General features: G+C 38.2%; 4 protein-coding genes across 6 annotated transcripts; 2 read left to right on the top strand and 2 right to left on the bottom strand.

Annotated features, from left to right (window-relative positions):
- Window positions 1–4,243: 4,243 nt before the first annotated feature.
- LOC110170517 (receptor-interacting serine/threonine-protein kinase 1-like) lies at window positions 4,244–6,757 on the bottom strand. Its single transcript, XM_020936175.2, has 5 exons — window positions 6,695–6,757; window positions 5,867–6,009; window positions 5,664–5,790; window positions 5,468–5,575; window positions 4,244–4,918 (listed from the first exon to the last, which is right to left on the bottom strand). The coding sequence occupies exons 1-5, from the start codon at window positions 6,695–6,697 to the stop codon at window positions 4,244–4,246; spliced, it is 1,056 nt and encodes a 351-aa protein (XP_020791834.2). The 5' UTR covers window positions 6,698–6,757.
- A 16,340-nt stretch (window positions 6,758–23,097) lies between these two features.
- On the bottom strand, window positions 23,098–32,304 carry zmp:0000000881 (glycogen synthase kinase-3). 2 transcript variants are annotated; one of them, XM_055164159.1, is made up of 7 exons: window positions 32,196–32,274; window positions 30,312–30,385; window positions 27,351–27,504; window positions 26,618–26,756; window positions 26,419–26,526; window positions 24,739–25,105; window positions 23,098–24,407 (listed from the first exon to the last, which is right to left on the bottom strand). In XM_055164159.1, the coding sequence occupies exons 3-7, from the start codon at window positions 27,494–27,496 to the stop codon at window positions 23,944–23,946; spliced, it is 1,224 nt and encodes a 407-aa protein (XP_055020134.1). In that variant the 5' UTR covers window positions 27,497–27,504; window positions 30,312–30,385; window positions 32,196–32,274; the 3' UTR covers window positions 23,098–23,943. The 2 variants fall into 2 exon arrangements, with proteins under 2 accessions (XP_055020134.1, XP_020791856.2); XM_020936197.2 differs by lacking the exon at window positions 30,312–30,385 and having other exon boundaries at window positions 32,196–32,304.
- A 16,891-nt stretch (window positions 32,305–49,195) lies between these two features.
- Window positions 49,196–75,106, top strand: lsr (lipolysis stimulated lipoprotein receptor). Of its 2 annotated transcripts, XM_020936127.2 has the most exons (11): window positions 49,196–49,397; window positions 51,955–52,284; window positions 55,147–55,266; window positions 56,266–56,322; window positions 62,881–63,027; window positions 67,317–67,511; window positions 70,395–70,451; window positions 71,979–72,095; window positions 73,048–73,324; window positions 73,853–74,324; window positions 74,435–75,106. In XM_020936127.2, exons 1-11 carry the CDS (start codon window positions 49,346–49,348, stop codon window positions 74,468–74,470), a joined length of 1,860 nt encoding a protein of 619 aa, XP_020791786.1. In that variant the 5' UTR covers window positions 49,196–49,345; the 3' UTR covers window positions 74,471–75,106. The 2 variants fall into 2 exon arrangements, with proteins under 2 accessions (XP_020791786.1, XP_020791791.1); XM_020936132.2 differs by lacking the exon at window positions 56,266–56,322.
- Window positions 75,107–110,575: 35,469 nt separating this feature from the next.
- On the top strand, window positions 110,576–125,087 carry mag (myelin associated glycoprotein). Its single transcript, XM_055164102.1, is given in 8 exon segments — window positions 110,576–110,646; window positions 113,085–113,453; window positions 114,846–115,142; window positions 116,614–116,871; window positions 120,928–121,188; window positions 122,747–122,909; window positions 122,911–123,053; window positions 124,984–125,087. Coding segments are annotated over 8 exon segments (1,641 nt in total). The 5' UTR covers window positions 110,576–110,600.
- Window positions 125,088–127,286: the final 2,199 nt, after the last annotated feature.

Here is a 127,286-nt window from a genome sequence, read left to right on the forward strand (position 1 = left end):
AACTCCATACGCCTTCACTAGAATCATTTTGGATGATTTCAGCTCTGGAATTGCGAGTCTCTACTGAACAAAACGTAGCTGTTAACTTGTAAACTACCACTACATGAGGTTTACAAGTTTACTTAAACATGTGTGAATGAAACCAAACACAACTTCAGGTATGTTTTTGATGAGGTAACAGCATTCTAACATGGTGTAAAGGGACAGTTCAGAATTTTGGACATAGGTCCTCATTTCCTAGTGAGCCAGAGTGTTGGAGACGTGTGGAGACACTTTTTAAAAATATTCCATCCAGTCCTTGTATTTGCAGAGGTCACTGGTGCTAGGATAGTGCATGTCAATGGCCATAGTTAGCCTGCCACTAAAAACAGTCTTACCCACTTCACAAAGCAGCCAAAGCAAATCTGTTATTATGCCAGACTGTCGATATGAATGTCTGTGTTGGTAGAATAATTGAAATAATACCAACGTTGTATTTGAAGGATTTATGTCTGAGCAGCAGCAGCGAGTTGTACTTCCTGATTGAAAGCTTGACAGCGGCAGACTGATATGAGAAAATAGTCCCTCAACATGTGACGATTCATGCGATGCAATGTTAGTTTTATTTCAAACATTATTCTATCAACACAGACATTTACATTGGCAGTCTGGCGTAATAATAAAATTGCTTCGGGTGTTTTATGGAGTGGGTAAGACTGTTTTTAGTGGCAGGCTAACTATGGCCATTGACATGCACTAGCCTAGCACTAGTGACCTCTGCAAATACAAGGACTGGATGGAATATTTAAAAAAGTGTCTACACATGTCTCCAACACTCAGGACCTCATTTCCTAGTGAGCCAATGTCCAAAATTCTGAACTGTCCCTTTAAAACTCCCAAGAATCTATTTTGTGTAATATAGAACCTTTAACTATATTGTACATTTATCATAGTAATATCGTGACAGGCCTAGTTCTAGTTTTCTATTATAATTCTGACATATCTTCATACACTTTTTCTGCTATAGTTTTGTATCTAGTAGCAGGGAATAGAGGGTAAACCAAAGAAGCTCTGATGTCAATGGCTGTGTCAAATGGTATATTATTTAGACTGTAACTGTCTGTCCTGTTTTGATTGGCTGTTGTTTTTTTTTTTTGTTTAGTTCATATTTAAATCAAGTTTTCAACGTCATATCTTTAGCCCTGTTTCCTCCAGCCCTACATGGCCCAGCTCTGATTTCAGTTATGTTTTGGTTACTTTTCTGGTACTGTAACCTTGGAATCTGCTCACAATAAATCAGTATCCAGCAGTGTCCATACTAAGAAATATATATACGGTCAGTACCGATTCTGATATGGCAATAATACTTAAAAACACTTTCTTTAGACAATAGAAGGTGATTTTCAATATTAAATCATAATACTTTCTTTTATATTACCATGTATCAATACCTGTTCAAATGAGTAGTTTCGATACTAGTTTTAGTATCATTTGGGGTCAAATTTTAGATTCTTTTGACAATCATCTCATTGTAACTACGGATTCAGCCAGTTACCGAACAGTTTAGTATGTTGTTGACCTTTTAGAACCCAGGTCGGTACTGATTAAAGGTGCACTGTGCTACTTTTCGGTTGGGGGTCCCGTCACATGCTTTTTTCTATAGATATGTCATTGCTCTGCCTGGAATGTTCCACAGTGACATTAAACAGCTCTACCTTGCATTGAAATCCATGCATCATTCGTTCATTAATTTTTCAATATAAAACCAAAATAACTGTTTTCTTCATTATTTGTCTCCAAAACCAACATGAAAAAAGGATAACTATTCGCTTTTTCAGTTTTTGATTTTGTTTTTAAATTAATAATGGAAAAAACGGATAATGTCGTTTCCCGTTTCCGTGACTTAAACTGCGATGTCAGACTTTTGTGCCACATACAGACTGAACCAAGACTAAAACAGGACTAAACTAGGACTAAACCATTTTCAATCCTGATCTGGTGCTGGTCTCAATGCTGCTCTCAGTGCTGGTCTAGTTCTGGTCTTAGTTCTGGTCCTGGTCTTGGGCTCAGTCTTGGTCTGGTCCCAGTCTAAGGCCTGGTCTCAGTCCCGGTCTGGTTTCCAGTCTGGTCGGACCTGGTTTAGTCCTGGTTCAGTCCGTATGCGGCGCAAAAGTCTGGCATTGCAGTTTAAATCACGGAAACGAGAAATGGCCTTTATCTGTTTTTTTTCCATTATTCATTTAAAAACAAATCGATATCCGTTTTCTCATTTTGGTTTAGGGGACATAATGAAGAAAATAGTTGTTTTTCGTTTTCTTATTTTTGGTTTTATATTGAAAAAAGAATGAACGAACGATACACAGATTCATCTACCATGCTGTAACTTGGTCTGGTTTGGTTTCCATGAAGATAGAAAGATTTAAGAACACCATACTTTGAAACATTCCAGACAAAGCAACAACATCTCCATGGAGAAAAGCATTTAACGGACCCTCCACCGGAAAAGTCACACAATGCACCTTTAAGAATCGTTAGAGTAGAGCAGGGCCATGTAGTGCTGGTGGAAACTGCATTTAAAACCTAGACTGCATTTCAACATTCGTCTGGTTGGGTATGGAATGTATAATACAATAGACACAAGATTAGATAAACATTAAGAAAATTCAAAGCATGCCTACGTGACATTATTTCAGTGTAGTCTGTCATGGATAAGTTGTTTTTCTGTTCAAACCACGCCAAAAGATGATCAAATTTAGATACCAGATGTTCAATCGGGCAGTACATCTTTATTAGTTGGTGTTGCCTACTAAAACTTATATTAAAGAGGGGGTATTATGCAATTTCTTTTAAAGCTTTTTTACAATATTAGAAGTTGTTCCCTTCAAAAACATGCCCGAAGAGGTTTTAAATGTCATCTATGCATGTTTGAGTAATTTAGCGATGTTTCTCTTGTGCCCTATTCAAACTCTTTTTAGCTATAAGATTCTGCCTACTTCACCCATGCTCCAACGTGGCATTGCTCCATAAATGTATGAAAACATGATACAAAACTACACAACAACTTGACAAACCTGATGCGACGTGCAGAAGTTTCATTAGCGAGATGTACGCTGATAGTGTAGCATTGTGAAGGGGGAGTGACTCAGCGCGGGGAGTAAAAGGAGGGGAGACTCAGAGCATTAAAAACGAAAGCAAAACTGATAAAACATGCCTTTTGTTTGAAATGCCCCCTCTTTAAAAAGCTATTGGTCAAGTCTCGCAAGACTATAAATGTCTTCCTATACATCGGAATAATCTTTGCCAAATGTTTTTGTTCAGTAAATTGATTATGAAGTTTTATTTTACAGCAATATTTTCACATGTAATTTGACATTTCATTATGTTTTTTTTTTTTTTTTTTTTTAAAGAACCATTATCTTATCGGCTCTTGAATCATGTTAATCTTTAATTGCCAGTTCTTCTGCTCTCCTTATGTAAATCGCACAGTCCAGAGTGGCCTTAAGTTCATTAATAAACCAATCAATGTAAATGCAAACTTTGATTTCATCTTTATTGTAGAAGAAGTTATACAAGAAATATTTGGTACAGCGCAATTTAAGTACATTACGTTATGTTGTGTCATAATCGTATATGAGATTACGCAGACAATTGTAAAGAAATAATTACAAATTGCAAATTACAAACTTTGCAGCTGATTAATTAATATTCCCTGTGGGTGTGATGCTACCTGGAGGCTCTGCTCTGTCTGCATCTCTGCTAGACTTTAATCTGATCTTATTTTAACACACTCAGACCTTAAAGAACAGACTTTTTTGTTGTTGTTTATTTCAGGAGCATTCAAACCAGCAACCTTTGGATCAGAGGATGAGCACTACTAACTTGCAAAAACTACAAATGAACATCCCGTTGATCTTTATGCTGGAATGTTTCTAATGTCACCATGGAAACACAATGCACATATTAGCAAATACAGAAAATATAGAAAAAATACAAAATGGGCACTTTTTTTTGGAGCCTGTGATTAATACAAGCTTTCATGGTGTTTGATTTTCAACAGAAAGTCAAGGGTAAATAACAGAAAAGCTGACTAATTTGATGTGTAAGAGACTTGTTTGAGCACACAAATCAGCTCACATGATGCAATTCCAACTAAACCATATTTTTCATCAGATTGTGTTAAAATAAAGCTCAGATTAAAGCCAAACAAAGTCTCCGACAGAGCAGAATGTTGGCAATGAATCGCACAGTAGCTCCTGAAAAGGATTCATTTCAAAAACCGGGGTGAGCTGTTCATTTCTAAGGCGTTTGGGACACTTTTCATCCACCAAACATGATGTATCCTTCCATGTTTGGTCTGAACTTCCCCTTTTATCTGTATTAACCCTCCTCCAGTGCTTGTAATATAGTTGAGTGTGATGGTGTGGTTAGGGGGAAGTGGGTTTGGTAAAGTGAAATTTGGAGGTAGTTCCAAATGTAGCTCCCTAAAAGGCTCCATAGTTTGAACACCAGCAGGTCCAGGCTGATGGTGAGGCTGGAGAGGGGACTGTAGTGGCCTAAGAACCCGAACTAATGGCTCAGAACCTCCTATCTGTCCCTCTGCTCTTCTTATCCGATCAATGACTTGGTCCATTGTTGCTCGTGGTGTTGGACTGCCATCTATCATCTCACTGACCACTTCACAGTACCCAGGGTATTCTTGTAGAAGGACCTGGTAGTGAGCAGGGTTATTATGAACGATCTGATATCCAACCAGAAGTTCGCCGATAATTTTCCCCATGGCCCACACATCTGATTTCCGGTTACGCTTGGTATATGGTTGGTGGATGATCTCAGGAGCAGCATAAGCAAGATTCCCCATATTATTTCCGGAATAGAAGTCATTCTGAAATTTTGCTAATCCCAAATCAATGATAACAGTACGAAAAGTATAATTTTCAACCTGAAAGGGAGAGAAAAAAGGAAAATGTCAAATCCTAAACTACACCAGACAATTTTATTTTGGTCAACTTGTCAACACATTAACAGAACTATATGTAACCTTCACTCTTACAGTTCAGTTTTTCTGATTCTATGTAAATTAACATGTCACGTGCATCATGTGAAAGCTCAGAACCTCCAGAATTCCCTCACTGAGCTGCAGAGGCTACACTAGCACAGATTCATAACTGCAGGGGGGTTTAGGGGTTTAGGTAGTGACCATTCAGATCAGGTTTAGGTTTAAACTTTTTGGTTTAAACCAACTAGATTTCAGCATTGAAAGTGGCAACCCAAATGAAAGACTCGTGAGGCTCATTCTGCTTTCTGGTTGGATAGTCATCTTATAGGAACGAAAACACAATTATAACTAAACAATATGGACATCATGTCCAACATTTCTGTAAGAATATGTCAGCATTTGAACGTGTCTAACTTATATCTGAGGACACTTTCAGTAAAATCTTACTTATAGTTCCTTTTAAATATTGGCAGTGTGTAGTGACATACTTACTTTGATGTTATCTGGCTTCAAATCTCGGTGTGCAATACCTTTGTTATGTAGGTACAGCAGGCCTTCACACATTCCTGTAATGATCTTGCTTTTGATAGGCAGAGTGATCTGAGAGGACAAACAACTATGTTAGTACATACTCACAAATCCTGGTCTATACTATACTCTACCCTGGTGTGTGGGTCACATGACATACCTGAATGGGATGGAACATGACATCCTTCAGATCTGGTCCATCGATCAGCTCCATTGGGAAACACCACCGTCCTGCTTCCTTATATATCCTGCCCACGAGCTTCACTACATTTGGGTGATTGACTGTGCTGTTTTGAATGAGACAAAAAGTCAGATACGTTATGCCATCTCTGTGGTGATGTGTCATTAGCCAGCATTTCCCACCAGTAGATATTCTCTTCCCTGCGAAGGAGGTCTTCTGTAATGTTACGGGGATCATCTGGAACTTTCTTCACTGCACACCACTGTCCATTGAACCACTCTTTGTAGACCTTTCCAAATGCTCCACCACCAATGAGTATGGAAGTCTGTAACATCATTACAATGCTATTTTAGTAATGACACATGTCATATTATGGCCATAGTCTAGTCATGGACTTTGCTTTTGCTGTTGATTTTGGTAATGACTTCATACTTTATGATACAGTTATATTTTTAAAGGTAAAAAAGACATTTTGTGGGGGACAACATAAGTGCTAGATTAAAAAAAAACACAAATCGATTCCGATTGCACACTGCCCAGACATTATTGGAATTTTATAGTAAACTTTTACATGTCTTTTCTTTAAATAGTATAAAAGTAATATACACCTTAATCAGTTCTACTTGCCTATAATCTTTGCCTGTAACAATTTTTGTATTAAGGGTGCAGTATGTAAAAAAAAGTCTTTAGTGGGGATTTAACCACCTGCTTGTCTCAATTAACTTTCATTAACTTAATTAAATCTTAATTAAATTGTATTAACTTTCACAGTTTCGCATTTGTCACCTGCTTGTTTCCATGGAGATATGTAAGATAAGCTGAAGATTTAATCGTTTTAGTGCCAGAAAATTCTATACAAAGCAATAATATCTGTAAGTTAACAAGCAATTTGAGCACTCACCACTTGGTGAGTTACATAGAATAGTGCACCTTTAAACATAACTTGTTTTTTTACATCCAACAAATAAGACACAAGATGAAATAAAAATATGTGTGCTGTTCTCACTCACCATGTTCTGTCTTCTTTTAGCAGGTAGTGAAAGAAGGATCCTCTCAGGTTTTGCTTTCTGATGTTTTAGACCACACCTTAAAGACAGAGTGAGTCTGGACTTTTTCACAAATGTTCTGAGATGCAAAATTCTTACTGTAATATACATAGATGTTGATGAACCAGTTTAAATCACACCTGGGTTCACTCACATTTAAGGTATTTGAACTTTTCTTCATGTGGCATTGTCACTTTGTCAGTTATCTGAGCAATGTTAGTTAAAGTTGACCAGTGGCTCACAGACAAGGAGTCATGACTCGTTTCAAATAAATACTTAAATGAACATTATTTATTTAAAGTCCCTATTACACAATATCATTTTTGTAAGCTTGAAGGCTCATTATAATGTTGTTTCCTCATCAAAAATCTGTCCCATTGGCCCCTTTGTCATGTGGGTGAAGTGCCTTACCTAAAAAGACAACAACACCACTGTCGCCCCACTGTGGCACCTGGTATTTCCAGTAGTCTCCCATCCAAGGACTAACCAGGCCCTGCCCTGCTTAGCCTCTGATGAGATCAGGCTTTGAGAACAAGGTTTGGCCCTAAGTTAAGAGCTATCTTTTACCTTTAGTTCAATTGGCAATTATCCAAATGATAATAGTGAAGGTGTATGGAATTTAAAAACACAGTAGAGCACTTCCTGTATTACCACATGACACCACAAGGTGGAAGAGAGTGTTTTCTGGGAAGCCTAAATATTCAGGATTATTGTTTGCCCATCAGAAACATCAATCAATCAATCAATCAAACTTTATTTGTATAGCACTTTTCATACATTTAAAATGTAGCACAAAGTGCTTCACATGCAACAGAAAAATTACAATACAATAATTAAAATCAAGAGCAACCCCCCACCCCATCCCGTTTCATCCATATATACAACCATTTAAACATAAACATAAAAACAAAAACATAAAACTCCTAAAGGTTATTATAAAAATCAAAATGGAGAGCTAAAATCAAATGGAGACAAAGTAAAACAGTAATGATAATTTAATTTAGAATAAATAAATTATAATAATAATAATAATAATAATAATAATAATAATAATAATAATAATAATAATAATAATAATAATAATAATTTAAGTTAAGACAGATAAAAGTTTCAATTAAAAGCTAAATTAAAAAGATAGGTTTTGAGCTTACTTTTAAAAATATGAACACTCGCAGCGGACCTCAGGTCCTCAGGCAGACTGTTCCACAAACGGGGGCCATAAAAGCTGAATGACGCCTCACCGTGAGTTTTAGTTTGGACTCTTGGGACAGTTAAAAGAAGACTACCTGAGGACCTGAGAGTCCGAGAGGACTCATATGATAAAAGCAGATCAGATAAATAAATAGGACTAAGACCATTAAGAGCTTTATAAACTAATAAAAGAACTTTAAAATCTATCCTGAAGCTCACAGGAAGCCAGTGCAGAGACTTCAGTACTGGGGTGATGTGCTCTCGCTTCCTGGTCCTTGTCAGCAGTCGTGCTGCAGAGTTTTGGAGGAGCTGCAATGGAGCTGTAGATTTCTTTGGAAGACCAGAAAGGAGAGCATTGCAGTAATCAACACGATTTGTAATAAAAGCATGTATTAAAATCTCTGCACTGGCTTGAGAGAAAATGGTCTGACTCTGGCAATATTTTTTAGATGATAAAAAACCGGATTTAGTGATGGACCTGATGTGTGGCTCAAAGCTAAGCTCACTATCAAGAGTAACTCCTAAACTCTTGACCCTCTCACAGGGGTTCAGTGAGTAGGTTTGGAGCTTAGCTTTGAGCCTCTCTCTCTGAGCTTCAGGACCAATAATTAAAACCTCGGTTTTGCCCTGGTTGAGCTGGAGGAAGTTTGCTGCCATCCAGGACTTAATATCTAAAATGCAGTTAAAAAGGGTGTCAATCGGGCTCAGGTCACCAGGAGACACGGCTATATAGAGCTGGGTATCATCAGCGTAGCTATGAAAGTTAACACCGTGTCTCCTGATGACCTGTCCTAGTGGCAGCATGTAAAGATTAAAAAGGGTTGGACCTAAAATTGAGCCCTGGGGAACACCGCACTCCATTTTACATTTTGCGGAGGAGTGTTCCCCAAGACTAACATAAAAATCCCTGTTTGTTAAAAAAGATTTGAACCAGTTAAAAACAGATCCAGAGAGGCCGAGTGTATAGTGTAATCTATCTAATAAAATACAGTGGTCTACAGTGTCAAATGCTGCCGTGAGATCCAGCAGCACCAGGACTGACAAATTCTTCTTGTCCATATTGGATCTTATATCATCTAGGATTTTTACTAGTGCAGTCTCTGTGCTGTGGTGAACTCTAAAACCAGATTGATGAATTTCAAAGATATTGTTGGCAATCATAAAATCATTAATTTGGTTAAAAACTATTTTCTCTAAAATTTTACTTAAAAACGGCAGATTGGACACAGGTCTGTAGTTACTGAGCAGGGAGGGGTCCAAGTTGTCCTTTTTAAGCAGAGGTTTGACCATAGCAGTTTTGACTGGTGTTGGAAAAACCCCTGTCTGCAGCGACAAATTTACAATGTTAAGGACTTCTTGGGCTAAAAAATTAAAAACTGATTTAAAAAGTGATGTAGGGATAGGATCTAAAAAACAAGTGGCTGGTTTCAATTGTAAAATTATTTTGTTAAGAGTCGTAGCATCAACCAGGGCAAAACTATCAAGTGTGTTTGATAATACAGATGTTACTTGGTTGTATCTGTTGCAGGTCAGCTCTAATGGATTGTATTTTATTGCTGAAGTAAGTCACAAAATCCTCACAGTTTGGCATGTTTGATGGCTCCTTCCAATTACGAACAGGGTCGATAACAGAACTAATCGTGGAGAATAGAATCCTGGGATTTTTTATGTTATTATTTATAAGTTGGGAGAGGTATGCTTGTCTTTCGCATTTCATACCATTATTGTATTTTCTCACTTGTTCACGGTAAATTTCATAGTTTATTGTAATTTTATTCTTGCGCCATTTTCTTTCTGCTTTTCTACAATTTTGCTTCAGTTGTCTTGTTTTTTCATTTTTCCAAGGAGACTTTTTTGTCTTCACAGTTTTGAGTTTTAGAGGTGCCACAGCATCAAGGGCAGATTTTAATTTATTATTAAAATATTCTACAGTAAAATCACATGAGGATGATAAAAAAGGAGTTGGAGTGTTGTCTAATATTTCTGTAAAGTTTGTTGTGACTTCAGCAGTAATACAGCGCTTTCTGACAATGCATTCTGATATGGGGGGTTGCTCAAAAGTTATATTAAAAAATATACAGGCATGATCTGAAAAGCCCACGTCCACAACAGAGGCAATGTCTACTGATATTCCATATGAAATTACTAAATCTAATATATGGCCTCTGTTGTGGGTGGGCTGTAAAACATTTTGTTTAAAATTCATACAGTTTAAAAGGTTTAAAAAATCTGTCGCTAGTGAGTCTGATTTAACATCAATGTGTAAATTAAAATCCCCTACAATTATAATTCTATTGTAATTTGAGTGAGCAATGGACAGGAGGTCTGAGAAATCTGCCGTAAAAGAAGAGGAGTGTTTAGGTGGGCGATAAATACAAATAAGGAGGATGGAAGGATTTGTTAAGGCCAGGGAGTGATGCTCAAATGAAGGGTACTGATTGAAATGAATATTTTTGAAATTATGTTTAGCAGAGAGGATTATGGCTGTGCCACCTCCTTTTTTATTGAGGCGAGATGAATACGAATAACTATAGTTAGGAGGTGTGGTTTCGTTTAGGGTTACGGCTCCATCTGTGCCTGTCCATGTCTCTGTTAAAAACATACAGTCTAGAGCCTCATCTACAATCATATCATTAATTATAAAAGATTTATTGGCCAGAGATCTAACATTTAAAAGTCCCATTTTACATGTCAGTGGTATTTTGTTCATTGTGTTAGCATGAGTAATTAAAATATTATTCCGACTAATAGATCTAGCTTTCGTATGTCTTTTAGTTTGAATAGGTCGAGTTATACGAACTGGGATATCATGTACAAGTGGACCTGATCCTGGTGACCCAGCTGGCACTGGTGGTGACAGGGTTGGAGGTGGTGGTGACCCAGTATGTTCAATATGGTGCTGTTCTCGTGGAGACAGGGAGGGGGTGCTAGTCTGAGACCAGCAGCGCGTTGAACGGTCTGAGGAAGAGGCAGCTGGGCGGTGTGTGGGGGAAGTAAACAGTCATTCACGTGCAGGTACCGTAGGCGGTACGCTTACCAGGTTGTGGACAGCGTAGACTATATAGTTTTTAAGCAGACGGTTTCCAGGTCTATTTAGGTGTAAGCCGTCTGCCCGGTAGTGTGAGGGGCGGTCCCAGAACAGATTAAAGTTGTCAATGAAGTTTATGAGGTGGGACCTGCAGACAGAGCTGAGCCAGCTGTTTAACTGAAGGGTCCTATCCAGTCGCTCAGCACCGCGATTCAAGGTGGGAATGGGACCAGAGACAAACACAGACATGCCTTGACTAGTCCATGGCTTTAAAACATTGAAAAGATCCTCGAAATCCCTTTTTGTGCTGTCTAATTTCCCTCGTGACATGTCATTTGTCCCTACATGAACTATAATTCTATAAATTGTAGAGGGCATGGACTGGAGCAGGTTAGGAAGTCTGCTCACAATCTGGGACACCGTGGCTCCCGGGAAACAGTGCGTAATGGCATTAAAATAACGAACGTGCCTGATTATTGAGTCACCGATAATCACTGTTGGGCAAGTTACTTTGAAACTGTAATGCGTTATTTATTACTTATTACTGTCATTTCAAAGTAATTCGTTACATTACAATATTACTGCATTTAAAATGTAAGGCATTACATTACTATTGCATTACTTTAAGTTACTCTCACCAAAATAACTTTTGCGCTGTATATGGACTGAACCAGGACTAAACCAGGACTAAACCAGAGCTGAACCAGGACTAAACCAGAACTGAACTAGGACTAAAACAGGACTCACTGTAGGGACGGGCTCGAAGGTGACCGCAGGAGAAAGGAGCGGCTCTGCTCCGCACCTCACGGAGGTAAGAGCGGCTGTCACCTGATCGCTCTTTATGGACCCTGCTGCTCGGGCTCGCGGCCCTGATTTCAGCAACTATTTGCAGGTACCCGAGCCGGTGCAAGAGTCTGTTACAGCGCGTAACTTCTACCTTCCTTCATCGTGTCCAGAAGTCCAACTTTTTGTGTGATGGTTTGCATCGTCCTCTGCCTTTTGGGTGTGAGCGCAGGAGCCTTTGTCGGTGCAGAACGTTTTGTCGACGTTGTGGGTTTCGTCGGGGAGAAAACTTGCAACCGTACAGCACTTCAGAATCACACTGCTACAGACTGAACATGTATTTAAATTTGGCAGCTGAACACATTCTGTACTGTACAGGAGACAGGAGTCCCTTGGCCAGTCAGGACGCAGCGGGAGGAACGCAATACGCATTCATACAATGTGTGAAAAAAGGGCATGCAAAATTGCACAAAACCCCCCCCCCCAAAAAAACTGCGAAACAGCGAGACCGCGAAAAGTGAACTGCGATAGAGGGCGGGACGAGTGTAAACCAGGTCTAAACCAGAACTGACCCAGGTCTAAACCAGGTCTAAACCAGGTCTAAACAGCGTGGAGTTCTTTGTCAGTCCTTTCGCCCGCGGTTACCTGAAGGTCTATGAGGGCGCATCTCCGGCGTTTCACCGCTGCTGATGTCGAGGTGATTTTAGCGAATTTGTATGAAGAAAAACCCACCACTTCAATCCAGGTTAAACAAAACATTGTAACGCGCGTTACTCACATTTGTACCGAATAAAATATTACTATTTTTCCCCCTGTAATGCCTTACATTACTGCGTTACAGCAAAAAGTAATGCATTACTGTAATTTGTTACTTTTATAACGCGTTACTCCCAACACTGCCGATAATAACTGTTTTGGGGGGAAACAGTGGCTGTGGTTGGAGATCAGTTTGTGGGTTTGTGAGCTGTGGATCATCGCCGTGTGAAGAGGACAGACAGGAGACGGGGGCCTCGGACTGAGAAGCCGGGCCAGGTGCTGACCCCTCGGCAGTGCACTCCTGCTCCAGAGGCGCATTCTCAGACAAGAGCACCGGTCGCGCCGCAGCTTGTTGTAGCCGTGGCTCCACCGGTGATTTCGACGCCATCGGCTGTGCCGCGGTTTGGGACCGTGATACCACCGAGGGCGGAGAGTGTGCGCGCAGCGAGGAGTGGAGCGGCAAAGCCGGGGCAGCAGCTTGACAACCACTGGATCGTCTCAACACAGCCTCTTTTAGGAATTTTCGTCTGCCCGATGATTTAGCACGCTGTACAGGTGATTTGTGGGAGTTTATGGACTGAGAGGACAGGGGAACAGCGGCCACGGGACATACCGGAACATCGCTTGCAGTAGCCTGAGGGGGGCTTGCGTCCCTTGAGACTGGGACCTTACCTTGGAGAGCCGGGAAATCGATTAAAGAGTCCAGATTGGGGAGTGTCTGTACCGGAGCGGGAGGAGCAGGTGAGTCCGATGCCAGTAAAGAGAAACGATTTGTAAGGTTCAGTTGGAGGGTCATGTCAGATGTACGTTTTCTGTGGTTATTACATACAGCGGAGTCATCGCGGGGCAACGGGGAATGCGGGGTTGAGCAGGAGGGATGGGTAGTTGCCTGTGGGTCCCATTAAACTGTATCCATGAGGGCGCTGTTGAGAAACGCTATGCGTTTGTGTTGCTCTGTAGCAACATCCATTAGTTTAGTAATTATTTCATCCTTTTCCTTCAGTTCAGTGGATAGTCGCTGGATCTGCGCTTCTAGATGAGTGATTGCTATGCCATCTTTATCCGTATTTGAGGGGGATTGTCTTTCTCCTGGTGCCATAACTGGCAGTGGTAGGCCCCTCGGCCTTAGTGTTTCCAGAGCGAGCAAGTAGAGAGTCCCGGGAGTGATAAAATATCTTGGTGTGCTGTAAAAACTGATTAGTAATTGTAATAATCCAGTATATGCAAAAACTCCAGGTGGATTAGTCCAAATGATTGTTTGTGACAGACAGATATCAGGCCTGCTCAGACAGTTGCAGCCATCACATGAGTGTATGTTTCTCATGGAGAAACATTACAACATAGATCTGAAAATAGCACAAGATAGGCTCATTAAACACAAAGAACAATAGCGTGAAAAAAACAGACAATGACATTTAAATTACAACCTTTGACATTACATCTGTCATTATTTTGAAAATTCTTTTATTAAAAAAAAGATTTGACTACATCCATGAGTGATGTATGATTATAATTAACAAAATTACAGTCTATATTTTATTTGAATTAATACAAGTTTGTCATTTCATTATACATTTTCATGCACAAACACATATCTTGACTTGCTTACACTGACATTGACATAAACTTAATTCCTGGAGACTTCATGCCTAAACTTAACCTATTTTAACCTATACTTTAACTTCAAAACCTTTTGTTGATCTAATAATAAAGGATTTTCTCACAAGGACCTGATTTTTGTCCCTCAAAAGGAGACAGGTCCAGGTTTGAGGGGGCTTTAGCCAATGCAACCCCATAGATGGCAACCACAGAGAGTTCAAAATAAGACAACAATAAAAAATAATTCCACATTGGGGTTTTTAAACACTACAGGGGCTAACTGTATTTAAACTTCAAAACTGCAAAGCAAATATGGTAGGGGTGGAGGTGCGCTCACATCCATAATAAGCTCTAAGCTCTTAACATGTTAAGTGTGCACCACCATTGAAGAATAGAGGACCCCCAAAGCTCCTTCAGCCAAAATCTCTAGTGTAAAGATAATAGTAAAGATAAAAATATTACACCACTCACATGGCAATTATATATTGAACTTCCAGACTATGTACAGTTTGTAGTGTAACTTGTCAACCCCTGATATCACTCATCAGAGAGTCACATGGCACTAACTATCAGATATACAGTAGTGGTACGACTGCAAGTGGATAACAATTCATTCTTGAAGTAAAAACAAGCAGCAAACAAATACTGTATGTGTTGTATCAATTCACTTGGGTCACATTCATAGAAAGGTGGGTATGTCTGGTCAGTCCATTGAGTTGGTGGAGAAGCGTTCTAGCCACTGAGCTATTACTGCTCAGGCTACAGCTCAGTGGCTATTGCCTCAGTGGCTAAATCAAGCTTAAAGGGGAGGAACTGTATCTATTTTTTTTTATTTTAAAGGGACAGTTTGGAATTTTTGACATAGGGCCTCATTTCCTAGTGAGCGAGAGGGTTTTAGACGTGTGGAGACATTTAAATACTACACTTAAATATTTCATCCAGTCCTTGTATTTTCAGAGGTCGCTGGTGCTAGGCTAGTGCATGTCAATGGCCATAGTTATCCTGCCACTAAAAACAGTCTTACCCACTCCACAAAACACCCAACGCAAATCTATCATTACATCAGACTGTCGATGTAAATGTCTGTATCGATAGAATAATTTTAGAAATAAAACCAACCTTGCATTTGAAGGATTTATGTCTGAGCAGCGGCAGCAAGTTGTACTTCCTGATAGAAAGCCTGGCAGTGGTGGACTGATATATGAGAAAACAATTCATGCAATGTTAGTTTTATTTCAAACATTATTCTGTCAACGCAGGCATTTACTTTTACAATCTGGAGTAATAATAGATTTGGTTTGGGTGTTTTGTGGAGTGGGTAAGGCTGTTTTTAGTGGTAGGCTAACTATGGCCATTGACATGCACTAGGCTAGGACCAGCACCAATACAAGGACTGGATGGAATATTTTTAAAAGTGTCTCCACACGTCTCCAACATTCTGGCTCACTAGGAAATGATGTCCTGTGTTCAAAATTCCGAACTGTCCCTTTAAATAACATAAACTGGACCTATCAGTGTCCCCAGATACAAGGCACACATTTTAGTTTCTTTGCCTCTCAATTGCAAGATCATTATCCAATCAGAAAGCAGAATTTGGGTTACAGTTGGGTTAAACCTTAAAAGGCTCTGATCTAAATTGTCACTCGCTAAACCCCAGTACTTGCAGCCAATTATTAATCAATGCTAGTGCAGCCTCTGAAGCTCAGTGAGTCAATTCTGGAGGTTCTGAGCTTTCACATGAGGCATGGCCTGAAACTCGTATGTGACTTCTGTCTGCAGGTTTACCTTGGTTCAGTTATGATTCTAATACCTTTTTTTAACTACTAGTATAGCAGCCCAGGCTACATACAGTTCCTGACATCAATAAAAAATGTTCATGAATGCAATCAATTCCGAACTCACTCCAAATACCTTCTCTCATTTTCCTCTTCATCATTGGGCTTGCACACCATCCACCACACATCCCGGACCCTCCCATCCGCAGTGGTCCTTAGTTCTACTTTATATTCTATTCTCCTTCCTATTCTGTCATATCTGTGATAATTCACTGTCAGGGTGTGGTTCGGACGCAGTGTGTCTGGTAATCTGAACCCTGGAGGAAGATCGTGACTGACAGTTTCATTTATTTGCATTTGTAAGCGACAAAATGGCTGTAGAGCATTGAGAGAACTGCTAGGGCCCGATAGAGAGTGGGTAGACTGAACCTTATACTCTGCGCCTCTTATGTCATCAATGATATTCTCCATTGTGGGTCTGTGCAGTGCATTTTTTTTCACCATTGCAGCTACAACATCTCTATATACATACCCCTTCAGGCCAATTAGTATGGTTTCACTACATGTTTCATTCAGAGGTAGTTCGTAGCCAACCAGTAGCTCAAAAATGACCTTCCCCAGCGCCCACACATCAGAATATTTCTCTCCTCTCTTACAAGGATGATTCTGTATCTCAGGAGCTTCGTATTCCTTGTTTCGTTGCTTTTTGATAGTTGTAAGTCCTTCGTGATTGAACACACCGATGATCACTGCACGGACATTGTCATCTAACTTTTCAACCTGCACAAAAACAGCAATAAAACTTGTGTCAAATGGCTGGTTTCATGATTTTCTCATTTTGACTTGATCTGGTGGGATAGTACCTGAATATTTATCATTTACATAAGTTGAGTGTCAGTTGTGGAAAACAAAAAGTTCAGAGGAAAAGTAAAAAAAATACAGGAAGTAGCAGTGATTTCTAAAACAGAATACCTCCCTACACGTTAGCAACACTGATTTATTTATTTTTTTTTCCTGACAGATTAATCATTAATTTAAGAAACAACAGTGCTGTAATCTATTTTTATTAGTCTAATCATAACTACTGTGTCATCTTGTTTACATTATGGTTGCAAGGTAAAAAAACAAAACAAAAGTAGAATTACCTTTATGTCTGTCATATCTGATGTCCATGTCAAAGTGAAATTATAAACCTCAACAAGATTATGAAGTTAGATAGAACTAGGCAGGATTTTTAATAAAGTAATAAATATAATCATGTTAAGGTAATCTTTATTGTCCCCATAGGGAAATTTGTCCTCTGCATTTGACCCATCCTTCAGTGTAGCTGAGACTTCTCCTCAGAAGCAGTGAGCACAGCACAGTGTTCAGGGATCCATCTCTTTAATCTTGATTCCAGGCTTGGTCAGGGCTGGATTAGCTGGATTTGACCTATGGTGCATGTTTTGGTTTGATGGGGGAAACCAGAGTGCCCAGACAGAAAGGCCCAGGCAACCTGGGAATCGAACCTGAAACCTTCTGTGCTGTGAAGTGTAAGTGCTACTCACTCAGTCACTGTGCCACAGTTAACCATGTTTTAGTGATGAGTAGTCTAACCTGTTAAGTGCACTGCAATACTGGCTACGTCAAAATGAGGATGCATATAAAACACGAAATGCCATGTTCTTACCATAATATTTTTGGGGTTAATGTTTTGGTGCACGATGCCGTAGTTGTGGAGAAACAAAAGGCCCTCACACTTGCCTGTTATTATCCTGCTGGTGATGAGTGGAGTCAGCTGTCAGAGAAAATCACAACATGATTACTGTAAATCTATAGTTGAATTTTCTGTTTAACTGATTTCAGATTGCTGACTTGTTGACCAGGTTTATGGTAAAAAAAAATATTTGTAGAGGTATGGGAACAGTTCTATTTTTGACGTACATGAATGGTTCTTGGGTGAAACATGGCCGTGTGTAACTTCTCTCCAGATATCCACTTCATTGGGATGTGCCACCACTGATCGTGCTGCCTCAGAGGTCTGGCCACTATCTTCTCCACATTTGGATGGTCCACTACATCTCTGTGAATGGGAGAGTTTTTTTCCCATTATTTTTAAATTTATTTTTTTTAAGTTTTAAGACACCACATAGTGACAAAAACAAAACAAAAACTGGGAAAGAATGGGTTGATTTTTGTGTAATTTACAGTTTCCATTTGGATACCTGAAAAGCATAAAACATTCAGTGCTAATAAATTCTGAGTTCTTCCTTTGTGTTATTAGGCATAAACTGTATATAACTGACATAGCATATTGTTACATATTAGAATGTAAAGATTTAAGATTGAGGATCAAATGTACACAGCCTATTAGCTGATTTTTATTACTATAATCCATCTTTTTCAGTCTCTCTTTGCCAACATTTGGACTCCATTGAGCTTTGAAGGGTCCATATTATGCTAATTTCTGATCTATGTTATAATATTATTTCCTCATCATAAACATCCCCAGAGTTGTATTTTCGTATTGTTAGTCATAATCTAACTGGACATTTGTTATATGTTGGTTCTGTACTGGCGCCACAGTTACCTATAGATTTCATAATGGATGTTCATGTCATCACGGTGCACTTCATCTCCGGGGATCTTCTTCACCGCAGCCCAATGTCCATCCCGCAAGTCTTTGTACACCTCTGGAGTCTTTACACTGGCATAACAGGCATCTCTCTACAAGAGCCAACAACAGTGTTAAGATCTCATGCATGAAGTGGGTTGTATTTACAGTAAGAATGCTGCTTAACAAGTTTCCAGTCTAGACATAATGTTCACTTCTTGATATATGGTACTTTTGAAGGTCCTACAGTACACATATTGACACGTGTGATCTTTATAATGTTATAACCTCATCAAAAACGGAGTTGTGTTTTGGTTATTTGTTTATTTATTTTATTTATTTATTTAAAATAGGGAGAAAACACATTAATGAACATATACATGATATGTAAATATATTATCAGATTGTAGCCCAAGGCTCATTTCCATCTGCTGTCCCTAGACTGGTTGATGTTATCATAAAACAAATACACACAGTAAAAACAATACACCCAGAAAGACAATACAATAATATAAATAGACAAACATAAAGAGCTGGTCAGTCACAAAATCACAGACACAGGTCAACTAAAGGATGTTGGATTATTTGATCAAAATTGCACGCTGCCCTGTTCAGTTAAGGTGCCAGTGTGTGTTTCATTCACACACGTGTAATCCTCTATTGTTAGTCTGTCTACATGTCCAAAGCTTAAAATACTCTGTTCCACCTTGTGATGTCATGAATCAGTATTTTTCAAGTTAACAACTACCTTTTACCTTTTGTTCAGTCGAGATTGGCAATTCCAGGGATGAAATTATCCAAATGATTCTTGTGAAGATGTATGGAGATTAAAAACACAGTTGAGCACTTCCTGTATTTCCATGACATCGCAAGGTGGAACATTGTTTTCAGTTTGAGAGAAAAACCTGTGTGAATGAAACATAAAATACTGTAATATAGGTCCTTTAATGCTGTTTCCACATTATCCAGTAGCAGGTTTATGTAGCACATTTAATTGAACCATTGGGCAGTCAAATTACTCAAATTTTAAAGGAGCAACTTTCCAGGTGAGGGCTCTGCCACTATTAAGCAGCGTCACCTCTCCACAGATTTAACCTGTAATTTTACCTGGTGAGGTCTCCTGCTTATTTCTATGGAGAAAAGATATACTGGAGGAAGGCCCTCTACCAGAAATGTTACAGAGTGCACCGTAAATTGTGATTAGGATTCTAAAGCTCTGAAACAATGGTTATTGGAGGGTCAAATATGTTACCATGTAAATTTCATTTTTATATTGAGGGATTGTTGGTTTAACATCTAATTTCAAATCCTCTCATTTACCTTGTAATTAAAATGATTCAAAAATGAATCATTTTTTATGATTGGCTGTATAGCCATGTATATTGACATTAACCTGCCGAAGGACTAAAGATGGAAATGAGCCAAAAATTATTATTTTGTAATTAAAACTTTTTTTTTTTTTTTTTTTTTTTTTTTTACTGAATGATGTAGGAAGCTAGGTCGTGCCCTCTGATCGATAGTGGCTTTTAAACTAAAACAGCATTAACTAAAGTCTATGTTTCCTCTACAATTTCAAATACATTAATTGTGATTTCAGTTATTTTATTAGTAGCTTAAGCTACAGTTTTATCTTTATTCAAACACACATTTAAGTTTGTCCAGCCTTATGACAAGACATAAGCCTTACCCCACTCCAGATAACACCCAATGACATATAGCCCACTGTCAGCTTCAAAATAGTATAGCAAGTAGTTAAATAAAACTTACCGAAACTCTCATGATTCTTGTTTATTTTGATCAATTAAAGAGAAAAACTCAGCTTTTCTGCAAAAAACAACTAAAGCCTCCTGTGCTTAAAACCCACGTCTGATCAAATGAAAGTAGGCTGATCCTGCAGACATCTCCCTTTCTCATCAGTTTCCTGTGTTGAGCATCAAAAGGTGTCCTATGACATATTTTTAGGAGCTAGGAAGAAACTACAAAATATATTCTATGGCTTATTAATTGTAAGAGATTTGATTGATGTTGCGCACGTTTTGGAGAGCAACAAAATAGCTGTAGCTGTAAAATTGTATTTAGTGAAACTAGTGCCACATCTGCAACGTAGAGCAGTTTAAAACATTTTCAGATTATTTTTTTTATTACTTATTATGATGATGACGACAACGATAATGATAATTATTCATTATTTATTTTATTAATGTACTATTATTATTAATTTTATTTTAATTTTTTAAGACAAAAGCTCGAACGGAAGCTAGCGGATTGTAAAGAAACACTGCCATCTGCTAGTGGTTCCTCATGTCCAAACTATGGCCCGGGGGCCAAATGCGGCCCTGAGACAAATTTTTCTTGGCCCTCAGACGTCCAGGTGAATTGGCCCAAATTACCTTGCATTAATTAAAAAAAAAATTTTTACTGCAAGTTTTTTGAAAATCTACCTTGATAAAGCCAATATTGAATATTTAGTGTGTGGTTTTAAGGATCTTAGCATGAATAAAGACTGATGGCTCATTCTAATGTGTTAAACATGCACACATTTCAATCAATCAATCAATCAACAACTCTATTAATCCCAAAGGGCAATTCAGTTTGCACATCTCTGGTCACGCACAATATATAAATATAAATAATAATTTAAAAAAAGAAAGACAGACACCAGACGTTCAAACCTCAGTGCATCAGGGACACAGTAACAAATTCACTTTCCATTTAAAATCTTTATGGCAGAAGGAATAAAAGATTTGGCGTAACGGTTAGTCTTTTGTTGTGGGGTGACATAGCGCCTCCCAGAGGGCATTTTCATGAACTGTGAGTGCAGAACATGGTTAGGCTGGCTCAGTATGGCCTTAGTCTTTTGTAACACCCGATGTCTCCACACAGAGGCCAAATCCTCCATCTGAACACCACTGATTTTGCTGCAAACTTTTACAATCTGGTTCAGACTGTTCTTGTCTTTCACAGATAATCCATAAAACCAACAGATAAAAGAAAAGGTCATCAAACTTTCAATATAAGAATGATAAAAATTATTTAAAATGTTAGACGACACATTAAAAGAGCTGAGCTTCCGCATCAAGTGAACCCGCTGCTGTCCTCGTTTGACGATGTGCTCAGTGTTCTTATCAAACCTTAAAGAGGAATCAAACACAGTTCCCAAGTACTTATAAGAGTCGACCATTTCTACAGCTTCTCCATGGATGGAACTGGCTATCGGGTTGTGGACTTTTTTCCGGAAGTCCACAACCATTTCTTTGGTTTTGGCTACATTTAGGTCCAGGTGGTTATTATCACACCATTCAATGAAAGCAGGTAGAGCTCGGCCGTGGTCTGTTTGCTCCCTGCAGGAGAGAGAGGAGGGCAGTATCATCTGAGAACTTGATAATGTAGCATAATGCAACATTTCAATCATTCACTGTACTGAGCATCAGTCTACGGCTCTCAGTGTTGGTCAGATTGTCCCTGTCCTGGTTCCAGACGGGAACGTATTTATACGGTTGATGTAAACGAAAACTTTTTTGAAAACAATGCTGTGTGCACGATGTTATTCTGGAAAACAGAGGGAGGGAAATATTTGTTTCTCAAAATACCCGGCTATGTGTAAACGTAGCCTAAAAATAATTAAACAGTAGCTGTTAAAAACTAAACAAGATAAGATGTTAATTTCATGTGTTGCTATTGCTGACATGCTAGTAGCTCAAAAACAGGTACAAATGTTTGTATTGTGTTTTTCTCTCAGAATTTAACTATCCAGACGCCATTTAAAGGTTCTATATTATGCAAAAGTTGACTCTTGTGAGGCATGTTAGAATGTTGTTATAAACATATATTCACTCATTTGACTTATCCTTACATCTCCAAAGCTCAAAATGCTCTGTTCCACCATGTGATGTCATAAAGTGGTAGTTTTGAAGTTAACAGCTAACTTTTACATTTGGTTTACTAGAGACAGAAAATTCCAGGGCTGAAATTATCCAAATGATTCTAGCGAAGGTATGGAGTTGAAAAACACATGGAACACTTCCTGTACATGACATCACAAGGTGGAACAGACTGTTTTTTGCTAGAGAGAAGAACACATGGATCGCATGGATTTACATTTGTCACAATGAGGGACACGAGGGCAATGGACAAACTGCTCTCCATCATGGACACTCCTGATCACCCACTGCACCAGACTATAGACAGCGTCAGTAGAATAACAGCACTATTATACACATGTGGAGATGTGTGTGTTCTGGACCTGCTCCGCTTCAGGAAAATACAGGACACTTCTTCAGACATGGTTTTGATTTATCCTTGATGTTCATTTGATCTTCTGATAATTTTGCTCATGATCCCCAAAAAATTCCATACCCTACCTCTGTTCTCAAGTCGGACCAGTTGGACGTGGTGACCTACCAGAGATGAAACCCAAGCTGTCTTTGAGCCTATACTCCTCATCCAGCTGTTGTGACTGAAAATGTGCTAGTTTCACACTTGCGAAAAGCAACTAATGCAGGTCTAAAGGTATGCAGGTGTGCTTTTTCATATAGAAGAAGAAAGTGGTTCCCAGTGAGAAGCATTAATCAAATATTAAAGCCCTATTTTTCCAAATTAAATAGTAGAAATCTCACAGAAAATATACAGTGACAAATAACTACAAACTGCTGTTTATTTGTTTTAAATAAATGTTTGTTAGGAATAATTTGTATCAGTTCATTTGGGTTTTGACACAACCAACACACATGGAAACACCTTATGTTTCCATTTTATCATCTTATTGCCATTTAATAAAGTTTACACATTTGTACAATTGATTAGCAATAATTAATTTATATTTTGATTTACCTTTTAGAACAATTAGATGCCTATAAAACATAAATCAATATCCATTTATAAATGCACAAAGTTAATCATCAAAATTATACCTTTACAAAGGTAATAGACATTTAATTCATCAGATTTGAGCTATTCAGCACAGTATGTATAATTCAGAAATCCCTTGGCGAGCTACTTGGAAAGCACTGGATAAGTTATGGGTAGCTCCCGAGCTACAGATTGGACACCCCTGGCCCACCTGTTGTATTTTCACGTGATAACATGAAAATACAACATATGAAGAAATGTTCTTGATTTTGATGAACAAAGATGGCTGGAGTAACACTGTCGTTTTACAGTGCTGCAACCACATCAAGTCCTAAATGCTTAAAAGAGGCTCATCTTTCCTTTGAAGAGGTTAAGTTATTACAAGGAGCAAACAAGCTTTAGCCCCTACAGTAGTATCACACAAACTGAACATGTCAAATTAGCCTGTAGCAATAAAATATATCATAGTAGTTGATCATATCTAAGAGTCTGTTTTTTCATATGCTGTGGATCTTCAATAACATCCCATATAATCTGTCTTTGGTTGAACGAGACAGTGATTGTTCATCACAGTAAGGGCTTGCCAACCTATATAAAGAAGAATCTGTTTTCATGCATATGCAGCCGCTCTGTAGACTTACTAAGTATTCATCCTCACATTGTTATATTTGACAACCCGCCCCTCGCGTAACACCACCTCCTTCTGCTCCCATGTCTCCATCTGTCCATCTTTCTCCTCATACTTCTGCACTAGAATATGACCAGATTGAGGTATGAAACCATGGAGATCCTTCGTTGCCTCTTCGTGTAGCTTCATCTTCATCATGTCACGTGTGAGGTTAGTGCCACCTTTGGGCACCAGTTGCAAATTTTTCTCCTGAGCCTTTGGAGGAGAAGGGGTGACGTGTGCTTGTTGTTGCGCCTTCACTTCAACCCAGGGGGTGTGTGTGGGGTGAGATGAAGCTTTTTTTGGATCTTTGGGCAGCGCTAGAGATTGTGAGGGGAGAGACTTGTTGGCAGCCTCGAATCTGTTCATGGGCGATGGGGAGCGATTTCGGCCAGTGTGGGGGTTAGACTGTACTTTTAGATGGTTCGCTGTCCCACCTGTAAGCATGTCAAGATGACTAGGTTAATCAAAAATTGTGATTATTCAGGCCATAAATACAGATGGAAAAAAAAAAAAACATAATCGTGACTATTTTAGAAGCAATATTAAAGCCAAATGTAACTGCAAATGTTGTTCCTTTGGCTATAATATGACACAATACGGCATAAAACTTTGTCAGCTTTTATAAGTCGATATAGTAATTATCATAAAGGGCCTATTCCGTTTAGTCACAGTGTCAATAATCATCAATAATCCTTAAATTGTGCTGTTTTTCCTACAATATTCTCTCAAAGTACTCAAATCTGATATTGTGACATCCCTACGCACCTGCTTTGGGTTTTTCAGCTGCCGCTACCCGGATGGCACCGATGACACCGGGCATGGAAGCCCTCAGAGATGGGTCAGGTTGCACCATGCGACATACAGCATTCGTGTATGGACTGTCCTTCAGATACTCCTTAATCTTGTCCGGGTTAACGCTGGTGGTGACCAGGCGGAGGCGGGCGCACAGTTCGGCGATGATTTTGCCCATGGCCCAGACGTCAGAACGCTGGCTTCTTTGGCTGGCCCTCTGTAGGACCTCGGGAGCAGAGTACGCCTCGTTGCCCATGTCCATAGCCGAATTGAGGCCGTTTTTGTAGAACTTGGCCAGTCCCAGGTCGATGATGACAGCTCTGTTTGTGCTGTGCTCCACCTACAGGAAATACAGTATATGTAATTTTCTGTTTGTGTAAGGAGATGTGAAAGTAAATAATGAAACAGCAAATGAAAAAAAATACAGAGAGAGAGAGAGACAGACAGACAGACAGAGAGAGAGAGATGGAGAGAGAGAGACAGAGAGAGACAAAGAGAGAGAGAGAGGGAGAGAGAGACATACAGAGACATATAGAGACAGACAGAGACAGAGAAATATAGAGAGAGATAGAGAGAGATAGAGAGACATACACACACACACACACACACAGACATATATAGAGATACAGTATATAGTGACAGACAGACAGAGAGAGAGAGAGACACACACAGAGAGAGAGAGAGAGAGAGAGAGACATATAGAGACATATACACAGAGAGAGAGATATAGAGATATATATAGACATATAGAGGCAGACAGAGAGAGATAGAGAGAGTTATAGAGACATGTACACACAGAGCGAGAGATAGAGACATATATAGATATATATAGAGAGAGAGACAGAGAGAGGGAGAGAGAGAGCGAGAGAGAGACACACACACACACACACACACAACAGAAAGAGAGAGAGAGAGAGAGAGACACACACACACACACAGAGAGAGACAGAGAGAGAGAGAGAGATAGAGACAGAGAAAGAGAGAGAGAGATACACATATATAGAGAGAGAGAGACAGAGAGAGAGAGAGAGATAGAGAAATAGAGAGATAGAGATATATAGCGAGACAGAGAGAGAGATATAGAGAAATATAGAGAGAGAGACACACAGAGAGAGAGAGATATAGAGAGAATATTTGAGTATAAATATTTGAGTTTAAAAGTAATATATAAAGTAATATTCAAAAAATTTAAAAAAAAAAATCCTAAAATAAAACATATTCAGATTTGATGAGAACAAGAAGAACAGAACAAGTCTTGAAATGCTGCAAACAGGTTGTGTGGTAACTCCAAAACAGCAGAATAAACTTGACTGATAAACTTGATAACTCTATAGCCTTAAGGCTTAAGGCAATAAGACATGTTGAAGACAAGCCTGCTGAGGTTTGAACTCATCAACAGAACGACAAAAATGTTTTGAGTCAATATGAATGTGGCAGTGTCTTATCCAAGTGCCTCCAAAGCTGCTTTGTACAAGTAGAGACTAAGAAAAATCATTCAGGTCACAGGAATACACATCTGGGAACAATAAAGTCTGCACTGGACTGACCTGGTCTGTAAGCAGGGAAATGTGGGCTTTTTTTTTATGTGTTAAAAGGTTTTTGTGTAATACTTTACCACCCATTTTGAAAAAGATTACAAATGCAATAACTTACCATGATGTTGTCAGGCTTCAGGTCTTGGTGGACAATGTCTAAGAGGTGCAGATGGAGCAGACCCTCGCACATGCCCACGATGATGGTGTTTTTTGTATCTTGAGTTAACTGTTGAAACATAAGATTAAGATCATTAACTAAAACCAGATTAAGACCAGTAACCTATTTATTTGGTATAAAATGGATCAACATATCTTACCTTTAGTTTGGACTTTGCTGATTGAAAAATTGTAGTCTCCAAGTCTTCTCCCTCGATGAACTCCATTGGGATGACATATTTACTACCTTCGAGTTTCACAGGTCCCAAGAGTTTAACTATGTTGGGGTGCTCGCTTTTTCTGTGGAAGCAACAAAGCTGATCACTAACTAATATATTGTTTTGTGCCCAAGTAAATGGCCACATTTTTATACAGCGCTTTTCCACTTTCAAAGCACTCAAATCGCTTTACAACAAGGAACCACTCACCCGTTCACACACACACTCATACACCAGTGTATGCAGACACTAGGGGCAAGGTGGGTTAAGTGTCTTGCCCAAGGACACAACAGCATTTATCATTCATCTGTGGGATCATTCGCACCGCCAACCGTATTTTTTTATGTCGAGAGCGATTCGAACCACCAACCTTCTGATCAGCGGACAAACGCTCGACCAAATGAGCTGCTGCCGCCCCCAAATAAACCTTTTACGTTCTTTTACAATGGAACTACAGTATCATCCTTACTGACATCAGTGGAATCGTAACAACAGAAACAAGAACAGCAAAATTGCCCAAAAAAGAGTGGGAAGAAAAACCTCTTCGGATTCCCTGTTGGTCCTTGTTCTGGAATTTTAATTCTTAATAGTGGTATCGGCCGCAGCAGCATGTTCAATATCAGATAATGGTATAAAAAAATCCATATTGGTCCCAATAGCAAAGGACTTGACTTACTTGTACACTTGACACTCTCGGTCCAGGTCCTTCCTGCTGATGAGACCAATGGGCACCCTCTTAATGGCAGCCCACTTATCGCCGTACTTCTCCTTGTAGATTTTGCCAAAGCAGCCCTTGGCCAGAGTGTTAGTAGAGTGCGCCATGAGCAGGGCTGGACACAAGCAGAGAGGCATGTTAGTCGTCATAAATCTCAGAAAGTATTCGAACAGGAAAAACAGATGTAGACAAATCATTAAAAACTCAGTTGTCCTGATACTGGTGAAGAAGAGGAGACGGGGGTCTGAGATGGCACACAAAACTGCTGCTGTAATGGACTTGAATGTTGGAGGTCACAGATCGCAAAGGGGAGAACATAAAAAAGTGCTCAACAATTTGAAAAAAAACAAACAATATTTTTCTGACAAGCATGGCTTCATGATAAGATTTTCAATTTATGTTTAGTTTTGAAATGTGTCTATGAAAAAGTATTGAAATATAATACATCATAATCACAATTCAGTGCATATTTGTGCAGATTTGTATGCAAAATAAAACTCACAGAAAATCATAACTATTATTAAACTCTGTTATAATTATGTCCTTTAAAACTCATAATTATAGCATTGCAAAATCATAATTATAACTCTGTCAGGCTTTTATTTTTAATTTACTGGCAGAAATGAGCTTCCATAGTATTTTGTTGTTTGTAGAGGAAAATATTTTACTTTGAAAATATTAATCTTCATGATTCACCCAATGAGACTCATATGGAGACTGAGTATAAGGAAAAGTAATGTACCCTTAATGGACAGTTTTGCAATCAACCACAAGATGCATGCTATTTTTGTATTTTAGGTCAGTGTATGCCTTCAGTTTCAAAGTTTGAACAGTTGTTAGATGCTGTCAGATGGTGGAATCCAGTCTTACCAGTTGTAACCAAAGATAGAAGTGAACAGACATGAGGGTGTCTTTACTGAACACTTCTTTTTTTATAATGGGGCCTCTTCTCTAATGAGTAAATAGACATAACACTCACCAAGATAAAGCGTTTGAGCAATATTTGAACTGAAAAACTTGCACGCAGGACATCTTTATAGCTGGGTGTGCACTTATTTGAACTCTATCTATCTATACTCTTATCTCTTGAACATAGGGGTCAGATGAAAAGCCCCTTGTCTACCCCATAGTATAATGTAGTTTATAATGTATGTTTTTTAAACCTAGGAAGAGCAAAGCAAATGGTAAATAGTAATAGCATATTCAGTATATCAAACAGAAACTAAAAACTATGCTGCAACTATCAAAACTTGAAAGCCAGTGTCATTATAAAGAAGTGTACATTGCAACTTTGATCACACCACTTTAGTGCCAATTCAAAAGCTCCTTCAAGTTGTCATACTCTCAGGCTGACTCAGTGCCTCTTTGGAAACAATTAATTATAATTATATCAAATAATGAAGCCCAGTCAGCTCAGATTCCAGTTTCTTCCATGGAATATTGGTTCTCGAAACAACATTCAGTTTTCCAAGGTTATATTTACTTGTGTATCTTATTAAAGACATTGTAGTTTTCTGAGTTTTTGGACTACAAAAAATTGTTTGAAATAATAATACTCTGGAGTAAAAGAATGTTTTTGAGTTACAAAAGCTGTATGTTGTCAACTATAAATGATTTGAACATTTGTGTTTCTTTCAAAGCTACTATAGTATGATTGTTTTTCTCTTTTTTGCATTGTTTATCCTTTGAAAATGCCAGTTTGTCCTTCAATGTCAAGTTGTAAATCAGATACTACCAAAAGTCTTTTTTTTACTTTAAAATGAGTATTTCTTGGACCATTACTTTGTACTTCTGCTTGAGTAATACTACTTTGAATTAATGTTTCTCTTACCTCCGTACAATTTTTAACTGCTCTACCCACTTCTGTTGGCTTTGCTGCCCATAAAAAATGTATCTGTATTTTTTATCTTTATTTTTATTTAATTATTGGTTAATTAATACTTCTTAATATTATCATTATCATTACTAAAAACAAAAACCAAAAACTATGCATATTCGTATACTGTGACTTATATGGGGAAAAAAAAGCACAGAATAAATTAATAATTAATAAAAAAAGAAAGAAATGTATCTGAAATCACCTTATGTTTAGTAGCTTAATGCATTTGAAACTTGATTTGAGATGACTAAACATAGCTACATACCTGTTCCGTAATTAAGTATAGTTGTAGCAGCCAAGAAAGAGGTGACCCGGAGTTGAACATAATAACATAAAATATTACATAAACTACTCTTTAACTCAAGAACATGCCATACTCAAGCCAGGTTCCAAAATATAATAATAAGAACATAACCAGGAACTAGCCTAAAATATAAAAATATAATTCTCAGGAAGGGAGTGTCTCTTATTAAGTGGAATTCTTATTAAGAAAAATACCTAAACTATCCAGTGTAACCTGAATTTCTCAAGTTTCAGTTTAAAGTAAAATCTAGATCCAACATTGCACTGCTCACTTAATCATAAAACATTTGTTGTGTAAATATCATCTCGGGTAGCTGGATTTTAGCAGTTTTTATAGATTGGAATAAAAACAAGGTTTAATGAATATAGGTCACTGAGACCATAGTGACGTCCAGTGCATTTGCTAATAGTTAGAACAGATTAGTCACCAAAGGAGTGGAGTTAAAATAAAGAAAATACAGTTGGCTTGCTTATAGACAGGCTTCGAAGTAGGCAAACTGGTATATTAACAATTCTTCGTAGTTAAACAAAGATAGGTGCTGTGAAAGACAAGCAGCTATATAGAAACACAGAAACAATGGAATAAATCTTACAATTCAAAAGATAAATCATAAATTCAACTTTTTAATTATACTATTTAATAATCAACTTGAAGATCTAAAGATAATAGCGATGGGAAAAAAAGAAAGACTACAATCAGCCAATATTGTAGATAGTAAGATGGTGTTTATAAGACCTACCTTAAGTTGCAGCTGTGATGTCGTGTACAGGTCTGAACATGGATATAAATACCTGCTGACTTTATGATCCACGCCTTGAGTATTGTGACGTAGTGGAAGAAGGACGGAAAAAAACAAAACCAAAAAAAACAGTACATAAGACTAGTGATGCTCAGGCATTTGCCTTGTCATGTACTTGAGGAAATATTTGACTTCATATGTGTATTCAGTACAGTTGTAGGGAGTATTATCTGTTCCATAAGAATGAGTTATTGGTACAGTTGTAGGGAGTATTATCTGTTACATAAGGATAAGTTGTTGTACAGTTGTAGGGAGTATTATCTGTTCCATAAGGGTGAGTTGTTGTACAGTTGTAGGGAGTATTATCTGTTCCTTAAGAGTGAGTTGTTGTACAGTTGTAGGGAGTATTATCTGTTCCATAAGAGTGAGTTGTTGTAGTTGTAGGGAGTATTATCTGTTACATAAAATTAGTTGTTGTACAGTTGTAAGGAGCATTATCTTTTCCATAAGGGTGAGTTGTTGTACAGTTGTAGGGAGTATTATCTGTTACCTAAGGGTGAGTTGTTGTATAGTTGTAGGGAGCATTATCTGTTCCATAAGAATGAGTTGTTGTAGTTGTAGGGAGTATTATCTGTTCCATGAGGGTGAGTTGTTGTACAGTTGTAGGGAGTATTATCTGTTACCTAAGGGTGAGTTGTTGTACAGTTGTAGGGAGTATTATCTGTTCCATAAGAATGAGTTGTTGTAGTTGTAGGGAGTATTATCTGTTCCATGAGGGTGAGTTGTTGTACAGTTGTAGGGAGTATTATCTGTTACATAAGGGTGAGTTGTAGGGAGTATTATCTGTTACATAAAAGGTATGTCATCCTGTATTTCTCACTGTTTGAGTCTGGTGACGTGGGTGAACAGGAGATGATGAAATGATTAATTATTCCATAGAATTTTTCCATAGAACTACTTCCTAAAAATTCAAATGAGTTCTTTCTTCTCTTAGGCAGTTAAGACATGTTGAAGACAAGCCTGCTGAGGTTTCATCACCACAATGAGGAAAGGTCTTTTGAGTCAGTGAATGTGTACATGTGAACTTGAGTATTCTGGTTATAATCTTTTTTTTTTTTTTTTTTTTTGAGTATTCTGGTTTTGTAAGTGCCCATTTATACACACTACACAGTATACCAGGATACTGTCACAGGGGTTTTTCTGATTGTTTCCAGAATAGTGTGGCATGTAGTCACATATCCTGATTTCTCAACACTGGTGCTGTACTGGGCCTGTGCGAACTGAAGTGGCAAATACTGTATGGTAGGAGGAGTTACTTCCCCCAAATGACTCAAACTTCTAACACTGTAAATATCCAGGATACTCTGATGGTGCATGTATACAGGGGTATCCTGGTTTCTGTGAGTGCCTGTAAACGGCATTTCATGAATACTGTCATAAGTGGGATACTCGTGCGCATGTAAGCACACTCAATCTGAATGTGGTGCCTCCAAACCTGCTTTGTACAGGTATGGACTAAGAAATATAATTGACTTTATAGAAATATTTAGAGAAAATGTCAAGGGTGTTGTGTTCTGTTTAATAGATTATGAGAAGGAAAATGACCAGATATGTCTGAGATGATAGAAACAGTCATTGCAATTAGCAAATCCCTGCAAATCAAAGTATCATTGTTCATGAAGAGAAATCTTCTCTTTGTATTTGACCCACTGTACTCCCCCTTCTGGGCCAAGACATAAAACTTGCCAAGATAAGACATTTGAGCAATATTTGAACTGAAAAACTTAACTTGATATTTTGCAGTGATCTCATGCTGGGCTTTGGACATCTTCACACAAACAAAAAATAGTAATAATTTCCTCTCTTTACAGTCATTGTCCTTACCTGTTTTGAAGCAGAGTAGATTACCTTCCAAACGTTCCAGCCCAACCAGAAAGCAGACCCTTCACACCTCAAAGACTCGTCGAAGTTTGCGTACCCTCTTACTGCCAACTTGAGATGCTTGATTAATTTTCCCTTTGTATGTTATTAGGTCTTTAATCCATAGAATGCCAACACTAGATGAGTCGAGTGGTACGCTGCCAAAATACACAACAATGGGTGACTCATTGGTAAAGGTTCATAGTTGGTGTTTCCCAATTGTGAAGATCCCCGGCTTCTGACCCACTTTGGAGAGATCTGCATCATCAGAACTCCGCCAAGTGGTGTTCTAATTCCCCTGAAGCTCTCACGTCCTCCACGCTCGACTCTTCCGTTTGGCACATTTACCCAGCATGCGTGACTGTAGATGCTTGGCCACCTCGGAGCACTGTAAATTGCCCACAATGTATGGCAACTTATGTATTTATTTTTACTAACTTTATTTAAGCAGTAAAATTTTAATAAAATAAAAGTCATTACACATTAAAAAAGAAGTAAATATTTGACCACATTGCAGCAGATAACACTATTATCAGATTGATAATTCAAATCAGGACAGCTGCAGCAAACCGAGCAATTTTTTTTAAGGAAGGGGATTCATTATTCACATGTTTTAATGCATGTTGTCTAGGGCTGTGTATCATTAAGAATTTACCGATACAATACATACCTCGATACATAGGCCACGATACGATGCATATCTTGATACAGTGAGCTTTCGATTTGATACGATTTGAGCTTTCGATTTGATACGATATATATATATATATATATATATATATATATCAAGGACAAGGCCCCGGCAGATGAGGTGCTCAGAGAATGTCTCAGACAGTGGGGTCCAGAGGAAGAGGTGCTGGAGGGACCATCATGGCAGGACAAACCCCTACATGGGGCGTACCACCGGAACATAACTGAAGTGGCTGATATCAAGAAATCCTACCAATGGCTTGAGAGGGCTGGTCTGAAGGACAGCACAGAGGCACTGATCCTGGCTGCTCAGGAGCAGGCCCTGGGCACTCGAGCAATAGAGGCCCAGATCTACCACACCAGACAAGACCCACGGTGTAGACTGTGCAAAGAGGCTCCTGAGACAGTCCAGCACATAACTGCAGGGTGTAAGATGCTGGCAGGGAAAGCATACATGGAGCGACATAACCAAGTGGCGGGCATAGTGTACAGAAACATCTGTGCAGAGTACGGGCTGGAAACCCCAGGATCAAGGTGGGAAACACCTCCAAAGGTTGTGGAGAATGACCGAGCCAAGATCCTGTGGGACTTCCAGATACAGACTGACAGAATGGTGATGGCGAACCAACCAGACATAGTGGTGGTGGATAAGAAACAGAGCAGAGCCGTGGTGGTTGACATCGCAATACCAAGCGATGGTAATATCAGGAAAAAGGAACACGAGAAGCTAGAGAAATACCAGGGGCTCAAGGAAGAGCTGGAGAGAGCCTGGAAAGTAAAGGCATCAGTGGTGCCTGTGGTGATCGGACACTCGGGGCTGTAACCCCAAACTGGAAGAGTGGCTACAACAGATACCGGGAAAAACAATGGACATCTCAGTCCAGAAAAGTGCAGTACTGGGAACAGCAAAGATACTGCACAGAACTCTCAAGCTCCCAGGCCTCTGGTAGAGGACCCGAGCTCAATGAGGGTGAGAGAGACCTACCACCGTGGAAGGTGAGAAACACATTTTTTATTTATATATTTATATATATATATATATATATATATATATATATATATATATATATATATATATATATATATATATATAATATATATATATATATATATATATATATATATATATATATATTTTAAATCGATTCAATACAGTTCAATAAAAATAATTTCAAAATCATGGATGTGATACAAAAAGTCTTTGTTAAATCACTTCTTGTGCAAAGTTCATATGAAATATTAATATATATGAATAACTTAGTAAAATATACCAAAAAATCCTGGCTATATATCGAAACAGCAACCCACCATATTGATCATCACCATATTGTATCATTACATTAAATTATACGATATATCGATATTTGAATATTTTTGCACACCCCTAATGTGGACACATAAAAACACTTCTGACCACTTTTCATTGGTTGAAGTTTTGATGTTTATTAAAACTCTGGGTTTGATCTGGTCAGGTGACATGGCCCAGTCGCTCCCTCCAGAGCCTGTTCCATATGAGCAGGACACTTGACTCTGTTTTGGAGGAGACAAATCTGGAGGAGTGTTACAAAGTGGTCTTTGGAGGAAGGATCGTGGGAATTGAGAAGCAACCTCTGTCTTCAGTTATAAACTTAGAACTAGCAATTTTTTTAGTTAGACAGGAGAGTTTGTTTACGTGTTTACATGTTTGGACACTTCCTGTAGCTTTCCTGAGAAGTGCCATGTGATGGTGTACTGATGTGTCTTGTAGGCTGCTTTACTTGGCTTTCCCAGACAGTAGGGGAAACGTACTCCCACTACTGCCTGACGCCTTCTCCAGGACTGCATCCCATATGTGTGATAGGGTATATGCTCCCTCCTCATGATTCATGCTCTTTGGACCTGGTTTGCGGCTGTCCATGGTCTCTTTGATCCAGCGGAGGTATTTGTTTCTTTCAGCTCTCATGACGTTGGCATTGTTCTAGCCCATAATGTGATTTTGTCTCTTACACTGACCAGATATGGCTGATTTCAAATTTTCCTGTTTGGCTTGTTCTTCTGTTGCTTTTGTTTGTTTGTATGTCATTTCCTATTCACATTCTTTTTAATGTTACCAAACAAAACAAATACCTCCGCTGGGTCAAAGAGGCGATCAAGATCCATGAACGAGCTCCAAGGTAACAGTTCACTTGAGTAAAGATTACATTTTTTTTTCTAATTTTTGTGGTTTATCCTTTTAAAATACCAGACTTTTTTTTTAATTCATATTCTTACAATTATTCTTAAGTAATAGTTCCTCAAACACATTTTTTTCTTGGACCATTAGTTTCTACTTCAAGTAATATTCATATTTTGAAGTAATGTTCCTCTTACTGGTGTACAAGGTTTGATTACTCATTCCCAGTCAACTTTGCTCCACTTAAGAAATTCACCTGAAATCCACTTATGTTTAGTTGCATTTTAAACTTGCCCTGACATGACTTGACACGGCTACATACCTGTTCTATAATTAAATAGAGATGACTTGGAGTTACGACATAATATATTAACCTCAGTGTTGCACAAAAACATGTCATACACTGCCTTCCACACTTGTTTACCAAGCAGATAGTGGCATTTTATGCAGCCTACCTGGAACGTCCACGGATACGGGGTGGGCGCAGTGCTCCAGACTCTGTGAGGACAGTGTGCTGACACATAAATAATTCTGGATCAGGGCCTCTAACCAGTTTGAGCTCTGTGTTTTGGTCTAAAGTGAACACATTTGGACACAGAAATAGGACACCGTGGCAAGAGAGATTAAGATACTGTACATTATCATTGGTGTTTAAAACGGGAGCTGCCCAGTACACATGGCTCCACAATGTTTTTTCATTTGTACTAAACTGACTACGTGATGATGCTGAGTCCTGTGTGTGTCAGCTATTAAGAAAGTAAAACTGGATAAAGAAGTAAGTTTGAGAGGAGTGGGTGTACTCTGGTGGCAGTGAAACTAGGAGTTGACAATATGGCTTCTTGAAAATAAGAGATTAAAGATTTGTATTCTCTCCAAATACAACTTCAAGAGGATAAATGAGAAGGGGAAACAATTATATCATGGTTAAAAGCTCTGAAAAGTTGATTTTGCACATTTGTTTGGCAACTTACGACTCAATCTCAAATCTCAAAATATTACAACTTTAATGTCATAAAGTTAAGATTTTTCTGGTTGAGACTATACTCATTAAATATCAGCTTTAATGTCAAAATGTTACAATTTTATTCTTGTAGCACCCACATAATTTATAATTTCCTTGTGACTCTTGTATCTTTGATCTCTTCTTAAGAAAAATACCTTAACTATCCAGTAATCACAATATCTACAGTTTTAGTTTCAGTTTTGAGTCAAGATAGCATTACACTTTTAAAATAACTGCAAAAAGTTAGTTGTATGAATAACAAAAGTGAATATAGATCACTAAGACCAACGATGTTCAGATCAGTTGCTTAGATAAAGTTTACTCATCAGCTTGAGTTAATTTCCATGAAAAGTTGATCCTTGAATCCAATAGCCAATTTTCTAAGGTTATATGTTCTCAGTTACATTTACTTGGGGAACTTTTTAAAGAAACTGTACTTCTCTGGAGTATTTTTCCGACTACATATTTTTTCTCCTTGAATAAAAATTTGTTTGAAGTAACAGTTTAAATCAAATCAAATCAAGTTTATTTACTAAGCACTTTTAAAACAGTCAAAGCTTACCAATGTGCTGAGCAAAAACGATAATACACCAATAGTATATGTATTAAAAAATAACCAGCAGTGAAAATAGCTCTACAGAAATGTCATACGCTGCCATAAATAAAAACCAGAGTAATTAAATAGAAACTTAGTATTCTCAAGAAGGGAGTGTCCTTCGCACCTCTTCTTGAGAAAACTGCCTTAACTATCCAGTGTAACCAGAACATCGATACACAAATGTAGATAGCTATTATTATTTTGGTAAACAGTCATTCACACACAACACTATATAAACATGAAGGACACAACGTTTTTACATTTTGATTTTGATTATAACAGTATTTTATTGATTTATGTGTCATTTCATCTAACCACAGCCTGGACTTTAAAAGGTTTTTGTAGAAATGAGTTTAAAAGAGCAACAACAGGAAGCTGGTATGATGCAAACGAAATGAGATGAGTAAAGTTCTTTTTTTATCTTACATTAACTTGCAGTGATAACTCACAGTTGGTTACACTAGTTAGACAAACATTTTCAGATGTTTATTATAGATACTTGGCTCATTGTTATTGCACTGAACTGAAAAAAACAACAACAAAACAAACAAACTAAAATTTGTCAAGACCACACTAATCATGACCAAGATCAGTCTGAGAACACAGGGTCCAGAGACCAGGACAAGGCCAAGACTTTTAAAGGTCAAGACCGAGACAAGCCTGAGACTTTCAAAGGCTAAGACTGAGACCACAGCTCATTGAGACCAAATCAAGACCATCTTTATAATTTTTGATGTAATTTATTTGTATTTTACAGTTATTTTGGCACATATATATCAATGTTTTTTATAACTCTGTCTTCATTTTATCACGCGTCAAGTGTCAGACCTTGAGTCCAAGACAGGACCGAGTCATAGCACCTTCAGTACAAACATTTTCAGATGTTAATTAAAGATGCTTGACTCATCGTTATTGCACTGAACTAAAAAAACAAACAAAACGATAATCTAGTCAAGTTAAGATTACCGTAGAGTTGTAGTCAAGATCGCACTAATCGAGACCAAGATCTGTCCCGAAACCAGGACAAGACCAAGACCTATGAGGGTCGAGACCAAGACAAGACCGAGACAAGACTGAGACCACAGCCCATCAAGACCAAACTGAGACCATCTTTGTAATTTTCGATGTAATGTATTTGTAGTTTTACAGTTATTTTGGCACATATATATCAATGTTTTTATAAATCTATCTCCATTTTATCACACATCCAGTGTTATACCTTGAGTCCAAGACAAGACCGAGTCCTAGCGCCTTCAAGACAAACATTTTCAAATGTTAATTATAGATACTTGACTCATCGTTATTGCACTGAACTAAAAACAACAACAAACAAAACTAAAATCTAGTCAATTTAAGAACACTGTAGAGTTGTAATCAAGACCGTACTAATCGAGACCAAGATCAGTCCCGAAACCAGGACAAAACCAAGACCTATGAGGGTCGAGACCAAGACAAAACCGAGACCACTGCCCATCGAGACCAAATCAAGACTTTGTAATTTTTGACATTTATTTGCATTTTACAGTTATTTTGGCACATATATACCAATGTTTTTATAAATCTACCTCCATTTTATCACTCGCTGAGTCCAAACGCGGTCGAGTCCGAGATGAGACCAAGACTAGACAGCGAAAAACATGGTCTTGAGGCCGATCTCTAGAACAAGACCGGTCTCAAGTACTATGATATTAGATTACTGTACTTGGACTGAAAAAGTGTTATCATGATTTGAATAAATTTCACTTAACAAGAAAAATTATCTACCAGTTTAAGACTTTTTGTACTAAAAATATGACAATTCATCCTCCTCCTGCTACTCCTAAGATAAAAAAAACCCCAACAACTCCTTGTACTTAAAATTAGAAACAAAATCTAATGTTACTTGAATTAAGAAAAAAACACTTACTCCATTGGTAGATAATTTTACTTATCAAGTTGAATCTACTCAAGTAAAGTAAAATGTTCTCAATTTAAGTCATTTTAACTTAGCTAGATATTGTTTTTTTGCGGTGTCAAGTATTCACGTGATATATAATGAAACCATGTCATTACGGAAAACCCCGTGAGCCTGTTTTGGTGCTGGCTGGTGGAGATGACAGCTGCTGACAGAGTGAAACAGAAAACCCTTGTGTGAGTCATGCTGTCACTGATCCACCAGGAAGTATAAGAAGTGAGAGGTGTGTGAGAAATTTCTAGTTTCTCAGATACCAGGATCTTCCTTCTGAACCACTTGGGACCATTCCACGTCATTAAAGCTCTGCCAAGTCAAATAAAGCCCTCGCCTCCTCTGTATCTTTTCAGTTGGGGGTCCATCATCTGCTTGTTTCCATTGCTCTGCCTGGAATGTTCCACAATATGACATTAAACAGCTCTATCTTGCATTTATTCAATTACAGGTGGTTTAATAGCTCAGAAATACCTAAAGAAACAGGCATTTGGACTGTGAGCAGAGTTGCCTCTCCATAGATCTGTCCTGTAACTTGGTCTGGTTTTGTCTCCATGAAAATAGTAAAGCTTAATGCCATGCGGTGAAACATTTCAGACAAAGCAATAATGTCTCCATAGAGAAAATAATTTGACTGGCCCTCCACAAGAAAAGTTACACAATGCACCTTTAACATGAACAGTTGGAAATGGATCAAATTTTTTAAAAGAACGAATGAGCACATAAGCAAAGCAGGCAACATGAGTGACAGCTTTGTGCACAAAAAAACATATTTGGTTCAGTTATAGTTTTAATTATTAAGACTGTAGCGCTGCATTTTCTTTAGATTTTCATAATTTCTCTCCATCCCTTTTCTATCTCCTAGTCGCGGGGGCAGCAGTCTAAGAAGGGACTCCCAGATTTCCTTCACCCCAGACACGTCCTCCAGCTCCTCCTTTTCATAATTTGAAAGGGTAAACACTCTCCTCCCACTCTGTTTGAACCATTTTAAACAAATCTGAGCCTTGGTCTAACTGTGATTAGTTTGTAGATAAAATTAGTTCTGACATTGGCTTCTGTCATTAAAATAAACTGAAAAAGAGTCTTGAATAGCTCTTTACATGAACAGATCCAGAACATTCAGATCCTGCATTGTTCATCTGCCAGTGCTGCCCATGATAAAAGTGAGGGCTGGATCACAGTGAACAGCTCACCTCGCTCATTTGCAAATACCCGATTTTCTTTTATTATTTATTTAATATTGTTACAGTTACTTGTTGTTACTCTTGAGTAGTAGTTCCCCAAGTAGGCCTCAGAGGCGCTACCATTAGGCAAAAGTAGGTGGCTGGGACCCTCAAACCTGGAGGGGCCTCCAACCAATTGCCCTCAGTGCCACTAATGGTCTGGGCCTCAGAGCAATTAAATTTTCTCTCAGTATGACATTAAATGAGAGTAGTTGACTTTTAAACAATAATCATAAGAAAAAAAAATCATTGTAATGGATGTAAACAAAAATGTAATTGTTCTAGCAAAAAATAAAACTACTTTCAGTTCTGGTTATCCAGTAGCTACTGAACGAATAAGACAAATTTTCAATCCCCATAATTCAACTAAATAGAGATGTGCATATCTCAAGAACAATGGGGAAAAACAGACAATATATATATTAAAAACAAAACAAAACAAAACAACAAAACAGTGCATTATAGTGAGGGCCGCAAACTCAAGTTCTCCTGGGGCCCCCAAATCGCTAACTCCACCACTGGTAGGCCTATATTTATTTTTAAGCAATGCTATTGTTTTGAAGTACTGTTTCTCTTACTTGAGTACAAGTCAACATTTCATGGTAGAATTTAACTCAAGCTGGTGACTAAACTTTATATAATTCTTACTATTATCATCTGCTCTGAACATCGCTGACCCGACATTTTCACTCTTGTTTTTATTAAAGTGTTACTCATTAAAGTTCAGTTACTCATACTCAGAAACTTGATGACACATGACTAAACATAGTTACTACACCAGTTGTATATTAAGTATAGTTTCTTTCTTTAAACTTGTGTGTGTAGTTTATAACTGAGACACTAGAGAGCGCTCTCAGCCTACCCTTTTGTGACTGCCTAATTGGCTTGGTGTTTTGTAACTTATTTAGATTTTGCTTTGTACTCATTGAGACTTCTTTTGTTGTCCTTTAGTTTTATTGTATACTTCTCCATTTCTTATCAACTGTAACACCCATCTGAGTTTGTTATTCCTTTACATTGGCTTTGTAGTGAAAAAAGCCATTTATTATTTACCCGCTGACCATCTGATAGTTAGAGTTACTTCCTTTCATCACAGTAATCTAAAATTGTGAGATAATCGTTTCCCTGACAGAAAAGCTAATACAGCTGGACTGATACACTGGACTGATAAAGTTATTTTAAGCGGTATGAAATTTTGTTTGTAATTGTTTGCATATGGGTGCTGAATGAGATTTACACTTACGGTCAAAAGTTTTAGAACAGCACACATTTTCCAGTTGTTTCCTGTTTGCTGTTTACTGTTGACCAAAACGTATTCTAAATTTTTGATTCATGAAAGTGTCCAATTTGGGAGATATAACAGCTGAACACACTCGTGGCTCGTTCTTAGAAATCAAATATTCTTTCGATGGGGTTTAAGTCTGGAGACTGTGCTGGACACTCCATGTTTCCAAGTTCACCATCTTGTTCTTTTTTCCTGAGGTAGTTTTGGCAGAGCTTGGACTTGTGTTTTGTATCTTTTGTCCTTTTTTTTTTAACCTCTGGATGTTCAGTACTTACCTTGTACCATTTCAAGCTCTTCATTGGACTTGCGCGACTTGAATTGCAATAAACAATCTGAAAAATTAGGGTGTTCTAAAACTTTTGACCTGTAGTGTATGTCTATGACTGAATGTTCATCAATTACTTAGAATTTTTGCCGAATGGCTTGTGACTTAATATTATTTGAGAGGACAAAGCCAGATTTCAGTGGAGATATTAGCTGGCGAACCCTTCACTAATGTTATGCAGAGCTTGGTGCTAGTTCTTTGTTCACCTTTTCTGCTTTTAAAATGAGGTCAAGTGTGCAAACAACTTCACAGCTGAATGTACTTCTATAGAAACACACAGTCACCAAGGCTTGGATGGATTTCATAAAAAAATCTGAACCCACATGTGCAGGAAATGGACTTGATGGCAACACCTAAACCTCTCTTTGCAGGACTTCCTCATTTGTTCTTCTGTCTGTGAAGGAAACAAAAGCAGTTATGGTAATTGTGCTTTTATGTTCTCTGTGTTTAAATCATTGTATTTTAGGTTTTATGCTTTGTAGATTTGACTGTAGGATGTATTTAAATATGTTTATATCTGTATATTAGTTGCTTGTTAGCAGGAAGTTCGTAGTTGTAACTATATTAGTTAGAGATTCATTATTACTGTGTAGCTGTAAGCAGTATACCTTTGTTTATACCGACACTTCTGATGTTTGCATAGCTTTTAGTGTTCCACGCCCTCTGCCCACTCAGTCAGTGGTTCTTAAATTACCTTACATACACTAGGGCTGAATGATTTGTGAAAAATATCTACTGGTAATTCAGGTTTTTCTGCAGGCAAATGCAAGGATTCTGTTCAGACTCAACTAATACAAGAATTTTGTTTCATGTTTGTACAGATCTAAATTACAGGGGTAGCAGTTTTTATGCACAATAAAACAGTATTCGTGGTCTGTGTGGAGTTTGCATGTTCTTCCTGTGCCTGTGTAGGTTTCCTCTGGGTGCTCCTCTACTAGAAACATGTACAATAGAGTTCCTTAATTCTTAATCTCAGCAGGACTATTGTTAGGCGTGTTCTATCAAAAATGACTAGACTCAATCAATTTAAATTACAAAAATGTATTCCCCTGATAATACAATTCTAATACAGAGCTCTGGGTCAGATCGTTGTCCCACATCAGGCATCTGACCCCGTGCCTGTTCCTCAACCCAGTTTATAAAACACAACAGTATGAATCACACCAAGTCTGTTTAGATAAACCAGCTGGTTATCTCTACAGTCCCAGTTCTGCAAAGAAATTTGTTTAGAAGCACATAGGCTACCCATATGTAGAAATCACAATAGTACTTTTCAACTGATAAGATCTCAGTGTTTAAGCTTCAACTCAATGTGTAACTTCATTAAACAATATTCAAACCACCACTTGATACAGCCTTCACTATCTATAAAAATAAGTAAAGGTCAATAAAATTAAATAAAAATAAAGTTGTGTAGTTTAAAAGTTGCAGCCTTTCCGATTTGCTAATTCTAGTTTTGATTAAAAAATAGATGAAGTGTGCAACCCTGATGGTATGTGGACTTCTCTTCAGTTCGAGTGTTCACTTATCTTTGCACATCTCTTTTGGGTTAGTCCTTGTTAAGAAATTCTGTAGCAATTGTATGATCCTATTTTAGTGTATTCCACTTCTCACTCAAAATAGTAGATGACTAAAAGTTTTAAATGTTTGTTAATTTGATGCATTTATTCCATGAGTGATAGAAAATACCTGCCTTATTATTCAGTTTCATCTATCAGACCAGTTGGTTTGTTTGACGTCATCATGTCTGGATTACTTGACCTTGAACTACTTCTGAAAATCAGCCAGCAAGACACAGAAAGACGTGTTTCAACTACAGTCAAGTAGTGGAAAAACAAACTGGTCTGTTAGCATTTTTAAACAATTTGGCCTCCTTTCATTTTCACAGTATAACCTTTAAATTGTATTAATGTCTATTTTTAGTCTCCAGAGTCAGAAACGTGTGTGAGAACATGAGAAATATGTCCCCTCCTCTTGTCTTCTCTGCGTCTGTGTACAGCAGTCACTCTCAGTGTGTGGTTTGGGCATGCTGCTCTTCGACCTATGGGACTAAAACAATTATAACAGGACCGTGGATACAAAGGCGAGTTTAAGCTGACAAAGCCCAGCAGATAAAGACAGCTCAGAAGGATTCAGAAACACTGCCTGTAGTTAAAAAGATGTGTAAGTCTTTTTCAATTATCTTATCATACTATTAATGTTTATTAAACTTTCCTGTTCTTACAAATGCTTTACCCTTTGCATGGTAGAAGTTACCGAAGTTAATTTTTGTGTATGTGCCATGTCTTATGCACTGTGAAGCTAATACACAGCCAGTGTGATGAGTCATGTGTTTCCTGTTGTATGGCCTAAAGCTTGTGGCACTTTTTACTGTCAATTTCCTGAGCTATTGGCTTTAGTTTTGAGAAATATTTTCTTTACATAATGAAGCAAACACAATGCTGAGTGCACATGCTTTGATTTTCTGATATCTACAGTACTCTGTAGATCAGACCTCAGCTCCGGGGCTGCATAAGGACCTTTGGTTGACTCTGACTGGCCCGTTTAAGCTCATTTGGAATTACAAAATAAAGATATTTTATAATTTTAGCTCAAGCATAGACTAAAGCTACCTTGATTGTTTTTTTAAATGACATTTATTGTAAGGCAGCCTCACTTTTTCATTGCTTAGTCGTAACATTCCAGTCTTACCAGCTTGTCAAAAGAATGCTATTTACTACTTTTTTTTATAAAGAAATACCATTAATATTATGGAGAATTGAGTTAAGCATTTTGGCCTGGCCCTCCACAATATTTTCTGTTTGTCATGTCGCCCCATAGAAAAAAATCATTCCCCTCCCCTGCTATAGAGTCATATTTCACTGGAATCAGCTCCCCCTGCTCTGCATGCACAAATTAAGTTAAATGTAAACTAAAGAAGACAATAACAATGCCATTACACTGTAAAGAAAAAACTTTTTCCTTAACTAGACACAACAAGTTACACGTACTTTAGTTTCCATTCACAGAACAGTCAGTTCCTCAAATCTGAAATATGTAGTTAGTGACCTTTACTTTAGGAGTCATCTTATTTGGTAAAACTATGGAAACTGAATGTTTTGAATTGAGCAAGTAAATGTTACTTATATACACAAGTTAGAATAAAACCAAGTTCTATTCTACAATAATATAATTTAGATCTGCATCAGGGACACAAGGATTGGAATATTTAGTCTTTGAAAAAAACGTAGCAGTTTATTCATGTTAAGTCCAAAACACATCGTAACATGTGTAACAATAAAATAATATAGCTTGGTCATTCCAAGTCATCTCAACCAAGGCCCTCACATTTAGAGCTAAAAAAAAATACCAACACGTGTCAGATGTGGTTGCCCTGACATTAGAACAAATCCGGGCAAGTGCTAACATGTCTGCAGAGTCTTTTGGGTATTTTGCTGTCTGCATCCTGTATGCAGCTGATGACGCAGCCTCTTTGCAATAAATATGCCACTGTTGAGGTTACTTGTCTCATTCAGGTTGATCTTAGTCTAACTGACAAGTTATGTGTTTTATTTTTGCCCTGAAAGTGACTGTTACTTTATCACAATCACTAAGATCCACAAATTCGTAGCTGTGAGTAAAGTAAACTAACCAAATACAATTTTACAGTGTACTGCAGATGATACAAAATGTTTTAAAGCTAGACTCACTCTCATTTTCATTTTCTTTGACAATAAAAGCAGCCATTGCCCCTGTTACTGCAAAATGTTATTCTAAATGTAAATAATTTTAGTGTGTAATGATTATTTTTGAGAGGACCCCAGGAAGACTAGCAGCTGGATCTTAATAAAACAACAGAAACCCAATGCATAGGCCTAACATGCTTAACATTATACCACCCAAAACAACTGCAGTCTGTGATACAAGTTGAAATTAAGACTAGTCATTCATTTTGCCTTATTTATAATGTGTGTGTGTGTGTATTTAGGTCATTATAGCCTCCTTGCTGTGGTGGTCACATTTGTGCTTGTGGCTGGCTCAAAGGCTTCAGAAAATGGAGGTAAGTTTGACTGCAGGATGTAAATGCAATATTTGTTCTATTTTTATATTAGTTGCCTGTATGTTAGCAAGAAGTTGGTAGCTGTAACTATCTCTTCAGTGACAGACTTGCTTTGTGTTACACCAGTTAAATGCTTCAAGTGCACAAATGAAACGAGATGCCCACATGTGAAAACAATCTTTGACCATTTCCAAGACGACATTGTGTTCAGTCGAGATACAAATCAGCCACTCCCATCCTGCTCTGAGGACCTCCTGACTCATACTAAAAGAGCCTGTGTGATGTGCCATAATGGATCTGAACACTTCATCAGCTGCTTCAGTGTTACAAAAATTGATGTGGAGGACCAACAACATTTGCCAGATGTGTCTGAAATCTGTAAGTATCATTGTAGATGAATTATGTCCTATCAGTTATATGTCATAGTTATAAAGACAATATCTGTTTTGACAGCTTGTGACCTGCTGGAAACAATGATAAAAGGTCCATGTAAGTATCTACTGTGTTTAGGAATGCTCTTGAGAAAAACAAACAAAAAACATGCAGAAGAATCCGTAGCCTAACCGCTGTTTCTTTCTGTGTTCCTCCTCTCTTCTCAACTCCTGGTGCAGACGGCTCCTCGGATCGAGCTTCACCAACTGCTTCGTCTGCTCAGTCATCTGCTCATCTGCTCGTTGTAATGTGTGTGTATGTGACACTCTGGGTTACATGTTAAATATGACAATGGCTCTATACATTTTTTTCTCTTTTATATTGTGATGTGCTAGCTACTTTGCCCTTGTAATTTCTCAAGTGGATTAGTAGTTTGTCAGTGTGACCAGTGGACGTCTGTGTTAAGGTGCCATGGGAAACAGCGAAAACTTTTGGAGGCACCCTCCCTTTAATCTGGTCCACAACAGAAAAACACAGCTAGCACTATAACTACTATTACTCTATGAAGATAAGTTTATTCAGATGTTTCCATAAATGATAAATGATTAATAAATAAAAATCAATCATTCCGAATAGAAGTGGGGAGAAGCAATGCTTATAATGATTAAAGCTTAGTATTACTAAGCTTATCAGATTCTCAATTTTTTATTTTTATTTTTTAAGTGATAAATAGCTGGTTGGTGTGGTCATAAATCCCAACGTTATGAATTATTCATAGTGCTCTTTTCTGTAATATCAATAGTGGTTCCAATATTGTTTTATAATTATTACCCCAGATCTCAGCACAGTAAGTCAAATATGGTGCAACCAAAGAACAATAAAGTGTATGTAGACCTAATGTTGCTGTGTTTTTTTATTTTTTATTTTAGTATTAATATATTGTATGTGTTCTTCCCAATTAAGTTTTTCATCAATAATAACACCTAGACTCATTCCAGTCTATGGTTCAGCCCAAACTACAGAGGTAAGACAACGGATAGTTAGCTTCTCCCTGCAGATCTTCATAATAATCATCTTAAATACAAGCAAAATATAATTACAAATGTAAATAAAGGCAAAAAAATGACAAAAGGACACTTAAATATCAGGATTACTAAAGATGATTTACCTCTTCACAGTAATACATTTGCAAAAGGAAGCCTGAATTTATACATGAGCAACTCAAAGGTGCTGGAGGACCAAGGCTGCACAGTAAAACAAACTAGTTTTGGAACAAAACATGAATGTAAACACACTAGATTATAGCTAATTTCCATCCGTGCACTGTGTAACATTTTGCCACCTGCTTGGTTCTATGAATATGTCAGTGCTCTGCCTGGAATGTTCCATAGTATGACATTAAACAGCTGTGCCCTACAAAAGGCAAAAGGCCTTAACTCACCAGTGTAAAACTGATAAAAAATTACTTCAAAGTTTCTGTTTGGTCCAGACAAAAATATAATAGGGAGGGCTCCCAAAATTTGACAACTAGTCTCTATAATGAAGAACTAATCGTATGTGAAAAATATTGCACTCAAAATTGACCTTTGACCCTTATTTGGCAGTTCCTGTACTCTGCCTTTGTATCATGCCAAAAACAAGGGGTTATACAAAGGCAAAAGGCAGAAACTGACATGATCATTATTTTCTTGATTTTCACTTTGACTGCCATCCATAAGAACAAGTCACCAAGGTCGAGTCATCATGGAGTTTGTCTGAAATGATACAGAAGAGCTTTGAATTTCCTATTTAGTGCTGATCAGGATCGTGTGGTGACACTTACATAGTTAAACAGTTTGACACACAAGTGACTTTGCAGTATAGTATGTACAGTATGAATAAATACACAAAATACTTTTACATTAAAGATAATTCAAGTACAAAGGTATATTTATTTGATATGTTAAGACCCTGTGCTCAGGCCGCAACAAAATAAAGGGGGCGAGAGGATGGATTTTAAAATAATATATATTAAATCACAAACAAAACATACACTGTTACTGCCTTTCGCCTTTGTACGACTCCTTATTTTTGGCACATGATACAAAGGCAGAATACAGTAACTTCCAAATAAGGGTCAAAGGTCAATTTTGAGCACAATATTTCTCACGGTATTCATTCACATGATAAAGGAGGTCTCAAATACCCCCCAAATGACATTAACATTTTTGACATTTGTGATGAACATGATGTTACGGCGTTCTGTCTTTGAAGGGCAGAGCTCTTTACATTTATTCAATTACTGGTGGTTTTATAGCTCAAAAATACCTAGAAAAACATGATATTTTGCTAATTATTATTATAATTTATTACGGAGTGTCTATTTGCACCCTGGGTGTTAATAGTTCAATGGACACGATTCTCCTATTTACACCCATCTCAAGAAAAAAGGGAATGGTGATGTCTATTTATTATTAACAGAGTTGGGACCAAGGCTTTGTTTTGCATGTCTGAAGTAAGTCTCAAGTCTCTGGCCTCAAGTCCGAGTCAAGTCCCAAGTCAAATACAGCCCAAGTCGAGTCTTGAGTCACTGGTGCATGAGTCCAAGTCGAGTCCAAGCCGTCTGCTTTGAGCTTCAAGTCATTTCAAGTCCTTAAACCAAAGTACCAAGTATAATTTAAATTTTTGCAATTCATATGACTTTTAAGATAAATTGTACTTAAATAAAATCATAGTATATTTATATGTGAATATTTATAGAGTATATAAGAATTGTAGAAATTAATTTTGTTATTTTTTCCTTTTTAAACGTCTTGACAAGACCTTAGTGTGAATCATCATGGTCAGAATAGAAATAATTCATATTTAAAAGTGCTTCTCAAGTCTTCTCAAGTCACAGGCCTCAAGTCCGAGTCAAGTCCCAAGTCACTGACCTTCAAGTCCAAGGCGAGTCCCAAGTCTTAGTCCATTTTATCAAGTCAAGTCTCAGTGAACATTTCTATCGCTCTCAGTTGACCTACATATAAAAGCGCTAAACCACTGCTCAAACTGTTGAATATTAACTAGAAAAAAATGAACATGGAGAGATAAGGGACTGGTCCGTACCAATAGCAGGGGCGCATGGCTATGAACCTAACATGACCACGTATTGTACCTGTAAAGAAATGGTCCAAAATAACAAAGTAGCTTTATAATCCTGTTTTCCGGCGCTTATATGTTTATATTGCGTGAAGAATCCACCTTTATCTCTAAATAACATCTTAAAACGAAGTGCCCCACCCCCGGTTCTCAATGGGTTTCTGTCGTCTCACCTGTCTGCTGCGTGTGTGACGTACGCTGCGCAGGTACTCCCCCGTGCCCAAGCTAGTATCGTGTGTCGCGAACAAAATGGAGCGTTCTCTACCCGGCTGAGAGCTAAAGTTGTTTATTTTTATCATGTGTTTTGCTCTGTTGCGTTGAGTATTTAGTGTATTTTAGTTCATTGTAAGTTTTTACTCGCACAAATGGGATTCAAAATGTGGTGGACGATACTTCTGGGCGCGTTAATGGCGTCAGGTAAGTTGTTTTCACTAAACTGGGTGGGTCCTCTGCTTCCGCTGCACAGTGTTGAGAATTACGCGCGCGTTTATAGTCGACTTTGTATAGAAATCTAAAAAAATATAAGTCATAACCTTGAAATTACTTACTGATCTGCATCTAAATTTGCATTCGACCTTTAGTATCGTCTTTCGTATCTATTATCATGGGCCCGTTCACTCGTCAGATTTGGTTTGGTTAGTTTATGGCCAACAGTACCTAGAAAATCGAAGCCATATGGATCACTTAATAATATCTGTTGGTGCTACAAAGAGCACTCTGTTACTACCCTGGCATTAGCTGCTGATAGGCTGAGGGTCAGATAACAGGCCTACATGTAACAACGGGCCTTTCACCAGGTCAACACCTGCACCAGAAAATATTTAAAATTCTGATCTACGTTATAATGTTGTTTCCTCATCACAAACATACCTGGAGTTGTGGTTTGTTTCATTCACACATGTATTACACTAAAATCTCTTACACAGAAAACACTCCGTTCCTCCTTATGATGTCTTTAGGTAATACAGAAAGTGCTCCACTTTATTTTTAAACTCCATGGACCTTTACTAAAGTCATTTGGATAATTTCAGACCTCGAATCACCAATTTCTACTGATCTAAAGGTAAAAGATAGCTGTTAACTTGAAAACTACAACTTCATGACATCACAAGGACATCAAAATTCTTTATCAATTTCAGTGTATGTGCTTGAGGAGGTAAAAATATTCTAACATGGCTTAAAGCTCACAAGAGTCAATTTTGCATACTCTATAACTAAAATTACATTTACTTGGTTTCATGTTAAGAATTAGAATAGTCGGAATATTGAGCACATTTTCATAGTAGCCTATTTTGCGTTCGAGATGTTGTGGAATCATGTCACAAAGTAATAATAACAATGTACAAAATAAATATATGATAGCAGGCTTCCATAGAAAATAAGTAAAGGCTAAAATAGTTAATATAATACAAATATGGACAGAACATTGCAGAAGTAGCAGTGAAAAGTTAATAGTTTAACTTAGTATACGTCTACTAAGAGGTAGGATTAAGGAGAGTTGTTTAAGAGTTAATTTTCTTAAACAAGCCTCCTTTATCTCACCTCTTGAATGTACAAAACGTACAGAAGAGATGGAATAAAGGAGTCTTGTTTGAGAAAAACAAATTGTAGTTTCATTAGTTTAAAGTGTTTACTTTTGTTCTGACAAGAAAAGTAAATGCTGCTATAAGTTCTGAGCATATCACTTCCACTTTAGCTAAGGTGTTTTCTGAGGTGACTCATAGCCACTCACTGATACTAGCTGTAGTGACATCCGCCCACTCCTTACAATAAAATTATTGATGATTAAAGGTACTGTATTGGGAAAAATCTAATCTTATGAGCATTTAGCCATGTTATAATGCTGTTCCCCAGTGGTGGCTGGTGGTGTAATTTTTTTGGGGGGGGGCACCTAGGCCAAAATTATAAATATATATTATAAATATATGTATTATATATAGGTTATATAGTATTATAACGGACGCCAGAAACAGACAGTCATTTTGGCCACTATTGGCTGAATTATATCTATTAACTATTAATTATATCTATTATATTAATTATATGAGAGCACAACACACAACCAATCGCAAATCTTAAGCAGCAGCACAACCTGATCCACCTCTCACACCCAGGTGTGTGATCATGTTAATGAAGACCAATCACTTGATTTCAGGTCGCCCTCACCCCAGACTTATTTCAGGGCTGCAATGTGAAGTAATGACCAGAAGCAACGTAATGATGTCAAATTTTCTCGAAACTTCAGGCTCTCCCATAGACCTCCATTAAGTTGCTCTGACTTTGCAAACACATGAATCAAATAAAGTGATATGAGCACGTTTAACATGATAAAAATATGTCTATGCAGATACACGTTGAATCTTAAACAAAATATTAAACATATAGCCTAATACAAAATAACAACTTCATATTTTTTTTAATCTAAGCCAAGTTAGGCATGGCGGTGCACTTGTGCCCTCTAATGACCAGCCGCCACTGCTATTACATCTCCAAAAACAGACTTGGAGTTGTGTTTTGTTTCATTCACACGTTTGATTAACCCCGCATTATTCTGTATACATCTCCAAAGCTCAAAATGCTCTGTTCAATCTTGTGATGTCATGAAGCGGTAGTTTTCAAGTTAAGGGTGACCTTTTACCTTACGTAAAGAATGGCAATTCCAAGGCTGAAATTACCCAAATGATTCTTGTGAAGGAGTATGGATTTTAAAAACACAGTGCAGCACTTCGTGTATTACCACATGACATCACAAGGTGGAACAGAACATTTCTGTTTGTGCGAATAGCTCCTAAATATACAGGGTTTGTGTGTTTAAACATGTGTGAATGAAACAAAACACAACTCCAAGTATGTTTTTGATGAGGAAACAACATTATAACATAGATCAGAAAATGGTGTAGTACAGGCACTTTTAAATGTTACTAAATTTTGCCTATTGTCTAATGTCTAAATCCCATTGTCTCTTATGATTTAGACTACAGCACTGCGATAACTGTCCAGTGCCCCACCAAAAGGTATGTGGTGATCCTGTTTCAACCCGTGACCCTGATTTGCAACTACCAGACCTCGTCCACCCAGCCCCCTGTGGTGTTGTGGAAGTACAAGTCCTATTGTAGGGATCCAGTGCAGGCTGCTCTGAACCCGAGCAGTGCGGACAACATCCTGGCTCAGAACAACCCCAACTATGACCCCAACATCGAGTGTGCAGATTCCCAGCGGACTGTGCGAATCGTGGCTTCTAAAGACAACACTGCAGTCACTCTGGGCCCAGAATACCAAGGACGCAAGATCAGCATCGTAAACCGTGAGTGACTCTCTCCAACATGCTTTGTGTAACAGGTCAGATCAATGACCCCACGCACAGTCAAAATGCCTGTTTTTCTAGGTATTTTTGAGCTATAAAACCACATAGGTGAGTAAATACATGTAAGGTAGAGCTGTTTAATGCCATACTATGGAACATTTGAAGCAGAGCAGTGACATTTTTGTCCATTGAAACAAGGAGATGACGGACCCCCAGCCAGAAAGTTACATAGATACATAAGATACTATGTTCCATTGTAAAAGAATGTAAAGAGTTTATTGCCAAAAATAAATACTTAAAAAGAATAATAAGAGTAATTTTGAGTAACTGTATTCCTGTACAGCTACTTTTTTATTTGATAGTATTCAAAAATATAGTTACTTTTCTAAAATCAAAGGAATACATGGTGGTACTTGATCACTCAATTAAGGCTTCAAATTTGTGAGAAAAATATAAAAAACTGCTCTTGCAGTGAGACGTGTGATTTTTCCTTCTCTGATAAATAAATGCCTAACAAAAGATGAAACAAATCTGTTTTTAATCTTATGTTGGGTTTTTACACTATAATTTAACTTGGCGTGAAAGTATTCAAAGTATTCAGAATACAGTACTCTGACTGGCCCATGTATCAGAATACTTAACAAAATACATTTTAATGCAGGTATTAAGTATTTTGTAACTAAATACATTTTCCTATCACTGCTTAAAGTAGTTGTCTTATGAGTAATTACTGGTAACATTTAACAGTTATAGTTTATTGAAACCACCAACAAAAGAAAGAAGCAAAGAAACAAATATGTAATTCAGTTTTGAGAAATGAACTCGATACCGATTCTGATTCACCATAATGCAATTTAGACAACAGAGTGTAATTTTCAACATTCAGTCGACCAGTTATAGTAAGTACCATAGTAGATCATCGTCTATGTAATCTGACACTTGTTCTGATCTTTCAAAAGCTATTTATTTCTGTCCTGTGAATGTGATTTTATTCTTAGTATTGATACGTGCTCAAATGAGTGTCTAGTTTCAAAATCTATTTTAATATTGGTTAGAATCCTGTTTTACTACTTTTGACAACCCTAATGTAATATAGAGTGTTGCAAGGTAATGAAGTACAAAAGTAAAACTACAGTACTTAAGTAACATTTTTAGGCATGTGTACGTTACTTTAGTACATTTTCCAGTGGATACTTTTTACTGTTACTTCACTACATTTGAGAGCATGTATCTGTACTTTCTCCACTACATTGTAGATCTTGACTGAAAAGTAAAAAAGTACTTTTCTTTATGGCTTGAGACCTGCTGAAAAAGCTGAGACTTATTTTTAGCACATTTAAAGGTTGTATGGAGGATTTTTTTTGTTTCAAATTGTCAATGATAGCATTATAGAGGTGCAGTAGCCTTGTAATTATGAAAAAAAGAGAATAAAAATTAATCAACTCTGGACGTGGTGGGGCCAGCTAAACATTTGCCAATAGATAACGACACTGCCTCGTTATCTGTTAGTTGATAGGCTGTCAATCAAACTCCCTACATTTCTAGCGTAACTGACTTGCCTGCGCGCTGCCGGTACGTGGTTTACGTACGCCTGTCACGCAGTCCACAGACGCAAGACGCACAGACGCTGTTTACTCCACCAACCCAATGATTCTTAGCGGCTTTTTTGACCTATATCTTCCTCGCAGTTCGCACAAAGTTTGTTGCAATGGCAGCAGTTAGCCGCAAAAGAAAGTCCGTTTTTGAGGTCGCTGAAAGAAGAAGACAAGGGGAAAAGCAGCGAAGCCAAACTAAGGTGATTCTTGTAGATTCATTCCAGCGATGGCGCAACTGAAGCAGACGAAGGGTCTAAAGACTGACGCACTGGTCGCCAAATTACTCCTGGACAGGTCACTTCTGCTTATTATGAAAATGTACTTTATTTCCAAGAGCTAGACAAACGTTTTTCAGGACACGAATGCGATATCCTATGTCTGAAAACGTAATTTTCAAGGCAAAGAAAGAGTCCGCTTGCTGCTGCGTGTTGTAGCTAGTTCATTCGCACGGAATCTCCGCGCACCCTTCTCTGCACCCCTTCCTGCTCCTGTCCCCGCTGCCCGTTCCGCTCTTCCCCCTGCTCCTCACTTCTCCGCGCACGGAATCTCCGCACACCGCTCCCCTCTCCTCTCCTCGCTCCCCGCTCTCCTCTCCTCTCTCCCTGCTCCTCACTTCTTGTCCACGCACGAAATGTCCGCACAGCCCGTCCCCACGCTCCTCACTTCTCCGTCTTGCCTAACCAACACTGTATTTAGCTGTTTACAAGTCATGTGCAGTGCACCGGCTGTGAACAAACCTATTTCTGGCGTAAGGAGGAGGCGGGAAGAGGTGTTTCTACGTAGGGAGCTGTAGGGGAGGGGGGGTGGTTTCACGCATGCGCAACATTTGAAAAAGGACAAACAGTTGCTGGATTTCTCGTTCCTTGGAAAATCCTCTATACAACCTTTAATTAAGAGTTGACGTCCAACCTTTGAGCAAAGCGAATACATAAAAACTGTTAGATCACTACAGTTGATCTTTTAATTGTTAAAAATATCTCTGCAAACTACTTTTACTTATTACTCTTAAAGTACATTTTTAAACAGGTACTTCAGTAGTTTTACTTAAGTAGACTTTTTCATGTTTTACTTGAGTAATCTTTTCTCCTTGTATCTGTACTTTTACTTAAGTAACAACATTGAATACTACATCCACCACTGGTAATATGGGACCTTTCAATTGATCAGTTCAAATAAATGCATTAATAATTACAATACTAGACCTGAAAATAAAGGTAAAAAAAATTCAAAATGACTGTCATAATATCTTTATCTTCTCTTGCTGCAGAGGCTGATCTGAACATAGCACAGACTGCATGGGGAGACAGTGGGGTTTACATCTGCACCGTCACTTCTTCCTCAGACCTCACAGGAAACCCAGAAGACTACACTGAACTCATTGTACTCGGTAAGTACACAAACACACTACCAGGACCACTCCAAGTCTCTCCCCCTTCCCCCTTCTCAAGTGTGAGTCAGCAGGCTTGTATGGGCCCCGTCAATGGGTTGGTTCTTGATTTGGATAGCAGTCTACCAGCAGGGGGGGGCTAGAGTATTGTACCATATTTTTCAGACTATAAGGGGCACTTAAAATCCTTTTAATTTTCTCAAAAAATCTACAGCATGCCTTATAATCCGGTGCGCCTTTTGTATTAATTCTGGCTGTGCTTACCGACCAGACATGTGGCGCTCAAAAATCTGAACAGGACAGAATTTTCAGTCTTGCTCCCACCTGCGCCTCTGAATAATTGTAATTTTCATTTCCGCTCCCGCCCGCAAATCCCTCAAAATGTTTGCTCGGATGTTCGCTTTCTTAAGATCGATCAAACATGTGAAAGCAGAAAGGAATTGTCTGAAGTGTGCGCAAGATTAGACCACATCCGCGAGTTTAGGCTGCTTAAAATATTTTTATTAATGCCAAATAAAATATCCAGCACAAATGATGTATGATAGGCAAACATTATTCATTTCTATATTTTACTTTACACTCATATTTAGTTTGCGGGATGGCAGATTATCATCCCACCTGGCTGCTCTCACATTGTGCAGTCCTGCGCCCACAATGAGCTTTCAAAATGTATCCCTCACTGCCCTGTTTTGCGTAGCCTCCTGGGGGGGTGCAGGGCTCTCGGAGCCGCACCTCTTGATGGATTGTCAGAACATTACGGCTACCGTAGTAACTCTGGGTGAGTGACGCCATAATCTGCCAGTGGATCGTGGATGCCTGAGCTAAGGGATCAGTCTCAACTGCTGTTTGTTTCGCTTAATTCTCCTTATACTCTGGTGTGCCTTATGTATGAAAATAGATGAAATAATTCAACATTATTGATATTGCACCTTATAATCTGATGCGTCTTATAGTCTGAAAAATAAGGTAAGTAACTGGAACTTTATCTTTCTTTCGCAGAGAGAAAGTCAAATACCACTGATCTTCTGCCTGAGGTTGACTTACTGGTTATGGAAGGTACAAGCCCCTTAAAATTGTAGAAGTAGTGGAGATATGGGCAGGGGGAGGACATTCGTGTGGCTTTGGTTAACATTACGAAGAGATTCAGAATTGTGTTATGCAAATACGTAATTGAATTTGTTCCATAAACTTCTATGCCAGTCAGTTTAATCACTTTTAACTGTAAAATACAATTCTGAATGTGTCTTTTGGCTGTGGCTTTCTGTGGTAGAAGTGGGTCAGGTTTCATTTCTTACCTCAAAATTCAACAATTTCACAATAACAACATTGTTAGGTTGCTGCACATTTTACTAAAGCACAGTTAAGATCATTATCATTTTAAGGTTTTACAAAACATTTTACTCTTTCTTTCCCAGTCTGGCTATTTTTGAGGTTTCAAATTTTACTTCCATAGCTGTTACCTAGCAACTATGACGTAAAACAAAACCCAAAACCCCCTAATGTACACAGAGATTATTATTTCACAAATAAAATCATAAGAAAACACCTTTATTTTGTTTAAGTAGTGTTTAAAGTATCAGAAAAATGTGTTTTGCAAGTATAAATTGTCCCTTGCATGATGTCAATGTGGCATTCTCTGAAATAGAACCTGTCATTTTCAACTTTTCTTCACAAAGTGCTTTTCGTTTTGTGTAAATTAAACAGAATTTTGTCCTGCGCATTTCATTATTACCAGAAGTAGTATCAAAACTAGAAAACTAGAGCTGGAGATTTAAAAAACGTCTCCTTGATTCCTTGATGGCAATTATTGATTTAGATTTTTAGTTTTATTAAAAATGAATAAAAATGGCTTTCAATTTTTTATTTTTAAGTCTCATTTTGAGTGGGGAAAGGAAAGAAGTACAAAAATAAAAGTGCATCATGCTTAAGTGCATAATGCATAAGTACAAATTTTCGGTATCTTGTCTATCTACACTGTGCATTTTACAGTGGATACTTTTTACTTTTACTTGTATTCTTGACTCCACTACATTTTAGATCTGGACTAACAAGTACAAAGTACTTTTTCTTTATGAAGAGAAGAGGTAGAGCGCTTCCCTGGGTTATAAAAAAAGTTACAAAAAAATAGCAGCACAGGCAATCTACGAGGGTTAAATGTGATAGCTCAACAGAATGTAGCCCTCACTGGAAAATGTAAAAATCCCTTATTACGTGGAGTGACGCCAACGCATTTCGACCAGCAAGATGGTCTTTCTCTGGGCAGGTACTTTTCTTTACAGTTTGAGACCTGCTGAAATGGCAGAAACTAGCACTTTTAATCTGAGTTAACTTTCCAACTTTGAGCAAACCAAATGGACAAATACACAAATGCAGCTAGGAAAATTAAGACTTAAAATCTGCAAAATTCTTTTTCAAAAACACAACATTTCATCCTTTAATTTTTCTAAAAATCTCTGCAAAATACTTTTTAAAAAAAAACTGGTACTTTAATTCTTTTCGTTAACTGGATTTTTAAAAATGTGATATTTACTTTTCACGTGTTTGCATCTGTACTTTTACTTGAGTACTTCATTCACCACTGCTCATTAAAAAAAAATACTAAAGAAAGCGCTATGCATTTTCACAATCACAAATCTCAATTACAATTTGATTATTTGCACAGTGCTTCATGTAAAACCTTCTCTGTTACTCATTTGGTTTTCCTAGTATCTTATTAAAAACTGTTATACTGGTTCCTGGTTTTGTAATCTAAGGTATAAAATCATATAGAAAGCTGAACCTGGCCCATGCCTCAGCCCACACTCTTTCTGTAAATCTGACTCATCACCCCTGCTTTAGCCCCATTTCCTTCGTTGCTAAATGCTCTTTTCCGTGTCTGTGATTATTCTTGTGAGTGTTCCAGTGGCTTGATGTGACTTGCAGCGTGAAATCATGGTTTGGATACTCAAATAAACTGGTCTGGCTGGTTAAACATAGCCCTGAAAAGTACACAAACAACTGCTTTATCTCTTAGTAATGTAGATATTATTGACATATCAAATAATATGTTATGTTGCAGTAAAAAATGTAGGGTAAATGAATTATTTACAGGTCCTATATTATGCAAAATTGACTCTTGTGATCTTTTTAAAGGTGCATTGTGTAACCTCTGGTGGTCGGCCTGTCATCAGATTCTTTTTTTTCATGGAGATTTGATTACATTGCCTGAAATGTTCTACAGTATAGCATTAAACTTATCTTTTAAACTTAAGTTTAATTTCTATAAAATGTGAACAAATGTGTGCCTGAAGCCAGAATGCTGCCAAATTGCAGAAGCACTAGTCATTTTTTGGGGGGACCAACTCGTTTGTGCCCTGACTTGCCATCTTGTCTTGGTCTCCCTTATGAGCATCACGTGACAACGGAACGAAACTAATCGAATGTCATCTCCCTGCACAGTTAAAAGAAACATTATAGACACTATCAGTTTTAAATCATGATAGTATTAAATTGAAAATATAACCACACATTCATTTGTGCTGAGCAAACTAATTTAGGTATCAATAAATTATATTATTATATTAGGTCCTTATGAGCTGCAGGTTTTTTTAATGATGGTAATGAAACTGATACCATTGCTACTTTTTGATACCGTGGGATACCATAATACTGTAATACTGTCCAACCCTACTGTAGATGCAAGCAGCCGCTGTTGACTTTTGGGGCCAAGGCCAAGTATCAGTATTGGATCGGATCCCAAAAAAATGGTATCGAAACAACACTAGATATAGAACCCTCTACAGGCCTGTCATGATGTCAAATTTTGACATAACTGAGATTATGACTCATTACCCAAACTGACTTAATATAACCTCATCATTTGCATATTCCCTTTTTACACCAACATTTCTGCTTTCCACCAGTGTATCTTGGTCTTAAATCTTGCAGTAGATTTTAAAAGGCCATGGCATACATTTCATTTGAATACATTATAGCCACATCACACCGATCAGTAAATACTGTATAATTCAATTTCTAAGATGTAGGTGTAACTTACACCTAAACAGCTGTCACGCCAAGTCATTTGTTTCTTACACGGTGTAAGAAACAAATGACTTGGCGTGACAGCTGTTTTACTCAGGTTGCTGTATTCATCTTATCTGTCGCCAACACCAGATGGTTCACTTAAAGGTGCATTGTTTAGCTTTTCTGGTGGAGGACCTCAAATGCTTTTCTCCATGGAGATGTTATTGCTTTGTCTGAAATGTTTCACAGTATGTTTCACCATACTGTGAAACACTCCATTAAAACCTTCTATCTTCATGGAGACCAAACCAGACCAAGTTACAGGTCAAATCTGCTCACAGTCAGAATACCTGTTTTTCTAGGTATTTTTGAGCTATAAAACCTCCTGTAATATAATAAATGTAAGGTAGAGTTGTTTACTGTGGAACATTAAAGCTGTGACATATCCATGGAAACATGCAGGTGACGGATCCCCAACCAAAAAGTTACACAAGTTACACAGTGCACCTTTTAAAATACTTTGTGTAATTTTGTAATTGTAAAAACAAAAGTTAAACTAAAGCCATTTTGTTTAAATGTTTAAATGCAAAGTGTAATACTCTCTCATTATACAAACATACAGTCCCTGACAAAAGTCTTGTCGCTTATCCATTTTGTAGAAACAAAAGCTTATAACCTGACTTTAAATTAATCGATTGGTTTTAGAAATGTCTCATATGAAAGCTGAAACCCTCCCAAATTATGCTCAATATACTAAAATAAATTTGCTTCACTGAAGAAAGATTGATCATTTAATGAACACAGAAAGGTCAGATTTTGGCAAGACAAAAGTCTTGTCGCCTTGTCATATGATGCACCCGATCCTAGATTACAGCCTCACCTGTGATCAGTTACTGATCAATCAATTAGTGGGTGTGTATAAAAAGAAGCCCAGCACACCAGACCTTCACATCAACTGCAACTTGACCTCTGACAACATGCCTAAGATCCACCCTGAGACCAAAGCATTAATTATCAAGAGGATGAAGACCAGATCCACTGCTGAGGTGGTGACACCTTCAATGTGTCTCAGCGTCAAGTACAAAGAATAAGAAAAAGATCTGAAATGACTGGAGATGTTTTTGACAAGCCCAGGTCCGGCAGACCCCGCAAGACAACTGCTCGGGAGGACCGTTTGTTGATTTGAAAATCCAAGGCCAGCCCCTTTTCCACTGCAGCAGACTCCACCAGGCCTGGTCACCTCAAGTCCCTGTGTCAACCACAACAGTTTGCAGAATTCTGTCTCGAAATGGCCTCCATGGTCGAATCAGTGCACAGAAACCAGCACTAAACAAAAGGCAATTAAAAAACTGTGTGGCATTTGCCAAGGCCCACAGCCTGCTAAAAGGATGGACACTGGAAAAGTGGCAGAAGGTGGATTTCTCAGATGAAACCTTGGTTGAATTACATCACAGCCGCCGCAAATATTGCAGGAGACCTACTGGAGCCACATGGATCCAAGATTCACCCAGAAAACAGTTAAGTTTGGTGGCGGAAAAATCATGGTCTGGGGTTCCATCCAGTCTGGGGGTGTGCGAGACATTTGCAGGGTGGAAGGCAAATATCAATAACCAAAAATATCAAGAAGTATTAGCTCCTCTTACATTCCCAACCATAAAAGGCTCAAATTTTGCAGCAGGATGGTGCTCCATCGTATACTTCTATCTCTACATCAAAGTTTCTCAAGGTGAAGAAGATCAAGGTGCTCCAGGACTGGCCAGCCCAGTCACCAGACATGAACATCACTGAGCATGTCTGGGGTAGAATGAAAGAGGAAGCATGGAAGGCAAAACCAAAGAATCTTGATGAACTCTGGGAGGCATGTAAGACGCTTTCTTTGCTATTCCTGATGACTTCATCAACAAATTGTATGAATCATTGTTGAACCGCATGCATGCAGTCCTTCAAGCTCATGGAAGTCATACAAGATATTAAATATGGATCTCACAGCACCACTACTTAATTCACTGACGTTATGCAACATATTTTTGTATTTGAAGTAAATTATTACATTTTCTGTAGGCGACAAAACTTTTGTCTTGCCAAAATCTGACCTTTCTGTGTTCATTAAATGATCAATCTTTCTTCAATGAAGCAAATTTATTTTAGTATATTGAGCATAATTTGTGAGGGTTTCAGCTTTCATATGAGACATTTCTAAAAACCAATCGATTAATTTAAAGTCAGGTTATAAGCTTTTGTTTCTACAAAATGGATAAACGACAAGACTTTTGTCAGGGACTGTAAGATGCTTACACAATAACCCTAAAGCATGATTATCCCTATTCTAAAAAAAACAAAGGTTTAAAAAAAAAATCTGCTTGCAATAAGTAGCAAAATAAAATACTTCTTAGACTTAGACAAACTTTATTGATCCACAAGTAGCTCATAGATCACAATATAATATAATAACGAAGAGTATATAAATATAAATGGTAATGATAAATTCTAAATAAGTAGCAAAAAGTACCAAATATATTAAGCAGTAAGTCCATATAGTATAATAACAGGTCTAATAATAGATTTTGTGGTATAATTCTGCTTTAAGGTCTTTGTTTCAGTGGCTTAAATTACTTTCAGTGTTATAGTTTGTCGTGTAGGTTTTCTTCAGTACTGTAATATATCACACTTTAGAAAGTATTAAACAGCTGTACAACAACTCCCCCTTATGTAATAGATAAGCTTATGTCCTCTTTATCATCATATCATTTTTGTTTTCCTTACAAACTCTTGTGTATAGCTGAGATATTTTTATTACTTCTTTACTATTTTATTTTGACTTGTACACATACATGTATTATGTGTTATTAATCAGTGTATCATTTGTTCATTCATTTTTCAATATAAAACCAAAAATTCTTCATTATTCGTCTCCAAAATCAAAATGAAAAAACGAATAAATGTTTTTATTAAATACATTTTTTGTGTTTAAATGAATAATGGAAAAAATGGATAATGGCAGTTTCCTGTTTCTGTGACTAAACTGCAATGCTGGATATTTGCGCCGCATATGGACTGAGACCAGGACTGAATCAGTCCTGGTCTCAGTCCCGGTCTCGATCCCGGTCCCCGTCTCGGTCCCCGTCCCGGTCCCAGTCCCGGTCCCGGTCCTGATCCCAGATTCAGTCCTGGTCTAAGTCCTGGTCTCAGTCCCGGTCTGGTTCTTGTCTGGTCCTGGACCTGGTTCAGTCCTGGTTCAGTTTATGTCACGGAAACAGGAAATGGCCGTTATCCTTTTTTCCATTATTCTTTTTTTTTTTTTTGGTTTTGGAAACAAATAATGAAGAAAATAGTTTTTTTTTTTTCGTTTTCTTATTTTTGGTTTTATATTGAAAAACGAATGAACGAAAGATACACGGATTCTTCTCACACTTCTCTTGCTATCTTTTTTGCTGCTTATTTAGAATTTATGATTACCATTCTTATTTTTTACTCTTTGTTAATATAATATTTTGTGATGTGTGAGCTACTGTGCCCAAGTAGTGTCCCTTGTGGATCAATAAAGTTTGTCTAAGTTGTAAGTTCTAAGTTAGTAGTAAGGCCTACTGTGATGGTGTCTTGTGTCCACAGACTGGCTCCTGGTGGTCCTGGTGGTCCTGGGTTTCTTGTTGTTACTTCTGCTCATTGGGATCTGCTGGTGCCAGTGCTGCCCTCACACCTGCTGCTGTTACATCAGCTGCCCGTGCTGCCCTGACCGCTGCTGCTGCCCCCGAGCCTGTGAGTACTGACGGGCACACCTACTCAATATTACTGTGTAACTTTTTGCTTAGGATCTGTCTCCTTTTTGTTTCTATGGATGTCATTGCTCTGCCTGGAATGTTCCACAGTATGACACTAAACAGCTCTACTTTATATTTATTTAATTACAGGTGGTTTTATAGCTCAGAAATACCTAGAAAAAAACAGATATTCTGACTGTGAGCAGATCTGACCTGTAACTTGGTCTGGTTTGGTCTCCATGAAGATAGTTAGATTTAATGCCATACTTTATTTTTTAAAATTAATTTAACAGTGCATATTAATCAACATCTACAACACTGCAGTGTAAATATGACTTGACTTAAATATGAGATTATAGCAAGAATGCTCATTTCCATCTGTAGTCCATAGGCAGGTAACAACACAAATTTAACTGAGAAAAAACAACAATAACAAGTGACAGTTATACACTAAAAGTGTCCACAAGTCTGGTTTTCCTTTAGCCACTGTTTCAAGTAGAATTTGAAAGTGGCCAGCGTTTGAGTCTTTTTTATTGATAATGAGAGACTGTTTCAGAAATTAGTGCCTCTGAATGAGACGCACTTTGTCCAAATGTGGTGCGTCTGTGTGGGATCTCACAGTTCCCCCGGGCTGTGGCCCTAGTTCCCACCCAATGACAGTCTTTACTTTAATAAAATTCTGTAACGGAGGGGGGGGCACATCCATACAAAACTTTCTATATAAAACATCCTTATATAAAATCAACAAAATTATTAACTTTAAGCAGGTTGTACTTTTCTAAAATACTGCAGTTGCAGTGGTGAAAATGAGTGGTTTCTTGTCCATTATTTTTACGGCTTTTTAAAAAATTGATTTGATGGGTTTGTGTGTTGTGCCAGCAGCAAGTGACCATGTGGTTATGCAATCCTCTATAGGAGACAGAATCATGGAGTGTAAAAACATTTGTGCCTGATCTTACTTGTCTAAAATTCACTAAGTTAAAATTAACTTAATTAGTTTTTGTGAGGCTCTTAATGAGTTTCTGTGAAACATTCCAGACAAAACAATAGTATCTCCATGGAGACAAGCATTTGATGGACACTCAGAAATCAGAAAAGTACAATGCACCCTTAATGTGACTCCCACAAGCTGCTTTTCTGCTTATTAATAATAAAGAGTAAACAATAATTGTGAAGAACTAACCGTAAGTGAGGACTGTGTTGAATAGGTGAGGCCTCAAGGTGTGTGACCTTGACATAGCACAGGTCTTGTTCATTCAGACACTCAAACAAACTCATACAAACTAATTCATTTCTAGTGGTGTAACCATATCCAAGTCTCATGATAAGTTATAGTCACGTTATGAACCTCACGGTACGATATTTATTGCAATATCGTGGGAAAGCTCATGATATGATAGGGAGGCTCACGATTAGGGATGTTACGACATCCAAATCTTTTACGATAATTATGCAACATTTTCACAATATACATCTCACGGTACGATATTTATTGTGATATTTTGTAGAGGCTAACAAAACTGTTAATATGCTACTTTTTCTTCTTAAAATGCCTTAACAAGACTTAATCCAAAGAACTAAGACTTAAAAGTGCTTAGAACTGTTATTTCTTCATGTAGTTTACACTGAAATGGAGCAAAGGATCATGGCCTATGTAGTTCCCTCTGTCTTGTTTTAGCTATTGCTGCACCATAACTCTTAATTTAAGCAAAGAAACTTCAATATATTGTGATGGTCCATGATGTTATTGTGAGAAATTGGGACCATACGATATCATGATATTTTGGTTATTGTTACATCCCTACTCATTTGTGAAAGATGTGCTGTGATATCCAACAAATGAAACAACTGCCTAAGAAGCTAATGCAGTCTCATTAAAGCACAGCCTATTGTGCAGTAAAGTAGCCAAATACGTGATACGTGACAAGGTGAATGGTTTTGAAAACAAAAATCACTGGTCAAAATGAGTGTAAACACAGAACAGGCCTCTTCTGTTTCTTTGTGGTGATGAACAGAGACAATGCAACAGATGAACCATTTGAAATCATTAGTCTGTATCACAACAGGATATGGTATTTAATGACTCATGTAGACCAAGGCTTGGCCCCCATCAAATACTCACAGCCCTCTGGAGCGTCTCCCACGGAAAACACCTGGAGCCACAAAACCCTTTTGACTCTGAAATGAGAGAAACACTGCATATCTTTTTTTACCCGTATGCTCTGTATAAAAGACTATACTGTGTTGCGTTGATGAAATCACTGAAAAGCTACAGAAAACATTATTAAAATATATATAAAATATAAAATATTTCGGCATGAAGCAAAAACATTTTGAAATCCGAAAAAAAAGACACTTGGTTGATGCTTACTTTTAAATGAAAGATTCAAAGTTTAAATGAGTTCTTGTTGTAGGAAATAAAAATCCAAACTTAAACTCTCCACCCATAGCAAAATAAGTACACCGTCTGCTTCTGTGTTCCGTCTTCATTTTATTACGTGTAAACCAGTCTCATCAGCCGTGAAAGCAAATGAATCTGCCCACGTAGCATTAAATGTTCTGGTTTCTTCAGAAACTTTCCTTTTCTTGCAATTTGCTCACCCCTGATCTAAAACATAGTTGCTTCCTCTTTTTCTTTGAATTGTATTTGGAGAGATTGTAAATATGCAAATTATAATTATCCATGGGTATTGTAGACTATACCTATAGCAGACTTATGCAAAATATATGTTCTTTAAAAGTTGATAATTAAAACTTGTAGATTTCTAGAATTTATTGGAGCTGATCAGTCAAAAATATTTTGTAAACCAACTGCCTAAAGAAAATGCTTAAAGGTTTGTTTTAGCAGTTAACCACAAAGAGGACACTGCTCAAACAAACCACAAAGGGGATGCTGCTTTCTTATCCAGTGTGTAATAAAACAGGGTTGCGGGTGAGTTTGTTGTGAATTCAAATGAGATAAAGTCGCGAAAATGTTATGAATCTGCCCTTTATTGGGCCAAAAATATGAGCAGATTTTATTGGCCATTGCTTTCTATGGATTTGAAACAATCAACCATGAAAATAAGCCATATCTTTAACTCCAAATTTGTATTACATGATCAATTTTAGATGCCAGTACACTTTTATTTATTTATCATTTTTTATTATTTATTTGAACAGTTACAAATATACTCGGTTAATACATTTCAGATTTTAGCAAAACATGTATGGGAGCAAGCTGAAATAACTCCAGGGCCTTTAGGGACAAAGACAGTATTGGCAAATATTGACACAGCTTTAACTGCATGAATCAGATGTTTTAAAATGAGTTGGAGTTCAGACAATGTGGCCCTCTCCTGGACAAATGCGGAATTACACCGACTTGATTCTAACTACATAGAATATTGAATAAAACTATAAAAATAAACAAAATAAAAATAAAAAATAGATTTTGGCTGAATATACAAAATATACAGTAAAAATAGAGGACTGCAAAACTATCAGTACAAGTAGGTTAATTATGGTTATAGTAAGTTAGAGTGACTTGTGTTATAAACTGAAATATTACCAGGCCAGTGCTTGGACTTTTCAGCTTTATATTTTATTTATTTTTTTTCAGTCTCCCAACACAGGTCCATATTTTGTTTTTATCGATCTGCTGCCTAAAAACTACACACAAATCTTTATTTTAACGCTTTTTTTTTTTTTTTTTTTTTTTTTAACAAAGCGTGACTACACTGTTCTCTTGAAGGTTTATGGTTTTAAAAAAAAAGGCTGTGGGTGAGATTGAGGTAAATTTAAAGGTGCATTGTGTAACTTTTCTAGTGCTTTTCTCTATGGAGATGTTATTGCTTTATCTGGAATATTTCACTGAATAATGTAATATTAAACCTTTCTGTTTTTATGAGACCAAGCCAGACCAAGTTACAGGTCAGATCTGTGGCAAGGCAACCCTGTCACAGTCAGTTTGCCTGTTTTTCTAGGTATTTTTGAGCTATAAAACACTTTTAAGTAAATAAATGTAAAGTAGAGCTGTTTAATGTCACACTGTGGAGCATTCCAGGCAGAGCAATGGCATACAAGCAGGTGACAGACCCTTCACCAGAAGAGTTACACAATGCACCTTTTAAATGACATAATTAAGGGAAAATAACTAAACTCGGCCATGCAGAAATATCGGCAATATTTCTGAATTCTAAACACTAAAATAAGACATGAAAAAACGTATTGGTCGATGTCTAGTTACAAAGTCTCCGTGATTCAGACGGTGCATCATGTGACCAGCCTGGTTCTCTGTGTTCCCAGTGTACGAGGCGGGTAAAGCCGTGAAGAAGGGCATGGCCAGTCAGTACGCTGCCACCCTGTACGCCCCCAGCATGTATGGACAGCCTGCCTACAGTGGGATGAACCAGCCTGCCATGCCCATGCTTCCCATACCCAACGGCATGGGGGGTCCACCTCCTAACAACTATGGACGAGACTATGACGGAGCCAGTTCAGGTAGGACTGGTTTTTATTTAAAGCGCCCATATTACGCTATTTTCTGTTCTATGTTATAATGTTGTTTCCTCATCACAAACATACCTGAAGTTCTGTTTTGTTTCATTCACGCATGTTTAACACACAAACCCCGCATATTTAGGCTGAGTTCTCTCAAACACCCTGTTCCACCTTGTGATGTCATGTGGTAATACAAGAAGTGCTACATTGTGTTTTTAAATGCCATACACCTTCACTAGAATCATTTAGATAATTTCAGCCGTGGAATTTCCAGTCTTTACTTAACTGAAAGCATTGGCGGAGTTAGCAATTTGGGGGCCTTAGGCGAACTTGAATTTGGGGCCCTCACTATAGAGAAGTCACATCTAGTGCTGTCATGTGATAAAAAAAAATTGAGAGATTGATTAATTATGATCTGTAATTAATTAATCTAATTAATCTCATTTTAATCTCACCTAAAAATTGCTGAGAAAAGCTTCAATTTGAGGTATTTTCTTTTAAATTCATTATTACATTATTGTGGCAGATCAAAAGACTGATATAGAACAAAAAAAAAAAGTGACTTTATAAAGTAATTTATTGTTTAACAAACATTAACAGATGCAGTCACTTACATTCCACAGTATCATCATTATTATTACTATTACTAATCTGCAGTGTTGGGAAGGTTACTTTTAAAATGTATTCCACTACAGAATACAGATTACATATCCCAAAATGTAGTTTGTAACTTAATCCATTTAATTATTTAAAGTGAGTAATGTAATTTGAATACTTTGGATTACTTGATATTGTCATGCTTTTTAAAACTACATGAATGTAGCAACCACATCCTGCAAATGTTGTTCTTGTTTGTTCTCTTCAAATTGGCTGTTGAGCCCAAGTCTCCATGAATAAGAAACTGTTTGCTGTAAAGTAGCAAAGACTAGGAAATCTGAACATAATAACTTTTGTCTACTTAAAGACAATAAAAAAGTCCAGTCTTTCCTTAACCATATTAAAAATATTATTGATAGAGAAATGCTTTATATATGAGATCACTGGTTTTAGTCCTGGTTTAGAACTGCTTTAGTCCTACTTTAGTCCTAGTTTAGTCCTGGAATGGGTTAGTCCTGGTTTTAGTCCTGATGTTAGTTCTGGTTTAGTCCTGGTTTAGTCCTGGACTGGGTTAGTCCCGGTTTTAGTCTTGGTGTTAGATCTGGTTTAGAGGCGCACAGGAGGAAGCGCGGTTTACGCATCGTACGCGAGAAAACGTACGCGGAGGACGTCGGTGTCCGCGCAGTAACTACGTAAGGAAACGTGGTCTGCGCGTTCTCAGATTAATGACGATGATGAAGGTGTGTGTTTGTGTGTGTTTGTGTTTGTGTGTTTGTGTGCGTGTCCCCTCATGTGGCAGGTCAATATAGGACAGTAGTGCAGACATCATGAGTCTATGCAGGTTGTTTTCACCAGTGACATTTAAGTTGTAGGCGATATTATATAGTTATTTTCTTTTATATTTCACGTCGGGAGAATAATTTCCAAGACACGAATGTGTTTTTACCTGTGCACTGCTGCGTCTGTTATACTGGCTCTTCGACCTCGTCCATTGTGACGCCGCTAACGTTAACATGACGTTTACATCGCTCTTACTGCGTGCATTTTGTGTGGGTTTCCGGCAATGAGTGGAATTATCAAAATAAAAAAATTTATAAATGTGTTTGTTTTTTGTGTGTGTGTTGTTGTCCCAGCAACACATAAAAACAGATTTTATAATAAATACAGAAACAGTATAGTTAGAGATTAAAAATGAGATTAACGCAATTAAAAAACATAACGCGCTAAATATGACTGTAATTAATTAATCGCAATTAATGCGATAATTTGACACCCCTAGTCACATCATCAACATCGGCGCGTTTAACTTTTTAAAGTAGCGTTTTTGATCCTCAACATTCAGTGCCTTAGAATAAGATCATGGAGTCATGTCAAAACAATTAAATGCAAAACGAGTTATCTCATGACAGACATACACAACACAACTGTCAACACAAACACTGGATGTAAACAGAAGCATTTGCTTTTATAGTGCACTCTTTTTTAAATTTTTATAAATTTTTATTTTTTAATTATTATTATTTTTTTATTAATTAATTTTATTGATTTTTAAAATACTATTTACTATCTGTTTTCCCCCATTGTTCATGAGACACGCACATCTTTATTTGAATTAGGGTCAATTGGAAACTTGTCTAACTTATTAGTTAGTAGCCTACTAGATTCAGAGCTGAAAGTAATTTTATTTTTGCAATTGGTTGGGGGCCCCTCCAAGTTTGGGGGCTCTAGGCGGCCACCTACTTTTACCTAATGGTAGCACCACCTCTGACTGAAAGTAAAAGGTAGCTGTTGACTTGTTGAAAACTACCACTGCATGACATCACAAAGTGGCACAGAGCATTTTTAGCTCTGAGTAAAGCTTAATTATTAGTCTGTCTAAATCTCCAAATTGAATGAAACAAAACACAACTCTGGGTATGTTTTTGATGAGGAAACAACATTCTAACATTGATTGATTGATTTTTGTTTTTATTTCGAGTTTGTGCCAAGAGAGAAACAATAATCTTACTACATATACATTGTACACAACGTAAAAGCCATTTGTCAAAAAGGAGTGGGAATAAGAAAAAAATAAAATGAACCCACCCCTGTTCATGACATCGTTTCAAATATAATGTGGTTTCTTATGTACATTGATCACAGAACACAGAAGAAAAGGTGAACATGACCTAATGCTCACTAGAATGCATTATGTGCAATATAGAACCTTTAACTGAACCAGGCTTTTTAAATATAGTTATTAATACAGTTTTTTACAGTGGAGCTAATCAAAGTTTATCTCTGCAGTGGGCCAAGGCTCCCAGGTGCCTTTGCTTCGGGACCAAGATGGCGGAGGAGATCATAGTAAGTGCTCAAAACCTCTCTAACATTAGGCCTGTCTCAATAATTACTATATTGACTTATCTTTCATTATATGAAAGCTGGAAAAGTATATTTTGGGGCTTTATCATGTGTAAATTATTATTTTTTTTTTTGCTAAAATTTGGAGATGTTTGCCATTTTGATGTAATGTAAAAATTGAGCTGTAGAGGGTAGAATAAATAACTTCTATGGCTAATTATTGTTTCATTCTGCTATTTATTCATTGTAGCTCATTCCTTTTAATCATACTGCAGATTTAAAAATTGGTTTACTGGGATTTAACCTGGTTTTTGTCAGTGTAAAATGTGTTATTGCGACAGGCCTATCTAACATCTTGTTTTTTATATTGTCTACACACTAAGGTCTCACACAATTCCGAAAAGCTTGACAACATATTTTTTTTAAATCTTATTTAATGCACAAAAAGTAGGGCTGGGCGATATGGATCAAAAAATATATCTTGATATATTTTGCTATATCTCGATATACGATATATATCTCGATATATGTTCAAGAAAAAATAACCCCCTAAAACTGAAAACTGCAGAAACAAATCTGCCAAATTCCACAAGGTCTTTTTTTTATTATTGAAGTGTAAGAGGTCGGCAGTTCATATAGGAACATTTAAGATTACAAAAAACCCTAATTACATAAATAATTTAACTGTAAAATAAAAGAAATAATACATATTTCCTTCTTTTCATTCATAAATAAAACAACTCAAGACAAGCTCATCTTTGCATTAACTCTGTTATCCAGACCAGAACCAGAACCATGGGTTCATTTAGCAGAAGAAGCTCAGGATGTTCCTTATTTTAATAGATCCATGTTCTTATCCAGCAGTAAGGAGCTCTGAGGTTTTCCCACAATCCACTGCAGATCAAACCCAACGATTCCAAACACTATTGTACAAGTGACACTGAAGCAGATTATTAATTAAAATCTTCTGCATAAATAGAATTTACAATATATAAAGCATAACGACTACGAGTCACATCAGCCCGTTTGCGATAATAATGTGTTAAATGCAGTTTTGCGCACGTGTGTTTACGTTTTACAGAAACGAAACTTAAGTGCATGGCTCATTTGCATAAACAGCGAACTTCTCATGCAGCTCAGCTCGTTTAGCTTCTTTCGGGACTCAGTGGAATATGAGGATGTGCTGCTGGTGGTTTTGTCTGTAAATGGTGGAAAAGGTTCATGGTGCTTGAAGCTTTTCACTGGCACCAATTTTCAGCATTCACGGCGGTAGTGAGGAGTGAATGAGACACGAGCGAACAAAATCAGGGAGGCAGCAGCGCGGAGGCGACGAGAGAGAAGACAAACAAGCGAAGCGGCGAAATCAGAATTGAATATAATTATATCGATATATACGATATTTCAGAATTCATATCGAGTTTAAAAACTATCGAGATAAATATCGAGATATCGCCCACCCCTAACAAAAAGTCTACAAAAAGTTTCAGTCGCTATGTTTTCTGTTGTCTGATGTTTGTCCGATTTGAGCAGCTCGCAGTGGGTATCGCATCCAGGTGGATCCCGAGGGGAATGCCACTCGAGCCATTTACTACATGGAGAGAGAACTGGCCAACCTGGACCCAAGCAGACCTGCCAATTACAACCGCTGTGAGTAACTCCTTTATGATACTGAAACAGGTTCTGACCTGTTCAGAAAGTCAAGTTAGGTTCTACTAAACATCAACAAAACAGTGGGTCACTTACTAAGGTAGATTTGTGTTTCCGTTTTTAGGGATTAATGCACTGATATGAGGAATGAACATTTTCTCAGATTGTTATAAAATACTTAGAAATCCAAAATGTTATCTCTGTATTTTTTATACAGATCGGCAACAGCTTGGTCCCCATGCTCTCTGTCGCACCTCTAGTCCAATCAAATGTGATCATCCAGTCAGATCTGTTTTTTTTCAGTGACGCATATGAAATGAAGGAGCTCACTTGTCACTTATTATTTACAGATAGAAAACCCTCAGAAATATTTTTTCACATCTTTGTAAAGCAGACATGTCAAACTCAAGACCAAATTTGGCCCGAGATATACATTTATTTGGCCCACGAGATCTAATCAAATATGTATTAGAGCTGGCCCGCTTGCTTGAGAGATGATGATTATTGCTATAGAGGCATTATTTATTTAAAATGTTGTTATTATTTTTTTTATATTATGCTTGTTCTGGATTCAATGTTTAAGCAAAACTATTATTAAACATTTATTTTAATAAGACAAGGTTTAACATTACATATCTCGAAGAAGAGAAAACATGCAGATGTTGTTGAAAATGTTCAGTAAGTAGTTTGGCCCGCGACTTAGTTTTTAATTTTGGTCCTCTGTGCATTTGAGTTTGACACCCTTGTTGTGAAATATTAAAGAAGTGTGTAAAATGCTCAGTTTCTTTCTTATTTACTTGATTCACTTTGGCCACAATAGATTAACGTGCTGGGTTCTTTTTCATCTCCTGATGTTACTTATAGTTGTGACTTTTTAGAAATAGATTTTGATGTTGATTTGTGAGCTTTCATGATTTTGTACTGAATTCTGGTTGTGCTCTCTCTCCCCCAGTGGACAACATGAGCGAGGTGAGCTCTCTCCATGACAGTGACAGGAGCAGACTGGCAGGGCGCTCTCAGCCTCCAGCCCTGTCCACCGTGTACGACAGGGACGAGGCCATGAGCACCATCAGCAGTGTGTCCCAGCACGTGAACCGCCGCCCGGACGACCGCAGGGGTGGAGACTATCGCGGCCGCTCTCGCTCCATGGACAACCTTGATGACATTGGGCGAGGATCTGACCGCGATGACTATCGCCGCCGCCCTGAGGAGCCCCGGGGAAGGAGAGGGTAACATCCTGTGATTTCAAACTTTGTAAGACATGTGAAATAGAAAAAAGAGGGCAGAAGGGGCACGTAAATAAGAAGACTGAGAGTAGCACGTGGAATAAATGAGGGCGAGAAGTACGTGAGGTGTGGTCCTGCTCCTGAACTCTGAGGAGATTTAACGATTTCTAATAATAGTATGTTTAGTATTTGGTTCATGTGACATTCAAATATCAGCACGACGGAAAACCTCCAATAGTATTTAAAACTTGAGGCAGTGATTAAAATGACAACACACGTGAATATACTGAATACATAAAGTGAATTTGGAGACGGGTGAAGAATATACAGTATAATGTGTGTAATCTAAGATGCAAAATTTTTATTTTAATGTACTTGTATACTTAAAAACTAAGAATTGCAACAATATACTGTATTAGCGACATTGTGAAAATGTAATATGAGTCAAAGCTTTGCAGAACAGCGTCACCAGATACTTAAGACGTGACCTTGTGTATTTGGGCTGTTGTAACATTTAGTTTTATTCTTCAGCTCTGACGATGAATGGAGCACCAGCGCTCGTGGTGGGTATGACCGTGGATACGATCGTGTCTATGACGACCGCAGGGGGAGGGACTACTCTCCGGAGGACCGCCACAGAGGGAGAGGGGCAGACAGCGCTCTGGCGGGCAGACGCAGCCGTAGCCGTGATGACCTGATGGACCTGGAGAAGGACCGGCGCTATGGGGGCGGAGCCAGAGGGGGGCGTGACGATTATGACGACAGCATCCTGCGAGAGGCCATGGAGAGGAAGAGGCTGGGCGAGCAGCAGAGGGCGCGCAGCAGGGAGAGACTGGACAGTGAGAGTGACCGCTCGGACATGGGCAGATCCAGACCACCACCTCTACCCTCCAACCCCCCCTCAGGCTTCCCTGGTCGCCGTGATGACTTCCCCCCTCCTCTCCCTCCCCCCTACAGTGATAACGAAAGTGTGTCGTCTTCAAAGAAAAGTAATCTTCGCAAGGTGAGACACCACAGTCTCATATTTGTCATAACACTGTAATATTAGTCCTATTGGTGACATTATTATTTATTTTCGTTAAATTAACTGATCTTTTGTCCTTTTTTCTGCAGAATGGAGCTGTTAGTCGGGAAAGTCTGGTGGTGTAAACATTAAGTATCATGATTCAGGACCATCTTCAATCCGACCAACTGTAAATAAGATTATCACAGTTTAGATTCATGCTATGCTTTTTTTTTTTTTTTTTTTTTTTTTTTTTCTTACTGACATTTGTATTTGAATTCATGATGTATTTTTTGTATTTTAAGTTTTAAAACATTGTGGCTGCCACATGTGCCTTAACCTGTACAGAAGGTGTGAAAGTTGATGTCTGTGTGTGTGGATGCATTGGTTTTTAAATGTAATTTCTTAATGACTTTCTGTGTTGTACCGCTACATCTCTGTGTATCGGGGATAGATTTATATATGAACAAGTTTTAAAAACATTTTTATACAAAAAAGCAGATCTATTTTAGTAATGTAGTTACACTATTGCTAAGTTTTAAATGTGCTCAGTATTTTCCGTCTGTATTTTGTACAGCCTTGGAATGGAAACAGATTTACCATTTAGTTAATTAATTGATTTAATTTTTTGAAAATGCTTTTTACAATAAATGTCTTTCTTTGCCACTAGATGACACCATTTCCCTTAGCTCAAAACAGTCAAATTTACTGATGTTTCTGTACTTTGTTTACATAAGTCCTTAATTTAGTCAAATAAAAACAAATCTGACTGTGATTCTGCATTTCTGTATGCAAGTGTTTTCATGATGTACTGATGTACTTCTTGTTAACAGTTTGTTTTACTGCAGAGTACAGAGCTCAGCCATTTCATGTGCACAAAGGATCACTTTGTTACTTTAGGTTACATGCTTCATGATGTGATGGGAGCTGTACACGAGGAATAGAGCTGAAATTGTACCATTACATTACAGATGACCCTGCATTTTCAATAGGAGAAAATATGTTCTACCAAATAATGATTTAGATAGGCCCATATGATAAAGGTGCATGGTGTAACTTTTCTGGTACTAGCTGCTTTTCTCCATGGAGATGTTATTGCTTTGTCTAAAATGCTTAACAGTATGGCACCTTTCTATTATTATAGAGACCAAACCAGGCCACGTTACTGGTCATATCTGTGGAGAGGCAACCCACCTCGGTCAGAATGCTTGTTTTTTTGTTATATAACCACCTGAAATTGAATAAATAAGAGTTAGATCTGTTAATTTTCATACTGTGGAACATTTGAAGCAGAGCGATGACATCCGAGAAACACGGTGATGGACTCCAAGTGAAAAGTTACATAGTGCACCTTTGTTTCTCATGCTCTTCCTTAATGCACCATGTTTCACTGTGTTTACTGTAGTAGTAGTAGTAGTAGTAGTAGTAGTAGTAGTAGTAGTAGTAGTAGTAGTAGTAGTAGTAGTAGTAGTAGTAGTAGTAGTAGTAGTAGTAGTAGTAGTAGTAGTAGTAGTAGTAAAATATGCAGGATTTATGTATTAAACATATGAATGAAATAAAACAACTCCAGGTATGTTTGTGATGAGGAAATAACAATATAAAAAAATAGAAAATGGCATAATATGGGCCCTTTAATTCACCACCTTTCACTGTGCCTCACTGTATCTCGGAGCGCTGAGGTTAATTCTTCACACAGTTTTTTTTCTACAAAAACATCTACAGAGATTTCCCAAGCTTTTCCCAAGCCTTAAAACTAGGTGAGTACAGCTCTTCTTTGACTCTGAATTACAAGTGTGTTAAAATATGAAATTGTCGACATTTCGTGATTGTAAATTTGGTGATGTTATCTGTCTGTTATTATCGTGGGCTGCTGTACTGATAAATTGAGAGTAAAAAGAGTGTTTTTTTGGGGGTATATTTTAAAAAATTATTTAGTGACCACTACAATGTTGATGCTTGTTCAGAGAAAGGAAACTTGACATTTTCATTGTTTTAATGGTCAGAATTGGTTTATTCCGTATTAACTTTGCATAAGTGGTTTAACAAAGAAATACTGTTGTTAAAGGACACATATTACACTATTTTCTGATCTATGTTGCTAACATACCTGGAGTTGTGTTTTGTCTCATTCACACATATTTAACACAAACATTTAAGCTGAGTTCTTTCAAACTGAAAACACTCTGTTCCACCTTGTGATGTCATGTGGTACTACAGGAAGTTCACACCTTCACTTGAATCATCTAGATTAGGGGTGTCAACTCAAATTCACAAAGGATCAAAATGAAAAACTGGGACTAAGTCGTGGGCCAAACTAAATATTTATTGAAAAATTTCAACAACATCTGCATGTTTTCTCTTCTTTTGAGATATGTAATATTAAACCTTTTCCTATTAAAATAAATGTTCAATAATAGTTTTGTTTAACCATTGAATCCAGAACAAACATAATATAAAATAATTAGTGCTGTCATGCGATTAAAAAAATTGAGAGATTAATTAATTATGATCTGTAATTAATTAATCTAATTAATCTCATTTTAATCTCACCTAAAAATTGCTGAGAAAAGCTTCAATTTGAGGTATTTTCATTTAAATTCATTATTATATTATTGTGGCAGATCAAAATACTGAAATAGAACAAAAAAAATGTGACTTTATTGTTTAATCATTTATTGTTTAACAAATCTCTCCAAATTGGTTGTTGAGCCCAAGTCTCCATGAATAAGAAACTGTTTGCTGTAAAGTAGCAAAGACGAGGAAATCTGAACATAATAACTTTTGTCTACTTAAAGACAATAAAACCAGTCCAGTCTTTCCTTAACCATATTAAAAAATATTATTGATAGAGAAATGCTTTATATATGAGATCACTGGTTTTAGTCCTTGTTTTAGTCCTGGTTTAGACCTGCTTTAGTCCTATTTTTAGTCCTAGTTTAGTCCTGGAATGGATTAATCCTGGTTTTAGTCCTGGTGTTAGTTCTGGTTTAGTCCTGGTTTAGACCTGGTTTTAGACTGGTTTTTAGTTCTGGTTTTAGTTTATGGTTTTAGTTCTGGTTTTAGTTCTGGTTTAGTCCTGGTTTAGACCTGGTTTAGACCTGGTTTTAGTTCTGGTTTAGTCCTGGTTTAGACCTGGTTTAGACCTGGTTTAGTCCTGGACTGGATTAGTCCTGGTTTTAGTCTTGGTGTTAGTTCTGGTTTAGAGGCGCACAGGAGGAAGCGCGGTTTACGCAGCGTACGCGAGAAAACACGATCCACCCGCGGCTCACGGGAGCACGTCGGTGTCCGCGCGCAGTAACTACGAAAGGAAACGTGGTCCGCGCGTTCTCAGGTTGATGACGATGATGAAGGTGTGTGTTTGTGTTTTGTGTTTGTTTGTGTTGTGTTTGTGTGTGTTGTGTGTTTGTGTGTGTTTGTGTGTGTTTGTGTGTGCGTGTCCCCTCATGTGGCAGGTCACTATAGGACAGTAGTGCAGACATCATGAGCCTATGCAGGTTGTTTTCACCAGTGACATTTAAGTTGTAGGCGATATTATATTAGTTATTTTCTTTTATATTTCACGTCGGGAGAATAATTTCCAAGACACGAATGCGTTTTTCCCTGTGCACTGCTGCCTCTGTTCTATTGGCTCTTCGACCTCCTCCATTCTGCGACTGACGCCGCCAACGTTAACATGACGTTTACATCGCTCTTACTGCGCGCGTTTTGTGTGGGTTTCCGGCAATGAGTGGAATTACCGAAATAAAAAAATGTATAAATGTGTTTTTTTTGTGTGTGTGTGTTGTTGTCCCAACAACACATAAAAACAGATTTTTTTTTTTTTCATTATTATTTTTTTTAATTAAAGACAGCAGAACATAACATTCAAAAAAACTAAACAAACATCAACGTTTAACAATTGCAATATTCAACATAAAAAACAAAAACATAAAGCAACAACCACAACACCACAACAAATAAAAAAAAAACAAAACATTTCCCCCCAACCACCCACACCAACACAAAGTCAAAACAATATAAATGTGATAGTGCAACATAAATACACCGCTAGGCTCCCGAACATTGATACACTGCGGCCAATTTATAATTGAAGTTCCTTTTGTCTCTCTTCCTTCCCTTTTTTTTTTTTTTTTTTTTTTTAATTATAATTTTTTGAATGTATTAGTCCCTATACTCAAACTAATATTTATTTTTACCATCATCAGTTCCCCTCATCATCTTTCACCATATGTCACAATCTCAAAAAACATAACCCTAAAGGCATTTCTTTTTATTAATTATTATTACTGTTATTATTATCACTATTATTCCTACCATTATTAAAAACAGATTTTATAATAAAGCAACTCGCATACAGAAACAGTAAAGTTAGAGATTAAAAATGAGATTAACGCGATTAAAAAACATACACTAAACATGACTGTAATTAATTAATCACAATTAACGCGATAAATTGACACCCCTAAAAATAATACAATTTTAAATAAATAATGTCTCTATAGCCTATCTGTAGCCAGCAGGCCAGCTCTAATAAATATTTGACATGATCTCGAGGGCTAAATTTTAATATATTGCGGGCAAAATTTGGCCGCTGGGCCTGAGTTTTGACATATCTGATCATTTCAGCAGTGGAAATGTTAGTCTCTAGTGAACAAAGGGTTAAAGGTGCTACTACATGACATCACGAAGTGTAACAGAGCATTTTGAGCTTTAGAGATGTCGACAAAGGCTTACTCAAACATGTGAATGAAACAAAACACAACTCCAGGTAGGTTTTTGATGAGGTAACAACATTCTAACATGACTTCAAGCTCACAAGAGTCAACTGTGTGTAATATAGGCCCTTTAAAATGTATCAAGTTCTTAAAAATAGCAGTCTATCACAGGATATCATGTGTAATATATATTGATTGTCCCATGTATTGCCATATTGTAGTAATATCGTATCGTGAGTATTGAGTATTGAGTATTGCATCAAATCGTGATGGAACTAACGATTCTCAGCTCTACTCTGAATCTCCACGCCTCTTTCTAACACTGTATTCTGTCATATTTGCTAAAGAGAAGCAGATGCCCCTCCTCGTCCAGGTTGTGGATGCCAAAGATCCAATCTGCCCACAGAGCTCATCTCACAGCAGGGAGAGAGGAGAGAGAGACCACTGCATACTGCTCACTCTGCCTCCCAGCTCCGCACTGGCTCCACATCCTCCGATAAGGTAAGAGACTTTCTGCTTTTTCAGATTCAAATCGACACTCAACTGCTGTAATTCATTGGTTTCAAAGTGACTCAGGTTCCCCATTGTAAGCTGTCACTAGAAAGTTCAGATGGTGCATGTGGGTGAGTTGGTCACTTTGATGAGCCCAGGTACAGAGCCATACTGGTAAATTCAACAATCTTTTATTTTATTAATTATATATTTATATATTTTATTTTACTGAGGACCATTTTTTTCATTTTAGCATGTACGATTGCCAAATAGGACTGGTTTAATATTATATTCATGTGTTTCAGAATGAATAAATGACATTAAGACTGTTGCCATAGCGATAAACAATTTAAAACAGATCAGTATTACAACTTTAAAGTACTCAAGATGTTGCATAGAACAGGAATATGAAAGCCATGAATAACATCTAGTATGGTCTTTGGGTCACTTTCTAGATACTTTGTGGAGCTATAATGCCTTGGTTGTGGTCTATTCTTGTATATTTTACGACTACTACTACTACTACTATTACTACTACTAGAAATACTTATCGTCATCATTTCTTTTATTATTGTGTCTATGTTTTGCGTCCATGTATATGTTTTGCTAATCAAATCTATAAGAATGCAGGCAGAGGAGTTTGAATCCACATTAAACATTAAACAATATCATACTTTTTAGCCAGTTGAATAATTTTTTATTCAAAACTAAACACATGCGTCACTACTGCTCTGTTTGCTCCCATTTTCTTGTTCCTCGGTGCATTTCAAGTGTGCAGAGACAATGGTGCTATTCTCAGGCTGTTGTTCTGTCCCTGTCCTGCACCCACACCCCACCCATATGCGTGTCCCAACAATGTCCACTTTTGTCCATCTTCAACCACTGTCCAGCTCCCCCAACAAGTCCCCGATTCACAACAAAGTCATATTTATACTGGACCGTTACTACAGTTTTCCTTCCCTGGGAGATAGTTGGAATAGTTGCGGTTTCAAAAGAGTATTAAAATGCATTGCAGGTTGTTACAATTTAAATTAGATGAGAGTTTTCAATTTTCTAAGATGAAATAGCGCTGGATTTCAGAATCATGGAAAATTAGTTAGACTGTTGCCATAGGGATTAACAACTTATTATATATTTTTAATGGGAAAAAATCCTCCAAACTCTTGCGTATAACAGGAAGCCGAAACCCATGAGCAGCTGTAAACAAGTTCTTGTCTTAAAGCAGTATGGAACTTTCTGGTAGTGAAAAGTCATCTGCATAATTCCACAGACACAGAAAGTTAAAAACGATACTTTGGAGATCTCCACGGAGATACAGTAGATCAGTTTTATGCCATATTGTGCAATATTATAGCCAAAGGAACGGCCATTTCCATAGAAACAAGCAGGAATAGACCCTCCATCAGGGCATATAAATCAGGTTTGTGGAGATGTAAAGGCCCGTTCCGAGTAAGGACCATAGACCATATAAAGAAGTGGGAGTGTGACGTCACCCACAGTGTTCGGCTCCACTCAAAAGAAGCTCGCGATACAAGGGTGAATTTGGAGCAGAATCAACATTAAGAATAGGATTTTTTTTACAGACAAAATAGCTAAATGAAAACACCAGGACCATACAGAGCGGGTTAAACATATGGAATTTTGGACATAGGGCCCCATTTCCTTCTGAGACCGCTGGTGCTAGGCTAGTGCATGTCAATAGCCATAGTTAGCCTGCCACTAAAAACAGTCTTACCCACTCCACAAAACACCGGAGACAAAATAATTATAATGCCAATCTGTAGATGTGAATGTCTGTGTTGATAGAATCATTTTAGAGGTAAAACCAACCTTGCATTTGAAGGATTTATGTCTGAGCAGCAGCAGCAGTGAGTTGTACTTCATGATAGAAAGCTTGGCAGTGGCGGACTGATATATGAGAAAATAGTCCCTTAACATGCGACGATTCATGTGATGCAAGGTTAGTTTTATTTCAAACATTATTCTATCAACATCGACAGTCTGGCGTAATAATAGATTTGCTTCGGGTGCTTTGTGGAGTGAGTAAGACTGTTTTTAGTAACAGGCAAACTGTGGCCATTGACATGCACTAGCCTAGCACCAGCGACCTCTGCAAATACAAGGACTGGATGGAATATTTAAAAAAGTGTCTCCACACGTCTCCAACACTCTGGCTCACTAGGAAATGAAGCCCTATGTCCTAAATTCCAAACTGCCCCTTTAACGAAGCCACTGCGGCAGTTACAGAGAGAGGGGCGACGATATTCTAATGCAGGGGTGGGCAAACTACGGCCCGGGGGCCGTATGCGGCCCTTTAAACCTTTTAATCCGGCCCGCCGAACTGGAATAAATTACAATAATAAACCTTGTTGATGTTTTATTTGTCATGCATTTCCAGCGTTTCCCAGTAGATGTTGCACTATATATACATTGAGTTGCGGCGTATTATGTTGGCCGCAATGCTTTATGGGAAAGTGTTCTTACAGGAGTTATTCGGACCATGAGTGAAGTAGTTGGTGCTTAAGATATAAGACTGCACTGCTTTCAGTTAGTGTTGGTAAAAATCAATCAAGGAAATCCATGGATTCTGATTTGTAAATATTGATGTGAACAACATGCTGGAGTCAGGTGTTATCACACACAGGTGTATATCTGTGGTTAATTGCCGAGAGCTTTGTTTTTGAGCTGTTACCAGTCATATTCGAAAACTATGAACTCACGATATACATTCACTCCTGTCGTGCAGTGGAACAAGTCTTAACGGTTTTATGTGTTCTGAATCTATCACAGCAGTGATGAAACGTGTAGCGCATCTGAAGTCCTAGATAAATGTGAATGAGAATATAATGAATCTGAGCTTTTAACATGTTATGTCCTGTCTTCTGTCCGGCCCTTCAGTCAATCTTTAGGACCCTGTGTGGCCCGCGAACCAGAAAGTTTGCCCACCCCTGGAACACGGCAGCTAGTGCGTTAGCTATGTCCATTTATTTATGCCCATGTTTTTCTGTGCAATAAAAAACATTGCACATAAAAATCCATAATAATACGCTTTTATTTCAGTCTATTTTGGAGCAAAAATGTTACATGCTGTGGCTGTGTTGTTAAAAATAATGAGAAGTAAAGCTGAATGCTGTTATTTTTTTTAATCCAAAAGCAAACCTGGCTTAAAATATATTGAAACAGCGGACCATATGTTCTGGGGTTTGGCTCCATTGATCTCATAGTGCTTATTTATGTAATAGGCCTCTCAGAGATTTGGACAACAGGGGACCGAGAAATACTAACACACTGTTATGTTTCTAATATAACAGGTTTTCTTGTCTAAATGAGCTGATCGTATTTCAAATGAGTCCATGGTCCAAACGGCTCCCACATGATGCTTATTTATCCTGGAGTGAGTCTTGGATGTCCTGAGTTCTTATTGTATAATTGGAAAAATATAATGCCAGCCAAAACTCACACTGCTCTTTTTGCGTTGTGGTATGAGCTAATTTTATTTCAAAAACTTGAGTTATAAATTAAAAGGTACAAATACTTTTCTCAATTATGGGTTTGTACAAATACTGATATCGGACATTATAGTTTTTTTTTTTTTTTTTTTTTTTTTTTTATATCACTAAAGGGCTCATGTTATTTTCTAATCAATGTTGTTCCCTCAGTTGTGTTTTGTTTCGTTCATTGATATTGTACACACTGTTCCACCTTGTGATGTCACGTGGTCATACAGGAAGTGCACCACTGTGTTTTTAATCTCCCTACACCTTCACTAGAATCATCTGGATAATTTCACCCCTGCAATTTCCAATCAAATTCCAACAAAAGTTCAAATGCTGTTAACATGAAAACTGCAGCTTCATGACAGCGCAAGGTGGAACAGAGCATTTTGAGTTTGGGAGTAGACAGACTCAAACGTGTGTGAATGAAACAAAACACAACTCAGGCTATGTTCTTGATGAGGTAACAGCATTCTAAGGCTACGTTCAGACTGCGGATTTTTTGCTGAAATCTGATTTTTTTGTGAGGGCGTTCACATTTCCAATTAAATATGACTTGTTTGTGATCTCCAGTGTGAACTTTAAACATCCCAAAGTGCATTGGAGGACATGATGACGTCACACTCAGCGAGCGTGTTCAGTGTTTACGGAAGTCACCTAAACTCTGTGCTTGTCTCCCAAAATAAGGTCCAGTTCTTTGTAAAATGGACAGGTTACACATCCATGGCTGCTTTATTTGTTTGTTTTTTTGTTGACAGCCAGTACCGCCAGTACCGCGCTCAGCAATGGCTACCATTTCAAAAACCGCACGTTTCTGAGAAGACCCTCCAATTTGGCCTGAATACAGCGATCCCCCCAAATATTAATAAACTCGCTGACCTCAATTTGCCTCCACTGACTAGACTATGAGCCTGACGTGTAGGTGGGATGAAGGTGACCTGATCGTTCAGACTGAAGTCGCATGTCAAAAGATCGGATATGTATCGGTTTTAGGAGCACATATCCAAGTGGCCTGGGTCACATTTGAAAAAATCTGATTTGTATTGTTCAGACTGTCATTAAAAGATCAGATACAGGTCGCATAGAGGCAAAAAAAAAATCTGATTTGGGTCACTTCAGGCTGCAGTCTGAACGTAGTCTAACATGGCTTAAAGCACACAGGAGTCAATTTTGCATCATAGAGGAACTTTAACAATATGTGACCCCATCTGTAGGTTTTCAAATACTGACACTGACATTGTTTATCAACCACAAAACAAGTTAAATATCGCATAATCATTATCGACTGAAAAAAATCCATATCAGACCATCCCTATCTCAAACCCTCCCCAATCCAATTAAACAAAGCCAAGTTTACTCAGAGACTTCGTCCTATTATCTAAAGTGAATTAAACTACATCAGTTGTTCCACCATTGGAAATCTAACTCTAATCAAGGGGGACCAGACTCATTATTTGTATAGAATAAACCGAATCAGGATTGGACTGGCCAGGCTGGAGCTCCAGTAACCCCCCCTCTGCCCCGGCGCTGATCTCACATTCTGGGTACACCTCTCTCTCAGATGCCCTGCAGCACTCGGAGTGTGCGAAAAAGTTGGACGCGGTGACAGAGATAAACGAGTAGAGCCACAGAGGAGGGGATTGTTGTGATTAAAAGACAATTATGTGTGCGCATGGACTTCCCAGTGTTGTGTGGTGTCAGGCTCGGACTGTGCCACAAGGCCACCACACACAAGGGCTGCTGTGTGGAGGAGGTGAGGGAGGGGAGGGGGGCAACCAACCACTTTGACAAAGCCTAGAGGTGGACAGTATCAGTTACATTTACTCAGTTACATTTGTTTTGTTCTATTGATTTTATACATTTATTCCTATGGGTCTACAGGTATTAGTGGAAGGTTACGGAATACAAAAGTAAAAGTACAATGCTTAAAAGTGCATTGTGTAACTTCTCTGGGGGAGGGTCCATCATCTGCTTGTTTCTATGGAGATTCATTGCTCTGCCTAGAATGTTCCACAGTATGACATTAAACATCTCTACCTTACATTTATGAAATTACAAGTGATTTTACTGCTCAAAAATACCAACAAAAACAGGCATTCTGACTGTGAGCGGAGTTGTCTCTCCACAGATCTGTTTGGTCTCCAGGATGGTAAAAAGGTTTAATGCCATACTGTGAAACATTTTAGACAAACCAATTCAGTTTCCATGGAGAAAAACATTTGACGAACCCTTGACCAGAAGATTTACACACCGCACCTTTAAGTACAAATTTTAGGTATTTGTACTTTACTTAAGTACATTTTACAGTGGATATTTTTTACTTTTACTTCACTGCATTGGAGAGCAGGTATGGTTTGAGACCATTTATGTTGAATTGACATCCTAAATTTGAGCAAACCAAACACACAAAAACAGCTAGAAAAATGAAGAAATTACCTGAAACGTTTAAAATCAACTGAATTCTTTATCAAAATCACTACATTTGCTTGCACATGCTTTAATTGTTCTAAAAATCTCTGCCAAATACTTTATACTATAATATAATATAATATTATTATAATATAATACATTTACTCTTAAAGTACATTTTTAAACAGGTGCTTCAATAGTTTTACTTAAGTAGACTTTTTCATGTGATACTTTTACTTTTACTTGAGTAACTTTTTGCCTCTGCATCTGTACTTTTACTTAAGCAACAAAATTCACAGTTTCATTTATTAGTTTTTTACTCTGTAGTTTTGATTCTGTTTAATTATAGATTTTTTATTTTTTTTCCTCTATGTGCAGGCACTTCAGGAACAGTCTTTGTTCATGAAATATCAGAGTACTTTTCTAGCTGCATAGTTTTAATCCTTTACTTTACTACTTGAGTATTATTTTTTATTGAAGTAACAGTACTCTTACTTGAGTTACATTTGGTTACTCTCCCGACTGTGAGTAAATCTACAAGTGACAAAAGTTTTATGTTGACAGTATGAAGTGATCTGAACATTTGTGTTTCTTGCACCGCTCTTTCAGATATTAGTTAGTTTTTCTAATTTTTTCATTTTTTCCCCCAGATTTTATGCATTATTTAAGATTTTGTCCTTTGAATTACTTTAACTTAAAATTATAAATCAGATGTTATTTCTCGAGTTGTGTCTTAACCACTACTTCGTACTTCTACTTGAGTAATATTATTTTGAAGTAATGTTACTCTTACTTGAACACAATTTTTGGCTTCTCTTCTCTAATTTTTGTGTCTATTCTTTGATAATACCAGATTTTGTGTGTTATTTAATGTTTAGTCCTTCAAATTACAATAACTTCCAATTATATATCAGATATCATGTCCCAACAGTTACTCTTTAAGTTACTCTTACTTGAGTACTTGTCTCCATGGAGATGTTGTTGCTTTGTCTGGAATGTCCCGGTATGGCATTAAACATGTCCATCTTGCATTTACATAATAACATAGGTTTTTATATAGGCTCGCCTTTCCACAGATTTGACATGTGACTTAACCCTATGGCGTTACTTGCTGTCTCCATAGATAGGCAGAAAACATTGCGGAGAGAAGCATGTAACTGACCTTCCACCAAAAGTTACATGGTGCAACTTTAACTTTTTCGTCATATTCTGTATCAGTATTTCATTCATTCACACACCTGACTAATACAGGTGGGAGAAGTGTCTTGCCAAAGGACACACCAAGATTACGCACTAGAGCAGGGGTCGGTAATTATTTATTCCCTGTTTTTGAATTCAAACCAAGTACTAACCGGCCTTGGCCTTGCTTAGCTTCCGAGATCTGACCAGCTTGGGCTTTCAGGACATTACACAGACTCCAGGACATGCCATGTGTTGAGAAGAGGGTTTGACTCAGAAAAAGCAGAAATGACAAATATAAACAAGAAATATAGCATTTATAGTTTTGTCTGTAAAATATACTCCATCATTAATCAGCTCTACTTTACATTTATTCAATTACAGGTGGTTTTATAGCTCAAAAATACCTAGAAAAACAGATAGACCCACAGATCTGACCTGTCACTTGGTCTGGTTTGGTTTCATGAAGATAGAAAATTTTAAGTCATACTGTGAAACATTCCAGACAAAATAATAACATGTCCATAGAGAAAAGCATTTGACACACACCTCCACCAAAAAAGTTAAACGTTGCACCTCTAAGAGTCACTTGAGCTAAATCTTGGAACACATTGTTTTGAAACTATAACTGAGAATCAAAAGTGACCATTATATTTCTTTTTGGGCTGTAGCTGACTAAAGACATGTCCTACTGAACGATTATTTGACTAAAAAGGATGCGTGGAAAAAACTATTATAGCTTGTATCTCTATATATCAGACCCAAACTGTACTGACACCTGCGAAAACAACAATGTATTTTTATAAAGACAGATCATGGATCTAGTAAAATAACTGGATAGGGTGTTCCTGCTTGTAGCTGCCTCCATTTGACGTAGTGGCCACTCACTGGTAGCCTGATTCATCAGCCGGTTTCACTTTGTAGAAACTGTCTGACCACGCAGTATTAGAATTCGTTCACTTGACGTTAGGCGGGTACTTTTTTGCATTTAACCAGTCTCTGCTATTTGGTGGTGACGTATGTAATGCACCGCTAATTGAGCTAACTGATATATTAAGCTTTTCCCAAATCCCGTAGGAAGAAGGACAATAACGTCTTTCCCCTTGATAAAATTCACCAAACATTCTCTTGGTTCCGGCTTTAAATCCTCGATCTCGGGACTCGTTGCCAATACAAAATGCATGACTCTTCGTTGATTGGCTGGTTCCCGAACTCATACTTCCTGGGTTTTTGCAAATCGTCTAGTGTATTCCGTCTCCTGACCTAGGTGCTGGAGAGAAATGAAATTGAGTGGAGGCACTAGGCGGCACCAGCTTGGTAACTCACTGGTACTTCAGCGAAAAACTCCCCTGGGCTGAGACAAGATTTTTCTCATAGAGCGCATTGTAATCACAAACTGCTCGTGCACCTACAACTTTCAAAATGTCAGATTTTGTGGCAATGTTTATATTTTTCTCAGCTCAAAATCATTCAGTTATCTTTAAAAAATGCTTTATAATCGTTAGCTCCTCTCTCAGTAATTGGTCAAAGCGATCACAAGATACATGTGCCTGCAGGAGAAATGAGCACTACTGCACATGCTCGGTTGACCCACAGCCACCTGAAGTACCTCGCTGGGCTAAAGGCTTATCTGGAATCATGTGCCATTGAGCTCAGCCTATTAACTTGAATGGGCGGCCATATTGAAACTTCAGGGCTTGAGACAGATTCAATCATGAGTTTAATCTGACTTTTTACTTAAAAATCTTCAGAAAACTTACTCATCAAATTCTCCTTTCTGTTGTAACAATAGAAATAGTTAACTATAAATTTTTGATTGATTGATGGTCCTATACTAAGCAAAACTGACTCTCGTGAGCTTTAAATCATGTTAAAAAACAATTACCTCATCAAAATCATACCTGGAGTTGTGTTTTGTTTCATTCACACATGTTTGAGTAATCTTGTGTTATTAGTCTGTCTACATCTTCAAAGATATAAATGCTCTGTTCCACCTTGTGATGTCATGTGATGGTATTTTTCACATTAACAGCTCCTTTTACCTTTAGTTCAGTAGAAATGGCCAATTCCAGGGCTGAAATCATCCAAATGAATCCAAATGAAGGCGTATGGAGTTTAAAAACACAGTGGAGCACTCCCTGTATTACCACATGACTAAGCATTTTCCGTTTGAGAGAAGAACTGAGCCTAAATATGTAGAATTTGTGAGTTAAACATGTGTGAATGAAACAAAACACAACTCCAGCTATGTTTGTGATGAAGAAACATTCTAACATGATGAATTAACTTCTACAGTGCATCTTTATAAATAGCTAATCTGGACACTATTGAACCAGAACAATCAGTGTACCAGAGTTAATTGTTATCTAACAACAAATACTGAGTGAGCCAGAGAATCTTCTTGGCGCGTCTGTCTTTGGAGGTAGTTGTATTATAAATAGAACATGAATTTAATGATCAGTGACTGGCTTTGTCTGTGCACACTCAATCTCCTTCCATGTCGTAATCTTCTGTGTCATGCTCAGGGAGTAGAAGATGCCAAGAAATACTGCGATTTTTTGAGAGTCGAGATACAGACTACGAGTAACTTTTTATGTTTAGTAAAGGTGCCATGTGCAACTTTTGCTTGTTTTTATAGGTATGTCATTGCTCTGCCTGGAATGTTCCACAGTATGACATTAAAAGCTCTACCTTATATTTATTAAATTACAGCTCAAAGGTACCGAAAAAGTATCGGAATACACTATATGGTTCGCAAAACTGTGAGTTCAGGCACCAGCCATTCACCAAAGAGCCGTACATTCTGTGTTGGCAACGATTCCTGAGATCGAGGATTTAAAGCCGGAATAAAGAGAATGTTTGGTGAATTTTGGGAAGACATTATTGTCCTTCTTCCTACGGGATTTGGGAAAAGCTTAATATACCAGTTAGCCCCGTTAGCGGCACATTACATACGTCACGACCAAATAGCAGCAACTGGTTTAATAAAAAAAGTACCTGCCTACCGTCGAGAGAACAAATTCTAACAATGCGAGTTCAGAGGGTTTCTATGAAGGGAAACTGGCTTATGAATCAGGCTAAGTGACATCTGCAAAGACGTATATAAAATGTACATAGGATAGTAAGATTTCCACTTTTTCCAATCCATTTCTCCTTTATCCGAGAACTGAAGGAAAAGGAAAATGTTATTCGTTCCATGACCTGAATTTTGTCGATTATTTCAACCCATCCTGAAACAGTAGGAGGTTTGTCCTGTAGCCATTTTTGTGTGATTGCCTTCTTGCTGGCTGAAGATAGAAAGGTTTAATGCCATACTGTGAAACATTTCAGACAAAGCAATCACATCTCCACAGACCCTTTACTAGAAAAGTTACACAGTGCACCTTTAAAGTGCCAATGATGGATTAGACTACTCACTTTACAAAAACACACTTAAGTACACATATACATATTTAAGATGCACTATGTAACATTTCTGGTGGAGGGTCCGCCACCTGCTTGTCTCCATGGAGATGTTATTGCTTTGCCTGGAATGTTCCATGGTATGATATTAAACACGTCCATCCATCATTTATTCATTACAAGTGTTTCTATTGTTCAAAAATACACAAATTTCTTCTGTGAATAGAGGCGCCTCTCCACAGATCTGACCCGTAATGTAGCGTAACGTAACTTACTTGTCTCCCTTGTGATAGGTAGGTTTAATCTATACTGTGGAACATTCCAGACAAAGGAACAATGTTTCTATGGAGACTTAAGATGGCGTATCCTCCAGTAGAAATGTTTCGCAGTGCACCTTTAATACTCATTTTCCCAATTTGGACATTTTTAAGGCTTTAAATTTTACTTTCTGGTTTGAAATCATGGCATTCCACTAAGGAATTTGATAACTGTTACGCAGCAAAACTCCTCTAATGTACACACAAATTATTATCTAACAAATGCAAACATTAGAAAACAAATTGTAAATTGTGACAAACTTTTAGACAGAATTCTCCCGTCATGTTTGTACTCTTTACTTCCTGTAATTTTCAATGTATTTTTCAACTTTCCTTTGAAAATTGCTTCTTGATTCTTTTGATTAAGTCAAAATTAGAGAATCTACACATACACACTTTAAAGGTACATTGTGTAACTTTTCTGGTGGAGGGGCTGTCATCTGCTTGTTTCTATGGATATGTCATTGCTCTGCCTGGAATGTTCCACAGTATGACATTAAACAGCTCTACCTTACATTTATTCAATTTTATAGCACAAAAATGCCTTCAAAAACAGGCATTCTGACCATGAGCAGGGTTGCTTCTCCACAGATCTGAACTGTAATGTGGTCTGGTTTGGTCTCTGTGAAGATAAAAAGTTTAATATCATACTGTGATCAATTTCAGATAAAACAATATAATCTCCATGGTAAAGTAACCTCCACCCGGAAAGTTACATAGTGCACTTTTAAGGTTTGACTTTAACCTAACCCAGAGATAATATTGGTTACATTTACTTGAGTAACTTTTTAATGAAATTGTACTTTTCAGCCTACTTTTAACAGCATACTTTTACTTTCTTGAAGTAATATTTCCATTGAAGTAACAGTACTTGTCCTTGAGTAAATGTTTTGGTTGCTCTTCCCACTGTGAGTAAGTCTACAAGTGACAAAATCTTTATGCTGACAGTGTGTTAAAGGTGCACCTCTGTGCAGGGTCCGTAACCTGCTTGTCTCCATGGAGATGTTAATGCTTTGGTTTTGTCCACAGTATGGCATTAAACTTATCTTGTCTTGCACTTACGCAAGTATAGGTGTTATTTTTTGCTCAATAATATATCAAAAACACTTATTGTTACTGTGAGTGGAGCCGCCGCTCCACAAATCTAACCTGTAATTTGGCTTGCAAGGCTCCATTGAGATTAAGTTTATGGCCATACTGTGGAACATTCCAAGCACATCTCCATGGAGACAAGCAGGTGACGAAGCATCCTGGAGAAGTTGCACAGTGCAACTTTAAGGTTGTGTCAAGGTCTTCTCTTGCTATTTTACACATAAACAGAGATCAGAGATTAGTCCTGAACAGTCACTCAGCTGGATAACATCTTAAAATATGTGAAACCACAGGCCAGTCTTTGAAAAACGTATAAGGCTATAAACAGTAGTGAGCCTGAAAAGTACTAAAATGGTCAGAATAGGTCTGGTGGGTAGATGAACTTCAAAAACACAGAGGAGCACTTTCTAGTTCTAGTTACCTAATGACAATACCTGATCACATGCTGGAGCCAAATGTTTTGAACACTGGAAACTGAATCATTTTTGGTAAATAGCTCATTTTGATTTAACAAGCAGTGAAATAACAACTGAATTCTTGATTCATGTTTTAATGGTGAGATCTGTTTAACCCCTTATCACCTGAATTCATATAGATGTATATTTAAAAAAAATATGTTTTTTGTGTGTTTTGCCTTTAAGTAGATGGTGAATTAAGTTGAGATTATTAATTTGACTATAGCAAAAAAATAAATTGAAATTTGGGTATGTTGCAAAGATGTGACACCTGGAAACAAGTGCTTCCCAAAGGTTCCTGGGAAGATCCTGCATATGCACGAACCAGCACTGGGGGAATGCAGCCGCTATCTCAGTTTGTATCTTGATCCGAATAGTTTGTCGCATATTTGTGACAGTTGGCGTCAAGGGGTTAAACGTTACATTAAAAACTGCCAATCCTGTGCATTTCAAAGGATGTTTATAGAGGTCTAACCTCGGAATAAAACATGTTGTTTGGTTGTTTGCACTCTGCAGAGGAAGTAAAGTTACTCCATCTCCTGATTTTATGATTATTATTATTATTTATTTTTTTTACCAGCAGATGGCAGATGTGTTAAACTTGCCCTCCTGCTCTCACCTGGCCTTGGTCTCTGGCCTTTTTCTGGCAAAGCAGGCCAAAGCTGCCATACAGTATACAGCAGTTTGAAAGTATCTAGTGGCCATGGATTCTACCTGAACGACTGAGGGATTTTACACATTTCTAGTGGTAATTACAGGAGGGCTTAGGCGGCCAATTTAATTACAAATGGTAGCTTTAAAGGTACAGTATGTAACTTTCTGAAAGTGGCACTTCACTGGCATGATTTTATGGAAACAGAAAATTAAAACCATACTGCGGAACATTCTCCATGGAGAGAGACTTTTATGCCATACTGTGAAAGATTATAATCAAAAGAACATCAGAACTAGCAAGAGCCAAATAAGAGCCAGTTTTGTGGAGATGCAAGCTCACTCACAATAAGGACAGCTATAAACAAAACCGAAAAGAAAATATATGCTTATATTTTAGTGATTTTTGAGGCTTTAAAGTTACATACTGTGGTGTTAAATAATTGCAGTTTAAATATCTAAATATGCATGCTGATTCGGTGTCCTTATTTTTGCGCTCGAAAACTATTACATCTTCATTTTCATATTTAAAAGGTGCTTTGTGTAACTGTGCACTTGTGTTGGTTGGGGGGGTCCATCACCTTCTTCTTTCTATGGATATGTCATTGCTCTGCCTGGAATGTTCCACAGTATGATATTAAACAGCTTTACCTTACATTTATTGAATTACAGGGGTTTTATAGCTCAAAAACACCTAGAAAAAAAAAAAACAACATCTCCATGAAGAAAAGCATTTGAAGGACCCTCCACCAAAAAAACTTACACAATGCACCTTTAAATAATTGCAGTTTTTGCTTATCAAATTGCATCCTAGACTTGCAGGCTCATTCACTGCCCTTATTTTAGCTCTCGGAGATAATTACAGCCCCCTTTTTTTTCATATTTAACCCCATGACTCACTTCCTGCCACTAAAACACACAAAAAGACCACTCCAAATCTCCAGTGGGAACAGACAGACCCCAGACCCACCCAGCGCGGAGACAGAAGCAGCTCGGAGCCTCACCCATCGTAGCAGGGCCGGGCCAGGGGTGAACACTGGTCTCCTTTGTGGCCCCTGCTCTGTATTTATGAATGGCTGAGATCTGCGGAGAACAATGCCAGCGCCCAAGGGTGGAGAAGGGTGGGGGTAAGACGGAGATGGGCATGGGGAGGGGAGCTACACCGCTGGGGCCTGGTACAGAGAGGAGATAGAGGGCTCGGAGGGCACGGCCGCAAGGACAGGAGCGACGCAAGGATCACCAGTCAGCAGTCCAGGTGAGGGACGCTTCTCTGATTAAAGGTGCATTGTGGAACTTTTCTGGTGGAGGGTCCGTCACCTGCTTGTTTCTATGGAGATGTCATCGCTCTGCTTGGAATGCTCCACAGACGTTAAACAGCTCTACCTTACATTTATTCAATTACATTTGGTTTTATAGCTCAAAAATACTTACGCATTCTGACTGTGACCGGGGTCGCCTCTCCACAGATCTGACCTGTAACTTGGCCTGGTTTGGTCTCTGTGAAGATAGAGAGGTTTAATGCCGTATTGCGAAACATTCCAGACAAAGCAATAAACATTTCCACGGAGAAAAGCATTTGACAGTTCTGGCAAGATGAATCGAAATCAAAATTAGAATGAACTAGCAAATCACAAAGACTGAGGAGAATTTTTGAAGTTCTATAATTTCCATACAACAAAACATCATGTCTTATTCTGCGTAAAAACTGCCAACTGCAGATTTGAGTCTTTTTGTCAATTCTTCACATCTTCAAAATGTAAAATTGTTAAAATATAAATTGCAAATCGAATCACATTTGCAAACTTTGTCAGAAAAATCGTAAAAAAGCTTTGTGTAAAAGTTGAACAGGAATAAATAAGCATGTCATATTTTCTATTTAGTTTCAAACATGAAGCTTTATTGAGAAAGTTGTGGTTTCAAATATTTAAGACAGAATTGTGACTTTTAAGCATCTGAATCTTCTATGTGTAGTTAAGATACTTTCGGAATTAGCAGCGGTAGTTCTCATTACATTTACTTAAACTTTATAGCTTTATAAAGAAAATTAACTTTTCAGAGTACTTTTCTAGCAGCATACTTTTACTCCTATACTTGAGTAAAAGTTTACATTATGTCTACAAGTGACAAAAGCTTCACGTTGACAATACTAAATGACATTTGTGTTTTTCTTTTCTTTTTTTTTTTTTTTTTTTTCAGATTTTATGGATTATTTAAGCTTTTGTCCTTCAAATGACACTAACTTCAAATTATAAATCAGATGTTATGTCCTGACAGCTACGCTTTAAATTACTTGAGTACTTTATTGAACCACTACTTTGTACTTCTGCTTGAGTAATATTATTCTGAAGTAACGTTACTCTTACTTGAGTATAATTTTTGGCTATACTACCACCTCTTGGAATTCGGTTTAATTTCGACAATACTGATGCTACCCAGATATATTACTTTATAACTTTGGTAGCAACAACTCTCCAATTTTTGTGCTTGATTTTAAATTTGTACTCTTTTCATTGATTTATACTGACCCTTCTCTTATTTTGCTCACCTCATCCAAAATTTTGCCCTGCCTGTGCACACTTTTGAATGTCAGATTTACCCATGGCCTTGTTGGCCTCACTGAATGTGTGCTGACAGATCAGGCCTCTTCAGTGTGTGAGTGTGAGTGTGGATGAGTCATTGCTAATCAAACATGTTTAGTGTGTTTTGAAACCCTCAGCTAGTATTTAGAGGTGCATTGTGTAACCTTTCTGGTGGAGGGTCAGTCACCTGCTTGTTTCTGTCGATATGTCATTGCTCTGGCTGGAATGTCCCACAGTATGACATTAAACAGCTATGCCTTACATTTATTCAATTATATCTCGTTTTAGAGCACATGTAATTTTATGGCATTTACAGAAAGACCTTAAATTGGAATCTGTAGTCTCACGTGATAAGTTCAAGAAAAAGTCTGGTGACTGAGACGTACGTTTAATAATGTGATACTTGGTGATTTTTACAGTTTTGTATTAATGATGTTGGTTGTTAGCCAGGCTGGCAACACCTAGTGCCTCCACTCAATTTCATTTTTCTCTAGTGACTAGGTCAGGAATCAGAATACACTGGACTGTTCGCAAAAACCCCAGAAGTTTGAGTTCAGGCACCAGCCAATCAGTGAAGAACCGTATATTCTGTGTTGACAATGATTCCCGAGATTGAGGATTTAAAGCCGGAACAAAGAAAATGTTTGGTGAATTTTATCAAGGGGAAACTCATTATTGCCCTTCTTCCTACGGGATTTGGAAAAAGCTTAATGAGCCTACCGTCAAGCGAACGGACATCTAACGCTGCGAGGTCAGACGGTTTCTACGAAGTGAAACCGGCTGATGAATCATATAGTTGGTTGCTACCATGGCCAGATCTCTCTTGAAACAGAGAATCTCAATAGAATCTCCTGGTTAAATAAATGGTTAAAAAAAAAAAAAAAAGAAAAGAAAAACAGGCATTCTGACTGTGAGTGGTGTTGCCTCTCCACAAATCTGACATGTAACTTGGTCTGATTTGGTCTCCATTAGGGCCATGAATCTTGCGATATGATACATATCTCATAATTCAATATGTCACGATACTAAAACAAAGGATGAGGTGTTGTGATTCATCAGTAATTACCTATAATATTATGGTCTAAAACAACTTCACAATGAAAATAATCAGATGAAATAATCATAAGAACAAGAAATAGAACTTCTCTTTAAAAAAAAAAAAGAATCGATTCAGACGTTTTGAATACAAGAATCTCGATATATCACTTAATCAAATTTTCTTACACCCCTAGTCTCCACAAAGACACCGTGAAATATTCCAGAGAAAGCAATAACATCTCTATGGAGAAAAGCATTTGACAGATGGATCATCCACCATAAAAGTTACTCCATGCACCTTTAAAGCAGCTCTCTCTTCACATGAGGACGACTGCAGCCTCTCCGTGATAATAATGCAGGGTCAGATGTGATGTAAATACATGATTCGTGTTGGCGTTTGTATGAATGCATGCATGAGCTATCTGCATAATCGTGTGTGCTTATCTCTGTGTGTGTGTGTGTGTGTGTGTGTATAGGTGTGTGTGTGTGTGTGTACAGAGGAACAGAGGCTAGGCTGATGCTCGTCTATGCCAATCATCATATCATCTTTGCTTTGCTTTGTTTTTCGTTACAACCTCTTTTATATAACTGAGATACAGTATATATGCATTACTCTATTTCTATATTTTATTTTTACTTGCATGTACAAAATATAAGTATAAGTCACTCCTTTGGCTAATTTTGTAAAGATGTAACGACCTCTCTCCAAATCTCTCTGCATACTATATTTTCAGATACAATATTTACTGCAATATTCTGCGGAAGCCATTTTCCCTTTTGAAATGCCTTGAAAAACCTTTGGTACAGTGATAAAACAAAGAATTAAGGTTTAAAAGACAGTTATTTCTTCATGTAGTCGGCGCTGAAATGGATCAAAGGATCATGGTCTATGTAGTTTTCTCTGATTTTTTTTTTCTATTGCTGCATTAAAGCAATGAATATAAACACTTGTGATTCGATATATTGTGATGGGCAACGATGTTATTGTGAGACTTTTGAGGCCTTTTAATGATGCTGTTTATTGAAAATTGTTCACTGGGATTATCTTGGGTTTATTTTAATTGTATCTGTGGTATAAAGTAGTTTCAATATTATCATTTATCACAGTATATTTCTGTAGCAATATATTGTACTTCAAACTTTGTTATCGTGACATCTTTGCTATTTGTGCCAAAGATTCTTAAACATACGCTAGTGCACTTTTTGGAAAACCTCTGCTATGTGTGATTTGTGATTTTTCTAGACCTGTCACGGTATCAAATTTTGAAGCATGATATATTGCGACAGATAGTGTGATAAACTATAATATTGAAATTTCTTTAAGCCACTGAAACTATAATAATAATGCAAGATAAGTTTTAAGTAACTTTAAAAGGCCTGAGCTGCAACAAATAAAGTAATAATTAGCCATAAAAGTTAGTTATTCTACCATCCACATCTCATATCATACAAAGATATATATAATATTGAACTCCAAAATATAGTTCCTGCATCTTTTTATTTGCTTTATGTTGCTGTACATTCATTTCAATTCATTTTATTTTGTCCCTTCAAATAAAGACGAAACTAAACAAAACTGTACATTTGATGCTGTGAGGTCTTAAGGGTCCCTCAGTATTCTGTGTATATCATGTTCATTCAGGGACAGTGCTGTTGTGGGGCAGGTGACCGCTCTGCTCCTGGTCTCCTTCAGTTGGAGCGGAAGCTGAGTGGTGTAGTGGGGAGAGGGCCTGTGGTTTACCATCTGCCCACTGGGACTGCCAGGTCACAAGCCATAGCAGAAATCCCATTTGTAAATCATAATGAGTAAATAAATAGCAATGCAAAAAAGTAAAAACTCCAAACCACCAGCGGACGACCCCAGGTGAACTCACTGTGAGCAGGAGAAGACACAGCCGCCCCCTCTTTCCCCCCCTCCCCCCCTCTCCCTCTCTCTCTTCAGGCTCCATGGGTGAATGCAGCACAGGACATGTCCTGCATTTCCCCAGTGGCCCCTGGTCAAGGTGTTTGTCCATTAGTGCTGTGGTACACTCTAGATTCTGAGGACATGAGAGCAGATCTGAGAGATTCTTCTGGGATGTAATGTTTGTGTGTTGGTGTGTTTTGTGTGTTTGTGGAGCAGCTCATTGCCGCTCTTGGACAGACTGTAGCTGGATACTGGCAGTGTGTGTCCCTGTCTGTTTGTTTGTACCTGTGTGAGTGTGTGTAATGTGTATGTAATGTGTGTGTATTGTGTGTGGATGTGTAGAGCTGGGCTTATCTCAGCTCTGTGCCATGTGGGGGAGGTTGAACAGTCATGTTTTTGGACCATCTGCTCCTCAGAGTATTTGGTAGAGCCTGAGCTTGTGGTGGACCAGCCCTCGTCACAGGCAACAGCTCAGCTCAAGCTGTGAGCGAGGCCTGTTCCGGAAAAATTCCTCCACGTTCTGCTGTCACAACAGCAGCGTTTAGTATGAGGCTCCTCTCCTCTGCACAGCTCTGCTCGCCTCACTGTGAAAGTGTGCTTGTTTATGTGGGTAATTTCACATTTCAAATGAAATGACTCATAAAAGGTGTCACGGCCTGATTTAGCCGAGCTGATTGTTCAGAAGCATCTGCATCCCTGAAGCGTGACGAGGAATAAGTGACAGAGCTCCAGTCTGATTAACTGTGAGATTAGAAGAAGCGCTTCAGGGCCACGAAACACAGGACAAATATTCTATTTGGATTCGGTTCTGAAGATTTCTGACCAGACAGTCACAGCCTTAGCCAGAGCAAGGCTAGGATTTTCAACTAGTCTGAAAATCATGGGACCCAATTTTAATCATGTTTTCTTTATTGTAAGGTGCTGTCCATATGGTCCAGGTGTGATATTGAGTGTGCCACTGAGGTGCCTTGTTACTTTGAAATGACGAGACTGAACTTAAAGGCTTAAATTTTGGCAACACTAATAGGAGCTTAAGCAGCAGTGCAGAGAATGAAAAAGCCAAACACTGGGGTGTAACGTTAAGATACACCTTACTATCCCCGTAAAAAAATTGTCCTCTGCATTTGACCCATCCCTCAGTTCTGCTGATGCAACCAGTCAGGAACAATGGACGCCAGCCACAGTGCCATGTACAGGGACCCAGCTCCAAATCTTGAGCTAGGTTTGGTCAGTATTTTAACTGTTTTGTGATGATGGAGGAAACTGGAGAGCTCAGAAGAAACCTACACACACACAGAGAAGCATTTAAACTCCACACAGAAAGGCCCAGGTGACCCAGAGGTCAAACCCAGAACCACATGGGTCAACAGTATACAGGATAAACACTGTGTGGAGTTGACTGATAAACATGATCTGCTGTCATTAAAGTCACTTGAAAGGGCATTTTAAAGACGTTTTGAGTACATGATGTGCTCACAATGGGGTCGGTCACAGCAGAACATTGCAGTGGGTTTACGCAGCTCAGAAAGAAGCAGGCACATAGCAGTCCGCCCCTCACTGACGTGTTACAGACCGTATGCTTTATTTGTGTGGGGCGGATGGCACGCTGTGCACTCATTATATACAGACCCACAGTATGAATGCTCCTTGTCTTCTCCAGAGTTCCTTGGACTCCTGTTTACACAGGGATTCCCTGAAGAGTGTCCTCACTCTGTTCATGGCATCAGTGGGACAGTAGCTGCTGCTTTTGGGTGACTCACTCTACACTTAACAATGCATGAGACAAGGAAAGTTCCACAGCACAGACAGGCTCCCTTTGTTACACAAAGATGTTAACGTGCAAACTCGGCCTACTAAACATTCTTCAGCTGGACAATAAAAATCTGCACATGGCACTGACAATCAATGATCTAGACCTGTGGGTGGTTTTATTGAAACATTTGGTCGGTAGGCACCAAAGTCAAACCTCCATTGTCCTGTTGGCACAATCTATTCCTCTAAGTGTGCTGCTTTAACACAAAAGTTCACCTCAAGGTCATGGCACGGTCGGCCATCTTATTGTGTGTCTACAGTAAAAGTGTTTTGTTTTTGCTACCATTGGTTTAGTTCGCTCATTAACAGTATTTCATGGGTCAGATCAGCGGTAGAGGAAAATTAGTTGTTGGGTTTCTGTTGATGGATCATGAGTATGATGGTGTAAAGAGAACTGCTTATGGTTATTTGTTCCTGAGGGGCAACCTAAATTGGTCTGAGGGCTGCATTTGTCCCCCAGACATAGTTTGCCTGATCTAGAATCTAGTATTTTGAGTCAAAGCCGAATGTCTTTTGGTCTGGACGGACTTGAGCTTGGTCAGAGCAGGTCCAGCTGAGGACATTCTAACCAAATTCTGGGATCTGGCCTTGTCCTGGTGGTGCTTTCTGTAGTTACATCGATGTAATACCTCATCCATCCAGGAGTGGTCCATAACAAAGGTTACAAAGTCTGACCAAGGTTTTAAGCTCAAGAACATTCACAGTCATGAAACCTTCACAATTTTAAAGATAAACTGGAAGTAGCCGCAAATGGGAGTTTACATCTAGTCTTATAGGTTTAGTCCAGCAGTGTTCTGGATCATATTGGCTTTTGTTCTCTGTTGGTATGACTGATGATTAGTCATACAATGGAGTTAAAATACTCTGTTTTTCATATCGCTCCATCCATCCGTCTTGTATCGTGAAACAAGCTGAGCTGGTGTCGTATGGAGCAGCTCAGGAGGAGCAGAGGAATGCTGAGTGGGCCAGAGAGCGTCTGCACAATGCCTGGGCACATACTCTGTGCCCACCACAGCACATGTAAAGAGGAGCTGACAGAGGGACTGACAGAACCCCTGTTCTCCTGCCGCACACAGGTTCACATCTCTTATCTTATCATCTTTGTTCCCACAGAAGCAGATCCCTGGACCCATCCAGTCCCACAGAGGCAGAGAGCAGCAGGAGCTTGGTATGAGGCAAGTGCACACGTCTGCCCTGCTCTGCCAGTCGTTTGTGTGGCCCCTCAATAGGCCTGTTGTTCAGCTGGTGTCAGGGGCCCTCCAGCTGTATGGCTCTGAGCAGAGCGAATGTCCGGCTCCTGGTCTTTTGTTACCGTGAAGATGGAGAATAAGCAGAGACGTCACAGTCAGAGTCAGGCATTAAGGCTGAACATGGACCACACTTACAAAGACAGTTTTAATACAAGTATCTGAGATTTGTCAGGCTGCTGTTGCTGATAACTGATATTTGTTGTTAAGATTAAAAAATTCATAGCAAGGCCCTCCAATTGATGTGTTATATTTTTATATTTAAAGCTAACTGCTATATTTTTGTAGGGAAAAATGCCAATCCAGTACTAAACCAGCATTAAACAAGGACTAGAAATAGTACCAACTTGGTCTGAACCATAGACAGACTGTATAAAGAAGTGGACCAAGAGAGTGTGAGCTTCCTGATTCTAGCAGTTATAGGAGCGACTTTGGAGCTGAGTTTCATATTCGGAATAGGAATTTATTTCCAGACCAAATAGTGTAATAAAAACACCAGGAGGGTTAATACGAACATTTAAAGACCAAAATGACAAGGCTGACAGGAGCAGTTAAGGAAAAAGAGGCAACATTTTTTCAATACAAGTGAATTGCAGCTGGAGTTAATGGAGCCGGAAGCACTCCCATACTCACTTCCTATTTGGCATGAACCGGCTAGCAGGTTAGCTATGTCCATTTATATACAGTCTATGGTCTGAACTAAGACTGACTGAGAATTAAACCGACTAACCAGGTCTAAATCCCAATTAAACAAGGACTAAACCAGGACCAAACCAGGATTAAATCTAACAGGATAAAACAGGTTTAAAGGTGCATTGTGTAACTTTTCTGCTGGAGGGTCCACCACCTGCTTTTCTGTATAGAAACGTTATTACTTTGTCTGAAATGTTTCACAGTATAGCATTAAGTCTTTCTATCATCATGGAGACCAAACCAGGCCAAATTACAAGTCAGAGCGCTCACAGTCAGAATGTCTGTTTTCTAGGTATTTTTGAGCCATAAAACCATCTGTAATTGAATAATTCAAGGTGGATCTGTTTAATGTTGTAGAACTGGGGTTTTCAAATTGGGTGAAAGTGAGCCTCCCCTTAGTGTAGGAAAGACAACCGAACCCTCCCTGTCCTCCCCCATACAGGCCTTTGAAATTGGAGTAAATGGAATTACAAATATATATATATATAAAGTGAATTCATAAATAATTTTTACAACAGCATAATTTCCAGCTTCATGATACAGGCCTAATTGAGGCGACTTTTAAGATCACTGAACATCAGTAGGATACCAGAAATAAAACAGGACTAATCTTGGACTTGAGAGAGAGAGGGAGAACCCCTGAACCTGTGGAGCCGGGTGTTAGCAAAGCAAGATTGGGCAACGGCTGCACTTAGCCCCGTGAGGTGTGAAGCTCTGCGCTGGTCCTTTCTCCTGCGATCACCCAGCGGTCTACCAAACACCAACAGTCTGATTTAGTCCTAGTTCAGTCCTGGCTCAGTCCTTCTAGTTCAGTCCTGGTTTGGTCTGTGTGTGTTGCGCTTCCCCTGTGACTCTTTGGCACCTCCTAGGGGAGACGGGTCTCACCTATTGAAAACCGCTGTCATAGAACAGTCGAAGCAGAGCGATGACATAAACAAGACAGTGACAGTGAAATGTTACATAGTGTACCTTTAAAGCAGGACTAACTAAACAGGTAAACAAGAGAAAGTATTAGAATCTTTGGAAAGTGTGCTGTGGCCAGGATAGATCATCTAGAGGGCCATGATCTGCACCCCAGGCCACAAATTGAATAGGCCGGCCTTATGATAATAAAGAAACACTGCATATATGAGTTAAAAAGCTGCCATTTCAGCAGAGCTATCAGCCATCTGTCCTGTTCATAGTGCTCCTCTTATGTTTTACATGCCTCTGCAGTTTTTCATATTTTGGGGTAAAGAGGAAATTACATAGGCTCCATGAAACCAGTTTGGAACATTTGAAACAGCTAAAGGGGCATTGTGTAACTTTTCTGATGGAGGGTCTGTTAAATGCTTTCCTCCTTATTACTTTGTCTAGAATGTTTAAAGTCATAAAGTGGAATATTCCGGGTAGAGCCATAAAATCTCCATTGAAACAAGCAGGTGACAGACCCCCAACCAAAAAGTTACATAGTACACCTTTAATTTTACTCCAGAGAGAGTCAAATTCCAACACAACACATTCAATTATTATATATTACAAAACAACAACAGATTCTGACCGGCTTAACGGACAGAACGCTGTCCAAATCTGTATCGTTTTACGTTGTGATATCGTCCAGTTCTCGTCAGCGTCGCTAATATTGGTCGAGGATTCTCCAGGGGATGTTGGAAATGTGTTAATCACAAAGATCTAAACACAATCCACTGTGAGTCGGCCATCTGCACACGCCTGCTGCTGCTCCGTGAAGCCCCCCCTACTGCCTGCTCTGCAACCCGCACTGCTGTCCCCTCCGAGTCTGTCACACACCACCAGGCTCTCAACATTTGTAGGATCATGTGTCATATTAAAGCGCCTGATTTCAAACCGTGAGTCAGGAACATGTTTTAGTTTGAATATGAAGTCTTGCCCACTTTGTCCTAGCCTGATTCATCAGCCGGTTTCACTTTGTAGAAACAATCTGACCTTGCAGTGTTAGGATTCGTTCGCTCAATGTTACGTGAGTACTTTTAGTCTGTGTATCATTTGTTTTACCAGGACTGAGACCGGGACTGAGACTGGACCCGAGACCGGGACCAGACCAGAACTGAGACCAGAACTGAGACCAGAACTGAGACCAGAACTGAGACCAGAACTGAGGCCGGGACCAGACCACCACTAGACCGGGACTGAGACTGGGACTGAGACCAGGACCAGACCAGGACTGAAAACAGTTTAGTCCTGTTTTAGTCCCATTTTAGTCCTGATTCAGTCCTGGTTCAGTCTGTGTGTGGCGCAAAAGGCCAGCATCGCTGGTTAAGTCATTAACACTGGAAACGGCTTTTATCCTTTTTTTCCATTATTCATTTAATCGAAAACTGAAAAAATGAATCGTTATATGTTTTTTCATTTTGGTTTTGGAGACAAATAATGAAGAAAATAGTTGTTTTTCGTTTCCTTATTTTTGGTTTTATATTGAAAAACGAATGAACTAATGATACACGGATACGTTGTTTTAATTTAACCAATCGCTGCTATTTGGTCGTGAAGTATGTAATACGCTGCTAACAGGTATAATAATCTTTTCCCAAATTCCATAGGTAGAAACGCAATAACGTCTTTCCCCTTCATAAAATTCACCAAACATTCTTTTTATTCCGGCTTTAAATCCTCAATCTCGAGAATCGTTGCCAGCATAGAATGAATGGCTCTTCACTTATTGACTGGTGCCCGAACTTGCACTTCTGGGGTTTTTGTGAACCGTCTAGTGTATTCTGATTCCTGACCTAGTCGCTGGAGAGAAATGAAATTGAGTGGAGGCATTAGGTGGCGCCAGCCTGGCTAGCTTTATCCTTACTCTTGTTGTGATTTTGCTTGGTCCTAGAAATCCCTTATTATGCAATTTTCTGATCACAAACAGACCTGGAGTTGTGTTTTGTTTCATTCTCTGTTACATGTTTAACAGTCAAACAATGCATATGTAGGCTGAGTTCTTTTCTCGAACATAAATCACTCCATTCCACCTTATGATGTCATGTGGTGAAACAGGAAGTCCTCCACTGTCCATACACTTTCCCTAGAACCATTTGGATAATTTCAGCCCTGGAATTTTGACCTCCACTGAGCCAAAGATAAAATGTAGATGTAGTTAACTTGAAAAGTACAACTACACAATATCACAAGTGTATTTACTTTGTTGACAAGTTTCGGCTGCTGCTGCTGTCTTCAGAACTGTCCCCGGTGGTGGTGGTGACGTGTCGTGTGTAATCTGTTGTTACTTCCTGTGGGTGTGGTCAGCCTGATGGACCTGGCAGGTTGCTCAGACTGACCATGCCTCCTGATGACGCGCCGTCATCACAGTTAATACTGTCCGTCCCTCGTTTCCTGATTTCAGTGGCCTCTCTGATCCGGTGTTTGAACTTGTTGTTCTGATCCAATGACCTGTGCCCCATTCCAATCCAGAATATGGTGACCATAAGGTGGAAGTATTTTAAACTTTGGAGATGTAGACAAACAAATAATAAACATGTGTAAATGACTCAAATGACATTACTCAAACATGTGTAAATGAAACAAAACACAAGTCTGGGGATGTTTTTGATGCAGTAACAGTATTATATCATGTCTTAAAAGATAGCTTGAGAGTCAGTTTTGCATAATAGGATGTTTAAATCTCACGCCTGGGCTGATATTTTCTCCTGTTGCTGCATAAAGCTTCATTTTAACACTTGAATAATTTGGATTCTATTATTGCTCATTATAGTGTGTGCTCAAACTGAACCTGTTTATTACAAAAGAGCCGTACTGACAGACCAGACTGAGAAAAAGTACAGGAAGTTAAGATCACCTTTTTGTATTCTCCACCACCTGTCACTTCTCAGAAACCGTCTGGAGTTTCACCTTACGTAAAACAAGCTGACATTTCCAGTCAAACGTGAAATCGTGTTTAAACGTCTGATATTACGCAAAATTGACTCTTGTGAGCTTTAAGTCATGTTAGAATGTTGGTGCCTCTGCAAAAACATATCTGGAGTTGTGTTTTGTTTCATTCACACATGTTTGAGGAACTCTTTTTATGAGTCTGTCTACATTGTCAAAGCTCAAAACGCTCAGTAGTAGTAGTAGTAGTTTTCAAGGTTTCAGCTCCTTTTACCCTTAGTTTAATGGAGATTGGCAATTCCAGGGCTGAAATTATCCAAATGTTGATGAGATTCACAAAATCAGATTACACTGCTCCTTTATTGCCTAGTAATAAAAACAGTTCTAGATGTCTAAAAATAATTTCTATTGAGATGATCTTTCCTTATTATAGTTTGATGATGCAGAGCAGTAAAAAGTATGAACACTTGGTCCATACAAATGTTAGTATTATTTTCAAAATATTTATTTTCGTGGAAAATTATCCAAATAAAGTATTGGCTGAGCTTATCGGGCATCAGTTGTTCTGAATTCAAAACAATCAGTATCAGCATCCACCATGAAAAAAAACAAAAGCATTAAAAAAAAAAAAAAAAAATCTCATCTCTATTTGTTTCCTTACAGTGCTCCAATCTCAGCCTATTATTTTTTATTTGCTTTTTTGTTGCTCTTGAAAAGGCACCATGAATCAAGTGTGTGGGAAAGTGTCAGGCAGATGGTATGAAAAAAACAAGTGGCCCTCTCAATGACTTCTGCATGGAGCGCCACAGTGATCAGTTCTTGACTTAAAGACCTATCGTTTTATATAACATTTGTCTCTGAAACTTTCTAAATGACTGAAATGAAGTTATTAATCTGTGTTTTAAATGCGATTTTTGGATTTAAAATGACAGCGCTATGGATATTATTTAACATATAGCTGGTTAGCCTCTGAGATGCCTTTCAACTCTTAATATTACATTTTATCTTCAAAAAGTCTACGTGAAAAAAAAGTATAGAATTTTTACTTCAAGAATGAGACTGGGCTTCAAAGTGGGCAGAAGTATGGAGCCTCATTTGTTATTACCCCAAAAATGCAGTGTAAAGTGAATAGATAATATTTTGCAGTCTCATTTCTTTTTTCATTTACCAAACAATATATGATGTAAACACCACTGATCTCGTCAAAAAGAAATTAAAATCAGATACAGGTTCTTTAATGGTCCTTTTCTGGTAGAGGTTTGCTAACCGCATTTCTCCATGGATATGCTGTTATTGTTTTCCCTAGAATGTTCCACAGTATAGCTTTTTAACCCTTCCAGACGGACTGGTATTGTATATGATACGCATGCTGCGTTATGACAATGGGAAAACAAGCGTCCAATAGGAACATTGCTTTCCGCCAAACGCATGCGCTTCATCCATTTTGATTGGTCCAAACTTTGCCAAAGAGTGTAATGAATCAAGATGATCGACAGCTCTGAGCGTCTGTGTTCGTAACAATTGAAAAACACGATCTAAGTGCAGTTATTTGTCAAATAAATGGCAAATTACGCATCTTGGTCTGTGTAATTGTGCATCCATTGCTGTTTTTAAGGTTTATTTCAGTCAAAATGTACAAATATAAATGTAATAAACACCATGGAAATGCAGGAAAAAGTAGTGGGGCAATCACACTCTTTGTTTGTTTTTAAAAGCAATAAGTATATTTTTAGTTTACTTACAGACTTGATATTATGCACTTCTGTAGCTAAGGCCCTAATTTAAGCACTTTTTATGTCCACAAAGTTGTTTATACACGTTTGCTGTGTGTTTTGTGTGAAAGTGTGAAATTGATTTATTTATTTTTGTTTTGTTTTCATTTGTATTTCTGGTCCTATAGCTTTTATTAGAGCCACATGACACAACTACAGCAGCAGATTATGAAATAACAGGTTGTACTGAAAAAAAATGACGTATAACACTTCATTAGGGGGTAAAAGGAGGAGTTTTAATAGCAAAATTAAAAAAAAAAAATCCAGGCTATGACAAATGTACTAAAATTATCCTTAGGTCTGGAACCATTATATTTTTAGACAGCTGCAAACATGTGAGATTAGTGAAATACAACTGTACTTTATTACTACTGTATTGTACCCACCTGTATAGTATTGTATGACTTGGCTGTGCGTATTTGCCTCTGAGTTTTGTGTTGAGCTGATGTCATGCTGTGCGCTCATAGGCCAGAACACTGAGGCTCCTTCTGACGGACGTGTACAGTACAGAGACAGGCTAACACACTGACCCCACTCTCACTGATGTCATTGGCTGGTTCTGATTGTGTCACTTTTTTGTGTGTGCAGAGAAACAGGCTGTCCAGTCGTCCGGGTGTGACTCAACGCCCTCTAGTGGAGCCTCTCCGTGCCACGCCGACCATTAATAAACAAAACATCATCCAGGTACACTTAAAGGTCAAAACAGACCTGGAGTTATGTTTTGTTTCACTCATGTTTGACTAATCCTTTATTATTAGTCTGTCTACATCTTCAAAGCTTATAATGCTGTGTTCCACCTTGTGATGTCATGTAGAAGTTAACAGCTACCTTTTACATTTTGTTCAGTAGAGAATGATAATTCCAGGGCTGAAATGATCCAAATGATTCTAATGAAGTTATATGAATCCCAATTTGTTTTTCAATATAAAACCAAAAATAAGAAAACAAAAAAACAAACAAAACAATTTTCTTTATTATTTGTCTTGAAAACCAAAAAACAGCTCTAAACCAGCTAACCAGGTCTAAACCGGTCTCAGTCCTAGCTCAGTCCCAGTCTCAGTTCCGGTCCTGGTCTTTGTCCGGTCCTGGTCTCAGTCCTAAGCCAGGACTAAACCAGGACTAAACCAGGATTAAACCAGAACTGAACCAGGACTAAACCATTATTGAACCAGGAGTGTCGGGACTGGCCAGGACGTGCGCCCGCATAGACTGTTGGGTGATAAGGAAACCAGGACCAGACTGGGACCAGACCAGGACTGAGACAGGGACTGAGATCGGGACTCACACGGGACCAGACTGGGACTGAGACCAGGACTGAAACCTCATTTAGTCCTGGTTCAGTTCTGGTTTAGAGCTGGTTTAGACCTGTTCAGTCCTGTTTTAGTCCTGATTTAGTCCTGGCTTAGGACTGAGACTTTCAAAAGTCTGGCATCGCAGTTGAAATCACGAAAACGGGAAGCCATTTTCCATTATTCATTTAAACACAAAATCGAAAAATGAAAAAACGAATCGTTATCCGTTTTTTTCATTTTAGTTTTGGAGACAAATAATTAAGAAAATTTAGTTTTTTCGTTTTCTTATTTTTGATTTTATATTGAAAAACAAATGTTACACGGATTTGTATAGAGTTTAATAAAAACACAGTGCAGCACTTCTTGCATTAGCACGACATCACAAGGTGGAATAGAGCATTTTTTGTTTACAAGAAGGAGCCTAAATATGCTGGATTTGTGTGTCAAACATGTGTGAATGAAACAAAACACAACTCCAGGTATGTCTGTGATATAATAGATCAGAAAATAGTGTAATATTTGAATTTTGTGAAAAATATATGGGGAATATGAATGGAAAATGTACTTCCGGAACCAGAGTGGGCGGGACTGTTCCATAGATCCATAGATTGGAAAAGAGTAGTATCATGGCCTATATTTGGTAACACCTGTTTTCACATTTACTGTATAAAAGCACCACAGAAATTTAAATTCGATTAGATAATAACAAAGACTGGCATTCATAATGTTAGGGTTAAACTGTTAAAGGTGCATTGTGTAACTTTTCTGGTGCAGGGTCTGTAAAATGCTTTTCTCCATGGAGATGTTGTCGCTTTGTCTGGAATGTTTCAGGTCAGTGTACCATTCGTTCTTGTGAATTTCAATTAAGACTGAAAAACAATAAAATGGGAAAACAGTTTGATATTTCATTATTTTGTTTTAGTGTCAAACAAAAAACAGATTTCAACCTCGATTTAATTTTAAAGTTTAATTAAAATAACAACAATCAAAAAGCAGCTTCGCTGTCTATTTTAATTTTGATATTTTCGTCTCTCTGGTTTATATGCCCTGGAAGTTCTGCTGCAGTGTCAACCATGAATCTACTAAAAAAATATTTTTATTATAGTTCTATGGAGTCAACTGAACAAAGGAGAGTTTATCTCTGCTTCCTGTTTCTTGTCCTGGAGTTCAACAATGACTTTCTAGGATGCGAAAATAAATGCGTCGCTATAAAAGAAGACGACATGTTTGTCCACAAAATGGCAACAATTTTTCAAGTAAGTCCTTCTAGTAGCAGAACTTCCAGGGCAAATAAACCAGAGAGAATAAAATATCCAAATTAAAATAGGCACCGAGACGGTTTTTTGATTGGTGTTATTTGAAATAAACTTAAATATTAAATATTGGAAACAGAGATTAATCTTTTTATTATTTATTTTTTGGACAGTAAAGTGGAATAATGAAATAACCAGCTGTTTTCTCATTTTATTGTTTTTCATTCTTAATTGAAATTCAAAAGAATGAATGGTACATGGACCGTTTCATTCTCCGTATCTTTTCTTGATATTTTTGAGGTATATTAAAACCAGCTGTAACTGAATAAATGTAAGGTAGAGCTGTTTAATGTCATACTGTGGAACATTCCAGGCAGAGTAATTCCATATCCACAGAAACAAGCAGGTAACAGACCCCCAACCATAAAGTTACACAGTGCACCTTTAACATGATATAAAAGGCTGCTGGTTTTCAAAGCTGGTGCGCCGTCAGATGAGAGCAGACTGACAGAGGCAGTAGTGAGTCATGGTGCTGTAAATATGACCTGAGGAACACTGGCTTTTTCCTGTGAAGTGGACGTGTTGTTTTTGACAGGATGTGTGCTTTTACAGACGTCTATGGTGCAACACTGAGAGGGACCATGTGGTGTTTGGAGCTGCTCGTCCCACTGCTGCTCGTCATAAGAGGTGAATACAGACTCTCTTTAGACTGCTGCGTGTGGCTGTATTCAGTCACTCCCACACTATTTCAGGAGCCACAGCAGAATTATATATAAACTACCAGTCCAAGATTTTGTTTAACTTTACGGGAGCGACCAGTAGCTCTCTACCCCCGTCTAAGTACATCGCCAAGGAACTATACCTATTGTGCTAAATAACTCAAATTTGATTACTGTATTTTTCAGACTATAAGTCTCTCTGGACTATAAGTTGCACCAGCCAAAAAATACATAATGAAGAAGAAAAAAACATATATAAGTCGCATCGGACTATAAGTCGCACTTTTTGGGGGAAATTTATTTTATAAAATCAGAGACCAGAAATCAACATTTCATCTTGAAAGGCAAGTTGTAGTAATAACAATAGAATAAACAACAAGCTGAATAGGCATTAACATAACATATTAGCAGTTCTTCAGATAAATATAGCAGAAACAACAGAACATAAGTTTACCAAACTCTCCATCTCACTCCAAATCACTAAATCCATTGAATTCTTCATCCTCAATGTCATTTCTGAGCAACTCCGTGACCTCCATAGATCCATGAGTTAAACAGAGCGCCACTGAGCATCAGTTCCAGTTAGAACTATTCTGGTCTTTCTGAATCCCGACAGGATGGTTTTGGTTGTCACTGAAGTTCAGGCTTTGTCAATCCATTCACTGATTTCAGGAAAGTTGGATGGCGCCCCTGCCCGTTTGCCTTGAAGCTGTGTTCTCCATCCCCGCTTTCCAACAGTCCCTCACAAGTTTCTTGCTCACTCCAGACTTTCTTTCTGCTGCTCGATTTCCGTTTTCAGATGAATATTTCCCTACTTGCAGCAAGACAGCTGCTCTTTCTGCAGGAGACATGAGCAATAGAGCCAAGTGACAGAGGTACAGAAGTAATAGGAGCAGCAGATACTGACACGCAAGCCTAGAGCGCCCTCTCGGGGCTGTCAGTGTGAAAATTTTAATACATAAGTTGCACTGGAGTATAAGTCGCAGGACCACCCAAACCAAGAAAAAAGTGTGACTTATAGTCCGAAAAATACAGTAATGATTATGTTTTATAGATATCTAACTGTACCCCATCTAAGGCTCTAAGGTTTTTTTTTTTAAGTGTGGGTACGTGATTCGTGACGTCATCGGTGTGATGAATCCCGTCCACCTCCACCCCAAAAGCCATATATACAAGTTGACATGCTGAAATACACAAAGGTGTCATAAAGATTGTTTGTTTATTAAAAAAAACAAAACAAAAAACCCTCACTTTCAGTATGAACATAAAGGTGCCAGCCCAGTAAAAGTCTGTAATATTAGATTTTTTTTTTTTACTCAAAATGCTTGCAGAATCATGTTATTAACAATAACACCGTTCATAATCACCTACAGGACATAAGTCATAGACTACAACACTTGAACCAGAACTAAAATAGGACTAAACCAGGTCTAAACCAAGTCTAAACCAGGACTATATCAGGACTACACCAGGATTAAAACAGGACTAAAACAAGACCAAACCAGGTCTAAACCAGGAGTAAACCAGGACTGAACCAGGATTGAACCAGGACTGAACAAGAACTGAACTACGATTCAAACAGGAATAAAATAGGTCTAAACCAAGTCTAAACCAGGACTACATCAGGACTACACCAGGACTAAAACAGGTCTAAAACAGGTCTAAACCAGGAGTAAACCAGAACTGAACCAGGATTGAACCAGGAGTAAACCAGAACTGAACCAGGATTGAACCAGGAGTAAACAAGGACTGAACCAGGACTAACACAGGTCTAAACCAAGTCTAAACCAGGACTAAAACAGGACTAAACCAGGGCTAAACCAGGTCTAAACTAGGAGTAAACCAGAACTGAACCAGGACAAAACCAGGTCTTAACAAAGTCTAAACTAGGATTACACCAGAACTAAACCATATCTAAACCAGGACTAAAACAGGATTAAACCATGTCTAAACCAGGTCTAAACCAGGACTAAACCAGGGATAATCTTGGACTTGAGAGTGAGAGGGAGAACGCCGAGCCCGCGGAGAAAGTTGTCTCACTTGAAGGTGTCAGGGTCAAGAAATGCCAAGAATGAAAAGTAGTGATCAAACAGGGGTAAAGGTAAAACTATTCTGAATTATTTTTAGTTTACCTTTTGTTTATTACACGCCATATGTGTCCATTCATAGTTTTGATGCCTTCAGATCAGAGAGAATCTACAATGTAAACAGTCATGAAACATAAGTAAAAAAAGTGTGTCCAAACTTTTGACTGGTAGTGCCAATCTTGTCTTGCTCAAGGACACAATTACAATATATTCTGACCAGAGCTGGCATCTCGTTTTCTCTCGAGTACTAAGCAGAAGAAGCATAGTTTGACCATCTCCATCCTGTACGTGAGTCTGACTTGAGCTGATTGTGTTGCAGATGCCAGTTGCCAGTGGAATGTCTGGTTACCTCGTGACATCTCGGCCATGACTAACTCCTGTGTGGTGATCCCCTGCACCTTCATGTACCCAGCGGGCATCAGGCCGTACCGAGGCATCCATGGCATCTGGTACTTTGGGCAGCCCTACCCTCAGCTCTTCCCTCCCGTAGTCTACAAATCTCGCACAGACGTTGTACACGAGAGCTACAAAGGGCGCACCAAACTGCTGGGAGATCTGCACCAGAGAAACTGCACTCTGCTTATCAATAATGTGGGCTCCGAGCACTCAGGCCGATACTACTTCCGCGCAGACCTCGGAGGAGCCAACATGTACACGTATCCAGACTTTTCAGAGCTCAAAGTTTTGGGTAGGTCCTTTTGCAATGTTAACTTGTTGCTTTTTTCGTATGAGATGATAAAGGTGCGCTTTGTAACATTTTGGTTATAAGTCAATTTTGCGTAATATAGGACTTTAAAGGGCCTGTACCTGATTTTTAACCTTCAGTGAAGAACCTGTTTAAGTTTGAACAATAGCTCTGCCCACTTATTCCTTTCTACCATGTGTATGTCTAGTCTCGTGCAGTTGTTTCCAGATGGGCCTCATCCATCTCCAGCCTCCTAAAATTGTATTCTCGCTCTTGAAAATGCACCATAACAGAGAATTGACTGTCTGGCATAGTGTCAGGCAGATGTTTCCCATGATTCTTGATGATGTTACTGATTTATTCTCAGTTATCTACATTTACAATACAAGGCATGATATAAAGACAATTCATCTCAACCAGGAACAATTAAGATCAGGTATAAGCACTTTAACTAAGCAAGATGCTCACAGATATACCCAAGAATGTTGTTTCTTCAATAGGCAAATGTAAGTAAAAGTAAATGTAAACGCATGTTGTGGTAAACTTATCTTGGAAATACACAGATATCCAACTCCTTCTCAAGCCTCCGGTCAGAGGTAGATCCTAGGGTTGGGCAGTATCCAAATTGTTATACAGACTCACCGTCAGCATCCTCTCTCACAGAGAGAACACATATAATCCACTGAGTCGTGTCTTTAGTCCAACAGAAGCTGACGCATCAGCCACACAAAGAGCGCTAATAGCAATTTTGCAAATGAGCCATGTGGTTTTAAGTTTAGTTTCTGGAAAATGTAAACAAATGTGTGCCTGAAGCCAAAATGCTGCACATTGCTGAAGTACTAGTATCTTTTTGGAGGGGCCCAACTCCCTTGTGGCTGGTCTTGCCGTCTTGTCTTGTTCTCCCTTATGAGCGTTGCGTGACAACGGAAAGAAACTAATCGAACGTCATCTCCCCGCGCAGTTAAAAGAAACATTATAGACACTATCAGTTTTAAATCGTGATAGCATTACATTGAAAATACAACCACACATTCATTTGTGCTGAGCACAGTTCACTGTTCAGCTCCAGTCAAATGAAGCTCACGATTCGAATGGTTATAGGAATTTATTTATGGAAATAGCTAAATAAATACACCAGGATCATGTAGACCGGGCTGGTACAAACATTTTAAGACCAAAATGACGAGGCTCCCTGCAGCAGTTACAGAGAGAGGAGTGACAATTTTTTCAGTGTAAAGTTAATTAAAAACAGCGTCGGCTTAGTCATGTCCATTTATATATAGAGTCCATGGCCTGGACCCATCCACAAGCTTTCACATTTACAGGGAGATCATGCATTACCAGGTTGTATGCAGTACAGTGTACGTGGAATACTACTGTGTTGTTTTCCTGCAGATCAGCCCAACATTGACGTCCCAGAGGAGATTGTTAGCGATGAGAGTCTGGAGCTGACGTGCTACGCTCCAGATAACTGCCCCGATATGACCCCTGAGATTGAGTGGCTGTACACAGACTACCTGCCCGACCCCTCCTTCAGCCCCGAGTACCTGGAGGAGGGCAACTCAGCTGTACTGTCCAACACGCTGACCTTTACCCCCAGACCCATGCACAACGGGCAGCTGCTGGGTTGCAGGGTCACCTACCCCAACACCACCCTGGTGTACGAGAGGCTCATCTCTCTGGACGTCAAGTGTGAGTGTGGGAGGGAAGAACTAAAACTGAAATACACCTCTGCAAAAAATGATGAGAAACAGTGGAAAAAAATGCAAATAAGAAATAAGTGGATTGCCCATTTGTACGAAATATATATTTTTTAGCTTTTAACCATGTAATAATATAATTTTTCTTAAGAAATATTTAGTTGCTCACACATATCTAGGTAAATTAAGCAACTGCACCTTCATTATAAAAAAATAACTGTGACTGCAACCTATTGTCTAAGGACCTTGTACTCTGGCTTAGAAAGTCTCATGCATTTGAAGTAAAGTGGCACTTAATTTTAGGGCTGAACAATTTGGGAAAAATATTTAACTGTGATTTGTAACCATCTAAATATCTACCACTGCAGATTTATGCTGTCCCGATGGAGCTCAACAGTGACCACCTAGACTTTCCGAAAATAATATTAAAAGTATGCAAGCTTACTCTATCCTGATTCATCAACCGGTTTCATTTCGTGGAAACCGTTTGATCAACGGTAGGCAGGTACTTTTTTATTTAACAAATCGCTGCTATTTAATAGTAACATATGTAATGTGTCGCTAACAGAGTTAACTGGTATATTAACCTTTTCCCAAATCCCGTAGGAAGAATTGCAATAACGTCTTTCCCCTTGATAAAATTTACCAATCATTCTCTTTGATCTGGCTTTAAATCCTTGATCTCGGGAATCGTTGCCAACACAGAATGTATGGCTTCATCTACATCCATCTCGACCGCTTTGTTTACTGTTGTGCTTTACCATAAAAAGGGACCCAGGCAATGGCTTCACAATAATTCTTCAGTGATTGGCCAGTATGCGGTCTACAACTTCGGGGGTTATTGCAAACTGACCGTCTACTGTATTCTGATTCCTGACCTTGTCGCTGGAGAGAAATTAAATTGAACGGAGGCACCAGGTGGCGCCAGCCTGGCTAAGCTTCCTCAGGGCTAATCAGCTATGTGGAAACTAATGACCACAAGACCAGTACATTTATTTAAAATTGTATAAACTGTAATGTAAATCTTTAGTTTTAAATGTGCTTTTTGTTCTTAAAACATCTGCGTTATGGATATTAGTTAGAAAGTAGCTGATTAGACTCTGCGGTGTTTTTGAACTCTTAACATTTGAAATTGATGAAAAATTTACTTTCAGGACCCGAGCTGGCAGTCACTGTTGAGCTCCATTAGAGAAAGAAAAACTTGCATGTGTCCACTGCAGATTTAGGCACTGGCAAACAAGGTTCAGTTGTGATTATAGGTAATTTAAAAAAAACTGTAAGAGCACAAGCTACATACTGTTACTTTCAACATCTTACCTTTGCTACTTGCTAATTACATCCATTCAAACTGCAATTTCAGTTTGATTAGAATTAAATGTGCAGCCCTACTGAATTTGTAATCTTGTCTCGATAAAGTGGAGTTTGCATGATGCATTCTTTGACGTCTCTGGTGCTGGTTGCAGATGCCCCTCGCTCGGTGTGGGTGAACGTGTCCTCGGAGGTGATGGAGGGCAGTTCTGTGGCGCTGCACTGTGAGGTGGACAGTAACCCGGCCCCTCGCATCTCCTGGCTCTTCGGGGACAAAGAGCTGCTCTGGGACACGGCGTCCAACCTGTCCCTGTCTCTGGAGGACTTGACCCCCGCAGAGGAGGGCATCTACACCTGTGTGGGAGACAATGGATTTGGTATCATGAACACCTCCCTCTACCTGGCCGTCAAGTGTAAGTGCTGCTCCGTTTGGGAGGATATCTATCTATGTGTCTGGATGTTCACACTATTTCCTATTTAGGGCACTATTTTGGGGTCACGTCATTTTAGTGGTTTCCAAATGTCCAGCTGGTGAAAAAGTAATGCACTCAAAATTTCTCACGATGCACCTTGAAAAGTAGTGTGCATCGTGATCACTGAGCGGTCAATACAGATCACAATACATTGAGAGAATCAGGAAAACAACAGCGACTGAATGAAGCAGATAAAAGTTCTGGTTTATGGCTCTGTTGATCCTGATTCTGAATAAAACTCTTAGGTTTAATCACTTACCTGAGCTCAAGCTGTTAAAAAATCGATTCCACATTGCCCAAAAGTAGTGATGTGTGTGTCCGAACCTCTCTGACAATGAGTCCACTAACGTCTGGGCCTATGGAGTGAATGAGGAGTTAGGGACTAGGGTAGATAATCAGACTCAGCCATTGTCAATTTCAATGTCAACACAACCACAGTTGACCAGGTGCTGTACAGGTAAGTGTATACATAAGACAACACGATTGTAAAAATGCACCAAATATTAAAGGTGCATTGTGTAACTTTTCTGGTGGAGGGTTTCTCAAATGCTTGTCTCCAGAGGTGGAGACTTGCAAGTTGTGACTTGGACTCAAGTCAGATTTGAGTCACTATTTTTAGGACTTGAGACTTGACTTGATAAAATGGACTAAGACTTGGGACTCGACTTGGACTTGAAGGTCATAGACTTGGGATTTGACTCTGACTTGAGGCCTGTGACTTCAGAAGATTTGAGAAGCACTTTTAAATCTGAATTCTTTCTATTCTGACCATAATGATTCACACTAAGATCTTGTCAAGACATTTAAAAAGGAAAAAGGAAAATTTCTACAACTCTTATATACTCTATAAATACTCATATATAAATATACTATGAGTTTATAAAGACAATTTATCTTAAAAAATTATATAAATTGCAAAAATCTAAGCTATATTTAGTACTTTGGTTTAAAGACTTGAAATGACTTGAACCTCAAAGCAGACGACTTGGACTTGACTTGGACTTATGGGCTAGTGACTCAAGACTCAACTTGGACTTGCCTGTATTTGATTTGGGACTTGACTCGGACTTGAGGTCAAAGACTTGAGACTTACTTGAGACTTGCAAAACATCAACTTGGTCCCACCTCTGCCTATCTCCATGGAGATGTTATTGCTTTGTCTGTAATGTTTCACAGTATGGCGTTAAACCTTTCTATCTTCATGGAGGCCCAACCAGACCAAATTACAGGTCAGATCTGTGGGCAGGCAACCCCGCTCACAGTTTTTCTAGGTATTTTTGAGCTGTAAAACCACCTGTAATCAAATGAATGTAAGGTAGAGCTGTTTAATGTCAGACTGTGGAACATTCCAGGCAGAGCAATGACATATCCATAGAATCAACCAGTAGGGCTGGGTATCATCAAGAAGTGCCAATACGATACAAACCTCGATACAGTGCACTTTCAGTTCGATATGATATTTCAGATCAATGTGATACTAAAAGTCTTTGTTGAACCACTTCTTGTGCAAAGTGAATATGAAACACAGACATAAAAACAGTGAAAATGTCAAATATGTTGCATAAACGAGCAACAAAACTGTAGCGCTGCAACAAAATAATTTAGTAACATATACCAAAAAATACTCTTAGAGATATATCAATACAGCAGGTCACGATATCGATACTGTATCATCTCATTAAACGATATGATCTATTGATATTTTTGCCCACCTCTATGAACGAGATGACCAAAAAGTTAGATAGTGCACATTTAAAGTTAAATGATCTACATTGGATTAAAAGTCAATGCAAAAAGTATGTCTTTAGATTAGTCTATACCTGATAGGATGGGGCAGTATATGAAGATGAATTGTTTCATCAGATTTTGAATTTTAAATGCTGCTGAGATTTCTCTATTTGAATTTTTCCAACTCTTCCAACAACACTTTTCACAGTAACTCAAAGATGCTTCACAATAATGTAACACAATGATGTAGTGAGGATAGGCTTTGTGGAGAAGGTGAGTTTAGAGTTGTTTTTTTGAAGATATTTATTGAGGCTGAGTTCCTGATGTGAAGAGCGAGATAGTTCCAGAGGGTGGGGGCAGTGATGGTGAAAGCTCAGTTCCCCAAGATCCGGTGCTCTGATTTAACTATGCGAGTGAGGTTTTAATATTCAGCACAAACATTTTCCAAACTCTCAAAGTCAAAATTCAGATAGTAAAATTCACAGTGAAAACATTTGCAGCAAAGATCTAAGACACCAAGGGAGTTTTTAGTTTAGTTTATTACACAAAATTTCGTGAGAAAATTGAAGAAAAGATTGTGCACGCACACTGAAAATGATCTTGTGAGATTTTTTTTAATGTTTTCTTTGATTTTTTTTATTTTTATTTTGGATTGGATAAAAAAATAAGTAAAAGAAATACTGGCAAGTTACATTTGTGAGAAACTCTAGTCCTAAAAAGCGATCATACAATTACATCACAAATATTAAATAAAGTAAATCAAAAATGGTGAGGCCAAAATTGGGAACCGGATCGCTGGATTGGCTTTAAATTCTTGATCTCAGGAATCACTGCCGAAACAGAATGTACAGCTCTTCGCTGACTGCCTTGTGTGCGTACTTACACTTTCACGTTTTTGTGAACCATCTAGTGTATTTCGATTCCTGACCTAGTCGCTGGAGAGAAATGAAATTGAGCGAAAGCACTAGGTGGTGCCAACCTGGCTAGCAGATTTATTTAGCTGGTGGAGAATACGCGAGACTTTTCCACAGACATTTTGCCACAGAAAACCATAAACTGGAAGTTCCACAAACCCTACAACGCGTCACTTCTGGCCGTTGTGATAAAGGTTTATTAGGACACAACATTCTGTACTAGGACCTCATCAGGAAAACAACAAAAATTCAACTAAAATTTGGTTAATTTCAAAGCTCTACCAAATGACACTTGGTGTTATTACATGGTATTAAAGTAACTGTATAGCACTTTTCCCTTGTTCTCACACTCACTGAAGTTCTTCCAGTATTTCTCTGAAGTTGTTTGTGCTTAGGATGAGAGACACGGACAGAAGAAGCTCCACTAGCTCCAGACACAGTTACCGTCTTCTCTTCAACAATAAATCATGTTGTGGATTTGAAACAAAAACACAAAAATTGTTCTGGGAAATACAGAAAGTACTGGGGATCCTGTGATGGACCAGCAGAGCTATAAATCTTTAAACTCCCAGAAACTGACAAGAATACCAACTGAAGCTCCAACTTTAAGGGCAGACACTACTGGCAAAACTGCTTTGTTCATTTTCAGGTTTAGCTCTCAACACATTAGAAACTAAAGACATTGTCCAATCTAGACAAAAAAATGTCCTATTATATCAGTGAACGTCAACTTCTGTCTATTCTTAATCATTTATTTACAAACTGGTTTCCAAATTCTTCTTTTTCTCATAATCTCAAACCTTTTCAATTAAACGTGATTTTTTTTGGTCATATGTTTATCAGTATTTTCTTGCAAAATGTAGTTTAATCAAATACAAATATTGAAAATCTTATCAGCACATACATGAATTAATAAAAAACAGAATGTAGACGTGTTTCTAACCACATCTGCCTGATGGAAATGCATGTCATTTCTACATTTCTAAGAAAACAAAAATCCTAATCACTGGTTTAAGCTAAGAGCTCTTTTTTTTCTCTGAGAATAACGAGTGTGTAGGATGTAGCAGAACACAAGCTAAAAGGTCGCAATATTTGTGCCAGCATAATGTTCAGATAATAATGCATCAGAATCTTTCTTAAATCTCTATAAACCCACTCTCAAAGCTTTGAATACTATTATTATTATTATTATTGTGAAAATCTAATTTCGATGGAAATGTACAGCTCCATAGATATTCTGCAGACTCTTATTCCTTTGACATAAAGGGAAAACAGATGACATGTATGGAAACCAAATATGTTCAAATAATATGTTTTATTTATTTATTTACATACATCTGTGTTTTTCTCACAGATCCTCCTCGAGAGCCTGTGGTGAATGAGTCCATGACGGTGGTGGAAGGAACTTCTCTGTCCCTTCACTGTAGCACCCAGGGGAGCCCTGCCCCTACCCTCACCTGGCTGAAAGATGGGGAGCTGGTGGGCACCATCACAGCAGATGAGCTCTCTGTGCTGGAGCTGAAGGAGATCAGCCCCCAGGCCGATGGACACTACCGCTGTCTGGCTGAGAACGAGCACGGCCGGGCCAGCTCCTCCCTCAACATCACCGTGGAGTGTGAGTGTGGTTCAGAAATAACATCAAAACATTGATAGCAGTCTGTGCTCCACAGAGTTATACAGAATATGACAGGAGCATCCCCCATGTAGCAAAGAGCTGGTATTATCAAGGTTCTGTCATCTCTAATGGTCAATTATCATTTGAATTAGAAATTGGATTTTTCTCTGTGCGCAGCTTTTTACCTCTTACAATGAGAGATCATCAGACACTACAGTGTGTTCTTTGATTATAGTTGCAGCATTGTAATCTCTTTATGCTCTTTACAACTCCCATTTGCACAATGCACAATAATGAAATTAGTTTTATCATTTTGATATTCTGTTGGATGTTGGCTTCAGCAAACTGGTGGATTTCATTTTTTAATGAAAACAAATCACAGCAAACAGTTGAGACAAACTCCCTGATGGCAGACGTGATTCTTAAACCCTTGGAACAAAACAGTAAATCACTGTTTGTTTTTTCTTTTGCTAAACTGTACATATGGTGTTTTAATAGTATTAGTATTAGACTACTGTCTCCCAGTCCTTTTTGGCCATTTTAATTCAAACTAGGTCCATTTGCAGCTTTGTCGTCAAAAACAATCAAAACTGAGTGCGAGTTCCCTCCAGTGGTCAGTGGTACAAGTTCAGGTACTACATGACATCACACAGAACTGCACTGATCACAACTAGGTATTTCTGATTCCAACCACCTGACTGCAGGGGCGGAGATTGAAAAGTGGATAGATCAGTCACAGCAGCTGTATTTGCATTTGCAATGTACTTGAGGGAGGAGTTTAGTCCCACTTAAAGGGCCCATGTTCACATATTTCTGTTCTATGTTACAATGTTTCCTCATCACAAACAGACCTCAAGTTGTGTTTTGTTTCATTCACACATGTTTAACACACAAACTCTGCATATTTAAGCTGAATTCTTCTCTTAAACACACAGTTCCATCTTGAGACGTCATGTGATAATATATGAAGAGCTCCAGTATGTTTTTAAACTCCATACACATTCAATAGGAAAGGTAGCCTTTAACTTGAAAACTACCACTACATGACGTCACAAGGTGGAACAGAACATTTTGAGCTTTGGAGATGTAGACAGACTAATAACAAAGAGTTACTCAAACATGTGTGAGTGAAACAAAACACAACTCCAGGTATGTTTTGATGAACAAGATTCGAACATGGCTTAAAGGTGTAACTTTTCTGGTGGAGGGTCCATCACCTGCTTGTTTCTATGGAGATGTCTTCCTGAAATGTTCCACAGTATGATATTAAACAGCTCTATCTTACATGTATTACATTATAGGTGGTTTTATAGCTCAAAAATACTTACAAAAACAAGCATCCTGACTGTGAGCGGGGTTGCCTTTCCACAGATCTGGCCTGTAACTTGGTCTGGTTTGGTCTCCATGAAGATAGAAAAGTTTAACACCATACCATACCATTCCAGACAAAACGCTAACATCTCCACAAGAAAAGTATTTGGCGGACTCTCCACTAGAAAACAATACACCTTAGTTCATTTTGCCTAATATAGGACCTCTTCATCTCTTCCCTCCCCAGATGCCCCAGTCCTTCTGGAAGAGTCCAAGTGCACCGTGGTGAGGGAGGGAGTGCAGTGCGTGTGTATAGCCACAGGGAACCCCGAGCCCACCATAGAGTTCTACCTGCCCGACCTCAACGTCACCATCAATGAGACAGACAACCGCTACAACTACTACACGCACGGACGGACAGACCTCCACCGCCATGATCAAGCTCAGGGAGAAGGGGGAGAGGAGTGACAACAATGGGCCCGCTGTCAATGTTCACTGCAGCTTCTCCAACGCCTACGGACGAGAGAGCATCCTCCTGGAGCTACAGCAGGAGAGTGAGTCTGTTACAATGACACGTAACACACAGATAAATGTATATGTAATTCAGACTTTGCAGTGACGTCATGCTGGGGGTGAACAATAAACTGCATAAACAAATGGATTTCAAGTGGAGTGTGACGTCATCCATAGCGTTCAGCTCCAGTCAAATGAAGCTCATGAGGCTAACAGTTTGTTCCATTCACACATGTTTGAGTAATCCTTTATTATTATTTATTAAAATGCTCTTTTCCATCTTATGATGCCATGTGGTGATAGTTTTCAAGTTAAAAGCTTCCTTTTACCTTTAATCCTGTAGACCTTGCCAATTCCAGGTCTGAAATCATCCAGATGATTCTAGTGAAGGTGAGTGAGTGGAGTCCTTCTTGTACTGCATGACATCACAAGGTGGAACAGTGTTTTCAGTTTAAGAACTCAGCCTAATTATTCAGGGTTTGTATGTCAAGCATATTTGAATGAAACACAACAAAAATCCAGGCATGTATTGATTAGGATCAAGTGAAACAGAAAACACACAACAACATTCTTGTAGAGGTGCAAATGCAAGGAATGGCAAACTGTGGTACTGTGGTCCAATGCAAGAAGAATATCTGACAATTTTTTTTTTTTTTTTGCCAGAATTTTATTAAAAAATAAAAAGCTTTTGGACTTAAGCCATCAGAGTGTGCTATGCATTTTTTCACTTTTATAATGTACTGATTAGGAAAAATTATAACATAGATCACAAAAATAGATCACAAAAATAAAACTAACAAAAACAAAACAAAACAAATGTGGCTCAATTAAATGACATTTAATATCACAAAAATGATGGATGCTAAAACAAAAATAAAAAAATACCTGTGAGATCCTCACTGTAGTATTTATTTTAAAGAACCTCACTAATTCCACCTGGAGGAAGAAAAAAAAAAATTGAACTTAGTTGTTGTAATGTCAAAGTCAGCCACTAGATGTCACCAAATTATACCTTTTGACAATGGAACGCAGAGAGAACGCATGCATTCAAGCCTCTGCGTGTTAGAATCATTTTATTCAACGGGAATGCAGCATGACTGGCTGTTTTGAAAAGAAGATTTAAAAGGCCCAAATTAAGATTTTCTGGTCTATGTTATAATGTTGTTCCTCATCATAAATGTACCTTAAGTTGTGTTTCGTCTGAGTCACACATGTTTAACACAAACTCTGCATATTTAGGAAAACAGAGAACACTCTGTTCCACCTTGTGATGTCATGTATTATTACAGAAAATGCTCCACTGTGTTTTTAAACTACACAGACCTTCATTAGAATCATTTGATTGATTTCAGCCCTGGAATTGCTCTCTTTCTATCGCTATTGGACCAAAATTAAATGTAGCTGTTAACTTGAAAACTACCACTTCATGACATCACAAGGTGGAACAGAGCAGATGCACGGGATGTGGACAGACTAATACTAAAAAATTACTCAAATGTGCAAATGAAACAAAACAATTCGTTTTTTCATTAAACTTATTGCATATATACATACACATTCATATAAACATATATAAAAGAAAACAATATACACAAAGATCACAAGACATAGGGATAATTAAATGATTCAGATTGAAAATTTTTGTTCTTTATAAATTGATAACATGTAGTTAGCATGCTTTTTTGGAAGCTTTTCTAATGATTTAAAACAATATTTTAGTTTGAATTGAATTGAAAGATTTTAGGATTGGTATTATTCCACTTACAAGAATGAATAAAATAAGAAATGTGAATGTGAATGAAATAAAACACAACTTCAGGTATGTTTTTGATGAGGTAACAGCATTCTAACTTAACCCTCACACGAGTCAAATTTAGTCCAATTATTTCTAGTTATATAGTCATGGTCATTATCCACATTTGCATTTTCCTATCCAGTTTAATTTCAAATATTGTTTTTTGTTATTTCCAGAGAAGTACCTGATGGCTGTTATAGTGGGTACCATTGGAGGAGTGGCAGTCATAGCCTTCATTATTGCAGCAGTTCGATACGTGGGTCACAACAACAAGAAGTGAGTTTTCCAGTCGAACCAAACACCTAATGTAGATCGTATTATTGTATATATACATATGCATATGCAGGACACACTTAAGCCTAGCCATCCTCTCCAAAAAACACCAGTGTGGTCCGAACATGAATGAGTGCTGGAGATAGGAGCTTCATGCATTAGCTGGTCCCTAACACTGTCTCCACTTCCCTGACCCGCTCTGCTAAACAAAGCCCAGGTAGCCCTTCTAACCTCCCAGCTTCATCTCAGCCTCAAGGCAGATTTGGTCCCTCCTGAAGTGTGCTATTTTAAAAGTGCACTGTGTACTATTTCTAGTGGAGAGTCCGCCACCTGTTTGTCTGCATGGAGATGTTATTGCTTTGTCTAGAATGTTCCACAGCAGGCCCGTTGACAGAAATTTGGGGGTCCCGGGGCAAGAAGGCTCACATGGGTCCCCCTCTAATATTACCGTATTTTTTGGACTAAATGGCGCACTTAAAATCCTGTAATTTTCTCAAAAATCAACAGCACGTCTTATAATCTAGTGAGCCTTATGTATTAATAGTGGTTGTGCTAACTGACCTCGAACCAATTTTATGTGGTACATGGTGCTCAGAAATTGGTCAAAATGTTTTAATACGACTTTGGTAAACTACGAAGCCACACTGGTTGATGGATTGACGAAGCATTAAGCTACCACAGTCAGGAGCCTCACGTAGTATAATCTGTGAAAAGTTTCACATGCTATAGAAGTACCTCACCACTCACCATCATTAGCACATCCTCTGTCACAGAAAGAACACATATATTCCACTGAGTCACGTCCTTTAGTCCGACAGAAGCTGATAATCAGCCAACAAGGAGCGAGCTGTTATTTCAGCACTTGCAGTTTATCCAAATTAGCCATGTGGTTTTAAGCTTTGTTACTGTAAAACAAAAACAAATGTGGTGAGCAAAGCTGCATTAAACACATTATTACACAATGTATATTTGAGTTCTCCTCGTAGGAAAAAAACAAAACAAAAAACAAAAACTTTATTTATCCAGCCACATTCACATTCATAATGCACATTCACCAAGAAAGGGAGCCAACACCAGGTGATTTATGCCACTATCTCCCAATGGATCGTGGCTCAGTCTCAAATGTCGTCTGTTTGTTTCACTTAATGTGCCTTATAATCCGGTGTGCCTTATAGTCTGAAAAATACGGTAATTAATATGCGGAGGTTCCAATTCCAGGACCCTAAAACCCAATAACAAACTTTGCCCCCCCGTCAACTACTCTATGCCACAGTACAGATTAAACCTATCTATCACAATGTAAACATGCAGGTTACAACCCTATGCTACATTACAGTTCAGATCTGTGGAGTGTCGCCCCTATTCACAGAAGTAATTATTGTGTTTTTGAGCAACAGAAACACCCATAATGAATAAATGCAAGATGGACATGTTAAATGTCATACATGGAACATTCCAGGCAAAGCAATAACATCCCAGTGGAGGCAAACAGGTAGCTGACCCTCTACCAGAAAAGTTGCACAGTGCAGCTTTAAGCTCATCTTCCCTGACGACTAAACCACCCAATAACCAGGTCTGTTACAGTTGGTCGTACGTGAACTCTGCTTGTATCATGATGGATGCCCTGGCTTAGTGTGGCCGTGCACATGAGCCTCTATTCCACTAGAACCTTCTTGGGCCTTCTCGATCGCCACCACTTTCATCTACCAGCACTATTTTTGTTGCCTGACCGGCCAGTCCCATCTACATTCGGTTTGAATCCAGAAGGAACTGAAACCGGACCACAGAGCGTGAAAATCCAACCGCAACTGCTATTTTGTTCCACGTATCTTTCCAATATGGGAGATATCTCCATTTCAAAATTCTCTTATCATTTAGAACAAAATCTATTGCTTCTTTTACCTAAGATATAAGAATAAGTAATAGTTTGGTGCTTCAATTGTTGATTCAGTAAAAATTCTCAATCTACATTGGTTTTCCTAATTTTTTGCATGTAAGCACCCGTGTTTGATTTTGACGCAAACAGAGCTTAAGTCTCTCTGATTGGTTAATCCGCTTTTCAATCACGCCGTCTGAAAACAGGGAGACAGGACATAGCTCCAGATCCACTCGTCTTTGTAATGTTTTGTCAAAGCGTGTGGTTCTGGCTGGTCAGGTAACTACTTTTGCCAAGGGTTGCATTACGTCATCATAGTGGTCAAACAGA

Source organism: Boleophthalmus pectinirostris, unplaced genomic scaffold, assembly GCF_026225935.1.
Source record: "Boleophthalmus pectinirostris isolate CB_2022bp ecotype Guang Dong unplaced genomic scaffold, ASM2622593v1 HiC_scaffold_6, whole genome shotgun sequence".
Classification (NCBI taxonomy): Eukaryota; Metazoa; Chordata; class Actinopteri; order Gobiiformes; family Gobiidae; genus Boleophthalmus; species Boleophthalmus pectinirostris.

Excerpts from the sequence above, each read along its gene's own strand:
- LOC110170517 (XM_020936175.2), bottom strand. Across the intron at positions 5,791-5,866 it reads AGGGAAGAGAATATCTACTG|CACAGTCAATCACCCAAATG; the intron begins GTGGGAAATGCT and ends CATTCAAAACAG. Across the intron at positions 5,576-5,663 it reads TCATGTTCCATCCCATTCAG|ATCACTCTGCCTATCAAAAG; the intron begins GTATGTCATGTG and ends TTGTCCTCTCAG.
- zmp:0000000881 (XM_020936197.2), bottom strand. The coding sequence starts at position 27,496 with ATGGCGCACTCTACTAACACTCTGGCCAAGGGCTGCTTTGGCAAAATC. Across the intron at positions 26,757-27,350 it reads CGAGAGTGTCAAGTGTACAA|AAAAAGCGAGCACCCCAACA; the intron begins GTAAGTCAAGTC and ends TTGCTTCCACAG. Across the intron at positions 25,106-26,418 it reads TGAAGCCTGACAACATCATG|GTGGAGCACAGCACAAACAG; the intron begins GTAAGTTATTGC and ends TATTTCCTGTAG.
- lsr (XM_020936127.2), top strand. The coding sequence starts at position 49,346 with ATGGGATTCAAAATGTGGTGGACGATACTTCTGGGCGCGTTAATGGCG. Across the intron at positions 52,285-55,146 it reads CAAGATCAGCATCGTAAACC|AGGCTGATCTGAACATAGCA; the intron begins GTGAGTGACTCT and ends CTCTTGCTGCAG. Across the intron at positions 72,096-73,047 it reads ACCTGCCAATTACAACCGCT|TGGACAACATGAGCGAGGTG; the intron begins GTGAGTAACTCC and ends TCTCTCCCCCAG.